Raw genomic sequence first — 144,179 nt, forward strand, 5'->3', positions numbered from 1 at the left:
TCAAAAGGACCAACCAGATTTTTTTCTCATCCTCATCTAGAAACCAGCAATTAAAGTGGACAGAAAACATTTGCATGTTTTGCAGTCTTCTTTTAGAAGACCAGCACTGGGTCATTTTAATATGCTTTTATTCATTATTGATTCCAAAATGTGTTTTTACCCAGTTAACACTTTATTTAACAATAACACAGCATACTGTATGTATATGAAAATCTATATATTTATATCTCTATTTCCCTCTTTTAAGAAGAACATCATCAATAGTCTGCTTGTTTTATTTGTATGCTTTTAGTCTTATTATAATCCTTTTATTTTATTTAAAGCAAAGGAGTATTAAAAAAAATATTATCTATAAATGAACTGATAATTACTAAGAGTATTCACTTTTGGTCAATATAACATTAGCAAGATACCAAGCAACGTGTATTAAGTTATTTTTATGATATAAAAAAGAAGTGTAAATTTCTGGGGTTAATGCCAAAATCTCCACTACATTCTTTTTCTTTTCAAAAAAGAAAAAAGGAACAAAGAAAAAGAAGAAACATCCCTAAAAATAAAATAGGTAAATATTTAATTTCTGACTTCCCCCTTCTTCATATTGCAACTGATCTTGTATCTGTTAGCATAATCTTTCAAAGCTATACTTCAAATGTTTTAAGTTTTGCAATATATAATATATAGGAAAACTATTCTTGCCTAAATTTAATTAAACTTCTGTATGGAACAGCAAGTATCTGTTAGTTTAGCCTGCTAAATATTCTCCAAATTGAACTTTCCAATATGATAAGAGCAGTACATCTTTTTTCCAATATTGTGCAATAGTGTTAAGACACATGCTACTCATAGCCCTTAGCATATGTCTTAACAAATTATGGTACTTTTTGTTTGTATGTGTCCTGGAATTATATTTAATTTCAAAATTTGTGGAGATGTGTGTGTGCATGTGTATGTGTTAGTTTGCTTATTTTTATTGCATCTTCATTATTTTTTATAAATAAAGTAGTTAACATACCTAATTCTCCTCCCTATTTTTCCCACAAAAACAATCCTGTGAGGTGGATTGGACTGAGAGCCAGTGGCTGACCTCAAATTACGCAGGCAGTTTCTAGACTGATGCTTTCATCACTAGACAAAACTGCTCTTTAATGCAATAAAAACAGATTTAAACTGTTTTAAGCTAAAGTTTATAGTGTCATGGTTCTGAATAATGGGCCCAATCAATTCAGGATTCTAAGGCTGTGGTTTTCCTCAAAGATCCTATTTATTGGGTACATCATATCAGCACATTCAAATGTGAAACCTACTCTGAATAATATCCGTGCTTTAGTACAATTAAAAAATAGATATTGTCCCCCCACCTCCATTTATGTGTCACAGGTCATGTTAACCAATCAAGCAGATGATGAATTTCTCATCACTCCCTCCTGCCATTGCTGCCAGGGCACGTTGAGCTGACCTTGGTTCTCATGAGCCTTATCGCTGTTATGTCTGGTACTGTGGACAAAAACATTCTACATTCTTCAAATCCCCCTCCCCTATGCATGCCAACTTAGAAACGAAGCAAAGTATAGCATGGCTTCAGTTAGAGTCATTTTGTGAGTTAACATATAGTTTACAGATTGAAAGATTGTGGGATGGACAAGGCCTGTTATTAGAAGAAGCAGAGGATGTGGGGAGTAACAAGTATATTGGTAATGACAATGGTTTAGACAGTAACATTTCCCCTGCTTCTCCTTCTGATCTTCATGCTCCCACTTTTCCTCCATTATCTTGTCCATCCAGAATTCTGTCCTTCTCCACCAATCATTGCTGCTGTTTTGTACTGATAAAAATTTTCCTAATATCTTTGAAACTGGATGAAGAACATCATCAAAAGGCTATCACAGAGCTACCCAGAAAGAATAGCCATCTGTAGGAAGCAATGGGAACTATCAGAAGTGTAGGAGAATATGAGCACCTTCTCATGATTTCAATGAGTGAGATTAAGAAAGCTGAGCATGCTTCTTTCACTGGAAAGAAAAAGTTCATCAAAATGAGAAAAAAGTGGTGCGAGTTTATAATTAAAGTCAATGATGAATTCGGAAAGTAGCAGGAAATTAGGCAGCATGGACTGAATACCAATTTGAAACAGAACACTTTCGCAGTGGTCTTGCAGCAACAAGAAGATTAGAGAATTGATTCCACAAAGACCGTAACCAGGCATTTAACTCTAAATATGTAAGTCTATCTCTATTTAGCAAAGCACTTAGCCATGTGTAATGGATATTTAGGGGTTTAATACTAATTGTGAGCTTAAATATGCTGCTAAAGAATGATCTGGGGAGCTAAGAACTTGCAGAATTGATCTCATTGCCCAGGTCTTAGGAAGACTTTGGACATTACGTATAAGAGATTTCTGTTAACTGTGCAGCAGTTTTCAAACAAATAAGCAAACAAAGAAACAAGCAAACAAACCAGGTCTCAGTTTTTACGAAGTCTGGAAGATTGGGCTGAGCAAACCCAGACAAACAAAAATGGAGCAGAATTAGATTCCAACAGAAGAAAAACCTGTAACTCAAAGTTGAATTGTAGAATCATTGGTGCTCTTGGAGCTTGGTAGTTTTTTTGCAGACATTTCATTACCAGACTAGGTAGCATCTTCAGTTCGGAGTCCTCCAAGGACTCAGCAGAGTTATATTCCTTTATGTATCTTTGCTGCCGTTTAGTGGTTGTCAAAATGTATACATCCAAAATATGGCAGCCCTAATTTTGGTGACATTTATGCATCTGAGAAAGACTTTTGATGATGAAATAAATGAAATGAAGTAATATAGCAAGGAAAAGAGGTCAGTAGGTAAAGTTGCATTTTCTTAGATTTTGCTATGGAAGAATTTGGATTGAATTATTTTGGGGGGGAGGGGGTGTTAAATTCTTTCCTACCATAATCCTATTACTCAGTGTTTTTACTTAATCTATTTATTTATTAAATGTAAGTGTTGCCCGTCTCACTATGAAGCAACTCTAGGCAGTTTACAAGGTAAAAACAATAACACAAAACATTAAAATATTAAAAATATATCAACATTAAAATTAACAAAGGTTAAATTTGAAGGAGGTAAAATAACAAACAATAGAAGGTAGAATCTTCTCAGTCCACTAACCACCTCCAGAAAGTTGTAATATCCATCCAGATCAGGATCATTGGAGAAAAGGTGTAAGATAAGATTTGGACATAATTTCGGCCAAAGGATTTTCCTCTGGAAACAACTGGTGGGAAGTGAGATTGCCTCTTCTATTCTGCCATTTTTCACTGAGGTTAATTTACATTTGTATTAATAACTCTTATTAAATAAAATCAGAAGTCACTTGTTTATATTTTTCCTTCTCTTTTTAGCCTGCACTTTTTCCTCTCCTTTTTTTCTTTTTCTTTTAAATATTACACCTTGTTAATCTCTTTTTGATTCTTTAAAGCATTAATGTTTTAAATACATTAATGTATTAAAGCATATTTTACTTTAAATAAATTAAATGTTTTAATTATTAAATTAAAAAGGCTAGGGGTATGTTGATGTCAATGCTAAGTATTTGTGTCTTTCAGAAATGGTAGGCAAGCCATCCTTACATCGGTGCAAGCAAGGTATGCAGGTAAATCTTGGGTTATCCTTTTTGTTTCTAGAAAATGCTGCTTTCATTTCACCTTGTGTTTTTCTAAAGGAACAATGTTTTTAATAACATCTCAATCATGCTTGATTAGTTTTCTATGGTTCTATGATTTACAGAACCAAATCCTTGTTTTCCAATGCAAAAATCCTTGGCACTCTTTCCTCAAATATGCCTTAATAGCACATATTTGCAAGCCTATTAAAATGTTTACGGACCTTAAGCATAAAAACAGTTTCTTACAGATTATCCAACTGAATAAAAATCAGCCATTATAAGAAGGTCTCGTTCCTGATTTCTATGCCATTCACATGCATTTATGTAATACTCTTTTTTTCTCTGAATTGATCAGACTGACTTATAGCCCTGACTCACATTGCTCCCTTTGGCACTTCACTCATATTCAGCCTTCCTCTTGATTAAAAAACTGAAATAGAACTGTATTCAGTCTATTTTCCTCATTAACTTTATTTCCTGACCTTCCAACTTAATAATGACTTATACACATGCTATCACCAGTATTGTGACTATAAAATCATTATTTCATTTTTCTCATGATATAAATCACAGATTCTTATTAAAATGTATTTTATTCTCAATAACAAAATGCTAGATACTTTTACCCCCAAATGTATAATCATAAACACTGTGGAATGGTTCCCTTATCTTTTAGACCACTGGGTGGTTGAATGGAACTTTGGTCCTTCATGGCTAGACTGACAAAAATATGCTGTAATTATAATTAAATTGGGACTTTAAGTTTATTTTTAAATATGCTACTTCCAACCAGAGAGTTCTATGCTTCTCTGCTTCTCTTCAGATTTGACAAAGAAATATTTATCTGAAATTAACTTAATTTGGAAAGTTCAAGAAGGATAAATATATCTGGCTTCTTGTGAGCAGTGAAGCTCATGTCCCACAGCATAGAAAGAAACAGAAAATGGTTTTGCAGAAATAGGACATACACATTATGAGTAAAACTATTCATAAAACTAATGCTTAATTTCAAGCATCTGGAGAGACAGATTTGTACCTTGAAACAACTTGAAGCCAACATTTAAACAATGTTAACAAATTTAGACTGAATACTACATTCTTTAACTTAGGAGATTCAATAACTCTGGAATGCAACTTGTGCGTTTTGGCTTTCCTTCTATTTGAACCTAAAGTAAGTATCAGAGGCTTTGCAGAAGGATAAGAGATGCTGGTTAATAGTGATATCCCTACCTAGAAGAAGAGATCATTTTTTCCTCTTTAGGCAGGCAATAGCTATAGCATTAGCTATAGTATTGTTTCAGTGCATTTTTAAGTGGTTTAGATGTGTTTAATTATTACCTCTCATTTACTTTTGTACATATTAGCGACTGGTTTGTAATATACGTAATGCCTGGAGGCTTTCTAAATGTAAGAGATTTCATATTATTGTTATTGGAGCTTGTAATCCATTGTGGGATATTCTGAGTTCTAAAATGCTTATAAAGTTATCCAGGGGTGGGATTCAAATTTCTTAACAATTGGTTCTGTGGGCGTGGTCCAATTTGTGGGTGTGGCTTCATGGTCATGTGACTGTGTGGACATGGCTTGCTGACTGGGCATAGCTTGGTGGTCACATGACTGGCTGGGCATGGCTTGCATTTTTTATTTTAAAAAACAACTTTTAACCAAAATCAGGCAAAGCAGGCAGGCAGATTAAGTTGCTCACAGAATCACTCACAGATCTATGTTTCTGCAATCTGCTGCCTGAGTCTGTCACATAAAATTTACTTGCAAGCAAACTCACAAAATTAACTCACAACACACCATGTATGTAAATATTGAATTTTTTTTTAATAAAAAACAGCAACTTTTACCCAAAATCAGGCAAAACAGGCAGGCAAATTGAGTTGCTTGCAGAATCAAAGAGTCCCTTACAGATCTACCTTTCTGCAGTCTGCTACCTGAGTCTGCACTGAAAAATAGAAGCTTCAGTCCTAAGAAAGTTTCAGCTCTGCTCTCAGACCACTTTTCCCTCTCAATCCCCTGAATACCACTCCTGACTGAGCCTCAGGGAAGCCTCCTGGGCAAAGTAGTACAACAGTGATTTAGATTAGCTAGAAAGCAAGAAATCTGCCATTTTCTCCTTTCTAGCTAATCAAAATCACGCAGTACAGCTGATAGTTGGAACAGCTGATCATCGGGGGGAAAGGAAAAATAGCAACTTACCCCAAATTAGGCAAAGGCACAATGCAGGCAAGTTGGATGGTGCCCATGAGAGATAAGGAGTGACTGGGCAGGGTAGGATGGGGCAGGGCCAGCCAGTTGCACGATTTGCTGGTTCTCCGAACTGCGCAGAATCTTAACAACCGGTTCTATAGAACCGGTCTGACTGGGTAGAATCCCACCCCTGAAGTTATCAAATATCTTCTTTGACATTACACATTTTGACAGTTTACTTTGCATTACAGTTATCAGAAGAGATGGGTGCATTTGCCAATTTCTTTTTTAAAAAAATAATCCTAATTTTCCTGTCTTGGTTTAGGATTTTATATTTTAATTGTTTTTAGTTGCTTTATTCTTTTTTTCTTTTGCATAATTTTACATTGTTCACTTACATTTCAAGCACATTTATTTTTTTCATATATTCTTGGCTTGGAACACATGATAAATATTCATTTGGTTTTGATTTGAAACTGTGCAGGAAAATAACTGTACAAATGTTCATGTGTGCATTCTTTTTCTAATGTATATTCTCGCAGTATGTATATTTTCACGGACCATTTCCAACTGGCAAATCCCCCAAATCCAAAATGTCCTGATTTTTCAGATCCTTCTATGTATTTAAGATCCAAGAGGTTATTTTGACAGAAAAAAAATTAACGCCAACCATATCTGCAGCATCAGAAGATGTAATGCAAGCTTCCAACTCTTGGAAATTTGTGATAGGACGGGCAACACTGTAACATCATAGAAAAGGTTTAGGGCTTACATGGCAATGCTCGTATGCTGCTTTTATCAGCCTGACACCCCTTTGTCCCCCATAGAAGCCACTGCCCCATAAGCCAATTCTTCATCCCTTCCTAACAATTACTTATACATTATGAAACATGCTTAGTTGGAGTCCATCAGACCTTTCAGCTAGCTACTTCATCAAATGAATATATAATTATTTCATGGTTTGGCATTTTGGAGGCAACCTGGCTATTAGCATGTTTCTTTCTAAACATATTCAGGTCTCAAGAAAAGGGCACATACCAAGACACATTTTCTGACTTCAGACATATCCATCTAATTTGTCAGTAACTTTTTAGCTCTGTGATTTAAGACTGCCTTTGACTTCTTTTCCTGGTTGTTGCTTGAATATTGATTTCACCTCTCTCTTTTATTTGTTCAGAGCAATAATTTGTACTCAGTACCTTGGACGGGGAAAGAAGCTATATTTGCCTCTGGAATCAACTGCCATCATTTTAGGACTTTTCTGATTTAATCACTTTATACTATAAACTCGGGAAGTGAGAGTTAATTTATCATCACCTGTTACTGTCAGCTAATAGTATACTTGGCCTTTCATCTTTTTTTCTGTGATGACATTTAAGCTCCTGCTTTAGGCTGCCTGCAAGAGTTCTGTTGCTGCCCTGTATAGATCTAGCACACATTTTAGATGTGCATATCCACTGCTTTAATTATCTACATTATGCAATCCCGCCTTGCACTTTCAGGAGATATGCTTAGAAGCTTCTTCCTTTTCCTTCTGATCTATACTGCAAGTTGTTCTAAATATATCCTAGGGTTATAAATTGCACAACAATTGAACTAAAAAGTATTCTAGTTCTGTTTTTTCTATACCATTTAAATTAAATATTTCCCCTGGTTTTCTTTTTTGGGGTGTGGGGTGTGTGTGTGTGCGGGGGGAAGAGTATTTCATCATGCCAGGAATTCTACCAAAATAAAATATTTTCAAATAATATCAATTATTGATTCTTTCCCTGACATACCTGTTTTCTTTGCAGAATAGCAAAGAAATTGCTATTTAAAAGTCCAGAAGGCCATTTCCTTTGATGATGTGATCTCCTTGTTTGCTAGATGCCAGAGTTAGGATATATATTAGATCCTTATAGTCAGAACAGTAATCCATGATTTACTTGTTTGTAATTTTTATTAGAATCTTTGAGAGGATTTAAATAATCCTTTGATCATTATTATTTGGTGATGAAAATGGCTTTATTGCAGAAACTGGTTATTTCGATAACAGCAAGGGATAGTGGATTCCAAATCTCTATCCAATTTTTAGTTTATTTCAGTACAGTTTTAACTTTATACTGCAAATTTAAGAAAACTAAAATTAATACAGTAGAAAGTAGTTACAAAGTTACTGGATTTTATTTCAGACTTTTTGCTGATACATTTTTTTATGAGGACTGTTGACTGGATCAATTAATCACAGAATGGTTTTTTTCATGTTTTGATTTCTTTTATAATATGAAACTATATTATAACAATATGGCCACTTTGCATTCTTCAAGCTGATAGGAAAAAATCTCAGAGCTTTATAGAAGTGAAATTCTAAAATAACATAAAGTAAAATGTAAAACTTTTAAAAAAATCTTCAATGAGGAACTGTCAATATTATTTTCCCTTCTATTGTCCCTAGACATTAATCACCACTTAAGTATTTGTATTCTGCTTGAAATAGTGGAGATAGATGTATTTATGTATAAAAGTTGAACTAAATAAAGAAGGAATGATGATTCATTTCATCTGATATTTATACATGAATCTCTTAACTTTTTTTTAAAAAAAGTTCTAAACCTGATTTTCCATGTAAGTGTGATCCTTGAAATTAATTAATTTTTATCATGAATACATCCAGTTTTGCTATCACTGTATTTTATAAATTGGGCCTCCCACTCTTGACTTTTTTTCCCCAGGGTTTCAATTTTCCAATGTTTTGCCAATGTTTCCTTTCACTGCCAGCATGTATCTTAGTAGACTGTAATACTTTTCATTAATGCTGATATTGATTGATGGTTTGACTGGCACACATAATTTCTCCAAGATGATTTGTGTCCAATTTTAGGTCTTCCAACACTAGTAAAAGTATACATGTTCCATCAAATTTAATTTTTAAAATTTCCTGAAATATTTTAATATATCTATATCCAATACTTTTTCCATAACCATTACATGTTCCTACATAACCACTACATGTTCCTTCTTGTTTCCTAACCATATCAGATCTCAGGATTGTTATCAATATTTACATGCTGCTTAGATTTTGCAATATTTAAAAAGGAGTATTATATCTAGAATAAAGTTATTCATTGCTGTCAGGCTAAATTAATGATTTAGACTCATACTTTAAATAACTTCATTGTCACTTTGAATGTACACTAATCAGAATACATTAAAATGAATTTTCATTGCATACAGCTCTCAAAGGCTTTCCGTCTCTAATATACACTACATAAACACGACAAGATAAATAAATAAATAAATAATACAAAATTATGCATGTACCCATATATATTATATGACATGGAAGAACAACAGTCTAATGACTTCCTTCTAAATAAATGAAGGCTCTAAATTCTGGAAGTTGTAGTTTTAATACATCTGGAAATACCAAGCAGAAGAAAGCTAAGAAAACTACTGAAGTTCAGGCTAAAATTTCCTTTCTTGGTAATCTCAGTTTTTAACAACTGAGGTGACTCTCATTGACATTGGCATGAGCTTACCTCATTTCCATCATTAAATGTTGCTTATACTCAGTGGATAAGAAGTATGTTTCCTTTTTTTTCAAATAATTTCATTAAGATTACAAATAAAAGATAAAAGCTACTACCAAAATACAAAAAAGAAAAATACAGAAAAAAAGAAGCATAGAAAAGAAAAAAGGGGAAAAGAAGTAATTTCCCCCTCATCCCAGCAAATGAAAACCATTTTAGTATCTTATCACTAATAATTTTCTAATATAACATAGTTCCCTTCACTCTGTTACTCATGTCTTAACTAAAAAACCAAAATCCCAAAGCCTTATCAGTCATTCTTTATCAGCAAAAGTCCAGTAAGGGAAGCAGATATGGCTACTTCTCTATTTTAACCCTGACCGGGATATGCAATCCTGTGTTCTTTCTCTGGAGTTTAAACCATCTTAATTTCTAACCCCTTCAATTATAGTCCCAGAGTTTGATTTCTGTTCATCTCTTTGTATGTCTCAAGAATATTTCAGAACTTTGACAGACTTCTAGACAAAACTCAGACTTCTTTTATATATCCAGTAAGAAAAAATGTCTTTTTAAAAAAATGACATCTCATAAAGTATTTTAAGACTTTCGCAAACCTCATTTGTACATCCAATCAGATAAGGCTAATCAAATCAGTTTATAGGTAATTGTACATTTTCTTTAAGCAAAGAAACATTTACCAGTTTCATTTATACATCCAACACAGCCTTCTCCATATTTTTCTCATTGCCTGACCCATTTAAATCCACATACACATTAATTTCAAACTTATGTGGTGTAGCTTGTTCTTTTTCTGTAACTTTATTAATACCAAATCTATCTATAATATCAAGTAATTTCAATGGCCAATATTCAAAAATACTTATCAAAGCTTTTTTCTCCAGTCTTTATTAATGAGACAAATTTATTATCCTCTAGGTCTCTCTCTCTCTCTCTCTCTCTCGTCAAACTCAAAGTCTCATTACTGTGTTTCCTCTTTAAAAAAAAAAGCTAAACAATTGTCATATCACAGGGGAAGAATTCTAATTAATTCAAATTTATAATTCCAAATCCACCTGGATCCTTAATCCATTGTTAATTTCTCAAAATCATTTCCTAAGCACCTTTTGTTGTTTAATCCAAAAAATAATATTTTCCCAAAACTTTTAAAATCATATTTAAAAAAAAAAACTTTCTCCAGGGAGAAGGCAATCTACCCAGTGAATACAATAAAAATTTGCTGATCCAAACACTGTTTCCTAAACAATGAAAAATAAAACAATACAATTACAAGCATTAAGAAATTAGGCTTAGTTAATGTTTTTGTCCTTAGGAAGCTTCATTATAAATATGACATCTTAGATGATATTCCTCGACTCCCAGCCACTCAACTCATATAACAATTCATGTGGTCGACTCAGGAGAAGTTGCTGTTTGGTGCACACATGGGTTATTTCAACTATCCTTTCTCCAGAGAGATTTTGTTGGACCACATCTAGCATCCAGTCTTGCTTTTTTTCTCATAAACACAGTCCTACTATCAGCAGAATGTCAGCTTACTAGAGCACTCAATGAAACTTCCAAAGACAGTATATTTCCTACATGTTTCTAGTGAAACAGGAACAGAAATATGTCCCTGGAGTTGATACTATGGGGTCATATAATTATGCTTCAATATAATTTTGCAGAGTAAAAATAATCTTAAGAATTATGTACAATACTGTACATTTAACATAGCAGCTAAGGTGTCAAAAATCTAGACCCTCAGTTGAATGTAATTTCCCACATATCCAATTTTAGAATGGGGTTAGATACACCAAATGTTTAGTTCTGAGGGGGAAAAATTGTAGTAATTTTTTTAAAGAAATGGGCTAACTCCAACCCATACTTTTAAAAAGATGCCCCAGAAGAGTTTCTTGATAAATACATCAGCCATGAATCAGCGCTAACTATTATAATAATCATAAAAGGAAAACAGGCTGCCAAAAAACACAGTGGTTAGATGCCATCATAGCTAACACCAGCCAGAATACAGAATAACTCAAAGAAATAGTGCAAGAACACCTGACCCTTGGAATCACCAAGAGTCAGACATGACTGAATGGATAACATCAATAACATCCTTATAAGGATCACCTTTATCTTTTCAATAAAACACTGAAGATAATACCAGCAACCTCTTGGCTAGGTACACAAGATGGACAAAGCTAGACAAGACAGTGCGTTTTCCGCAAAGTAGTTTCCAATGAAGCTCTTATACCAACAACTGCAGCTTATGGTTTGAAAAAGCAGTACCATTTAAATACAACTTAAATATAACTGGTAAATAGAAGTAACTTTAGTCCTATCAAATGATTCTATTGAACACAATTGTGGTTGAATCTGCCAGGGACTTATCTAAAGGCCTCTCTTCAGAATAAGTAAATTAAAGCAAGTGGCCTTTAGATAAGTCCCTGGCAGATTCAAACTTCATGCATCTACATCATATTCCACAATATAGGCATATGTCTACTATCTACCGCACAGAGATATATTAAGACCATCACTCCCAGGAATCTCAACTTAGGAACCTATTGCGATAGTAAGAGAAAGTATCAGATAATAGTCCTTTGCATTTATATGGTCCATTACTTCCATTCTTTGATTCTTATGTTGATCAAAAATTTCTGAAGGATACCTTATTTGAACTCTAGAACGTATAATACAGTTATCATTCAGAAAGAAGACATGTGGTTGACAGGTTGTCAGTTTGGTGGAGTGAGCTCCCATTACTTGTCCCAGCTTCTGCCAACTTAGCAGTTTGAAAGCATGTAAAAATGCAAGTAGAAAAATAGGGACCACTTTTGTGGGAAGATAACTGTGTTCCATGTGCCTTTGGCATTTAGTCATGCCAGTCACATGACCATGGAGATGTCTTTGGACAGCACTGGCTCTTCAGCTTTGTAGCGGAGATGAGCACTATTCCCTAAAGTCAGAAAGGACTAGCACGTATGTGCGAGGGGAAACTTTACCGTTTCCTTTAGACAAGTAGCTATGCACTTTGAGATGAACATCCTTTGAGTGGTGGGAGTATGAATGGATCTCCAGAAAAATTGCACATTACATAAACCATTTGCACTTCAGTTTGAAATGCAGCCAACACAGACTCATCATCAACAACCTGCACCTGTGTTCAACAGTGAAGGGACACAGGCAGAAACATACCACTGAAGGAATATAAATCCTTCCATTCCCCACTGTCCAGGCAGAGCGAAGAAGCTTCTTGAATAAGAAATGAAACATCTTCAAAGAAAAACAAGGAAGTCCAGTTTTCTCTTGAAAAATCACTTTTGGAACAACCATGATCTGGATGACTGAGAATCTCCATAGACATTGTATTGTTGTGTATTTCTTGGAGGAGATGCAGGCTATAGAAATATATAAATTTGAATAATATTTCAACTATCTGCCTTCTAAGACATCAAACAGGTACATTTTTTTCAGTCATCCTACCTTTGAATACTTTTACTTAGCAATACCTGGGATTGAGCTTTGAATTTCTGGCATTCAAAGCATGTACAATGACCTCTCAGATTAATGGTAGCTGTTACAGATGTTTGGAAAGGTTGAATGCTATGCCTGTCAGACAGCATAGATACTGGTGCTTTTCTTAGATTTAAATTCAGATGGGACAGCTAACTCATGGACCTGTGTTCACAATAAGATGCAAGAGTAGAATTACCCTTATCCACAATATTTATGGATCCACCTTGGCTTGGCTTAATTACCTGAATTATTCAACATCGTATAAATATCTTTCACCCACCAAGTAAGGTTGCACTGATTACCGTAGTAAACAATCTTATTCATCAGGTGAAAGAGGGGAAAAAAGGAAAAACACAAAGAACAACCTACCCACCAAGCCAGCAACAACTATATTTAGCACTGTATGGGCCAGACTGTCAAAACCTCTGACAAGCAACTTCTCTCTCTCTCTCTCTCTCTCTCTCTCTCTCTCTCTCTCTCTCTCTCTCTCTCTCTCTTTCTCTCTTTTTCAGCAGCTGAATACAATTATTTTGAAGGAGTTTTCTGGATCTGTAGGGCTCTGTGCAGTCTTAGCTTGTGTCACAGGAAATTAAAAAGTTAACAACATGTGCAGAATGTAAAATGAAAGCCCTTACACAATCTGAGCAACTGATATGAATCTTTCTGAGCAGGGCAAGGATTCATTTCTCCTTGCCCCTTCCCCTGCCCTGTATTGAGAGCTTATTCATTATGCATGAAGAATGATGAAGGTAGATAAAGACTGAACTTGACTGTTTGCCATAGCCATGTACCTTCAAGTACAAAAGAGCTGTGGTCATTAATATTGGGAAGGATTACCAGAGCAATTTAATTTCCTAGTCCTGGGAACTGATATCTTACTACCCAATATTTGGAATGGACAAAAGTAGGTTGTCTTTGGCCATTAGGATATTATTAGGTATGCTTTTAAATTGTTGAGGACAATCATATCTAGACTATAAAAATTCTTAGGTGGCAGCAGAATGTTCAATGTTTCTATATCTCTAGTACTGTCTAGTGGTCATCTGTATTTGCAGATCAAATATACTCTAACTGGGTGTCATACTCTCTATACTCTATACTGGGTGTATACTCTCTATACTATAACTATAACTGGGTGTCATCTGTATATCTTGACTTCACTCACATCAGATCCCAAATCCAATATTTCATTTTCAGAAACAAAACGAATTTCCATGGTTCCTTTTTTAACTTCTTCAACAAATATTTACATCACTGTGTTTATTCTATGTCGACTTAAAGCTATTCTCAAACTCTATGGGCCTTTGGCTGCTTTAGAATGAGTCACTAAGGATGTTGTAGTAAAAAAGAAATCAGCAGATTGAAATTAAATAAAATGTTTCCCTTTCTCCAGGAATATTCAGGTGTTGTTGCAAGCCCACAAAGTTAAAGATAATTTTGTAACAGGATAAGACTGCCTATTGCATTATCTTTTACAAGACTTCCACCTCTACTTTCTCCTTGTCTCATTAAAAATATCTAATTATATTTAAAAATGTAAAATTTGCTGTTGCGTGACATGTCATATTTGTAGTAAGTAGTTATCTTTTGCCTCCCAGCTCTTCATGAAGTAAGATGGAATTTAAAATGACTTTATATCTTGGTTAATGCAGCCATCTTTCTTTCTTTCCTTGTGACACCTGCATTTTATTTTCTCAAAATCTTCTTAAATTACCGTGACATGCTTTTAATGCCATGGAAACACAAATGTGTTATACTGTCAAGCCTCTAAACAAAAGCAAATGCCAAAAGTTTCCAAATCTTAAGCTTGTCAAATAATATTTATTTATAACTCCCCCTTCCCCCAGTCTCAGAATTTTGCTGATTGAAGTAAGTGGCCTTGAAGCAAATTTACTTTTGAAGCAAATGTACTTTTTCTGAGGCAGAAAGAAGTTCAGTTAGCAAGAGTACAGGTAGTCCTCGACTTACAACAGTTCATTTAGTGACCATTTAAAGTTACAATATACTGAAAGAAGTGACTTGTGAGCATTTTTCATACTTATGACCATTGCAGCATCCCCATTGTCATGTGATCAAAATTCAGTCATGGGCATCAAGATCAATTCACTAATAAATGTGGTATTTTATTGTCACTTCTGAGGTTCAGCAGAATTCATAAATAATCAGTTATCCAGAATTCCTAATAATTCTTCTTCTTCTTCTTCTTCTTCTTCTTCTTCTTCTTCTTCTTCTTCTTCTTCTTCTTCTTCTTCTTCTTCTTCTTCTTCTTCTTCTTCTTCTTCTTCTTCTTCTTCTTCTTCTTCTTCTTCTTCTTCTTCTTCTTCTTCATATTCTGTATCAATCAGGGCACTTTGCTCTCTATTGAGGCAACTGGGGGAAACTTGAGAGGAAGGGATGCTGCAGAAATGTTGACCAAAACCTGATTTCCCAACTTCCTGCTTCCAGAAATTTGGAGCTAATTTATTATCTGATACCTCATTTCCCTAGACTTTTATTTACAAAGCAAAATTCACAGGTAATCTTTGACTTATAACCATTTGGTTAGTGACCATTTGAAGTTACAGCAAAAAGAAAAAAAAGTGACTTATGACCATTTTTTCACATGACCACTGCAGCACCCCCATGATCACATGATCAAAATTTGGATGCTTGACTACTGGTCCATATTTATGATGATTGCAGAGTCTCAAGGTCATGTGATCACTTTTTGTGGCCTTCTAACAAGCAGAATCAATCGGGAGGCCAGATTCACTTAATAACTGTGTTACTAAACAACTGCAGTGATTCATTTAATAACTGTGGCAAGAAAACTCACTTAACAACTGTCTCGCTTAACAACAGAAATTTTGGGCACAATTGTGATTCTGAGTCAAAACTACCAGTAGCAAACTGGAAAAATCTGTTTTCATCAGTCATAATCATGCCTTTGGATTATATTCCTGTGAATGTTCTCTCTTTATTTTAGTAGATTGTACTGATCATTAAATGGTGATGTTTGGTAACAGTAATAACACAGTATTTATATTTAGCTAGAGTACCATTTTATTAAAGAAACGTGTTATTAAAACCCTTGATACAGAGATAATTTTACTTCTGAATTTCATTGAGACGTATTCTAAAGGAGGGAGGGAAAAGAACAGCAAAAGCATTTAATTCAAAGCCAAAAATCTTTTATTTATGTAACATATTTGATGTAACAAGTTATCTTTTTGTTCTGAACAAACAAGGCATAGACTGGAGAAACTGAAACATCATTATTACAGTTTCCTTTTATGTGGCCTCCATTTTTATTGCTCTAAAGATGCTTGAGTCATAACCTAATTAGAGCAGGGCTGTCCAACCTTGATAACTTTAAGACTTGTTGGCTTCAGTTTCCAGCATCGTTAGCTGAGGAATTCTGGGAATTGATTCCTCAAAGAACAATGTATTGGATACATCATATTGGCACAACTGGTAAAAACCAACTCTGAAAGTTCCCGTGGTTTTCACCTAATTAAAAAGTGAAAGTTCATCTTTTTCCCCTCTCCCAGTCATCAGTCACATTGTTGAATAGAGATGCTGGTCTGTTGCTTGGTTACTCTATTCCTCCTCTTCCCAGCCATCTGTTGAAGTCTCCTTAGTTCCCACAGGAAATTTTTCTGTTTTGACTACAAACCCCCAGCTAACTATTTTCCCTCCCTGGCTTATGACAACACTGAAGTCATAAAGATGTCCTCAGTCAGGTTCGCTTCAGGGTTGACAGGTGAAACAACTTTTCTACCAACTAACTTTTTCAATTTTTAAATATTAGGAAGAAAGAGAAAGAGGTAGCCAGAATTTCACTTGATGCAAAGCAATTGGATAATTCAAACTGTGATTAATTCAAGAGGATTAAATTCTTAGAAATATGAAGGATGACACCATCCTGTGTAGGTATTATGTTTTTGAAAAACTTCATAATTGCATCCATCTATTTTCATATTTCCCCGTATTCATTGCAGTATGAACAGGAACAGGGGAAAGAGGACAAGGGAGGAGAGGAGAGGAGTGGAGAGGAAAGAATAAGGAAAGAATAAGGAAAGGATTAGGAAAGGAAAGGAAAGGAAAGGAAAGGAAAGGAAAGGAAAGGAAAGGAAAGGAAAGGAAAGGAGCAGGAAATATTTCATTTTTCCATTTAGGAATTCTAATCATATGGATGAATGATGTATTTCAATGAACCAATTATCAGGTAAGCACAGTTCTCCCTTCTCATAATGGTCTGGTCACTAGAAGCTAGTTAACAATTGTAAGAGACTTCACAGAGGGGTATTTTGAAAATCACACTAATAAAGGTAATTCAACTTGAAAAGAACACACTGTGACCTTATAACCAAGAACTTGGTTCTGTTCTCATTACAAAAACAACCTTGGAACTAATCATGTCAAAGCTTGCAAAGGCTCCCTGCTATGGTAGGTTATTTACATAAAATAATAACAATGTTTAATATCAAACTACTATCCAGGTAAAATAATATGAAATTCTCATTTTCTATTTTTTGTTGTATAAATAGTTCCAGATAAAGGCCATTCACAAGATTCTCAATTCATTTTCTATTTCAGTGCAGTAATGATATCAGCAGTCTGTTGACATCAGCCGTGCCAGACAATTATTGGCTATTTATTTAATAGAGTTATATAACCTGGCCAAATACAATAAAACAACTATAATAGGAAACAATAAGAACAATTCCATGATAGCATCATGCAGACTCAGGAGCCCTGTGTAGTCCTGGCTCGTTTATAGGCTAAAATAAACCAATTAGGATTCAATATCTACTTGACAACTTATTTGTTGGGCCTGGTACATGTCCATTACAAGCGACCAAAGCAGAGGACCCCGATCCCTATCTTTTAAGTTACCAGCCTTATTGCTTGAACTGATAGAGATTCAGTGTTAATTCCATTCCTCTGGTGCTACATATGTGTAACCATGGCCATTCAAGTAATTAATTCCCCAGTTGTTAAAGGCTTTAACTGGACCCAGAAGAGTGCTAAGACTAAGTTAAGCTGGTCAGAAAAGGTTGTCAGATCAGTATTCCAGTGGGATTTTTGTACAACTTTTCAATGATGTGACCCACTGTCTAAGAGGTCTCCAAACCTGGCAAAGTTGGCTGAGGAATTCTTTCTTTCTTTATTCATTTATTTGATTTGTCAATCACTTACAAGATAATAAGTATAAGGATAAACATAGTTATGAATACATGAAATGAATACATGTAAGAAAAATAAAAGAAATAATAGGACAGGGACTGTAGGCACATTGGTGCGCTTATGCATGCCCCCTACAGAACTCTTAGGAAAGGGGTGAGATCTAAGGTTCTAGGAGTTGAAATCCACAAGTCTTAAAGTTTTTGGGGACCCCTGCACTATCCCATGAAGATGCTACGGACCTCAAAACATAGTGCAGATAGGCCTTGACTTTCAACCATTCATTTAGTGACCATTTGAAAAAAAAATGATTTACCTCAAGGGTTTTAATGATTTGCTATGTTAACAAAATTTATGAGCATTGACGCATTCTCATGCTCATGTGATCAGAATTTTGGCATTTGGCAACTGGCATGTCTTTATGATATTTGTTTAGTGACCACTCAAAGGTATGATGGCACTGAAAAATGGGACCTATGACCATTTTTCACCCTTATGACTGTTGCAGATCATCATGGTCACGTGATTAAAATTTGCATGCTTGTCAACTGGCTCATATTTATGATGGTTGCAGTGACTTGGGGTCATGCAATTACCTTTTGCAAACTTCTGATAAACAAACTCAATGAGGAAGCCAGATTCACTCAACAAACGTGTTTCTAACTTAGCAACTACATTTGATTCACTTAACAATTGTGGCAAGGAAGATCATAAAATGAGACAAAACTCATTTAGCAATGGTCTAACTTAGCAACAGAAATGTTGATTGTAAGTTGTGCACAATATGTGAACAGTCTACTTATGGTTCTTGTTTCAAGCACTGAATTCTTCTTGCAAAATTTCCCTTTTCATTTTATTGCTACCATAGTTGAGAAGCAATACATCTGCAGCTGTGAATGAGGAGAAAAGAGCACTTTCTATTACAAATCCTGAGTACAAGGCCCTTGTAATTTACCAGTTCTGAAAACATAGCAAAATATATTTATCATGAATACATTTTCTTTCCAGCAGTCTCTGCATTGAGATCAGTCTGTGTTCAGAAGTCATACTGAGAATTTGCAATCAGTTTTGAAAACATAATGAACAAAATGATACAATCTTCCTCTAAAGGCTATATCTGCTCATAACCTTCAATTCCAAACATCATAATTAATGGTCAGTGTTGATAGGAGCTGGAGTCCAACAATATTGCAGTACTACAAGGCTAAAGATGTACAGAAATTATGTCTCATATTTTTTTACTGTAAAATATCATGATATGCCAATGTGGACTCTATGGTTAAGAATTTTGGCAATGAAATGGATGCTTCTGCCTCATATTATTCACCTTAAAGAACATCTGCAGAAGCTTTTATTTCTTTTACAAGCTAAGTAAAAAGAAAAAAAAACATTATTTAGGCTACTTTGTATTTAAATGAAGAACATTTAAAAGCAATTGCAAAAGAAAGAAAACATGTTTGTCAGAATTATGTCAAGAATTATTAAAGGAAGTCGAGGAAATTTTTAAAGTTACTGTTTTTGAAACTACTGATGTTGAGAAACCTCACTTTCAAATTTCTGCAGATTTCAGTTCTAAAGACTGAGTATATTCAATCACAGAACTGAGTAGGATCATTGTGCAGTTCCTTATGGGGAGGCTGATTTTGATAACGATTAACACCATACCCTGGGTGTATCTAACTATGCATATAGGATACGAAACACCAATAAACCATTAATAATTATGATGCTGTCTCCATGTGCAGAAATCTTTGATCAAGGGGGAGCATATCCATGGAAGGAAAAGAATGGACATTCATTCACATTCTCCCTTTTTCAGTTCCTTCCTTCCCATTGAGGTCATTTTCCAAAAAATATAGAGGAGGATGAGGATGAGGATGAGGATGAGGAGGAGGAGGAGAAGGAGGAGGAGGAGGAGAAAGGAAGGAATCATTGAAGATAATTCTTCCTTTGTGTATGGAAAAAAATTGATTTGATTAAATAACATTGGGTGAAAGGAAGACTTCACCAAGGCCCAGTCAATGTTCCTGTGTGCTCCACGAAAGCATCTAATTTGATTTCACATTAAGTATGCATTTCTTGTGTACAGATTTCATTTAATGATGCAATTAGCCTCTATAACAGAATTGGAAGTGCAATCAGCCCAACAAGACCTTGTTCCTTGTCATCATAGGAAGACAGGAGATGAACCATCCCTAACCTCCCACTATCTGTTTGTTTTTAAGAATAGTAATAATAATTACTGCCATGAAGAGTGATAATGATTTGTTCTTCAACGTGAATTGGAAAAAAATTCATTTCAAGGCACTTCATCACAGCCTCACCAGACACAGTTTGATGATTAGCTTCCTTAGATATTGAATTATAACAGCTGTCCCATTGCAATTCTATGGCTGCATATTATCATGGTTTTATCTTAATTTAATATTTTATTTTGTGTGTGTGTGTGAGTGTGTGTGTATAGCATGTATGTGCATATGTTTCATTTAAATTATATTGTGTTTGTACATATAATGTGTTCTGTTAGTGTTGTATATTAGGGATTGCATGACTTCTGTAGATGCCATATGCTAAATAAATGGGGGGAAATGGATTCCATGCATATTATGCATTATTCCAGATGCCAGAGAAGGCACTTGAAAGCCTCTGCATATGTGAAACCTGCAGCCTTTTATATCTACAACCAGATATGGATCAAGTATTCTTGATATTTGGCGATCCCAAAATCACCAGGAAACTGTATGATGATTGCAGGGGTGGGATTCTACCGGTTCTGCCCAGAACTGGTAGCTCTGAAGAGCAGCAAACATAGAACCAGTTCTATGTCCACTGCTGTTTTGGCCCACCCGCCCACCTGTGCTCTTACCTGACCTTTATTTTCTGCTGTTTCAACCTCAGCTGCTTTGTACGGCACAGCTGAGGTGGAAAAGGCAGGAAAATAGTGCTTTTTTCAATCGCTGCATACCTGCACGCAGCGCTGCTCAGCTGTTTGGGCAGCATAGCTGATGATGTTCCACATGTGCACTCAGTGCACATCTAGCCCACATGCACAAAAAGCATGTATGTGCATGCAAATCACAAATCACAAAAACACTGAACCGGTAGTTACACCAGTCGGATCCCACTGGATGATTGGAATTTCTGCATATGTAGAATTTTCATGAATCTGGTTAATTGTCTGTGTAGTAAATTGTTGTTAGCCTAACTAATATTTCTAAACTGATGTAAATTATTCGTATTAATCACCACAAAAAAGCAAAGAAAACACTATAGAACATAGAAAAATGTAGATTACCAATCAGCAATAATGTAATCAAACTATCTATTTACTTGATGTGAGATGGGGTAACACAGGCAGGAAATATTGAGAGAGAGATTCTGAGTGTTGAAATCTCAACAGAACAGTACTAGAGCTGTGTTTGTGCAATACGTAAAACTGTAAAGTTGCCAAACATATTTCAGCTCAGCATGTTGCACAAAGCCAGCCTAGGTAGTTAGTTCACACTCAGTGTGTCATCATACTCAGAAAATTAGAGTAAATCGTGTTGCTGTTTATTTTATTTATTTACTGTTTATTACAAAACTACATTTATTTGTCCATGTGTTATTATGAGAACACAGTCAATAAGGAAATGATTTATTGATGCATCATTACATGCATACACCATATTTCCCCTTTTACAGTTTAAAAAGTATAAAAGCTGCAGAAGTTGGATAGTTCTGGATCTATTATAGGGTCAGATTGACAATTTGTAAGAACTCCTACTGAACCTAGAATGTGAGCCCATTTGGTCAAGTGGTTAGAAACTGGGAGACTGAAAGTTCAACTCCTGCCTTGGCCAGAAAAGCGACCTCTTTTTTTTGTAAATTTTATTTGAGTTTTCATAAAGAGAAAAAAAAATACAAATAAGACATCTTTTTTGAAAGTAGCGTAATCCCGGGTTACATTTCTTCGTACAGACAAAAATTCAGGTTCATGCTCATTTTTATATTCTATTCCATATCTTATTACTATTTTACATTTTTTACATAGCTTCTCCCCTCTTTTAATTTTCTCAATTTTATTTTAATTATCTCATCTCAATTCAAATCATTGTATTTATATTTTTTGTCTGTCCTGTTTCAATTATCTATTATCTTTTCTCATTAAACAAAATTTCTCCTGTAGTTACTGATTGGAGTATGACGTCTTTATATCTTTTCCCTAAAGTTGTAACATTCAATATAATACATAACTTCCATTTGGATTGTGCTTGGTACATTCTTAAAATACACACTGTATTCTTAAAAAAAGAAAAAAAAGTATAAATATATATAATTAAAACAACATTCCATTCCAATTGAATTCTATCATTAATATTAATATTCATTAAAGTCTTTAACATCTTTAACATTACTTTTCAATTAAATATCATACTTCTATGGGAACAATTATAAGCTTTCCATAGTTAATTCCACCCCCTCTTCACTTATATTTTATAAAACATTAACTAATTAAAATGTTCTGCCCTTATTCTTTTTCTCTCCCTTCCTGCTTATGAAAAAGAAAGTTTTTAATGTCCAGAAATCTTTATTATCCCATTGGCATTTTGTTTTATTTTCAGCTTAATTGCCTATTGAGGTCAAAGCGGATTTTTCTGATTTCTTATTTAAGTCTCTTAGTTGTCAGTATAGGGAAGGAGAGAGAAGAAAAAAAAAGCCAAACCTTTCCCTTTTAACTTTCCTTCACTGCTTCCGACTCTTCTTTGGGAGCGATGTTATTTTTTGTAAGTTTAAATTCCAGGGTACCTTGGTTGTTGCTTTTACAATTTAACCCGGTTAGCCAAAACTTTCAGTTATCTTCCTCCTGCACATTCTTTTCCAGTCGAGTTCTTCTTTGTGGTGGCCATTTCTGACCACCGCTACAACCGCCTTCGGGAAAGGGAGTAATGGTCAGCTGAGGAGGAGAGATGTGGCTCTCCTTGACCCTGCTGGCAGTCTCCCCCCTCTTCACCACCTCTATGGGGTGGCTTAGCCCCAAAACCAGCCAGCTCAGGGCACTCCAGCAGTGAGCCCAGACAGAAACCATGCACGATCGCAGATTTCTGTCTGTTGCCAAAGCTTTTTAAACCAGAAGTCTGCCAGAAAAGCGACCTTGAGCCAGTCATTCTCTCTCAGCCCAACTCATTTCACAGGGTTGTTGTTTTGGGGAGAATAGGAGGAAGAAGTTATGTTGGATACGTTCACTGCCTAGAATTGTTTGTAAAAATAATAAAGGTGGGATACCAGATAAATAGATAAATAAATGCATTTGTGATTCCAGATGAGACTTCTATTCACAGGTCAGGGACTAGCTTTTAGTTACCTATTCTTTTTTTTTTTTTTTTCAGGGTAGAAGGGACATATGCATATTTGTATAGGAAAAACATCCTTTTCCAGCTTCTGTTTAAGACTGTTCATCATTGCTTATTTGGATATGTACTGTCTATGTATATCTCTATTTGTGTGTGTGTGTGTGTGTGTGTGTGTGTGTGTGTGTGTGTGCGTGCGTGGTAGTCAGCAGGTTCTGACCAGTTCTGGAGAACCGGTAGTGGATTTTTTGAGTAGTTCGGAGAACTGGCAAATACCAACTCTGACTGGAGATTTTGCAGTATCCTTCCCCTGCCACATCCACCAAGCCATGCCCATAGAACCAGTAGTAAAAAAAAATATGACTCCTTCACTCACACACACACTTTTTACCTCCCTGTTATCCCTTAATTTATGTCTCACTGTGTGTAATATAAACACACACATATATTCTGTGTATACACACACAGACACACACACAAGTATGTTGAAGATAATCCCAACAAATAATAAAGAGCTTGGTAATGGTATGCCCTAATCCATGGAAGAGCTGTTCTAGTTCCACACTTTTATGCACTTTATTCTTGAAATAGCTGCTCACTGATTCACCTTTCCACAGACAAATCTGAAATTTCTTAAATAACTTCAAAGGCAGTTTGCTATAGCACAAGAGGGATGGATATTTCCTATCAACTGTATTCATTTGGCCTCAAGGAACTATTCTGATTTCCTGGATGTCAGGAGAAGATTTTAATACTGTGTTAATAGTCTTGTGATGTGCATAAACTTTTTTTCAGCATATAAACAGGTAGGGATTTTAAAATACTGACCCCCAGAAAACCTCTTTAATTGAATAGATTTAAAATAATTATTTTTGTAAAGGGAGTATCTATATTGCATTAGTAGTAATTACTATGAGTGCCAGCTATAGAATATAAGGAGATTTATAAAAACACAGCCCAGTTAAATGGATGTCGTTTGATTTTGTTGTGAAAATAGCACAGGGATTCTTCCTGTTTATTTCTTTTTAAGAGATAAATTATTTCCAGAATAATGTTTTTGCTTGTTGAAGTGTGGTACATTTAATATAATTAATTAATCATGGCAAACTTCATCTGGAGCTGGTTTATTCAGAAGGGAATCTTACATTTGGTGGGATTTATTTCCAAGGACATGGGATAGCAACTTAAACACAATTAAAACTATTTTGTATAGCAGTCTGCACAACAGGAACTCTGGGATTTTGTAATGGGGTGGGGGAAGTAGTGGGGATAACTATCTTGTGTGAGAATCCACCACAGAAGTGTTCTATTTTGAAATGATCACACAAAGTTATACTTTCATGTCAAGGGCATGAAACTAACCAGCTTATTGATGAGAGAGGTGGTGTATAAATTTAATAAATAAAATAAAACTCTAAGAGTGTGAAGTGTTTTCACATGGTCACAGTTTCTATAGCAATGAACAAAAGGAGTGTATCTCTATGTGTTTGTGTGTGTGTGTTTGTATGTGGATAAATAAATAAAATATCACAAGATACAATGAGAAAAAAAGAGGGGGTTCAAATTAAGGCCTCTGGAACTTTTCAAAAGCCCTGGAGTACATTTATGTAAATCTCCTTAATTTGATCATCTCATTTCTTTCTTGATCCTCAGAGGTATTTGATATCCATTTATCATTATTAATGCAGTATAACCAACAGTCAAATTAGACATGACTTTTTTTCCTTTCTAATAACTCCACCCATTAATATAATTTTCCAAATATGTTCAGTGTAATACTATCATGTATTTTAACTGCTACAGATTTCTCCAGATCTCTTACAATGTTAAATTGACTTGCTTAAAAATAAATGCCACTGCCAGAGCCAGAAAAGGCATCCCACCATCCAGAATTTGTTTTCTCTTACCCAGATCAAGACAGTTGTATTGCAGATTATTAGCTGAAAAGCTTCTCCTGCTGGTTCTACATAATTTCTCAAAAGCAAATTTGTGTTTTCAGTCATATACAAATGATGTGTTTCTCAAATCACCTCTTCTTATTAGGTGGGTTTGACAGGACACTGTTCACCTTTAATTCGCTGACTGTAAAATGAAACTCATAATTACTTTTCTAACTGGAGTTGTGAGAATGAATTAGATTTAAATTGCAAAGCACTTTATATGCAAATAGCTGCATGATAAGCCATCTTGTATCACTGCATAAGCACTTTGTATGGGATATAACAATTGTTATACCACTGGCCTTGTGCCAGTTATGAAGAGTTGACAACCAGTGTGGGATGAACCTGGGTCACAATTTTGTTAACTTTTTACATAAGGATCTGCAATTAGATGTTCTACCAACTTGGATATCAGTTGCAGCACAATCATCTCTTTGCCCAATTATACTGGAAAACCACTACTGTCCCAGGTGCAATTGTTGGATTTATTGTTCATCTATACTAAATTACACAAGGTTAGTAGTAGATACAAAAAGGGCTAATTATCATTAAAAGAGAATATTTGTAGTTCTGGGTTGAAATGAGGGGTCCTTCATATTCTCTGAACTTGGTTGTTTTTTTGCAGATATTTCATTACCCAAACTAGGTAACATCACTAACACTGATGATGTTACCTAGTTTGGGCAATGAAATGTCTGCAAGAAAAGAGTCAAGGTCAGAGAGTATCAAGGACCTTCAGGACTAATTATGAATAAATAATACTTTTATAACTGCATAAGAATGGTCTTTATAGCCCAGAATCTGAATCATTTCAGGTTTCCTCTTGACTACTCATTAGTTAAGTCACCTTTCCCCTCTGAAGCATGCAAAAATACTGAATTGCCCAAAATGGGCTCCACTACAGCAGAACCCATAAAACAATTCATGACAAATAAGCATTTAGAAATCATTTAATGGTGAAATTAGAACCAAGTGCAAATGTCTTGAGACCACTCTGGCTTTCCAAGATTTTCTTAAAATTATTGATATTCATATTGACCCTTTCATATACACTAAAATTTTATTTAAGTATGTCATATCTAAAATGATATGCTATCACCAGATCTGAAATACAGTACTTGATAAATGATGTGCAATTTCACTTAGCCCAGCCTATATAATCTGAGGAGTTCCAGATGGGGGCTTAGATAAATTCACTGAGCAAACTGATTCCCCTTACTCACTCCATCAGAGCCATTGGGGCTCTAATGGTTTTCTCCTGTAGCAATAATGGGAATTCGACAAATAGGAACCCACATTTGTAAGCAGCAATGGTCATGAAGAAACAGCTGGAGTTTGTTTTGAACCAACTCAGATATCTCTGCTTACCTTTTACTCAGAAAAGGGACCTGCGGTTGTCAGCACATTGCAGAGATGTCTTTTAGTATCTTCATACATAGTCACAACAGTCCATACCACCTCAGTTTCAAATATGAAATTAAAAGACCAGGATGATATAAAATCTCATTGAGATGCACTGAGTTCAGTGGTTTTCATTTCATACTACAGTATTTCTCGATTGGTATGGAATTTCATATTTTAATTCTCTAAAAAAAATCTTATTGAGGTAAAAATTCTGAATGTCCCTTTTTAAGACATCAAATTTAAATTTTAAATGACACCTTTCTAACTTTGAATTATGAAAGTAACAGTTTAAGAAGCCACCATTTGAACAGGGAGGATATTTAGTAATGCACCAAAGAAATATAAATACCTTGCCAAGTTATATTGCAAAAGAAAGTTTTGTTTTGAAGTTTATTCTATTCATTTTATTTGTTTGTCAAACATGTACAAGATAACAAGTATAGGTATGAACATAAACATGAACAAAGGAAGTAAATACAGAAATAGTTAGATTTTTAGTGTTACATTTCCTATTAAGACTTCTAGGAAAATCACATAAAGTGAACAGAGATCTACATCAACTTTGAAATGTTCTGTTCAATTAATTTGAATCTGGAATTTAATAAAAATGTTTGTTGTTTCCTCCTGATAATAAAACAGATCAATCTGCAATTCACTCACTAGGTGGTGCTATACCTTGCTACTGGAGTTTAGACTAAAACACTGGTTTTCTTGTTCAGTAATTGATGCCTTATTGGCATTCTTCTGTGGTCATATAGTTCAGACATAGCCCCCCCTCCCCCCCAGTATATACATAAAGGGAACATGGAGAAGGAAGGAATTATAAGGTCAAGTGTAGAATTATTTAGATGTGTTCCAGCCTGTATGAATTTCATGCATTATCTAAAGACAAACTTTTTTTCTCCCAATTTATCCTTCAGTCTGTTTTGAGATAATGATTACATAGGTTTTAAAACTGATATCTTTAAAAAAAAAAGAATTCTACCAAATACCTTAAACAACTAATGAAAAGTTAAGTGACAATTTTATGATATAGATTAACTAGGGATCATATTTATCTTCTTAGCTTTAGTCATTTATGCTACAGCTTGGACTTGAGCCATTAAAACAGCAGGAGAAAAATAATAGTCCTGCATCAAGAAAACATGGATTCCATACATGATATTTTGAAGGATGACAGAAATAATGAATATAATTAAAGCAGCATGAAGCCAAGAAATAGATAATTAATATATCATATAAAATGCTCTATAAAGACTTTGCCATAGCAAAACTTTTGCTTAAAAAGTTTAGTATACTCCGGGATAATTATTTTCATTTCCCATCAATGAAAACATAGCTTTAAGGGTACAATTTTCCAATAAAATCTAAACTTAAAGGACAAAATTAAAAGCTAGGAATATTTCTAAAAAATCTTTACTCCTGTTAGATAAGGGCAATGTGATTTCTTTGTATGGATGTTGGAATTTCAAAAGAATAAAGATTTTGTAAAAACAATTAGGAAGAGACTTCAGTTGTGATAAATTTGATCATCACCAGGTGCTATGATAGTGCAAAAATGGAAGTCTTTGTCCACAAATTGAAGTAGTACCTGTTTTTTTGCTTTAATTAATTTATCATGCTATTTAGTTGTTTTTCTTCTCATTCAATTTTCACAGTTTAAAACTCTGATTGCACTCCAAACAAGTATTTTTGTTCTATGGATACTTTTTATTATAAAGATTATTTATATTCAGGGTGCCTAGAAGCACTTGAAGTACAATTTAATTCCCATGAAATTCTAAATATAAAGTTCCACAGTGTCCATTATGAAAAATGTCTTCAACTTAATCCCCTTAAGTTAACTTGTGTTCTCTCTTTTAAAAACTTATTTAGTGTTAATGGATTTTGAAACTCAGTCAATTTGCAGCAGGTCTCCTTGCTAACTGAATATTTTCACCAAAGAATGGACACTAAGCTAGCTAAGCCAGTGCTCTAATCAATATATATTCATGTCTCTTTCCTGTAGATGTGTAGCTTTGATTGCTGTGAAAATAAACAATAGGACATTCCAAAGAAAGATTATTGTTTAAAGAAAAAAATTGCAGATTCTCCTTTTATGTAATAATTATGATTTCCTGAACATGTGCATCTAGTACAATAAAGACCATTTTAATTAGCTATTTGAAGTAATTTCAAATCCTCAAATTTAGTATTCTTGTTATTTGTAGTTAAGAAAAGTAAATCCCATTGTCTTTTAAAGTATTTTCTTTCTTTTACAATGAAGCAGAAAGCATTTTATAGCATGTTTTTTCAAATATTATTTAATATGCCCTCTTAAAATATTATTTAACATGTGAAACATTCCTGACACTGATCAATCAGCTTTAAATTGACCAAGTCTTATTGTTTTGTTAGAGAATCTATTGCCAATCTAATTAAAATTATTTATCTTATATCAAATTTATTTCAATATTGGAATCAACTTCCAGAAGTTATAGTTGCAGTGACAAATTGGAATAATTAAAGAAAGTGATTAGGAAAGTGAATTTTCAAATTCAGAAAATTTATCATACTCATTAACTTCATTGACATTTGCCCTTTTATAGCAACCTTTAAAATTAGCTATTGAAATACAGATCTGAAAGTTTGGTGGTATATTATTATTACAGATTCCCTTCCAGATAAAAGAACTGTGTAATGTTGCATACCTGATAGCTCTGTTTTATGGATTTCTCAACCACCTTTACAGTTCTCCAAAGGTAGTTTAGAGATATGATATGTCAATATTATGACTCAGATTTATATAATATAAATAATTTTTAACAGATATAAGATACTTATGGAAATAAACTAAATATAGAATTTGAAGAAAAGCTGTGATGTATGTAATGTATAGATTATAGGTATAGTTATTATAGAGAGAGAAACAGAAGTTTAAATAGATAAAGCATATATTAGATATAAGCAATTGAATAGCAAGGAAGAAAAGAGCAGTATGTTTTCAATAAGCATTATGTAAAAGAACACACTAATCTCTAAGATTCCTTTCAATTATCTTCAGGGCAGGCTGCCAGACAGCCAGACAGAAAATTAATCTTAGACCACACAATAAAATAAAATAAGATGAAATGAAATGAAATGTAAAATAAAATATCTATTCACCCCTTGCCTCTATTTTAATTTAGAATAGACTAGAATATAATTCTTTATTGGCCAAGTGTGATTGGACAAACAAGGAATTTGTCTTGGTGCAAATGCTCTCAGTGTACATAAAAGAAAAGATACATTTGTCAAGAGTCAAGAATCATCAGGTACAACACTCAATAATAGTCATAGCAATCAAATCATAAGCAATCAAATCATACTAGGAAACAATCAATATAAGGATATATAAGGATACAAGTGACAAATTTACAGTCATACAGTCACAAGTGGGAGGGAATGGGTGATAAGAAGTGATGAGAAGATTAAATGTAATAGTAGTGCAGACTTTGTAAATAGTTGGACAGTGTTGAGGGAATTATTTGTTTAGCAGAGTGATGGCATTTGAGAAAAAACTGTTCTTGTGTCTAGTTGTTCCAGTGTGCAGTGCTCTATAGCATTGTTTTGAGGGAAGGAGTTGAAACAGTTTATGTCCAGGATGTGAGGGGTCTGTAATTATTTTCACAGCCCTCTTTTTAACTCGTGCAGTATACAGGAAGGCAGGTTGGTTGCAATTGTTTTTTCTGAAGTCTAATTTTTATCTGCCCTGAAATGATATGAAGCAATGTGGAGTGCCTGACTGAAATAGTTTGCAAGTTTAATCAGCATATTTTGGCCTTGATGGTGGTTATCTTGTCAGCCTAACAATAGCTGACTGTTCCCCACACCTACAAAAAAACAAGAGAACAAAGGTTACACCTTCTGCATGCTATAATATTCTCAACAACAAAAGAAATAACATAAATGCCTTTAAGTTTGATTGCTACCTATCCATCCTTGAGGTGGCAGAAAACCACACCAGAAAAAAATTTAAAAATGCAGTCTCATAGCCAATCACGATCCTGCTTCTATTTCTGACTCACTGCTAAAAGATGCAGCCCTGCTTTTGAATGAATAGAACATAAGAGGTAGAACAACTGGCTGATCCTTTGGCTTTTCTGTCCTCCCTGGGAACATATCTGCCAATCACTGCAGTAAGAACAAGGTGTGGGTTGTCTGTCACAGATATATTTTCGTATTTTCCAGTGTTCATTACAGTCCCCCCCACCCCGAAAAACAATGTCATTTCTCTGTTTTGATATTTCAATTTAGCATTTAAAGTTTCCAATATGGGATATCTCACATATTCCAACAGAACAGGATGATTTAATGTGCCCACGTAGCCTCATTGTCATGAGAATGCCTGAAAGAACATGTGAAAATAGACTTTGTTATTTTATGAATAATGAATAATGTTAGTTCTGTTTATGACCTTATGTGCTTTGAATAACCCCCAAATAAACAAACTTTTTTTTTAAAAAAAGAAGGATGAGACCTATCAAAACTGGCCTATTTACAGTAGTGCAAATTGAACCTTGTAAATTGTGAAAGACATAAAGGAAAGGGGGGAAAGTATGGATTTAACTTGGCTGACCTGTGTTATCTGAGGTGAACAATAAAATAGATTGTTTCTTTATTTGTGAGCGAACATTGCCAAACAACATTCTGCTTTAAGATTCAAATCCATACTGCATAGCAGAAGATTTGTAATGAGCTTTAATAAGCCTTCTCCTTCTGAAGAAGAAAAAAATTATTACGCAAATTATCCAAAATAGCCAAAACAGTATTTTTCTTCCTTCTCAAAACTAATAATGTGGATACAAATGAATGTGTTTAAGTTTCATCTCCCTTTAATTGGAAATTTGGACACCACAAGCTCTATTTTTGTTGCAAATAAGAGGTTAAAATTCAGTGCTTTTATTTGAAGGAATTCAAAGAAGTTTACAGTCTATGCTGGGCAGGGAGCTCCTATTCAAATGGTTTAAGTGTCAGTTCAGAAGAGGAATTAGATCATGAAGCAGTTCTAACATGCCAGTCTTCTGTTTTACAACTTCCCTGGTCCAGCTTTTACATGAGAATTCAGTAAATATGTCTTGTGCCCTTTTCATTGTGACACCATCTGGCATAAGGCCAATGAACACACAAAATTTCAATAGGTAATCAAACCTTTTGGAAAACATCTAAAATATTTTCCATCTTCTGTTGTCTATTCTAAGTCTGGATGCTTTTGTGGATAAAGTTTTTTGGAGGATGACAAGGGGGCATGACAATGACACAATATTGAAATAGGTAACCCTAAAATATTCAGCACTGATCCTTGGGGATGGCATGAGAGGTAAAAATAGGAAGGACTACAAGAAAATACCAAAAACTGAAGATTGTAACACTTATTTTTGAAAACATAATCTTAAAAGCTCTGGAGAAGAAGAAAAGTAAGACAATGATCTGTTTTGCTCCTTTAAATATTGAAAATCTCTCTCTCTCTCTCTCTCTCTCTCTCTCTCTCTCTCTCCATGGCCAAGAACAATGGGAAGTAAAATTCAAAACAGATATATAACATACTGGGCTTGTTCTGATCTATGTGTAATTAATGTCATTCATGATAATGAAGATGGTCAGGGAAGATGATTTATTAATTATTTTTTTTAATGACGGCTCTTATTTTTCTTCCTTGTGTAACTAAGAAAATATACTAATAGGGAAAAAATGCCATCTTCCTCCTTTAGCAATCACAACTGGGAGCAGCAACTTGCTCACTAAGCAAAGCTATTGCTAACTGAAACCATTACTATGCTTACAATCTTATGTAAGTTTTCCTTTGCTTCATAGTCCTGCAAAGTTGTCAATGTGAGAATTGGTCTCAAGTCATTTTTTCATCACAGTCATAACAGTTGATAAATGAGGCTGTTACTAAGTGAGAACTACCAGTGTGTGGAGGGGTGGAGGCTGAAAGGATTACAAAGTATTTTATACCTCAGCATGCTTATTTCTTATATTTTGAAAAGGAAGAAAAGGACTACAATATGTTTAAGCTCTAAAGCTTATTGTCTTATATTTTGAATATCTGGGTAGAAGGAAAGAAAAATATGTTTCACTCCATGTTATCCAGTATTTGATTAATATCTCAGAGTTTACATAGGTGATAAATGAGGTGGAAAAGGAAGCCCACATAGTGTTCACCCAATGAGATAGAAACCTACTGAGAACAGCAAGAAAATTAATCAAACTTTTTTATCAAGCCACAAGAATGCAAAGTATTCAAAGAATGCACAACTAATGACAAACCACAAACCAACAAAGTAATTGCAGTAAAAAACCCAAGTGTTGGATGCTAATGCTGATAAGATGTGGAATGTAAGGCCATCATAGCACAATAATACAGCTTTTCATTTTTTTGCACAAATCTAATCCAGCAAGCTGGACTTAAAGTACTGTTACTGTTTTTAATTTTTAGCTTCATAAAAGGTTCCATTATTATTTGTATTGTAAAACTTTCAATTACTCTGAATAGGAAGCAATGTTGGGATGAGGGGTGCAGTGTTCTTAATTTAAAAATATGAAAATAATACATTCAACATTTTTTTAAAATAAACAACTTAGATTGCCTTCTTGTGTCATGTGAACAAACAGAAAAAAACAAAGCAAATTATTATCAGTAACCAAATACTTCATTACTCAGCTTTGATAAGTTTCACATGAACACCTTTCTGAGCTACTTTGCAGATGACTAAAACCTATGTCCTATGAGCATTTTCATCGTCTATGGCAAACAGTGCCATCTCAAATTTCTTGCTTTTGCTACAACCAACATTTTTGTTCCACCACACTTGTGATGCTATAAAAGTTATTCCTCTAGTTCTTCTGACTACATTTTGTGATATGTCTCATTAAACATGAGGTTCCATTTCTGCAACATCATAATCTGTTGCAAATGTGTGTGCACATGCATGCTTCCAATGGTGTAAATATAGACAGGGAACTGGAAGTATTTCAAGTTGTTGTAAAGGATGTCAGGAATGTGTGTTTTTTTTTAAAAAAAGCTATGTTGTAACTATACAGTGCATTCAGAAAGTATTCAGACCCCCTTCACTTTGTCAATTCTGTTATGTTTCAGTCTGATTCTATAGTTGTTGAAATTTATTTTTTTCTCATTCATCTACACTCAGTACCCCATAATGACAAAGTGAAAATAGAATTTTAGAAATGTCTGTAAATTTATGAAAAAGAAAAAAATCTGAAATATCACATTAGCATAAGTATTCAGACCCTTCACTCAAACTTTGTTGTCTTGGCTGTGTGCTTAGGATCACTGTCATGTTAGAAAATGACATTCACAAAGTTGACCCTAAGCCATTCCTGTATAACAATAATATATCACCAAACCACAGTGCTCAGGACCTCAGACTATGCCGAAGGTTCAATTTCTAACATGATAATTATCCTAAGCACACAGCAAAGACAACACAGGAGTGGCTTAGGGACAACTCTGTGAATGTCCTAGAGTGGCCCAGCAAGAGCCCTGACTTGAATCCTACTGAACATTTCTGGAGGGACCAGAAAATGGCTGTCTGCCAATGATCGCCATCCAACCTGACTGAACTTGAGAGGATTTGCAAGAAAGAATGGCAAAAAATCCCCAAATCCAATTGCACAAAGCTTGCTGCATCATACCCAAGAGACTGTAATTGCTGCCAAAGGTGCTTCAACCAAGTATTAAGTGAAGTTTTTTTTTCTTTTTAATAAATTTAATTTTTTAATAAATTTATATTTCTAAAATTCTGTTTTCGCTTTGTCATTATGGGGTACTGAATGTCGATAAATGAGAAAAAAATGAATGTCAACAACTGTAGAATCAGGCTGCAGCACAACAAAATTGACAAAAGTGAAGGGGGTCTGAATACTTTCTGAATGCACTGTAGAGGACTTTTAGCCTGCTTAACTAAAGGAAAGAGGTAGTACAATTGCTGACAGTGAAATAAGAAGATGCTGATAACTGGAACACTCTTAACAAGAAACAGACATTACGTTTTACATGGTCCGATTCTTTAGCTCTACAAGTCAAATGGACTCACTGACAGATCTCAGCTACCTATACTCTGCTCAGGGTTAGGAGAAATTCTGTAAGCTCTGATGTTAGGAAAGCAAGGAGCGTAGTCAATTCTGATTTCCCCTTAACAGTGTCCTAGTTTTAGTACCCATGTTTCATGTTGGAATGAAGGGCCCTCTAAGAGGCTTGTCTTAGGATCAGGGAAATCTGTTACCCACCCCTCTATGTTCCATACACTGGAGTGAGATGTAAACTCACTCAAAACTTTGGAGTGAGATTTAAATGAATAAAGCTGCTAAAGCTGCTTTAGTACATACCTAGTCAGGCATCATCTATTGGTCAAATTTACTTGGTACACAATTCCTTCAGATATTTCTATGCTGAAAATGCCTGAAGGTTATGTTTGATAGTGTGCTTTGATAGAATGACAATGTTGCAGGCCTCAAATTAATTGTTAAGTTAATGTTGCAAACATTGCGATAATCATTTGAAGATCACTTTAATGAAAAGTTAACTATTACTCATATTGGACCTATTTTGGGATCACTGTGTAAACATATCAAGGAATGAGAATTGAATTTGGCCAAGAACTAAACAGACTGCAAACTTATATAAAATCCTACTGTGAAAGCAAACCGATTTATTTCTGTCTGTGATATACTATAGTCTATAATCTTAACAATATGGCATAGCAACCAAAGATAAATGAGGTTCGGTGTAAGTTTGTCGTTATAATATCTCCAAGTAATAGGGATGGAGGTTGAGGAAACTCTGAGAAACTCTGGCATTAGAAAAGAAATGTGTATTACTTTCATAAATCATACGTGCCACAAAACAACTTCCATGGTAGTCTATTACCTCCTTATGGATTCTCTTCACCATACAATATTTGTGTGATTCAAGATCTGAAGAGGCAACTTTTATGCTTACCACAAAGAACACACCCTGTAGTCTCCTGCATACACACCCTCATTTTCAGTTGCTTTTTGCAAAGATTTTTATAGGTATCTCATCTGAATTCTCCAATTCAGTTATTTTGGATCCCACTGTGCAATGCTGTATGAATGGAGCTTTTTCAATAGTAGTTTCAAGCTAGGGAAATTTCATTACCCAAAGCTTTTAAAGTTACCCTTTCTCAAAACAGCCCTGAAAATGGCTTTTAAAATTTTATTTAAGAAATACCTGGATATCCTGCTCTTTCATTGCCACGGTTTTGGATTGTGACTCAATTGTAATATAATGATAACTAGAAGTAGAATATATATATATATATATATATATATATATATATATATATATATATATATATATATATATATATATATTCATATATATTCAATATATATATATTCATAGATTTTCATGGGTACAGGTATGCAGGTCTTGGGAAAAGACCCAAACACACCATATATATATACATATACATATACATATATGTATGTATGTATGTATGTATGTATATGTATATGTATATGTATATGTATATATATATCTTAAGTTTTCGCGGGTACTTACATGTATAGCATTCAGCTTTGTTCAGGTATTTTCCCATGTCATTGTAGTTGTGCTTTTAAAGTTGTAGCAACATTTCGGCAGAATCTCATCTGCCATCATCAGGCTTCTGTGTGTATGTATGTATGTATGTATGTATGTATGTGTGTGTGTGTGTGTGTGTGTGTGTATATATATATATATATATATATATTTGTTTTCTGAGGTTCTCGCGGGTATTTGTATGTGGATCTTTGGTTGTTCGGGTTTTCTCCCGCGTAAGATTCAAAGTATCTAGACAACGTTTCGATGAAGTCTCATTCATCATCATCAGGCCTCTGTCTTCGGCTCTTGCTTTTCAGAGTGATGTGAGATTGCAGCTGCTTCTTCCTTCCAACTGCCAGTGGGGGTGGGACTTGATTGGGTGGGGGCTTGGCTGTGTTCTGATTGGGTGGGGGTGTCTTCTCATTGGTAGGGGGCCTGGTTGTATTTTGATTGGTTGGGGGGTTGGCCGTGTTCTGATTGGCTGGATTTCCTGCTGCCCAGCTTCGAGTTCGTGGTTGCGCTGCATCTCCATAGTGGGTGTCGGCCTGCTTCATGTATGGCTCGGAGGGGTTTGAAGTGGGCAGTGATGCAGCTGCAGTGTAGCTTCTGGTCCATGGTCGTGTCTCATCTTCTGAGTGGGTGTGAGTCTGTTTTCTACATGGAAGTGTGGTGGTGGCATATTGTGTGGCTCTCATGGGTGTGGGTCTGGTGTCATTCTTTATGTTAGGTACTCGTCTGTTCATGAGGGCGGGTTTCCAAATGGCTGGAACACTTTGAAACACAAGCTCTAGAAAAATATGACCACAAACCCAAACTCTGGCTCAGATACGTAGATGACACCTTCATAATCTGGCCACACGGGAAAGAAAAACTGAACAACTTCCTCACACACCTCAACAGCCTACACCCCAAAATACAATTCACCATGGAAACAGAAGCCAACAATCAACTTCCCTTCCTAGATGTCTTGGTATACAAAAGATCCAATGGCTCCCTAGGACACACCATCTACCAGAAGAAAACACATCTAAACCACTATCTACATGCACTCTCACACCACCACCCAGCACAGATCAATTCCGTAGCCATGGACCAGAAGCTACACTGTATCTAGGCAACGTTTCGATGAAGTCTCATTCATCATCTTCAGGCTTCTGTCTCCGGCTCTGTGCTTCTCAGAGTGATGAGAATCACTCTGAGAGTGATGAGAATCACTCTGAGAAGCACAGAGCCGGAGACAGAAGCCTGAAGATGATGAATGAGACTTCATCAAACGTTGCCTAGATACTCAATCTTACGCGGAGAAAACCTGAACAACCAAAGATCCATATATATATATATATATATATATATATATATATATATATATATATATATATATATATATATATATATATATATATATATATATTAATATATTATCATTATATTATTTGGTAGTTTTATGCTTATATTGTGATTTCACACAGAAGGACTTCTTCCAGAAATATGAATACTTATATATGTGTATTTATGTTTTTTCCAAGGCTAAGCTCCCCACCTCCTAGAAGACAGCTTTCTGATTTAATAACTATCTTATGCATGCCTGTAATTATTTGATTGCTCTGTACTTGCTATATATATGTGAGAAATTTATGTTAGTAGAAGGCATTGCTTTGTGATAATGAGAACATGAAATTTCTGACAATAATGTGATCTTGATGGTGCCTATTGTAGCACTCTGCTGACCCAGCAGACATTGGCACCATTTGTCTTCGCTGTTTAATTTAGGAAGAGGGGATCAGAAAACAAACTAAAATGGAACCTGGTATAGCATTTTTCTTCTAGTTTATTTAATAAAGGAAGTCAGTGACAAGGCATCAGCATACAAGTGGTTTTCCAGTGTACAACCACAAAATGGCCCCAGTGGAAATGATTCTGAAACACAACACAACTTCTCCAGGAAACAGATGATGATGATGATGATGATGATGATGACGATCCCTCTTTTTATTGTTATTGAAGGAAATAAAATAATATGAAACACCTTCGATCATGGTGACAATTTTATAATCTAGAAATCTTTAACTTTTTCCCTCTAATCTTCCAGAGAGCATTCCAAATTTCTCCATAACTTTTCACCCCATCCATCACTTTCTAAGTTCTGAACACAGTATTTTGGTTTACCAGTAGTCCTTCCCCACATACAAATTAACATTATAGATGAATATGATAGAAGCATCTAAGGCAACTTTGTTATTTACAAGTAGAACAAACTATGTATGAAATATCCAGGTTCCAAAGAAAAGCTGTTGTGTTTAGAATAACAAAAATGGAAGCCCTCCTTTTTCTAGCCGCTTATTTGATATAATGTAGTTATTGACAGTTATTGGTATCAGGAAAATCAACATTTATTGGCATTCAAGAAAAAGTCAGGAGGAATCTTATAACTATTTTATAACTATTTTACAACTAACGTATTTTATTAAAAAGCAGAATCTTTTCTGATGCACTTGATGAAGTGAGCTGCAGCTCATGTCTTTTTATAAAATGTGTTAGTTGAAAATGTTGTTACTAGATTTTATGCTGCCATAAACAACCACAGCTCTTCTGTAATCTTCAAAAGAAAAATATAAGTTTTAAAGCTTTATGATTCCAGAATGATTAGTGGAAAAATAGTCTATTGATCTTGGTAGTTTGTGCTGTGATTTAATTGCATACATACACACATACATGCACACACACACCATGAAGAACTGACTCCAGCAGGGTAAGAATATGCAAAAGATGAGAGGTAAGGCTCTTCATTTTTCCATTGTGGATGCCTCTGCTATTTTTTCTATATTTTTGCTTCTGCTTTGTTTGTTTGGGGTTTTTTTTTGAGGGGGGGCATTCAGTTTACTTTTTCTAATTCAATTATTGAAATTATGTTTGCACTCATTGACTAATTTACAGATTTGGTTTGAATAAAAAGTGAAATGCAAATGGCTTGAACAAACAAAACCTGATTGATTATTATCAAAGTTCCCTCGATTAGAGCCTCTTGTCTCCCAATTTGCATTGAGTGCTGGCACACATATACTTTGCTATCATTTTTAATAGCTATTTATAGGTGCATCCTCCACAAATTTAACTAATCCTTCTTGGGCTGAACAAGCCAACATTATAGTCTTCCAATAAGCTCTGTAGTCTCCCTTTATATCTTCTATCAGTTCCCCCCCCCCTTTTTTCTCTCTCTACTTTTGGATTTGGTATCAAAAAAGCCATATATTTCTTTTGTTCTACTTCCTTACTCTTGGTTAATCCTTGCTACTCTTTCTTCTTCTTCTTCTCCCTGCTCCTCATTGTGCTTTCCTACCCAATCTAAGTTGCTTTGGCTTTCTTATTTCTCAGTTTCTCCCATCCTGGAGGGCATTAATTATTTCTTTAACATCTGCATTACAATCAGTAGGGAGATTTAAGTTGAGTTTTGGGTCAATTTTTGGCTCACATTACCCAGAAGGTGGCCCTGTCATGGTTGATACCAAGGCTTAGCTGCACTACATGGATAATTCTTGGACTGACTAACACAGATACGCAAATCTGGAGGTTCCCATCTGGTCCAAATTTCTAAGTTATTTGTTATTGAGTGATATGAATTCAGAGGTCTACCGAAACATACACACTTGGGTTAAGTATGGTGGCAACTTGTGATGTGAATTTTGGGTGAGTTCAACCATGACTGACCAGGAAGAAAAAGATACAGCAACCAAAGCTAAAAGGAGGAAAGTGAGGTTCAAAGAAGCAGATGAGAAAAAAAAATGGAGCTAAACAAAACCCAGTTCCTTCTCATTCTTACTGCAGAAAGCCATGGGGTCTTCCCCCTTGCTCTGACTGATAGCTAAACAAGTTAGTTTCCTCTCTGTGTTGAACTTTTGATTGCTTCTTGTGCATTCCTATAAAAGTTTGGAAGGATGAAGCAAAATTCAATTGCATTTATCTTATCAGATCCTGTTTGGTAGAAATGTCCTTTAATATGTCTGTCCTCCTGTGGCAGTCAGGGAGATGCACAGAACAAACCACTTACATTTGCAATTCTGTATTCACTACTTTAAAAGCAAATCTGGCAATTTTTTCTCTCTGATAGAATTTATCTGTGGGGTGTGAAAAGTGCACAGTTATTCATTACATTTTCTTTCCTTTTTGTCCATATTAATGATCGCACATACCCTCCAGCTTGATTGCATCCTATTCCTGTCAACGGAAACGTGGGAATAATGTGCCTCCCGCACTGAACCTCTTGAAGGAAATATATTTGCAAGCATGCAAACATTTTTTTTTCTTTTGTACAATGGAATGTATTTTATAACAATGAAGAACTATTCATTGCTTTTTACCGGAATTCAGTACCAGTATATTTTATCAAAGTGTAGCATCTGCCTTGCAATGAAGCGTGTTCTGTTTTGGTGACAAAATGGCAATGCACCAGTGACACCAAATGGAATGACAGATGGATTGATAAAAATATTGCCTTTAGGGAAGCAAGAATCTCTCTCTCACCTTTTGCCTGCTGCCAGGATTAATGTATTATAGTAATTACATTTCCAAATTTTCATAGGTCTGAACCTTCTCAGGTAGCTCCTACAGCCTGCTGCTGAAATATAGAACATGGTTTTTTTTAAGTATGTCTAGCAGTTTCTTTGTACTTTGTTTAGGTAATCTGACTAATTCTGCCTCTCTTTCAGGTTGGCGATTTCCTGTAATTTTTGTTTTAATATTTTAATTTTTTTATTATTTGTATTCCACCTTAATTTTGCTGACTAGGGCTGACTAGTCTGGATCCCTTCTTTTCTCTCCTTTTTATATCCCCAAACTTCACCATGGAGGGCCAGTCACCCAGATTTAATTTAATTTAATTATTTATTTATTTTAAGTTTATCTTCTGCAATCTTTCTCATTTTAATGCACTGACAATATACATGCACTCATCATGTGCACTAGGAAAGGAAGAGAAAGGACTTATGTGTGTGGAAAAAGTCTATATAAAGTAGCCAATATTGTGTACATGTGCAAAAAAAAAAGTAACATCCATGAGGTAAAGAATGGTATTTACCCGATATATCTTTCAGCCTACTACCTAGGAGGAGACACAGGGACCGAGGCTCAGAAACAGGCCAAGGAGCAGCCTCTTTGTTCCTTAGCCAGGCTGGGTAAGAAGTGGCAAAATGGTGGCCTTTCAAGGATTCTATTACTTCTTGTGCTTTATGGAGAAGCTGAGGTAAAATAAGAGAGGGAAGATACATCTAGAGCATCACTGGAACTTAACAAAGGATGATTTCAGCCAAACACAGGTTAGTGTCACTGTTAAGCTCTACCTTGTGATGATAAGGGTGGTGAAGCAGGAACATTTCTCTCTTCAGATGGCCATCCCCAGCCTCATTTTGGGTAACACTCAATAGAATAGAGAGGACCTAAAGAACCTCTTGCAGGTATATTCAGAGTCTTCTCAATAGTTGAATGCCAGCCTTGTTCCAGGTTCAGAGGAGATTTCTGGAAACACCTTGAACCTTTTGAACATGAAAAAGATTTTCTTTGAATCTGAGAAATATTTTTTTCTCCATTTTTCTTTGAGTGAGAGAGTTGTTCCTCTACCTCTTAAGGAGACTTTGATTCACCCTACCTCAAGAAGCCATTGCTAAATAACTCTAATGGACAATTTTAATCCAATATCTAACTTCCCCTTTTGGGGGAATGTGATAATGTAACAAGTTCAAAAGACCTTGGAAGAAGTGGATTATCTGGATTCCTTTCAGTAGGGATTCAGGTGCAGGTACAAGATGGAAACAGCATTGGAAATGCTTTTGGATGACCTCTGGAAAAAGTGTTTCAGTTAAACCTTTATTATGTCATAGTCCAGCATAATTAAGGTGGGATACAAACAATTAATAATAAATAAATAAATATATTAAAACAAAAATTACACAAAATTTTAAAAGTTACATGTCTTCACTCAAGGAACACATACTCTGGAATATTACCAACCCCTACTAAGAAAAAATTAACTGCTGAGTCAAGTGAACCCCACCACCAAATCAGAAGATGACTGAGCTACTGGTCTCAGATTGCCTACACTTTTCCTTGGTATCAGACATGTCTCCTGATGCACTCTGGGAGAACTATAACAACTTTATCTAAGAGCTCAATTAGCAACTAAGTCATAATAATACTGTATCCACAAAACAACAGCAGCACCACTCCAAATAATGATTTTGACAAGGATAATGCCAAAAAAGCTCTCACTACTACTTACTAGATCTACATATACAACACAACAAAAGTTGTACAGAACATTCTTCAACAGAAGAGATACTACAAGGTATCACACAGAAAAAAAAAATGAAGCCATGAAAAACAACTGAATAAACTCAATCAGGCAGTCAGATATAAGGACTCAATCCTATAATTGCATATCATATCAAGCTTTTAAAGCAATGGTCCATGATGGACTGCCATATCCCCCAGCAATCCAGGAGGCATACATGGCAAACTCTGTGGGAAAGTAGATGCCCTAACCAAACTATAGAAAAGCTACTAATGTGGGCACCAATGAAAGTGAAAGAGATCAAAATATTGTTGTTCAACTAAGACTAGGAAAGAGCCCAAAGAGAAGAACTGATCCCTCCAGAGATCATTAAAAATAACTTATGGGGCCCCACTTTGGCCCCACTCTTCACCTGCATAGACCCACCCAGAACTTAGCCCTCAAAGAATGAAATTTGCAATCATTTCCCCCATATACAGTATATGTAAAGGATGATCTTGCCAGTTATACACCTATCAGCCTCTTTCACACAATTAACAACTTTATGCAAAACAGGGGTAGATAGTGGTTGTGCATCCATTTTTCCTCTATTTGACATATCTGTGGCTTTCAATACCATCAACCATGATAATCTTTGAGATTGGCTTGGAGGATTGGGGATGGTCAATATAGGTACTGTAGTGGTGCACCTCTTTTCCCCAGAGTTAATTCTACTTGGTGGTGATTGGGGAGGGGTGGTCTTGTCCTTGGTCTCTTCTGTGTGGTGTGCCACATGGTTTATTTCTCTTCCCTCTTCTATTTGACATCTATACAATGAGTTCATCCATCACTATGGGATGAGGTATAATCAGTATGGTACCTAGCTATATATCTCTGCACCTAGCAAATTAAGCAATGCCATGAATGTCTTATTGTGTTGCCTGGAGACTATGAGGGTCTGCATGAGGAGCAACAGGCTTTAACTGAACTCTGTCAAGATTCAGTGGCTTTGAGTTCTGAAGCTTACCCGTTTTAGGCTATGCTATATGGGTACTGAATGTCTGCCCAGACACATCCAGTGTGCAATTTGAGAGTCTTCCTGGATTCATAATTCCTGTTTAAAGAGAAAATGGTAGAAGTGGCTAGGAAGATCTTTACATTCTTTGTCTTGTATGCCAGTTGTGCCTATTCCTAGATCATGGAGTTCTGCCAATGGTCATTTATGCCCTAGTCACCTCTAGATTGGACTACTGTAATGGGCTCTACATGGGACTGCCCTTGAAGAATATCTGGATGCTTCAAATGGTACAGAATGCAGTGGCACAGAATATTACATGACCTTTGAGAACAGCAGATGTTACAGCTCTACACTACAAGCTACATTAGCTGCCAGTTTGTTTCTGGGTCCAATTCATGGGTGCTGTTTTTAACTTTTAAAAATCCATCATGGCATAGGGTTCGTTCATCTGAGGGACTGTTTCTACCCAATTACATCTGCCTTTTCCATTAGAGCTGGCAAAGGGATCATGCTGCAAGTCCCATCTGTTAGGATTTTACACTTGATGTGTCCCAAGGGGTAAGCCTTCTCTGCCATGGTGCCTGCTTTCTGAACCATTAACAGGGATGAAAATAACTCCATTCCTGTTAATATTTCAAACATCCCCAAAGATTTGACAATGTCATGAGGCCCTGGGAGCCCTAGTGATCTTTTCAGATCCCTCTATCATTGCATTTAATACTAACTCTCTCCTGTGTCTTTGGATTTATGTACATATTAATAATGATTGATTTATGTTTTAATAATGACTGTTTTAAAAAATATATTTATTGTTTTATTTAACGATTGCACACCATCCAGAGTAACTTTTTGTGAGATGGGTGACCGTATAACTTGACAACTAAATGAATGTGACAATGGCTGGAGCTTAGCCACCATTCCAGAGTGTATAATGAGCTAGATGTATTTGGACCTTACTGGGATGTTCATGTGATTGTAGTATTGAATCTCATGGGTTTATGGTAAAATTCCATTTTAAAAATAAATTGTAAGACATTATTATGGAAAGTATGGGCAGAGTCCGGAACAGTTTCTTCAAATCAATTACTTTCTAATGAAATTTCAAAAAGTGCAGATCAAATAGTGTAATTTGACCATTTTTGAGAAGCATGAGTTACATTGGACATGGGGAATAGTAACAGAATTATATAGAGAGAGTAGAAAATTAATTCTACTCCAACATCAAGGACTGAATTTAAGAAATGTATATCTTATCAATATTTGACAAAATCATTTCTTCTATTAATCAAAAAGTCATGTAATGTTTCCTTTTGGCATAGATTTTGAAATATTGCAAAAGAACAGACAAATCTATATTGGAGTTTGATAATGTGATGGAGTCTGGAGTTGAGGTGAGGAGTGGAGTAAAAAGACTGGCTAGACTGAGTGGGAGGAAAAAGTGGAAAGCAGATGCTCTTGCATTACTTATCTAATAGAATAGAGTAACAGAGTTGGAAGGGACTTTGGAGGTCTTCTATCCAACCTTCTGCTCAAGTAGGAGACCCTATATCATTTCAGACAAACGGCTGTCCAATTTCTTCTTAAAAACCTCCAGTGATGGAGCACCCACAACTTCTTAAAGCAAGCCATTCCACTGATCAATTGTTTTCACTATCAGGAAATTTCTCTAGGTAGTTGCTGCACTGAATGCATTGGTCTGATGAGTTTCCTGTAAATAGGCAAGTTGTAATAAACATACCACCTTGATCAACTCCCAGTGTGGTTCTGGTTTCTTGTCCCTAACAGATATATTGTTATTAAATATATATATGATATATTAATTTATATCAATTCAACATGTTAATTCCTATGGGATTGTTATGATTATATTGCTTATAATATAACTTAAAATTAACTAGCTTATCCATTGCATATGTTTATATTGCCATTTTAAAATGTCTTTTTATTCCTTATTTTCTGCTTGCTGTTATTATTATTACAGTTAAACAAATTCTGCAGCATAGGGCTGTTCTGAGCCTCTGTGTATATTCTTTGGACATGCTCCTTTAGTCTACAGGATTGCCCATTCTGCAAGATAATTTACAAAGTGTATTGAAATTCTAAAATTATGAATATTATTTATTTAATAACATTAAATCATTTGGGGAATCTTAGTTTTGTTCAGTGGCATTTTTTATGCTGCTTTCTATTGAAAGGATGATAAAAGTGAAGAGACAACAAAATAATTTCTTTTACTAGTTGAATGATGGCGAATTGGACACAAATAAATAAAAGGGCTGCAGAATAAGATGACTGATAGAAATTAAAAATATGAAAAACTACTGGGCCACTGAGATCCTCATGTGAATTTATAATCCCTTAGCTTCAAGGCAATATATTCATAGTTCTGGACCAAAAACATAATTATTATTTACTGCTTTCCTTAGCACCTGCCTGCTATGAATGGTTTGTGAATAATCTGCACTAATAGTCCAAAACTAGAAATGATATTCAGTTGTCAACAGTTATGCAATCTTCTCATTCTCATTAATAGGAATAGGTGCAAAGAATAGATCTTTCATACGTCAAAGTGGTTTCACATGAAGAATGAGCCTCAATGGAAAGCTCAACCAATCCATGCCTCTGAATGAGTTCCATCATGGCTACTTAAAATATAGTTAATACCTGAACTTAAAATAATCAGTACAACAGCAAGAGTTGAACTAGTTCCATGCATGCATTTGCAAATGTTGGCATAGTCTTCGAGTTTTTAGCTGAAGAGTTTAGATTGCCAAATGTTCCTAATTAATTTGATGCTCTCATGTGCTTATGAAGTTACAGCAATCAAAATGCTAAAGAAATATAAATACCATTTCAATAATTCTACCCAGGTAGGAGTTGCTTAGGTCAGGTAAGGAACATCTTAGCCAGCAGGTGGAGTATCATTAAAGGGATGCAGTATGTTATTTACAGGGAAGTCCTATTGATTACTCTATCCCAAGCAACCAATAGCTTCAGAATTATCCTGAGAAAATTACTATAGAAATCTTTCTGTAATTATGGCTCCAAACCAAACTGTTACCTTAAAGTTAGGAGAAGAAGAAAGGTAATAATGAAATGGTTAAAATGAAATGACAAGAAAAACTGTTTGCTCCCCATTCCGCTTTTCTGTGAATCTGAATTTCTATGCCCTGCTCCTGTAAACTAAGCCTAATCATACTGCTTCATTTACTATGCTAAAGCCTTTGATTGTGTGGATCACAACAAATTGGGGCAAGGTCTTTAAGAGATGAGAGTACAGACCATCTTATTTGCCTCTTGAGAAACCTAAATGAGGGTCAAGAAGCAACAGTGAGAACCGGACCACTGATTGGTTCAAAATTGGGAAAGGAATCTGGCAAGGCTGTATACGGTCACCTTGCCTACTTAACTTATATGCATAGCACATCATGAAGAAGCAGGGCTTGATGAATCAAAAGTGGAAATTAAGATCACCAGGAGAAATATCAACAACCTCAGATATGCCAATGATATGACTCTAATGGTAGAAAGTGAAGAGGAACTCAAGAGCCTCTTGATGCTGGTGAAGAAGGAGAGTGCAAAAGTTGGCTCAAAACTCAACATTAAGAAAACTAAGATCATGGTATCCTGCCCTCTCAATTCCTGGCAAATAGATGGGAAAGAAATGGCGGTAGTGACAGATTTTATTTCCCAGGGCTCCAAGATCACCGGAGATGGGAACTGCAGCCAAAAAATTAAAAGATACTTGCTCCTGGAGAGGAAAGCTATGGCAAATCTACACAGCATACTAAAAAGCAGACATATCAGCTTGCCAACAAAAGTATGTATAGTCAAGGCTATGGTTTTCCCAGTGGGCAATGTATGGCTGTAAAAGTTGGACCATAAGAAAGGCTGAGTGCCGAGTCTCAAGTGAGAGGACAGGAGATCGGAGGTGAAGAAGTCTGGTGCAGGCTTCGAACACCTTTTCTGGCGTCAGGAGCGATCCCCCAGGGATACACGAACCCCGGAGAGGTTCGTGTCAACGTGAGATCCTCGAGCTGCAGAGGGGGGAAGGCAACTCCCCAACAGCGAAGAGGGAAGCTCCCGAGCTCGGCGCTAAAGAGTAAGCTGTCATTTTATGGCGGCTTCCAATCCGGTCTGCCACTTGAGTGAATAAGCAAAGCAGTGACAGCCTGCGAGATCCAGTAACAGAACAGAGAAACGGTTTATATCTTGGATTCTTTGAAGTCTGAAGGGAGTAGAATGACAGAAGAATGATAGCATAAATTCTTCTCTCCTGGTTGTGATAAGCACCTCTTGGAAGTCGGGCGGAGAGCGGCCAGAAAAGCAATTGGGGAAGCTTTGGGAAAGAGAGAGATTGCTAAAACCTGGAGATTGGAGATCCGGAACTGGTCTGAGCACAACATGACTATTACATCTACTTAATATTGGGGAGAAGATAAATTGAGCATTATATTGGACTTTGGAAGATTTGTATGTGGATTTAAAAGTTGGAAAGCAAAGAAAGAAGCAGCAGCAAGAGGAAGAAGCCAGAGGCGAACAGAACGCTGGGAAAGACGGTTTTGGGACTGCAGATTAGTCAGCACTTTTCACCATTTGCTGATTGGAAGGCTGAAAAGAAACCTCTAGCTGGAAGATGGAACATTAGCTCACCCAATTTGCTCTCTTTATTACGTGGTACTACTTAAGTTTACTAAGTTGGCACTATTTTCTCTTTAAGATGACTTCCTTGTGGTTGTTTGTTTGTTGATTTTCTGAAGCTGTGGTAATCTCTCTTCTACCCCTTCTCTTATTATCTTGCCCTTGCCTCCCTATTGTATCTCCTAAACACTTTACATAATTATACTTACTGGGGGAGCGGGGGGAGGATACACTATTATCAAAGAGTTAAGAGTTTACTGTTGTAAGTATTAATAGTAAAAAGGGATAAACTTTGTTGATATAATCTATTTATAAATTATTTAGACTACTTACGACATTTAAGATTAATTCCTTAAAGAGTTAATTGATGTACTATTGTTGACCAATTTTCTTATTACATTGACTAGAATATTGTTGCAGATCTCTATTTATGATATAGGGAAAAGACTGTGGAGTGAGATATAAAATTGAAATACGTGAATAGTCTTTCAAGTACAGAACCCAAATACTGAATGGTGATTTGGGATAATATATTTAATATTGTGCATCAACAAAAACAAATACTTAGAGAGATGACATCCACAACAACTATGGCCTTAAAACAGGAAAGAAGGCTATCCCGACCCTATCGACTACGTTGACAGCCACCCCACCAACATCTCAAAAACTATCGAGGAGTCTTTAATAGGGGAAAAGCAGCCCAATGTCCCCAATATTAATATACAAACTTCCATATTAGCCTTGCAGGAAGCTATATCTAAAATGCAAGAAATGATGATTAATAATCACAAGGAAACTAGAGCAGATATAAGCGAATTGAAAGATGAGATGGGAAAATGAAGGCTGAAATGAAAGCGGATATAGCGAAGGTGGAGGGTAAGATAGGGTCTTTACAGCAGGCCATGGAGAGAAACGAAGTGAAAATAAAAGATATAGAGAGTAGAACAACACGCATGGAGTCTAACTTTGAAAGGATGGATGAGGAATTTAAAAATGTACTTAGAGAACGGAAGACTCTCTGATCCACCTCGAGATGGACAAAGCAATGGCGTATTTAAGATTCCAGAATGTGGCGGAAGCCAAAAATGAAGAATTGGAACATTTGATGGCAGAAATATTGGCTGAATGGCTAGGAAAGGAAAAAGATGATCTAATTAAAGAGTTTGATGAGGTATATAGGGTTAGCACAAGCTACGCCAGGCGAACAACTGTCCAAGAGAAATTCATATCCGCTTCTCTAGGAGATGTCTGAGGGATTTAATTTTGAAAATGTCTAGGGAGGAAACAATATCATATAAGGGCAGAGAAATTAGGATTTTAAAACAAATTCCAAAGAGAGTGAGGATGATAAGACAAGATTATAAATTTTTAGCTAATGATTTAAATAAAGAAGGAATCCATTTTAAATGGTTAATCCCGGAAGGGATGTTAATTACATGGAAAGAGAGGAAAATCAAAATAGAATCGATAGAACAGGCCCAAGTTTTTCATCAACAGCTCACAGATAAGAATAGTCAACCCACCAAAGAAGAACCTAAAACAAGACCACAGGAGGTCCGATATTATCACAGAACCCAAAAGGAACGACTTTCTCCAATTTCAAGAAGTGATAATCCACAACATGGGAGAGAAGAGCAAATCCCACAACAACAACAACAAGAGAACCGAATCATTACTAGGCAAAAATCTAAGCAGAAGTAGATAAATGGTGGAGGGGAAGAAGTTGCTCTCCATCAATATAAACGGATTAAATTCATTATTAAAAAGAAAAAGGATATTCTCAAAACTTATTCAACATAACGCAGATATAATATGTCTTCAAGAGACACATATTTCGAAGAATGACGAAAGACATCTAATTTGTCCAAAATTAGGTAAACTTTTTACAGCACCGGCCGACCAACACAAGAAAAAAGGAATTGCAATTTATGTAAAACAAGATGTAAAGGCAGAACTAATCTGGTCGGATCCCGAAGGAAGAACTCTGGTTATACAAGTTTGGATAAACCACATCACATTTTTACTTGTAGCAATCTATGCCCCAAATGATGACCAGGGAAATTTTTAAACACCTTCACCAAAAAATAGTAGGCTTTGAAAAAGAAACATTTGCTTGATTGGCGATTTTAACTCCATTGCAGACTACCAGAAAGACCATAGTAATATGGGGAAAACAAGAAGGGAAAAGGAACTCTCTGCAGCATGTAAGGAAATGTTGAGAGAGTTAAATTTAAAAGATCTATGGAGGAACGGAATCTTGAAGGAAAACAATTTACATATTATTCTAACCCACATAAGACTTGGACCAGAATAGATATGGCTTGGATGGATTTGGACTTGGCTAATGAAATAAAAGAAATCAAAATTCTACCGAATGAATGGGCTGATCATAACCCAATACAGCTAATTTGGAGGGATAGGAGACTAATAAAAAAAAAGATGGACACTAAATAACCAAATTGTAAACGAAGAAGAGTATATTAATAAACTGAAAGAGGAGCTAAATTATTTTCTAAAAGATAATAATAATGAAACAACTTCAAAACAGAACATTTGGGATACTATGAAAGCAATTATAAGAGGCACAACAATTTCCTATAATGCTATGAGAAACAAGAGAATTTATGCCCAACAAAACGCTGCTTACAACAACAAATCCAAGACTTAGAAACACAATTACAAAAACCCCTAAGACCCAAGGACTACAAAATCAGTTAATACTAGCCAAACATAAGCTGAATTTAATTGAACAAGATAAAATAGAAGTTAGCTTGAGAAGGTCCAAACAAAATTATTTTGAACACGCCAATAAACCAGGAAGATGGCTATCTTATAAACTTAAAAAGAAAAAGAAAAGAGATTGATACACCAATTAATAGATGAGAAAGGCATCCCACAACATGAGATTGAGAAGAAAAAGGATATTATATTAAACTATTTCCAAAGATTATATAAAAAAGAAGAAATCAATGAGGATAAAATAAGAACTTATCTGGAGAATACGAATGATAAAACAATAGGGGAAGGAGACAAAGAATTACTAAATAAGGATATTACATGGTCTGAGTTAAAATCTGCAATGGAAAATCAATGTAATAATAAATCCCTGGTCCAGATGGGATTCCAGTAGAATTATATAAAGCCACATTAGATTTAGTAGGGCCTCTGATGCTGGAAGTGTTTAACGAAGTACTTTCGGCTGCCAAAATGCCAGACTCATGGAGGGAGGCGTTGATTGCGTTAATTCGAAGGAGGATGTGGATGCCAGATATATCAACAATTATAGACCAATCTCACTTTTAAATGCCGATTATAAATTATTTACCTCAATTATTGCGAATAGAGTAAAACAAGTTTTAAATTTATACATTCATGAAGACCAAAATGGTTTCCTTCCATTCCGCCAAATTAAAAACAATTTAAGAACCGTTATTGACGTCTTAGAATATTATGAAGCTCATCCAGAGAAACAATTTACACTCTTGTTTCTAGATGCGGAGAAAGCATTCGATAACCTACATTGGCACTTCTTAATACAAAAATCTATAACATGAATCTGGGCACTAAATTCGAGAATATTATCACAACAATTTACAATACCCAACAAGCCAATATACTAATTAATGGTGAACAAACAGGCCCACTAAGCATTGAAAAGGGCGTTAGACAGGGTTGCCCTCTCTCACCCCTCTTATTTATATTTGCTTTAGAATCATTGTTAACGCGGATAAGACAAAATCCTGAAATTCAAGGGGTTAGGGTCAAGGCAGAGGAATATAAATTACAGGCGTTTGCAGACGATATGGTTTTCTTCCTAGAGGATCCCATGGAGAAAGGACATAATCTAATAAAAGAACTAGAACAATATGGTTCAGTAGCAGGACTAAAGATCAACAGAAATAAGATGAAATTACTGACTAAAAATCTAACAGAGAACCAGAGGAAAGAATTAGAAAAACCATGGGGATACAGGCAACAAAAAGGTCAAATATTTAGGCATATGGTTAACACCACATAGTAAATCACTCAAAGAGAATAATTATGATAAACTGTTACAGCAAATTAAGAAAGATCTAGAATCCTGGAATAAGTTGCAGCTTTCTTTACTGGGCAGGATTGCCACAATCAAAATGAACATTTTACCAAAACTCCTTTACTTATTCCAGACAATCCCAATAAAATTACCAAAAATTTTTTTGATGATATAAATAAGGTAACTCTTAAATTTATTTGGCAAGGGAAAAAAGCTAGAATCAGTATTAAGGCCTTACAAGATGCAAAAAGTAGAGGTGGGCTAGCGCTTCCAAACTGGGAATTATATTATTGGGCAGCCAACTTACTATGGTTAAAAGACTGGGTCAATTTACGGAATAAAAGAACTCTAGCCTTGGAAGGGCACGACCTTCAGAGAGGATGGCACGCATTTCTATGGGATGTGGGGAAAACTAAACAGGCGTACTTTCATAGACATCTTATTAGAGATTCACTATTAACTAATTGGAAAAAATATGTAAAAACATTATTTAAAAATTCGATTTGGCTTTCAACAATGGAGGCAATGGTTCATCCCAACAATTTGGATATAACAAAAATGACTAAATATAAAGATTTATTAGATCCTTTAGGAAACTAAGAACTCGACAGGACTTACAGGAACAGGGATTTAAAATTGATCAGTGGTTATATATACAAATCCATAGTAGATACAAACAAGATATCAAAGAGTTTGGAATTTATAGCAAATTACAACACTTAGATAAAATCTTATTAGGATCAAATAAAAAGAATATTTCTAAATTTTATAAATATTTATTGGAGGTAGAATTAGAGCAAGAGATAGTGAAAGGAACATGATAATGTGGAGTAGGAATATTGGAAGAAGCATTACATTAACAGAATGGGAAAAGATCTGGAATAGAATCATTAAGATTACGAAATCTGCGGCGTACAAAGAAAATATGTATAAAATGTTATATAGATGGCACTTACCCCCTTCGAGGTTAGCGAAAATGAACCCAAACTCTAGTCCAAAATGTTGGAAATGTAAAAACATAGAGGGAACCTACTTTCATATGTGGTGGACCTGTAAAGAAGCCCAGAAATACTGGCAAAAATTAGAAAATGGCTGGAGGAGATAACCAAAGATCAAATTGAATACAAACCAGAGTTCTTCCTACTAGGGATCTCTGATAAACATTTTCCTAAAAAGACGAAATACATAATAATTCATATTCTAACTGCGGCCAGATTAGCATTTGCCCAGTGCTGGAAATCATCCCGTTTACCTACAGATCAATTGGTCATTCAGAAAATATGTGACTGCGCAGAAATGGACAATTTAACCATAGTTCTTAAAAATAAAGAGTCTTCAGCATTTGATAATAATTGGAATGCATGGTATAATTGGTTATATCAGAGATAAACTGTTCAATGAGCATAAATAAGCATAAATATCCATAAATAGCGATAAGATGTGTATATTTAAAGTAAGGTAGGAGAATTGGATCTTGTAGACTGTCAAAAAGAATATTTGTCTGGTTTTAACGTATTTTCTTTTTCTTCCGTCTCTTTGTTTTTTTTTTTTGTTTTTTTTCTCTTTTATACTTCTTCTTCTCCTTTTTTCGGTCGCAAGACCGAGCGTTTCTTTTTCCTCTCTCTTTCTCTTCTTTCTTTCTTCTTTTTCTCTCTCTGTTTCTTATGTAATGTTGTTATGTTATTTTTTTAATTGTAAATTCAATAAAATTTATATGAAAAAAAAAAAAAAAGAAAGGCTGAGTGCCAAAGAATTAAGGCCTTGGAACTATGGTCTGGAAAAGACTCCTGCAAGTCCCTTGGACTGCAAGGCAATCAAACCAGTCACTCCTAGAGATCAACCCTGACTGATCTTTAGAAGGCCAGATCCTTAAGATGAAACTCAAATACTTTGGCCACCTAATAAGAAGGAAGGACTCAATGGAGAAGAGCCTAATGCTGGGAAAGATTGAGGGCAATAGAAGAAGGGGATGACAGAGAATGAGGTCGCTGGATGGACTAACTGAAACAGTAGACATGAGCTTATATGGACTCCAGAAGATGGTAGAAGACAGGAAAGCCTGGAGGAACATTGTCCAAACAACAACAACAGCAAGGCCTGGAGGAATGACTTCACAGCTAACAACAACAACCCTTGTTCTAGAGGAGAACAATATTTCATTCACTCCACCTTTTTATTCTTGTTTCCACATCTCTTCCATTCCTCTGAAATTTTCTCTGGGTCAGATTTCAGATTATATACCATCATACACATTGACTGAAGGAATTATGCCATGGATCCTAGTTAAAGCAAGGATCTTGCAGAATAAATACTAGTGGGTAGGATTTGTTTTTCCTCCAAAAGAACTCACTGAAGAAAAAGATGCAAGTTGCATCTACGTAATTTTCAAACTTTCTAGGTTGGCCAGAAAGTAGAATTATTTTTTTTAAAGATATCTAGTTATCAGATCCAAGTAGTATGGGACCTTTTAAAAAGTGCTCATATAAGTACATCAGCCACTGTGATGAAATGCAATGAGGAGGTGGATACCCAGAAGGGAGGGGATACAGTCCAGAGAGGTAAGAGGCAAGTCAGCTCAGAAATTTTGTGTGAGAGAAAAAGGGTGAAGACAGCTCCTCCTTAACAAGTCACATAATATATTGTGAAGATATTTGTCTCCCACTCAGAGAGTTCAATCCTAAGCAGTGACATGTTTCTCTATCAGAGCACAAAGAGAAAATGTCTATGTCAACTCTCAAGTGAACCTGGATAAAGCCATCTTGTGCTGCCTCATAGTTGCTGCAAAGCCTGAAAGGGGGAAGGGAGGAGGGAAGTAGATAGCCTGGCTACAGTCAAAACAAAAAGTTTTCCTGTGGGAACCAAGGTCATTGAAACAGGTGGCTGTTAAAAGAGGAGAGAAGCCTGCCTTCCATCTTCATTGGACAATGTGACTGGTGACACCTGGGGGGAGGGGGGGGGGGCTTTTACTCTTTTAATTTAATTAAGTGAAAATCGTAGGGACTATTATAGCTGTGCTGATATGATGTATCCAATAAACATGTCCTTTGAGGAATCTACCTGCCTTGGAGTTCTGCTTTCAATGGGTTCATTACTCGGAATGCTGATAGGCTTCTGCAAATTCCACATAGGCATCGGGAATGGTATCCAGCCAGTAAATACTTTGCTTCAATCAGTCACCCCAACTCCATCCCAATAACAAGGGATTATGTTAAAAAAAAAAGAAAAGAAAAAAACCTAGCTATCAGGTCCAAACCAAGAGTGACACATGGTAATTTTTCTAGATGGACCTCTTTATTGTTTCACATATAAAGACAAAATCTAGCCAGAATGAGCACTCTACATTCTGAACCCATAAATATATTCTGTGAATTGTTAGGGAGAAGCTGTCTTCACTCTTTTTCTCTCACACATAACATTCTGGGCTGAATTGCCTCTTACCTCTGTGGACTGTAACCGCTATTGTAACCACTACTCCTGCCTGGAGATCCACCATAGTAGCTGATGTAGTTATATGAACTTTTTTTTAAAAGGACAGATTTTCTAGGATTGGCCATAGGAATATTTAATGTGAAATGGTCATGGGTTCATTTTAAGAAGTATCTGAAACTAATTATTTCCTCTACATCATGGATTTCAAACTGGCAGCCCATGGGCTGGATGCATCACATACAGGTCATGCTCACCCCAGTTCTGCAAAGGCAAAAAAGTCATGATATGCAATCGAGTTTGTGCTCTGTATAAGTGTTTTCCACGTTTTAATGGCTAAAACCTAGAAACATAGAAAACTGACAGCAGAAAATGACCCAGTGATCCATCAAGTGTGCTCTTTTGAGTTTTTGTTTCTTTTTGTTTTCTTTTTATTTATTTATTTTATTTTTTGTCAAATGATAGATATATGTTTATCCCAAGCCTGTTTAAACTCGGTTGCTGATGATTGACCACTAGTTCAGCTGTAAGTTTATTCCAACTTCTACTACTCTTTCTGTGAAGTAATATTTTCTAACCTTACTTTCGAACTTCTCTCCTGTCAGTTTTAGGTTATGCCCTCAAAATACTCCCTTGTAGAACTTTATTCACACCGTAAAGGTTTCAATCATGTTTACCTTCTGTCCTCCAACCAGGACATATTCAATTTCCCATATTTCTCCTGCTATGTCTTATCTCTTGCACCATTTTTGTTGTTTATCTATGGACTTGTTCAATTACATCAATATTTTTAAGTAAGGTCTCAGAACTGGATACAATATTCTAAATAGGGCCTGATTAAAGCCCTGTATGGCAGGATTAGGTCCTTCTTTTTGCTGTTGCTGGTCCTTCTAGTAGTGCATCCCAGAATTTTGTTTGGTTAAATAAAAAGGTAAAAGAAGCTGGCAGCCATCTCATAGAGTTTTAAAAAAAATACTCTCATTCTGACCTTTGGATTTTCCTTCTAGATTTAATATACAATTGGAATGAAAAATATATATATTTGAATTTTGTCTGAAAAGCAAATAAATGGAATGAATCTTCTTTCATCTGCTAATCTCTAAAATTGACTGTGCTACATAAATATTTATAGTAGTAGTGGTAGCAATAACAACTAAAACAATTTGTTTCCTCTTACAAAAGCGATTTATGGAGCAATAAATCATTTATCAGATGACCATAATGGTAAAAGAAAGGTTATCTTTTTAGAAGTGGATATAGAAATGTGGTTTGGGTTTTTTTTTTGTTTTTTTTTTCTTTTCTACAGCCTCTCCCATTTTCCATAAATTTCAGAAGATAGGGAGATATTAGAGGCTGCATGGAGTATCTGGGAAAGTTACTTTCTGTTCATTACAATGTCAGATAGATTCAAGGAAAACTTATATAGCCTCTTGTTCATTTGATAACCCAACAATTATATTTATGTTTTTCTTAATAAATTTTATTTTGCTACATAGAAATTTCACCCAATTTTCAGAACTGTGTTTTAAAATGAATCATGGAATACATGAATTAAACAGAGCTTCATAACTCATCTAGTCCAATCCATTCTTTGTGTAGGAATCTATAAAATCAACCCCAAAAGTGGCCATCAAGTCCCACTTAAAAACATGCAGCAGGAGACAACTTATCATTATTATAGACAAACTATTTTATTACGTAATATCTCTTTTAATCAAGAAATTCTTCCCAATATCTAGTCCAAATCTGTGTTCTTTTTATTTCAACCCTTTGATCTTTGCCCTACTTCTTAGCTTCAAGGGATAATGGGACTACCACCTGTGATGGCCTTTCTAGCTGCCAACCCCATAAAATTACTCTGAAGATGATTCATGATCTTCACTCTCACTAATCTAAAACGATTAAGAGTTAAGGAGTAAGAATCACTGCTTCACTCAGACCTGCTGTTGTAAAACTCCGTCACTCTTCTTTCAAGTGAAATAAAGTAAAATAGATTTCTTTCTTCAACCATGCCTTACTTCAGGTTATGTTCATTTTTTGTCATCCTTTCAAGGTAAACCAGGTCAAGAAATAAGAATGGCAGAGACTTCAAGATTGTTCTTTATTATGGTAAGGTAGAATCTTGAAAGCCTATCCAGGTTTCTCTATATCCCATAGAATATTTTAGAAATCAAGCCAGGATTATTTCTCTCTCATGCCTCTTTCTATCACAGGCCTGGGCAATCTCTCTCCAAGTCTCTCTCATACTCTTCCCAAAGCTACCTTTAAATTCCTTTACGCCTGTCTAGCTTTCTGCAAAAAGACTAACCAACCCTACAGCACTTTCTAGGAGAAAGAAGCTTAAAAGCTATCAGACCAATATCTCACCATTCCTCTTGAAAGACCTGGAACACAGTTATAGCCCTGGAGTCTGGAAAGAAAAGGCTTTCCTGAGATGGAGAAATAAGTTACCCATAAGGGTCACAGAATTGCAAGAAATTAATTTTGTGTGGTTTCACATGGTAGCAGAACCAGAAATATATTAGTTAAGAGGCTGAACAGGGCTGAAGTCATAACATCACAGAAGTGAAAAACCAATCCTGGAGCAATGCAAATAAAGCACAGGGGATGTCATGCGAAAGAGTAAACCTGCCATCTGGAGAGGGTTGGTACTTTTGCTTCCTGAGATCCAGAGTTTTGGTGCTACAAGGAAAGGTTAAAATAGCCCCACCTTCCCCTTAATTGGAAAGTTTTATAAAAAGGGAATTGGAAACAAGCATGGATGTGCCAAGAAAAGAGTTAAGCCAGGAAGACAACAGAGAGTCAGGAAAGAGAAACCTCCAACCAAAAGATAAGCAAAAAGTCTGTAGAGATTCTCAGTCATCCAGGTCATGGTTGTCTCAAAGATACTTGTTTCAGGAGGCAACTGCACTTTCTTGTTTTTTCTTTGAAGATGTTTCGGTTCTTATCCAAGAAGCTTCAGAAAAAAATATCATCCTCCTCCACTTCCACCTCCACTCTTTTTTTTTTTTTTTTGCAATGGATTTCTGCAATGGATTGCAGAGAAAAAAATTGCAGACTACAGGAACCAGGAGCACTATTCAGGTGATCATGAGAACACAGATAAACCTCCAAGTGCTTCAATGACCCTCTAAAAGGATGCAAATGACCAGCCCTCTGCAAGGAGTATAAATCCCTCCATTCCCCACTATCCTATCAGAACTGAAGAAGCTTCTTGGATGAGAAGCAAAACATCTTCAAAGAAAAAAAAAAAGAGCAACCCAAACCAAGCCCAGGTGCAAGGCTCTACAAGCCATCTCCAGAAACAGAGGGCTGTGAATACTGACGGGAATGAGAAAAGACCATTTGCAAGTCTATGAAGAAGGAGTGAAAAGGGTTTTCACATGCAAATGGCCTGAGACTGTCTACAAGAGTTGAAGGCTTGGAAGAAAAGAAAAGATTTTAAAAAGAAATAGTTAAGACAGGAAAACATAATGCTAACATAGGAATAGGACCATGGAAATAGAAATGTATAGGTTAGATAAGAACAGACATTAAATAATTGCAAAGTTATAGCGTTAGGAAGAAAGTTTAAGATAGTTGAATAAGCTTGGAATTAATTTTGTACAATAAAACAATTTTGCGTGGGGAAAGATCAATGTAGTCTAGGTTTCTAAGTTCTGTATCACATTTTTTTAAAAAAAGCTTTGTTCACTCTTTTAAAAAAGCAGAATTACTGGAGATCTTAATTAGAAACATACAAATTATTGGTCATAACTTGAGGACGGAACGGAATAGAGAACCCTGTCTTATACTAAGCTAAACTGTCCATCAACATTCTGATAGTTTATTCCAAGAGAGAAAGGTTCTGAGATCTCAGACAGATATAGTATATACTCTGACATGAAGCACAATCCCAGACTCTCCTGCTCCTTTCATGTAAATTGACACCTTTTATTTTATTTTTTTGAAAAAGAGAGTCTCTAAATCATGTTTCTTGGAAACACAGTGCAGAATAAATGAATGCCAATGAGAACTCAAACATCTTTATTAATGCCATACCAAAATCTGTTCTGCAATGTCCTAAATGTTTTATTTCTAGCAAAAGACCTGTTTTTCTAACCCAATTTCAGGGTATTTTTTTAAAAAAAATACTGGTATTTTTGGAGCTTACCTCACGGCTGTATCTACATTTTATCTCCATTATTCTGTAGATTTAATGGTTGCCGAAGTTTTCCTTATTTAAAAGACCCTTCAGAGGGAGGCTTTATAGTCTCTTTCCTTGAGTTTTAATAGAAAAGTGGGAAGACAAGGAGGTTGCAAACTCTCGAAAGGCCATTATAGAATGAAAAAAACAAAAAAGACTTTTTAGCCCCTCCCTCCTGTACTCTATAATTAACATAAGTGGAAGAATACTTGCTCCACCCATGAGAATTTCAGTACACTCTTTGAGGGGAAAAAGAAATCAAAAGCAATCTTATTTTTCTATAAAAATAAAAAAGGCTGAAAAATGCAAATGTATAAAACAGCAGTGTTTTTTAAAGAATAGATATAAAGGATATTGCATGCAAATATATTTTTTTCAGTGGTTACTTCTACTGCCACAACTATTCTCTTGCCTGTTTTTCTACTACAGGCATTTCCTAATTGGTTTATTTACCATTTCTTTCTATTAGCAACCAGTTCACTGATTTACCTTGCATTAATGAAAGAAGTGATACAGACATATTCTGGCACACACTGCTTCTTATCAGCGAAACAGGGGATGCAAGGAAAAATCGTCCAGGTATTTTAGTTGATATTCCCATCTTACCCATGTTAATCAAAAAAATAAAAAAAAAGTTTCAGAATAAAAACAGCAGCAGATCTATCTCCCTCTCTCCCAAATAATCCATGTCAGTGTATTTTGAATCCTTGCACAGATTTTCAATAAAATCTAACTGCACAGTGAGTAGGGGATATAAATTAATGTAGAGTACACAAATAACCTTATAAAAAATTAGACTATTTCAGTGTTTATTTTAAAAGACACCTTGGTTTTTCCTCGAATTATGGAGAAAATTCCTATCTGTCATGTCAAATATTGGAGAATAGAAATCTAGTACTTTGATATAACTGATATCATTACAGGGAGCCCTCAACCAGGATTGTAACTCATGATGATCATAAGTTGAGGCACTTATGAGACTGGATCTGATTTTACAGCTGTTTTTATGATGATAGTGAATCATACAGTCCTAAGTTCAGATCAAACAGTCTCTCAGCAAATCACACAGTTGTAAGTCTGCATCCATTCTCCCAAATGGTTATATTTTTTTCTTGTCAACTAGCAAAACATTCCAGAAACCAGCAAAAAAGTCACAAATTTGTGGTTATGTAAATGTGAGCCATTTTCTAAGTGCCTAGAATATGGTTATGTGACCATGGGGAGAGAGGGAGGGGGTGGAACAATATTTTACATCATGGCAGGAAGTACTTTATGGGGTGAAAGACATTTGTTGCAAGGCCATTATAACTAGTCATTAAACAACCAGTCAAGGACTATGTGTAACACTATCATTGCCATTACTGTTACCTAGACACCGTCTACTTGATAGTTCTAACTGAGTTTGGTACTTTTGACTATCAAATCTTTTCAAAGGATCTAAGATATCATGTTTTGTTCCAAGTGATGCAACCTCTGTAATTAATAAACTTTTTTTTCATTTCTCTTCTTTTCCAGTTCTTTTGGTATGGCACCAAGTCTATGTATGGCACTATTAGAGCTACTAAGGGTTACTTTTACTGTATTTGCTCAATTTATATTTGAAGGTGGTGACAACACACAAAGAATTTGTCCCCGGTGCCAAAACTGTCAGTGTACATGCAAAGCAACAGAATAATCATAATACCAATCGGGGGAGGGGGGAGTTACAGATGATAATAAGTAATATAAATAATACTACATGAGTAAATGCACATAGACATTAGACAGCACTGTGAGAATTAGGTGTTCAGCAGATTAATGGCATAAGGTAAAAAAAAACCTGTCCCCATATCTAGATATCCTCCCAAGGTAAAAAGGTGAAAAGTTGAAAAAGTTTATGTCTCAGATGAGAGGTGTCTATAGATACTTTTTTTAACCCTCCTTCTGACTTGCCAAACATACAGGTCTTCTAAGAAAGGCAGGCTGGTTGCAATTATTCTAACTATCATTTGAAGTCTGTACCTGTCCCGTTTGGTTGCTAGAGCAAACCAAACAGTTATAGAGGTGTAAATGATAGACTCAATAATTCCTCTGTAAAATTGTGTCAACAGCTTCTGGGGCAATCTGAACTTCCTGAGCTGATGCAGGAAAAACATTTTTTGTTGTGCCTTTTTAGTGATGGTTTTAATATTAAGCATCAAATTTCAAGTCCTGGGAGATTATAAAACCCAAAAACTTGAAGGACTCTACTGCTGATACTGTGTTTTCGAATGTAATAAGAGGTGGTAGAATAGTCTCCACTCTCTTTCTGTACATGTGAGCGTAATCTAAAATGGGCAAGAACTATTGAGAAGCTCAATTTGCTTTTCAAGCTAGCTAATTTTGTATTCCCAAATAAATTTGGCAATAGAAATGTTCCTGATATGAGGATGACTATGAAGTGATATGATTGCTTCTGAAATATGATGTTCACCTTTCTACAGTATTTTCATATAAGCAGTTGATGCTGAAAGACGTAAAAGCTTTTGCTAGCGTTTGCAGTAGGAAAGTGCCAAATTTTCCTATTAGGAATCCAATGGGTACAAAATTTCTATTAATTAAGTAGATATTGATATTGGCAATTATATATGCATTTTTATATATGAGCATGTTTATATATGTCTATGTGCACATATATTTTTCACTCCTGGAAATGGCATGATCTTTCTATTTTTCTTCCTATCTTTCTATCTTTCTTCCTCTAGAAAAGTTATCACTGCTCAAATTGGTTTTCTTTATAGAGTTTTGGCTTCTCTGTGTATGTCAGACGCCCATTCAAAGGCGAGGGAGTATTGTCCTAAGGGTGAATTCCAACATATGATCCAATTTGTGTACAATAGAAATAAACCACCAACTTTCCACCATCTAGGCCTCAGCTTTATAAAGATGCCATAGAAACCTCTATGAATTATGTGAAAAAAAATATTTTAAGATAGGCTTGTAGCTAAACAGAGCTGTTACAAAGTACTATGTGAAAAGAAGAATTCACTCCTTCCAATATAAGAAACAATGCACTGAGCAAAAGGAAGACCCTTAGCTTAAAAACATGCATGCACAGAACAGTCACAAACACTGCTCTAAAGGGTGTATCTAGTCTAATGGTCACAATCTGAGAGCAGAGAGAAAGAGGTTGTAGTTGGAAGCATCCCCTAATTATTTTTCTAACAGGAAATATTTCTCTGTTGGAAAGCGGAAATTGGATTTCTCCTTTTGATTCCTCTGATAAAGATGATTCTGATCAAACCATATACATTTAGCAGCATTAGCAGGGAAGAGGATCAATATTGCCAAAAGTTAAACACAGGCTGTCCAACTCATACAATATTTCCAGGGAAGAACAATACAAATATAAATAATTATATACTTAATTAGTTGTTCTTGGAAAGGTTTGCACAAATACAACTCAATGTTAGGGAACAGATTGTTTTTTTTTTTTTAAGTAAGAATTCTTAAAGTAAGAATAAAAGTAGAAAGAGGATAGGTACTGGAATTGGGCAAAGACTAAACAAAAATAGAGTAATTCAGAGAGATTTGGGAAATATTTAAACTGAAGCAATTTGTTTGTGTGTTTTGTTTGAAGCAGCTGAAATTCAAATCTAGTTAAAACTAAGTCATCACAGAGGTTAAATTATATTTCAGTTCTTTCCCAGAGACAGGAAATATTTTAAAAATCAGTAAGAATTAGAAGGATGTTACCCTTTTAATGCTTACATGGTGATTACCATTTTCAAATTTTAAATTTTATTCCCTTTGCCACATCTATATATTATTTTTTATTACCCATGCTGCTAATTGAGCATGCTAGATTTTTTAATGTATGAATTATTATGTACTCTTGTCTTCTAGTACATGGAATTTTAATATAATTGCCAAAATCAAACAAAAGGCAACTAACAAGTAAAATAAGGCAGAAGGGTACTGTCAAATAAATCAATTACCCGTGGGGAAAAATATATAATCAGAAAAGCTAAGTTAGACTGAAAATTGTATCTAATACTTCCCATTTTTTGAAATTATGGATATGTAATACAGTTGGAAAGAAATTTGCTTATTTTATCCTACTCTGAAACTAATATTTAAATAACTGATGTAAATGTGTGGGTGCCTTGAGTCCCCTTTATGTAGAATAAACTCATAATTTTAGCTTTAATTAAATGTAGAATATTTGCCCAGTGTTTTCACATGAAACATTAATGACAAGTGTGTGACATAGCAGCATGCATATTTATTTTTAATAAATGTAATCCACAGATTTGGAGCTTGTGTTGACATCACATTTCTCTCTCCTGCTGCCTCCCCCTTCACAGTTTTTTTTTTAAAAAACTGTTTCTTATTTCACTATTTCTTCTCATTTTCCCCAAGAAAGCTTACAGGTCAGGATAAAAATTAAATGAACAATTGGCCTAAGATAGAATGCCAAATAAGAAGATGGCGGACAAGGTATCAGATACAAAACCAGCATTGCTGCAGTTTTTAAGAATGACACAGGGAAGACATATTTTTATTTTTGTACTTTTAGAACATATTAATCATCATTGTGATCTTTGGAAATGTAGAAGATAAATTTGACCCCTAAATATAATGGATATGATACACATGCATCCCTACTGCATGTGTATCAATTACTGATTTCATTTTAATGACATATCAGCACAGAGGCAATATTTCTGTTTTATTATTTCAGAATTACAGGCATAGAAAAAATAGGCAGTAACTTGTGCCCTTTATGTGCCTTTATTTTTTTATTTGAGTGATATTAGCATTTTATTTTAGCCCATTAGATTATTTGTACAAATACAGTTTAGGAACTATGTTCACACATACACTAAGCTATGTTTTGCTGTAAAGCTCATGTTTTATTAAATAAATAAAATAAATATTAATAATGCTACTTTTATTACAAAAATAAAATCTTATTTTTTGATAGGAAAAAAATCCACCTCTCACATAAGCAAACTGGCTACCTGCCTACCTATGTGCATTTTTAAACACAAAATGGTAAATTATTAGCTGAGTGAATACAAGTGCTGTACCAAATGACTTTTTAAAGTATTTTGATAGCATTTCCTTTTTTCCTTCCTTTTTTCTAGTTACTGATTAAATGAAATTCCAGCTGCCTCTGTGCAATATTTTGTACTTGTTTGTAACAGAAACAGGGAAATATGTTTTGAAGAATTTCACTATCTGTTTATGATAATGAGAAGAAGCTTTCTAATAGGTCATAATTTCACACAAAACCCCAAACAATGCATGAAATAAGAAAACTAACATGAACAACTTTCCCCAAAACAGCAAAACAGATTTTGGTCATGTTTATTAGCCCTTATTCAAATCCAAATTGAATAAAAGTCAGTTGTGCACATATCTTAATGTTGTATCTTCCTCTTTTTAAAAACATTCTATTGTCAATTTCCGCAAGAAAATGGTGTTTGCAAAGCCTTTCTTTAAAAAAAAACACATAACGCTTATTGTATTCTCACATAATCAAATGGCTCTCTGAATAATCTAACACAGAGAAATTACTTGCCTGTACAACTTCACAACAACTGCTTGTTCATTTTCCTCTAATTTAAAGGTTTGCTATAAAACTTGGTAATAAAAATGGATTGTTAAACTCTTTAAAAAAAACAAATGAGAAGGTCAGCACAATTCCAAACGAAATATCCTTTTTTTAAAATGTAGTCTTTAGGTCTGTTCTCAGATCTACCAGATAAATTCTGCATTTTTTTAAAAAAGTGTTCACAGAATTTATAAAGACAGAGCTGAACTTAATGATTGAGAAGGAGCGATGGCTGAAGCAGAATGAGACAGCACAAATCCTTCCCAGTTCTTCAATAATGTTCTATGTATTTCATTTCTTTTTACGATCGCATAACATAACCACATCATTTTTTTTTCACACTAATGTGTGGAGAACTTACGAGCGGAAATAATGAATATCTCAGCATGGAAATAGTCTGCCTAAATATTGGGAGAGAAGGGGTGGCAGGGGGTCTAATGACAACAAACCTTAGGACTGATGTTCCCAGCGTAATCCTCTAATTTTCAGGGATCTCCCTTTTCCTTCATCGGTCCCCTAAGGCCATACTTCATATTCTTGTACTGTATAACAGTCATAGGCTCCAGAGGACTGCCCATTGCAGGAGGAAGTATCAGTTAAGCAGATATTTTCAACTTGCCCCTTCACAAAGTCATGGGCAAGCAGATGGGAAGGAAAATCTGAGAATTAGAGGTGGGAATTACAGGCGCTAAGACTCCATATATTTTTCCAGGCAGTAGCACCTACTTTACATTTTCAACAAAAGATTCACTGACCACTAGTCACAAAGATTGAATCTCTCTATTAGAGCCTCCTGGGGTTTCTTATACTCTTGTAAAGAAGCATCCATCCCTTATCCAAAAACTGGCTTGGTATTCTAAGTCAATCAAGCTTAAGTATTGGACAAGGCTCAAAATGGGAGAATATCAATTCATTTCTCATAGACCAATGAGCCACCACGGGCTTTCAAGAGCCCTTGCAATTGATTTATTCAGTGGCAATATTTTATACTGGGAATAAATATGGTGTTTAGTTATAGACACTTAAATTCAGACTTAGAAGTAATGTCCCCAATGAAAGAAAGGGAATTATATTTCTAATGCCTCTAATATTTTGTTCTTACAATGCTAATCCATGCTCCTTAAAAATGAAAGCTTTCTCTTCCTTCGTTTTTTGAATGCTATCTGGCAATGTCACTTCCCTTAGATTTTTGTTTCTACATAAGTAGTCTCATCCAGTTTGGGAGACTTTCACTCTTCATTAATCTGATGCATGAAATAAATGATGCCCTTAGAAATAATAAATCATTTTTACCTTTGTATGACTTTCAGAATGTACATATTGCATGAAGCTCACCACTTCTTGGTTGCTAGATATTTATTAGCAAACAAAACAGTGAAAATGATTTTGTGTGTGAGTGTGTATGCATGCATGTGCGTGTGTTCAACATGACACCAGAGATGGAATCCTTTACTGAATTCATGGCTAAAGTGAATCAAGATTTTTGTTTTCACTATATCACTTTAAAGCTTAATATCCTGCCATTCCTTATAAATTCATTATTTTCAGCATATTTTCCTCTCCACAAATGTTTCATTTTAATGAGGCTGAAAATGATTTAGTTATGCTGTAGCCCCAACAAGCTGAGAGAATGCATACAAATGGGCTGTGGTCTTTTTTTTTTTTTTAAGATTTCCAATGTCGATGTCAGCTCATATTCTTAGTCGCTGACAGGCATTCAGCAAAATGCTGCTAGACAGACACCCTTTCAGGTACCACTCAGCCTATTTCATTAAGCAGTCTTCAAAAGAAACCCTACAAAAAAAGGAAACTAATAAAAATGTACAATATTTATATTTCATGTATTACCTAGGTTTTGGTTTCTTTGACATCTTAATAGTATTTGCAACTCCAAATAGAAATCATTTTTGACAGTCTTCAGCTAAATGGGAGATAGGTTAATTATTCATATCCTTTTTTATTGTTTTGCAGATTTTATGAGCAAAACTATGCCATGCAATACATGCAGGAGGAGAGATGGAAATAGGCAGGATCATTTAAAATCTGACCAGGATCTTCTTTCTTCCAATTAATGAACATTACTATAAAAACAGTGGAGAACTGTGGTACTGCAAAGCCTTATTGTTGTTTGCCTGTTTCAAGCAGACGCCCCTTTGAAAAGCTGAAAAGACATGTTCATGTCTTGAAGTACGAAGCATTTGGACCAATTTCCATAAATCACAGAGACATAGAATAGCGCCTTATCAGGAATTGTTCCATTTCAAACACAGGTGATGGGATTATATGTAAAATATTTTGAAACCTTTTCCACTAAAAAGAAACCCAACAGAGACAGATGGCAAGTCCAGAAAAAGCATCAATCTAGAGATATTTTATTTTTCCTGGGGTTACTTCAATCCTCCCTCCCCTTGCAGGCTGAATCACACAAATGAGGCAAATGTAACTGTGATTAGAGACTTTCTGAGATGAAATTTGTTCCCCAGTTTTGAGGTTGCCAAATTCTTTATCGCAGGACCAATGGAATGTTAGAATTTTGTTGGTCAAACGTTCATCCCTTCAGAAATTTGTCTCAAATATATAAAAATAAAAAGTATTTTCATTTTTAAAAAATCTGTTCAGTGCATTAGTCTTTTTATCGATGATAGTCACAATTCCTAGTCAAACAGACAATAGTTTAATTATGAATGATGGAAACATATGTAGACATGATTTTGATTCTTACTGTAAAAAAAATATAAATAGAGGTTATGTTTAATCATATATTTATTTATCATTCAATTGAATATGATTTATGTTCCAAGAAAGTGAAGGCTTTTCTTCCTTGATGGCACAAAATTATCATTTCAAAATAAATCCTTGTTTTTGATAAAGTGAACACAGAACATGGCCCAATTAGGTAATAGAATAGAAATTGAGAAATCTGGTATCCTTATGGGAGAGTCAACACTATTTGTTTTCCCCTTCTGAATCATCAAACATTGTATGCCATTTTCAGTCCTATCTCACTGGATTTTTTTTCCACACAAACTTGCCTTGTAAGGAAGATTTGATTAGTACTCACATACCTTTCTTTATAAACATAAAAACCCTGATTTTTATAGCAGTTATCACCCCAGAACATACTCTCCAATTTACCATGATATTAAGGTGAAATTTAAAACAATATATAATGAGTTGCAACTTTCTGACACTGATTATGAAACCCTTGTTACATTGTGGCCCTGGACATATTTAATAAAAACGTAAAACAAAGGATGGTAATGTAAATAGAGCTGAGGGGATCATTTTGGTGAATCCTTCCAGTATGTGACTGGAAATGCAAAGCTGTAGGTACCAGTGCAGACAGCATTGTGAATTAGATAGAAATACTTATTATTATTTTTTAAAATTGACAATGTAAATTTAGTTTGTTGGGTCCAAATCCATTAACTTAAGAGTTTCATAAAACAGAAAGAAACATTTTCTGTGTTTTACTTTGCATTTAAGGGCAAATGACAATGCCATCTCCATTTCTCATTTTGCATCACTTTGGCATTTGTTATCCATAAAGACTACATTATAAAATTGAATGCTTTTTTCTCTTTGCCTTCGGTTAACATTAAATAAAGTTTCATAGAATCTATTGAATACATTTGGATGACATAAAGCTTAAGGAAATTAATCTATAGTGAAGACATCAAACTTAAGGAAATTAAAAAGCTTCCTTTGTAATAGTACTATGTTTATATATATTTTCCCTGCCCCCACCTCCCTTCCTCATGCGAGCCATATTTTATTAGGAACAGTAGTTGAAATCTGATTTATTGAAATTATATTATTTTTCATTTATGTCAAACATGTGGGGAGACCTTCTTTGCATTTGAGAAATATATTTATATAGTTATTTAAAGCAAATCCTAAAAGGATCATGGAAAAAGGATATCAAAAAGGCAAGTGTACCTCACCTTACAGGGAATTTTCCAACATTGCTATGCTCTATAGATGTGGAGGCAGCAAATTACACCACTCAGGTTTTTGAAGTGTTTGCAGATAATCAAAAGTTATCAGCCTCCTGCATGTTGGCACAAAGTTACAGTTGGATAGCAGTTTTTCTAATGGTTTCAAAACTGCATGGGGGAGGGAAAGATAAAATATTCTTTCTGATGCAGAAAATGTGTTGGAAATCCGGAGTGAAGACTGGCGACGCTGTTCATCTAGCATGCTTGCCTCTAAATATATATAGCGTTTTCAGCCTGATTTTCATTTGCTGGCCTTTCATCTGTATTTTCTCCCATCTTTTCCTTGCCTTAATATCCTTCCTTTCAGGTCTGGGATACTTCCCTCCCCCAATCCCCCATCCTCAACATTTGAGCTAATAAGATTTGGCATTATATAGAAAGATAAATCTAACATCAAAATTCTTGCTCCAGGAAAAAAAAGTAGCAAAAAAAATTCAGATCTTCTGTTACACCCATATATAGTATTAGTATGCAGTTCTGACAGCAATGTCCACAACAACACTGGAAATAAGTGGTCTGCAGACTGTATTTTCAGAATTTTTTTTTTCAATGAATTTAAGAAATTTCCTAATCATTGCTTTTTCACTAATTGTCCACCTGCTAACATGCTGTAAAATAGAATTTGCAGCATGAACCACAGAATTCAGGTGCTGAGCTTCTCTGTGCATAGTTCATATTGATGATAGGAACCATCTGGAATGGGGAAATTATTGAGGGATATCCTGAAAATTGGCTCTCCTTCGATGTGCACTTAGTGGCAAGAACTGTGGAGGATGAAGTCAAATGTTCAATCAAGCAACCAAACAATGTTGTCAAATACAGTAAAAAATAATGGAACATAAAGACTTGTTCCATTTTAGGCTTGGCTATATTTAATCATAGGAATCAATTAAACAAGGGGATAAGCATTTGATCATCATGAGAGAAGATCTTATTGCACCTGTGAAAAAAGTTGCCACACAAAGGCCAAATGTGTGCTACTTGCAAACATTATTCCTCTTTTGTGGTATATTTCCAGTTATGGCCAGGTTGACAATGAATGTTGAGAATTGATTCAGGAAATGATTAACAGAGGCATAATTGTGATAGGGTTGTAAAAGAACAAGATATTGATACAGTATAGTCACTAAGTCCCAAAGTGCTTTTCCAAAAGGCAACTGAACTTTCTTGGTTTTATTTTTCTTTGAAAATGTTTCACTTGTCATCCAAGGAATGGATTTAAAGGAAAAAAAACCCCAAAAGGTCCACTTGTCTTTTAGAAAAGCACCTTTGGGACAATCATGACATGGATGATTGAAAATCTTCATAGACACTTGAATTAAAGGTTTAATATATTTGGGGGTATTTCTACTGAAAATGTTTTCAACATTGGCAAGCCTTTAGAAAAATGAAGTGGAAAAGAACTTAAAAAAGGAAGAAGAGCTGATATTGATAGCAAGGCATTATAGTTAAGGGTAATTTATATTTAAGAAGCTGGAAAAGAAGTAGGTTGTAAGCAGGAACAGCTCAGTATGTATATTCCTTCTCTCCAATCTCTGATATGTAAGTGATTTATGAATGTGCTTAATTCCCATTTAGGAAGTCAACTAAACTGTGATACATGAGGTTAGCCTCCGTTGGAACTTGTAGAAACTTCAACAATAAACTACTTTACTCAAAGTTTTTTTTTAATTTTATTGGTTTTTAAAAACAAACATAAACAAACAAAACATAAAAACATCAAGCTATCTTCCATAGGTGTACATACAGTGTGCCGGTTGGTTTACAAATTGTTTTGTGCTTCCATTTCATAGTCTTCAATTACAATTACATTACATATAATCCCATATTGTCAATCAAAAATTAAATACCTTAGTATCATTATTAATCAATCATTTGACTATACTTTTATTCATTCATGTTTTACACGATAGCCATAATTTACTTAGTTTGTTTTATAAAAGTTCATATTATCATCCCAAATCTATCCTAAAATCATTTTGTAGATATAATAAGAAAGAAGTACATCTTTATATATTTATTATTTTTAAAAGTCTACATATTTCATTACTGTATTGTCTAACCATTGATAGAAAAGATCCCAAATTTTATAAAATTGTTTATCCTCTTGTTCTCTAATTTCAAATATTAATCTACTCATTTCAGCACATTCCAATATTTTCTTAATGATTTCCTCCTGTGATAGTGTTTTCTCATTTTTCCAGTTTTTAGCAAACACAATCCTAGCCGCTGTTAACACATTTACAATCAGGTATTTCAAGTCTTTACTATGTATTTCAGGTAAAATTCCCAATAAAAATATCTCTGGTTTCAAGTCTATATGTTTTTTTGTCATTTTTTCCAACCACATGTGGATTTTAGTCCAGTATTTTTTAGCATCTGCGCAAGTCCACCACATATGGTAATATGAGCCAGGTGTCTGATGATATTTCCAACATTTTTCGGATTTATTCTTGAACATTCTTGCTATTCTTGTCAGGGGAAAATGCCACCTGTAAAACATCTTATACAAATTTTCTTTATATGCTGTTGACATTGTCATTTTATAATTTTGAGACCACAATTTTTTCCATTTCTCTAAATCAATCCCATATCCAAAATTCTTCCCCCAAGCAATCATAATTTCTTTAACTTGTTCTTCTTCTAGTTTAATTTCTAATAAATATCCATACAATTTTTTAATCACCTTTTCATCAGTACCTGTCAAAATCTTATCTAAGTCAGTCAGTTTATCATAGAAACCTTCTGTTTTAGAATCTTTATCATACCTTGAATGTATTTGCGCATATGAAAACCAATTCATCTTTATACCTTGTTCCTCTAGTTTGTGCATAGATTTAAGTTCACCCTTTTCATTCAATATTTCACCATATCTAACTGTTTGTTCCTTTTTGTATGTTATAGGATACAAAAATGCTTCAATAGTCAATAACCAGACTGGAATTTTCAAATAACATTGTCTTTTAATCTTCTCGCAGTTTAACCACAGAGACTCCCGTATATAATGTCTTATAAAATACCCCTGTGTTTTAGTTCCTTTGTACCATAAAAAAGCATGCCACCCCAACAACAGGTCATGTCCTTCTAATGCCAACAATCTAGTATTTCTTAATGTTATCCATTCCTTAACTCACATCAGTTTTGTAGCTTGGTAGTACAACTCCCAATTAGGCAAACCAAATCCTCCTCTAATTCTAGCATTTTGCAAAATTTTTAACTTTATTCTCGCTTTCTTACCTTGCCATATATATTTCAACACAAATTTATTTAAATTTTCAAAGTAGTCTTTTCCAAGCCTAATTAGAATTGTTTGAAAAAAATTCTGGGTAATATATTCATCTTGATTGTTGAAATTCTCCCTATTAGTGACAGTTGTAACTTTTCCCATTTCGCCAAATCTAGTGCTATCTGCTGTTTAAGTTTAATATAATTATTCTCTTTTAATGTACTACATCTTGCTGTCAAATATTTCCCCAAGTACTTGATCTTATTCATGACCTGAATTTTCAATAGATCTGCCAGTTCTTCCTTTTGTCTTAATAGCATATTCTTTGTCAAAATCTTTGTCTTATCTTTATTTATTTTCAAACCAGCCACCTTTCCATATGTCTCTATCTTTCCTATCAATTTTGATGCTGTTTCTAAAGGGTCTTCTAAGATGAAAACCGGATCATCTGCAAATGCTTGCAGCTTAAATTCTTCCTTTTTGATTTTCATTCCTTTTATATTTTTTCATGTCTAGTATTTCTGTTTAACACTTCCAAAGTTAACACAAACAACAGAGGTGATAGTGGGCACCTTTGTCTTGTTCCTTTTCTTATATTAATAGAGTCTGTCAGTTCTCCCTCTATCATTACCTTTGCCATTTGCTTATAATATATAGCTTCTATTGCTTGAATAAATTTTCTAGCAAAACCCATCTGTTTCAACAGTAATAACATGAATCGCCAATTCACAATATCAAATGCCTTCTGTGCATCTAGAAATATCAGAGCCATTTGTTTTTCAGGATGTGCCTCATAGTATTCCAAAGTATCCAAGATTACTCTCATATTGTCTTTAATTTGTCTCTTTGGCAGAAATCCATTTTGATCAGGATGGATAAAATTATTTAAATATTTTTTAAGTCTTTCTGCCAATATTGAAGCAAAGATTTTATAATCTGCATTTAGTAGAGAAATGGGTCTATAGTTCTTAATTTGTAATGGATCGGCCTCCTCTTTTGGAATAAGTGTAATGTAGGCTTCTGACCATGATTTAGGTATCTTCTTCTTTAACATAACTTCATTCATAACTTCTAGCAATGGAAGATTCAACGATTCTTGTAATGTTTTATAAAATTCTGCCGGAAGTCCATCTGTGCCTGGTGCCTTTCCATTATTTTGCTTCTTGAGTGGTTCAGTTAACTCCATCATTATATTGCTTTCTAACATTTTTTCAGTCTCTTTAGGTATCTGAGGTAAATTAGCATTCTGTAAGTACTGCTTAACCCTTTCCTCATCAATATTCTCTTGCATATATAATTTTCCATAGAAGTCTCAAATGATTTCCTTCTTCTCTTTGCTACCATGGCAAACTTGGCCTTGGTTATCTATTAATTGCAATATTTTCCTTGATTCTTTCTCCTTTCTTAGTTTGTATGCTAACCATCTACCTGGTTTGTTTACATCTTCAAAGTAGTTCTGTTTAGCACCTCTAATTTTCTGTGCTAATTCTTCTTTTTCTATTTGACCCATTTTGTGTTTAATTATATCCATTTTTAGCTTGATGTCCTTTTTCTGTGGCATTTTCTGTAGCTCTTTTTCAAGTCTTTTATGCTCATCCTCTAGGGCCTTAGAAGCTAGGCTTTTCATAGTATTCCTTTTCCTTGTATAGTCTATTATCAAGCCTCTAACATATGCCTTCATTGTATCCCATACATTCTGAATTGATGTGTCTTCTTTTTTGTTTTCTCTAAAGAAAAATGCCAATTCTTTCTCCATCCACTGTGTGAAGTCTTTTTCCTTTAAAATAGTATTATTTAACATCCATCTAGATCTTCTTTTTTGTCCTTTCCATTTAATTGTCATTGGATTGTGATCTGCCCAAGTACTTGTTTCAATATTTATTTCTTGAATGTTAGATATTAATTCTGCTGACATCCATATCATATCTATTCTGGACCATGATAAGTGTCTATTTGAATAGAAGGTGTATTGTTTAGTTTTAGCATTTCTTTCTCTCCATGTATCTTTTAAGTTTATTTCATCTACCATTTTAAAAAAAAGATTTAGGGAGAGTCTTTCTGTTTTGCTTTATTGTTTTCTGTGCTGTATAGTCCAATTTATTGTCTGCAATTCCATTAAAATATCCCATCATAACTATATTAGCATAGTCCAGTTCAATTATTTTCATATGTAATTTTTTGTAGAATTCTTCTTGTTTGTCATTCAGAGCATAAATTGCAATCAGGAGTGTTTTCATATTATTGTCCATTATTTCCACCATTAGTATTCTTCCATCATCATCGGTATAGATCAATTTTGCTGGGGTGGTCTCTTTAATATATAAAACCACTCCTCTTTTCTTACATTGGGTCAAGGAAGTAAATATTTTCCCTAATTTTGGCTGTACCAACAATTGTTCATATTGTTTTTTTATATGTACTTCTTATAGACAAATTATATCAAATTTTAATTTCTCTAATTTATGAAAGGTTTTCCTTCTTTTAATGGCTGAGTTATGTCCATTTATATTAATTGTAATCAATTTTTTCTCTTCCATGGTTATATTTTATAGTTAGGTTTAGCTAACTAGATCTTAGTTCACATTGTTCTTTGGCTTCCACCTTTCCATCTACTGCGCCTTCTTCTTTTTCAGTCGCCATGTGGCAGTTCTCTTGGAATTCAATTAGTGAGATCTCTTTTTCTGCCTCTTCCTCTTTCCTTCCAAAAAATTCTGTATAAAATAATTCCGCTTTCTCAATTGAGTCAATTCTATGTCTCTGTTCTTGCCATGTGAACATTAAACCTTCTGGAATCAGCCATCTATAATTCACCTCTTTTTTAAGTAGCATTTTAGTCAAGAATCGGTATTCTCTTCTCATCTCTCTCACTCTTCTGGGTATTTGTTTCAAGACCACAATCTCCTTGTCTTTGTATTTAAGTGTTTTCTCTTTTGCCACTTGCAATATTTGTGTTTTAATGGCTTTCTTTGTAAATCTAATGTGAACTTCTCTTGGTAAGCTATTTCTCATCACATATCTTGTGAAAACTCGATAAACCTCATCTATTCCATCCATCATCTTCTCTTGAGTTATTTCAAAAGCTTCAGCCAGTATTTCTATCATTATCTCAGCTAAGTTTTGTCCTTTTTCTTCCTCTATGTTTTGGAATCTAAGATAGAATTCTGATCTATCCATCTCCCATCTCAACATACCACTTTTATCTTGTTCAACCACCATTAATCTATTATCAATATCTCCAATACTTTACTCAAAGTTTGTTGAGAAAGAATGTATTTATTATAATCAGTTTCTTCCAACCCAGCAACAATCAGTGAACCCGAATTAAGCCAGCACTGAGAGCATCTGCCTCTCAGTGCTTTTTATTACCCAGTCCCACACCATTCTACTAACATCCACCCTCCCCGTTAATCCCACTCACCTCCACCCCACAATGCTAAACGCAGCTAACCTTCTGATGCTAATCACGCCCACCACATTCCATCCCATATATTCAATTACTCCCCCCCTCAGTCCGTTCCATATACTTCTATTGCGCAAACACACAGCAAAACTAAGACAAAGCTCTGATCAACTTAAGCCATCTTTCATCAGCTGTTCTGTTCCATTGAGCTACTGTGCCTAGCCGCACTGGAGAGGAGTGGCAACCCCTCCCCCACCAGTTCCTGTCAGGTGGTTGTGCCCATAATGAGATGTCAGTTCCATGGACATCTAGCAGGTTTGGCAACAACAGGAGTGGTGGACCCCATCTTTTCCAGGTTACCATGTCAGGCTTTCCATCATAGAACTGGTCGGCGGGACCTTTGAAGCCCGATACATGATTGCTAGTATCTCAAAAGATCCATGTGCTCCAAAATGTAGTCCTTAAAGTAGTATTTTCATTTATGTATTCCTCCCAAACTATAATGGCAGTATTGTCATTAGTATTAGCAACAGCCATCTCTTATCCTGAATCTTTGGCCACATTTGATTGGATCATTCACCACATTTCAAAATGAGTATTCTTGAAGACACTAATCGAACAGAGAAATATTGTGTACCACAATCAATTTGGAAGGATGTCCTTCAAATCAGAAAACATAATATGCTGCATTTTTTTGTTTCTGAAAAAAACAACTAGAAGTATGTCACCTTACATTGCGTGTTTTAAAAGTATTTGAAATATTTGAAACAATAGTATACTTCCAGAAATGTTTTTAATGCATAAGCATTTTTGCCTGTAAAAATATATGATTGTATTGCCACTTTAAAAAATATTCTCTAGCTGCATAGTGGAAAGATTAATTCCTTGTACCATATTTTTGGACATGCTACAAAAATCTCCCTTCCCTGTTACAGAACTATTTTTGAAACTAACTTAAAAAAAAAAAAAATCAAGGCTTCGGATAGCAGCTCTGCTGCTACATCACCAACTGAAAAAAAAGAAAAGAAAAAAAAAGTCCAATTTACTTTCCCTTTCAGATCAGCCTGGAGAATGAGCCTACATCAAATTGGTACGATCAAGGAAGATATTGCTTGCAGCATACTCTCACAACTTTCAAAATGACTCACAAGGGTTGAAAAGCTGTATGTGCATTGGTAATGAAGAAGAAAACAGCAGGGATAGTAGAGATCAGCAATCCCAGCTTTCCCTTATAACTCATAATATTAAATTTCCAAACAAAAAGAGGTAAGCAGTAAAACGTGAACCACAATAGATCGTTCAAGCATAATGGCAAATATAGTTTGAAAATATAACCATCACTTATAGAAATGCATCTTGAATTTATGGGATAATCAAGATTTTTTGCTTAAAGCTCAAGTTGGCTAGCTATAATGTAACAGTGTTTATGTATTTCTGCAATATCCTACATGAGTCTCGCTGCTATGAAATCTCAGAAAAAATCAGTAGGCTGTTTTGGAATGAACAAAAGCTATCAGATTTAATATATATTTTAATAGATGACTGTATGTTAAGCAGAAAATGTTTATTTGGTTTGGAAAAGCATGCAATATAGCAAAAGAAGCTGTTCAAATATATTTGCTTATCAAATATTTTGTACAATATATCTTTGCAGTAAAAATTCTGGACTCCATATTATTAAAATGAATCTTTAGCGTTAGAGGTTTTGGAACTTAATAAGAGGACTCCAAAGAACAGGGCTGCAAATCCATGATGCAAAAAATTCAGACTACAATTAAAAGATAACCAAGAGTTATCTGTTTGCTGCCATCTAATGGCTTTTTGGAATTCTGCAGCCAGCTGTAGTATTCTAAAAGGAGAAACACTCCTAATCTGGATTATTTATGGTTTGCCCCAGAGTTTAATTACTTTATAATTATTTGGCTTTAAAATCTACTCCACTGGTGTTATTTCATCCTTGTATTTCTAGTGATTCAATCACAAAGAAGCCCCAGTGATGTTTTCTAATGGAGATAAAACATTTACATGTGATTGATTAAATGGGGTCCGAATTTTAGGCCTCACTGTCTGGATGTATTTTAATTGGCAATACTGAAAAAATCTGGAATAACCAGTTTCAAAACTGATGCAGCAGATGATTGAAGAAATCTCTGCATTGACATAAATTATACTGAATCAAAATAAGTATTACTGAGCTAAAATGTACAAATAGCATCACCTGATAGAGCAGTGGTCAGGGAACAGGGGTAAATTACCCCAAATGGGGTAAAAGTGAAAATCTGGGGGTAATGAGGAGGTTGCGCTGGCCAATGGCGGAACTATCGGCATAGCAGCAGTTATTAAAACACCCTTGAGGCAAATTTATCCCCTCCACCCCACCCTTGTTTCCTGGGTCAGAAATGACTCCAGGCTAGATTCTGCAAGAGCCGCGCCGCCCGTTTTTTAGGGAAGGCGAGCTTCTGGCATAGGGCAGAGCATTTTGGGAAAAGGGACGCTTTCCCCGCTGCGATGACCGCACGCTTCGCGCAGTTTGTGTCACCGTGGCTCCCAAATATCATCCTCCCTTCCCGCTTCCTCGCCCCCAGGCCCTGCCTGCCTGCCAACTAGCCAGCCAGCCCGGTTCCCTCCCCGAAGCCTCTCATCACTGCCAGGCACACAGGAAGCGAAGAGGCACCTGCAACTGCCGCCTTGGCCCCGAGAAAATTCCCAGAAGCCCTCGGGAAGCCTGGTGACATTTCATTCCCTGGAGCGAGCTATCCCGCCTTCTTCCCAGCCGCGGGGGGAGGGCACCTCCTCCCGCCTCGACCTCCAAATTATGTGTCAGCAGCCTGAGGTGGCCGGGAGGGGGAGAGGCCGGGAGGGGTAACGTCTGCGTTTATAAATTTTTTGGGGGGTAAGAGGTAAAAAAGTTCCCTGACCCCTGTGATAGAGGGTGGGTGTGCTTGGGGTTTTTTGTCCACATATTGCTTGTAAAAAGCCATTTCCCATTTGGAACAGTAGAAGGAAACACATAGAGCTCTTCTGTATTTTGTTCTCTCTTTTCTAGGAGAGAGAGAACAGGGAAATTTTAAGGGTTTTTGGATTTTCAGTTCTTTCACTGTTTGACTAATCCCTGGCTATTTTTAAGGATTTTCCAAACTGGAAAAAAGCAAAGTCCAGAGGTTGGTAGAAAGGTGACAGTAGAGAGGATAGAAATCTGCAGCTGAATATCCATCTTTTGAGAACAGAAATTACTTGATGAACTCATAAGAAAACATCTAACAATTCAATGGCTTCCAAGATTACAGCCTCTGTCAATCTACCCGCTGATTGTTCACAGCACTGCTTTGGCTCTCTCCACTACAGCTGTTAAACCGGCAACTTGCTTTTAACTTTAGAATATATATGATTTAAAATGAATTCAAATAGATGAAAAACAATTATTAACATTCATGAGTGGGAGCCTTTAACTATCTGAAAATAGTTAGTGTGTTTTTGTAATGGTTTGCTTTGCCTTTCTTTGAGCTTATTAAGTTCAGTGAATTATCCATCTCTTCCGTGAGCTGTTTACAGCTATTTGTTCCCAACATTAAATTAAATGTAAGTTGTTCCTCTTTGGTGCTGCAATTTTCTCTGTCATTCTCTATTTCTCCAATCACCCTTCTACATTGCTCAGTTTCTACCTAAGAAGTCTGTTGCTACCTTTATTACCTTTGAAAGGAGGCTGTGTATTAAAGATGTGTTCTATTAACTAAGAAGATATTCTGTTACTCTTCTAAATAAAAATGAATTAAGTTGAAGAGTTTTATTAATTCCAAATGCCTTCAAATATGCATTAGCACAAGAACAAAATATTCTTTGTTTTTATTTTTAGATTGCTCACAAATCGCCTCTCTACTCTCTTGATTTTGGTAAGCAAGCTTAGGCTTTATTTGAATTTTTTAACAGGAAATCAGTGTAGTACATAAATAAATAATTCACCAGAATTTATTAGCAGACTTGAAACAAAAATGTAAAAAACCTATCATGGCCAAAAATATTTTCTAATAAATGCAACACATGAAATTTTGATGGTAAGCATATTTCCTATTTTATCATTAAAACAATCCACGTTTGTCATTAAAATATCAATATTAAAGTCTGTTTCCCTTGAAGTGCAACCTATTTCCGTGCATCGCTAAAAAGGCTGCTGGTCTCACTGGAATCAGTGAAATTTTCTTGTAAATCAACCAAGACAGGATTAGACTGAATGGCTCCTACAGCTATTAGTTATCAGTTGGGGGAAATGCACAAACTGCTTTCCTTTCCATCAGTAGCTGCAGATTGAAACTAAAGGAGAAAATCGTTTAGAAGGACTCCCTTCACATCCCTCACTCTCAGCAATGTTTGATGCTTGAAAGTGATATAAAGCAAAAAAAAAAAAAAAGCTAGCTGTCAGCTATTATCACCAAAGAAAGCTAAAATCCCCCCACATCAGTTCATGGAAAAGTTCAAAAACAATATATTGAGTGAGCTATAGAGGTATTAACTCTTTAGTAATTCTGAAGACTGATTGCAAAAATAAAAGGCAGCATCTCCCCCTTCCCCCCACCCCCGCCTCTTAGTCAGAACATTTAAGGTAGAAGGATAGAGATCTCAGGAGAACATTTGCTATTCTTAATTGTGCTGAAGTCCAGACTGCACATCGTTTGCTAATCCTGCATGAATGAATTGATAGTGAAATAAAATCAAAAGCTCATGAAATTGCACAGGCTTTTGGAAGAGATGATGGCTTAAGAAAAGAAAGAAAAAGGAACCTTTGTGCATTTTTTGCATTGATTACTCTTTTCTTAACAGTATTGCTGAAAGATAAAAACACAACAAAATCGGTACCGTAAATGTTTTACTAAAGCTCTTTAATTTTCACTTTGAGTCTTCATTTACTGTTAAGTCATGGTGGGCAGTGTTTTAAGGGTCAGCAAAATTTCCTGGCTTTCCAAGGCATTATAGATCACCTGGTGACATAATATTACTGGGGGGTGGGGGGGCGGGGGGGGCGGAAAGAGCATCATTATTGAGCTCCTTTTTTTCATGGGGTGGGAGGAGAGGCTTGAAGATGACAATGAGAGCAGTTTGCTTTATAAAGCCATCACGTTCCCATTGCCATCCTTAAGGTCGTCCTCCCAAGAAACCAATGGAAAAAAATGGTTCAAATTCTTAAAACCTCAGCTCTTACATTTTAAAGAAAACAAAATTTACCCACACATAGTTCACTGAAATCCAGGCATTTTGTTACCAAATGTCGGCACTGCAAATTCAGGCTAACAGAGTGTTCCAGATGGGGTTCTCTATTATGTAACTTTAAAAAAGGTTCATTGTTAAACATTCTAGGTCATCGCAATCCATTGAGTACCACTAACTAGTTTAAACTAAAGTAATTGATGTTTCTCTCTCTTTTCAGCACTTGTTTCTTTTTTAATATGGAAGTTGACAAGAAACTAAAAGAAGTATCTCCAGATATACTAGGACTACAGTTCCTAGAATTCCCAACTTATAAATTTGAAAGGTATCTAAAATTAATGAAAATATTTTAGTTACAGATTATCCCAGAATACTTATATTTAAGAAATTTTTAAAATCTTAAATTTAAGAGTATTTAAGAACCCCAAGATTATTTTTCAAACACATTTTTATGTTCTTATCTATTTCTTTATTAGAAATTAGCATAGCACTCAGCACACTATTTCATTCTACCATTTCTATGTTTTTACCACCTCCCAAAAAATAAAATAAAAAATAAAAAATAGACAAATACTACACAAACACATTCACATGTGCCAAATTGAGACAAATGGCAGAAACATTGGCCGATGAGAGAAAACGTCTAAGATTCACAATCAGACAAAAAGTATGTAGCATATTTAGGATGCCATTGGTTTAATCAGTGTTCATTTTAACCTATTTCTAACATTTATATGCATGCTTTTTTTTTCTTCCAAAGGAAATGAGAGTGGCATAAAATAAGGCAAAAATGTATTTTGTAATAACAATTCTCTCTGTGGCCAAAATAGCTGGGAGGACGGCAAAGCCATAGTAAATCGTTTTGTCTTCCAGAATGGAAAAAGTGAAAGTGAATCTCAGGGATGCAGCCTGTCACAAGAGCAGCATTTATGCACACTGACAGTTAGTGAATACCTGGAGCGCCGGACAGCAAAAAGGCCCCTGTGAAAGATCTCCTTTCTCAGGCAAAATTATACTGAAAAATGCAGCTATTCAGGTGACCCGATCTCAAGCTGTTTAGGGTTGGTAAAAGCCCACATTTTAAACCGTTCCTGGAAATGAATAGGCAGTCACTTTGTACAAAGGGGCAGGGAAGAGCCATATAGGTCATGCCTGTAAAGATCCCACTGTTGATGAATTATCCAAATTATTTTTTATGAGATAGGTTTTAGAATTAAAGGCGTATAGCTTTATTATTTGAGATTACTCAGTTCAGCTTGGCTAGTGTATTAGAGAAAGAAAGACAAAAACTGCATAAAAATAAAACTGCCATTTTCCATTTGAAAAGACTGGCATCTTTGACTGCATACCTAAAATTATAACATTTCCTCACAGTGACTGAAAGGAACAAGCACCGAGTTTGCTTGTTCATTTTGTTTATTTGCTTAATTATGTCACACATTTATTTGAACAGAAGGGATTAAAAAAATAAAAGTAAAAAAAAAAGATTGCTGACTTTTGCCACTTAGGTACAAGAACAAACATTTCTTCCAGAAATATTACTTAGTGACTACTTATATTTCTCAAGTTCAGGAAATTCGCCTCACAAATAGAATTGAACATTTAGCACCACTCCACACAGATACAACCAGTGGTGGGATTCATCCAGTTCACACCACTTCAGGAGAACCGGTTGTTAACTTTCTGAGCAGTTTGGTGAACTGGTTGTTGGAAGAAATCATTAGGGCAGAGAACCAGTTGTTAAATTATTTGAATCCCACCACTGGATACAACGTTGGCTATTTTGAAATACAGGAATCATAAATCAAGCATGGGTTATATGACTAGGAGACAGCGTCTTCTTTTTTTTAAGGGAGTGGGTGGATTTGATATGAAATTACGAAAATAAACATATATTCTAGTACTGTCATACGTACACTCACTCTCTCTCTCTCTCTCACACACACACAGCATGCACAGTTGTACCTAGTTTAATTGAAGGAATTTGACTTAATTTTCTATCTTTACATCAGTTTTTTTTTTCTTTCAAAAAAGGAATTAGGTATCCTACAATACACAATAAAATTTTGTCTTTTTTCCTTTTTAAATTTTAATTTGTTTATTTTTCAAATCTTCCTCTTTTTCTTTTTTCCTCCCTACCATTTGTTTTTCCTCCCTGCCATACATTTGTTCATTAATTGATATAATCTGAATTAGGCAGATTGGCACACTATCTTTGAAAGCCTCCCCCACAATTGAAAATTATTGAAGTGAGGCTGTGGTCAAAAAGAGGCTTTTCCAAACTAGGCCCTCCAGCTACATTGCGCTATACATTCTGTCATCCCCTGGATGCCAAATTGCTAAGCAGGGGGAGACTGAGCTAGCATAGCATATTAATATATATCCTTTGATGTGCCTTGAGGTTCAGATAGCTTCTAAACTGTTCAGTGAAGTCTTTGGTTATTCCGTTTATCAAACATGCTGGAAAATGTAATAATCTCCATTGATATTAAGGAAGGAACTGAAAATGAATGCCAGCTACTGATTAGAATTTTTGGCCTATACACTATTGTTATGCCTGTAATGCTTTAACTAACGTTTAAACTGCACCTTTCTTCTCTCTTACTAAAGCTGGATGTGGGAGGCATTACCTTAATGAAAAAAGGCAAATGGAAACAAGCTGCATATTCTTTTCCTTATATAAGTTGCTTGTTCATTTCTATTTCTATTTATTATTCATCAAAGTGCTTAGATACTTAAAGCTGATTACAGAAGATGTAGCTAATGGTAAATGCATCAAGATTGGGAATTGGCTCCTATTTGTCTCAGGAGAACAGCTTTATCTTTCTCTCTGCCTGTATTCTCTTTGGAAATATTATTCTACCTTGCTTCTGTTATGCAAAAATCTTACCATTTTGCCTCTTCACTTTTATCACTCAAAGCAAGACATAGTTTGTGTATGAAAGATCCCCTAATAAAGTGCATTACACATTTTAGCTTGTCTTTTTAAAACCCCTCCCTTTTCAAATCTTAATTTTACAAATATCTAATTTTTCATCAGTCAGATTTTTGCTAAACTCTCCTTCCTTAATAGCTTCTCATAACCTATTGTTAACCTAGAATTGTTAATCAAGAATATCTATAGCTGTAAACAGTGCAGATAAATCCATCAGCCATCAGTTTTAATGGATAAAAACAGGAATTAAAGAAGAAAGACCAAACATGATCATGACAAGCATGGAAAAACACAGTAAAACAGAAAAATAACAGAAAGGGAAGAGAAGGAAAAAGTGAATATAAGCAGTTCTACAATGTGTACCATGACAGGAAATACCTCTGTCTTCAATCTTCTAAATAAAGCAATCTCAGTTAGTAGGCAGAATCTGACAAAACCAGACAGGAGTTCAAACTGATCCAAGAAACTAGAACATATGGCAGATTTCTATAAATGATTCCAGTTCAGTAAAGCTATAATTTCAACTGCAATTTTGTAGACTAAACAATCTATCTCATTAAAAAGGAAAAGGAAAACAACAAAAACATCCTTTGAGGACACAGGATGAAATTATTAATATAATATCAAAAACACAAATTTACAAAAATAAATAGTACAAATTTATTTCTCCAACTGACTCTTGTTAATCTATTTTAAAACTGCTTTACTTAGCCCATGATTTAGCAAATTTTATTCCCCTCCCCCAAATATATTAGAAATCCCTTGACTCACTTTACCATTAAAAAATTTACACAAAGGCAAATATTACAGTGGTTTTAGGATATGGCAGAATTAGTTATGTTCCTTTCTACCCATCACCTCACTAAAAATGGAGTACTCCAGTAGTAATTTTCTCATTCTTTGCTTGCCTTCAGCTTAGTCATAGACCATCATTATAATCAGAATATCAATGAATAACATTACAATTCTTCTAAAAATACAAGGAAATATCATAATAAAATAAAACTGAAGATTACTAGTGTGGAATTATAAAATAAAACACCAAATAAAATTGCAATTTATAGTCTAAGTTAAAAGTTAAGCTAGGTATCTACTGCATAAGAAATAAGAGGACCTATATAAAAAAATTAAAGCTATCCTAAATTGTAATGAGCCTAATATTTGCTTAGACCTTCTGGAAGTTGATTTGGATAAATCAAATAAAGAAATAAGGTAATTGCCAAAAATCATTGTGGCTATCAAAGCTGACACTAGTCAGGGCATAAAATAACCAAAGGAAGCTGTACAAGACCAGAAAATGTGGACACAGCTAGTCCATAGAATTGCCAAGAATCAGACACAATTGAATGGATAACATCATCATCATTGCAAGAATAATCCAAACAACTAGAAGTGAGATGTTAACAAGTTCAAACACAGTGAAAGGAGGGGGGAAGGAACAGGAAGGGAGGGAGGGAGGAAGGAAGGAAGGAAGGAAGGAAGGAAGGAAGGAAAGTTATGGATATAGTAAATCATGCTCACTTAAGATACTGCCCACCAATCATTTGCGTTAGCTCAAACACAGAATTGGGCTATACTGTTTGAAATCCCTATTTCCTAGTCAGCTAGCAAGAGGCTAAGCTATATCAGCCTCTGTTCTGCCTGGCTATTCTGTTATGAATGGAAAAGTATCCATCTTTTGAGTTTTCTGGAAAAGAGCGGTGCACAGTACCCAAAGTTTAAATTTCCCCCTCCTACAAGGGGAGAATTGCTGCTCTTTAATTATGCTATAAAATCTTTTCTCCAAAAGGGTGAAAGGAAGGCATTACAGGGGGTTAAGTGTAAAAATCTTCCAGTGTTTTTAGGGGCAATATTCTGCAGCTAATGAACAGGTAGACATTTCTGAGTTCACTTAATATAAGGTGGCCCCTGGCTGAGATCCTTTTGCTGGGCAGTATCTCTGCCCATTAGCTCATTTTCCCATTATAGTAAAATGCATGTCTTCATCACATTTGGAAATAGTATGTGAAGAGCTAATGTAGTGCATATAGTGTATATCCATACTAAGTAGCTCAGAAAACCTGCTGGCATTCCTAACAATGCTGGGCTAAATTAATGAATAATCTCAACTACATATCTTTTGGTTCAGTGTATGCTATACTGACTGTGCAAAATGCAGTTTAATTACATTTCTCATAGCTTTGTCTATGTGTAGGCTTATTTTCTGTTTATACTATAATGTATTATCTAAGCTTTTCATACTCCAAATGAAGCCAACAAAAGCCACCCCTGCTGCAATGAGATATTTATCCACTGTATTATAGAAATGTACATTTAGGGCTTTTTCGTTTGTTAAATATGTGAGTATACAGGACTATATGTAATACAAAGACTGACATTTTCAGACCAAATCACATACTTAGAAAAGGATATATGGTGGGTTGAGTTTTGTGTTTTTAGAGTTAGGGAACAATTTCTTTTCTCACTACACTTGAGTGTTTACCTAATACCAATAGCAGCTATTTTACATTTACTTAGTCCATCCTGAGAATAATTTGAAATTACAAACTTCATGGTTTTTAAATGCCAAGACCATTTATTTTCCTTTAGATATTTTTCCTTTCACTTTATTTCCCTATTTTTATAGCATGGTCTACAATGAAGAAATTTGGAAAACGGAAACTCTACATATGCTTTTGTGTTAATTTAATTGATCTTAGTATATATATATATATATAAGATCTTAGTATGTGTGTGTGTGTATATATATATATATATGTGTGTGTGTGTGTGTGTGTGTGTGTGTGTATCTATCTATCTATCTATCTATCTATCTATCTATCTATCTATCTATCTATCTATCTATCTTAAAGTTTTCTCCATCTGAAGATACTGATTTATTTTTCTTCTTTCCTTCATCCCACGCTGTGCTCAAAATTAGGGATCTGGCTATCAAATAATTTTCTCATAATATCATTTCATAACATAAACATGTTAAATTTAAGGACTTCTTTTCTTTCTCACTGAAAGAACATTTATGAATGTTATAATTCTTTCTACCAAATACTGAGGCCTACTGTAACCTGAACTAATCTTTTAAGTGTAATAGACTTAAAAATATATTGCTTTCTTGTGATGTTGCAGTGATTGGTGGATCTCAGCAAAAAACAAAACAAAACAGCAAATCTTGCAAAGATTGCTGAAAAAAACCAGGACTAGAAATAGGTGTCAAAATAAATAACTTTTAGCAGTCCTTATTTACACTGGAAATGTTGGCAATTCACTTACTAACAAACCACCTCCCAATTAGTTCATGTTAAGGGCTCTTACTCTCCACCTCTGACTTCAGTTCATTGGTCATTCATTAAAAAAATGCAGGGGCCTATAATCACTTACTTTCTTTTGGTTCTACTGTTTTCGATGACATAAATCTCTTTACAGTGGAACATTACATGCGTGACAGTAGTGTCAATTGTGAATTCCCCCTTTCTCATTTTCTCTTTTCAGTTGAAAGCATGGGATTTTCATGCAAATGCTGGAGCTCCCCAATCCCATCCCTTTCCTGAAGGCAACAGAATGACATCTCTATATCTGAGAATGAAATGCAACTCCACAGAAAGCAGTGAAAAATTCTCCCCACGTACATGAAAGGCCTCCACGTATTGTAAGTTTCAACTGTTTTCCTTCAGTTTTTGTTTCATTTATGTGTCCCCGTATGTTCCCCTACTCGAGTGATTTGCCATTTGATTCAGCCGGGTTAATCTTTATGGGTCTAATCAGTGTCCTTTTGCATGGAAACATGATCTGTGCCTTTCTGAGCATTTGTATGGCAGGCAGCTACACAGCGGCACCAATCATAATCCCTTCTCCCACAGTTAGAGCTACTAGAAAGGCTTAATCATATCCCAGAGGCAAAGATGAAACCGTATCTGCACAGCTACTGTTTGCTGTAGAGAGCTTTTGAAGTTACGCTTAAGATGTCTTTATTTCCCCCCCAGAAAGATCCTTCTCTCTTTCTTGAGATTCTTCATTCCGCTGTTGTTATGATGGTGGTTTCTCTCTCTTTTCTCTCTCTCTCCCCTCCCTCTCCCTCCCTCCCTCCCTCTCTCTATTTCATTCCAACTCTCTTCCATAAAGAATCAGGGAATGAGGAAGGGTTTCATTCTTCAAACTTTAGATCTTGGTAAGTGCATATTGTCACTGCTGTGATTGCTTGCATGTTTTCTTTTTTTCTTTTTCTTTCTATTTAGCTCCTTCTGGACAAAAGATATTTCTTCCTATGCTGATGTTGGAAACAACGTCGCAATTCATCTCCCCAGTTGTCCCCAGGGTAGGAATTAGTACATATTATATTTTGTTTCTTCAGCTAATCCTGTTTCTCTATCACAGTGATTTTTCTTCAATACCTGCTACTGGCTGCCAACACTTTCAATAATATAAAGTTAAATTCTCATTGACCCCATTTTTATATAATTTTATATAATTTTGAACTGTCGGACACAAAATGCAGGTTATTTCCATAACATCACTAGTATCATTCACAAAATGATCTAAGCCTGACATTTTACATTCAGGTCCTTCTCTGCTGAAAAGACTTGTCATTTTTTTTGTTCCTGTAATAGCAGGTGGAAGTGACCTTCAGACGCAGGAAGAAAAAGCCAGGCTAGACAACTGTTACATAAAAGACAGTCTCAGTCCAGAGAAGGAGGAAGGAGGATGGGAAACATTTCAGAAGAGACATCCTCTTTAGTTTTCCAGAGAGAAAAAAGAAAGAAGAAGATTCTGTTAGCGTTTATCTTACAATAAAAATAGTGTTAGTATTTATTATGCTTCTTGTCTGCACTACCTTGAAGTGCTAACTGCTCATGTTGCCAGAGTTTATTTTATTTTTTATCTGAAAGCTGCTCATATTGTAACCTTATCCCTGAACAATGCACAAGATGATAAAAACATAAAAATAAATAAATCAAATTACTGAAGGAGGAGTTTCAAAGCCTCCAGGCTAGTATTCCTCTTATAGGACCTGAAGCTGAAAACCAGGGAAGGATGAAAGCAAGAATTCCCTCCAATGGAAAATGGAGCCACAGTTGAACAGAACAAGCAAATGGAAACCTAGCTTGATAGTGACTTCAGCTGCTCAACAGCTGATACAGAAATTAATCAGCTCAGTTTTCTAGTCCTGCAAGTACTACGCAATGGAGGCAGTGGTGGGATTCAATTTTTTTTTTTTTTTTTACTATGGGAATGGCTTGATGGGTGTGGCAGGGGAAGGATACTGTAAAATCTCCAGTCAGAGGTGGTATTTGCCAGTTCTCTGAACTACTCAAAATTTCTGCTACCGGTTCTCCAGAACTGGTCAAAACCTACTGAATACCACCTCTGAATGGAGGGCTAGAACTATCTTCAAACTGGCATAGAATCCCTATATAGAAGAATCCTTAATTATTCTTTCATCTTAACACCAGCTGCATCCCAATTGCAATCTAAATATAAATGGAAAGAACATTTCTCTATTAATAATACAACATATATAACAAGCATTATTTGTAACAAACTTAAAAGCCCCTTTTCAACAACCCCAAAGATTCTGCCTTCCCTCTAATCAGTTGGAGATCCTCCATCCTGGGCCATCAACTTTCCACCTTTACCTACTTTTACTATCCTTAGCGTTTCCATCTTGACACCTCCCATTCTTCCTTAGTTGAATGGAAGGGCACAGTAATAATGATGAAGCAGAAAAGTCATATTTTCTTCCATCTAATTCTGCTTTTATTTCTTCTGTTATCCGCAATTAACCCACAATATTATAGAAGAGAGAAAGAGTTCTTGAAAGAAATGTACTTCCCATAATTCATTAAGATGGATCATGATGTCATTCAAGTCATAATGACAAAGAAAGGGAAAGAAAAGGGAGAAATGTTTTATATTTTCCCATTAGCAGTTTTTTCAGCTGTCCACTAAAGAGGGAAGAATATAGAGATAGGGAGTGGAGTTAAGGCCTCTCCAGGCCTCATAAGACCTATACTGTGTTGCCATGTGGTTTTTTAATTGTAATATAATCATGGATGAATAGACAGAGGATGCTGATGTATTTCAGATTTCCAATCCAAATCTCCATTTGCTCATAATTAATATTCTTTCCTCTGTAGTACCCATTCTATGGTATGTGTATTTTTGTTCTTGCTCTCTCAAAGAAATGAAAGCTTCCAATGTCAAGAATAATTACACAAGCTGAATCAGGAGAACTCCATGGGGCCTACTCGGATTCTGTATGGATTCCCAAAGGCTGAATGGAAGGTCTTCGAAGGAAAAACACAACGGGAACGTTATCCATCTGTTTTAAGGGTCTGGCAAATAGAGTGCTTAATGTCACTCTCCAAAATTGCGTTATCTGTCATGACCAGCTGGATACTGCAAATGATGCAAGTACAAAATAGCACTGCAATGGCTTTGCCCTGCTGCTGCTACTATCAATTTCAGCTTGTAGGCCCTGGCAGCAAAGCAAGCTGCATGGCTTCAGGTTTTAGAATGACCTGACAAGTTTTGTGGTGCATAGTGTATATGAATTATAGCTACCCAAAATCCACACACACACACACATGCACACACACCAGATGGATGAGAGCCATTGAAACTCGTTAAGAATCATTTCAACAAAAAGTTTGGGTTGTTCTTCCCTGCCAAAGGAAAATGTCAAATTTCTTCAAGGGAGATACAGAAAACTGCAGTTGGGAACTAAGGAAAATTGTGCTTACCGTATTTACTGGACTATAGAGCACATCGGAATATACGCCGCACCCACTAAATTTTAAAAGAAAAAAATATTTTTACATATATTAGCTGCACCAGACTATAAGCCACAGATATATACGTTGTGAAATGAGATATTTACACAGAAAGAGAAGAATGCTCTTCGCATGCGGCCAGTTTTTGTGAATGATTTCTCACCGCTGGTCATCCAAGCCTCCCACTCACCTCAGAGTGCTGCTTTTTTCTTAACGCTGCCATCTCCAACGTCTCACCATTGATTCATTAACGCCGAGCTTACATGCAGCAGGTCTATTTCCTTCCTGGATAGACAGGTCGATTGTTTTCAACTTAAAAGCTGCATCATATGCTTTTCTTCATGTACTTTCCATAATAAGGGTATGAAAAATATTTTGTGTTTGTGTGTGTCGTGCTGCTTGTGTTGAGTTCACCAAAAACTACCGGTAGTGACTTCTTCTTTGCATTGACCTCTTGTGTCTGTCACATTTTTGCACCCCCTGATGGCAGTTGGCAAAGAAAAATCTATAGATAAGCTGCATTGTTGTACAAGCCGCAGGGTTCAAAGTGTGGGAAAAAAGTAGCAGCTTATAGTCTGATAAATATGGTCTTACACAGAGTTTAACTAGGAATTAAACTTCTGACATCTACATCTCTTACCACCAAATTACCTCCATATCCCATACACTTCAGGGGGATTCTGTTAGAACTCTGTGGCTGATTTAACACTTTGATTCAACATTCAAGTTCACTTTCCAAATCTTTTTAAAAATGCCAAACTGTATTGCATGCCTCTGAATGAATTAGCAAACAGATAGAACTAAAAATTAGTTTATATATAAAAGTCAGTTTTCTAAATCAGTTTAAGAATCTGAAATGGTTTGATTCAGTTTCTAAGTCAGTCTGAAGATCAAACTGGATCTAATCAGTCTCCCACTGTAAACTGGAAACTTGAGTCAAAGCAAGCTAGACTTTCAAATTGATTCCCAAATTCAGTTCTGATTTTGAGCAATTTTTCACACCTCTAGTCTATTCCATTTCATAGTTCAGTTGTAAAGGTTTTTTTTTTCATGAAAGCCCCTTGCAGATGACAATAATTTTTTAAAACAAGTTCTAACATTAAGAAATAATTAGAAAATATGAAAAAGGAAATGCACACATATAAAAATAGAGATTTTACAATTGGAGGGGATGTATTTTTCATCAGTTGCTTGTCAATCAGATTGGCCTAATACAATTTTGAAATATGACATAACAATAATATTCTAATAATGGTATGCTTTTTAAGCAAATATTCACTTCTAAAATAAAATTGTCACCTTGGGATAGCCCATTTCACAGGCTATAAAAGAAGCATGTTCCCTTCTCCATCCTGCCCAGCTTTTGTTTATTTGTGCTTAAGTCAGTGTTAACTCCTGGCAACTCTCTGCAGTTTTCTTGACAAGTTCTTAAGAAGTAGTTTTTATTTTTCTGTAAGCAACATGGCAAACTGACCCTTGTTGGTTTTTATGCAACTTCTCATGCATCTTTTGTAAGAGGAATCATCACTGGATGCTGGATCTGAATCATCATAATCTTTCAGGAACAAAGAAAGGATTGTTAAGATCATCTGCTCAACTCTGGACAGTGAGTAGACTGCAGAAACTGCTGTTTGTATGAACAGTTTATGAGTGGAGGAATTGAGAATCAAGATTACATCCATGCTCATAAAGAATTTTATAGACATTAAACCTGACTGGGGTTATCTTAATCATTTTTTTTTTTTGGTATATTGAACATTCATGAGGTGAGTTTCTGCCTTCTTAAAACACAATGATATAAATTTGAGAAGTTCAAAATATATGCTTTTTTTTTTTTGAAAATTTTATTTGGGTTTTCACAAAAACAAAATACAAATAAAACATATTTTTTGAAAATAGCATGGTCCCAGGTTATCACTTCTTCATGCAGACACAAAATTCAATTTCATGCTCATTTTTATATTCTATTCCACATCTTATTACCGTTTTATATTTTCTACATAGTTTTCCCCTCTTCTAATTTTCTCAACTTTGTTTTGATTATCTCAGTTCAAATCATTATATTTATACTTTTGTCTGTCCTGTTACAATTTCACATTATCTTTTCTTATTAAAAGAAAATTTCCCTGTAGTTACCAATTAGAGTATGACACCTTTATATCCTTTAATTTTATCCATTCAAGCTCTTATTTAAGCTTCAATGTATAGCTTTAAGATTATAGCATTCAATATAATACATAACTTCCAATCGAATTCTGCTTGGTACATTCTTAAAATAGACACTATATTCTTAAAAAGAAAAAATTATATATATGTGTAAATAAAACACATTCCATTCCAATTCAATTCTATCATTAATATGCATTAAAATCTTAACATCTTTAACATTTCTTTTCAACTGAATATCATACTTCCTTGGGAACACTTATAAACTTTCCATAGTTAATTCTTTTTTTTCCATATTTCTCACTTTTATTTTTATAAATCATTACTAATAATTAAAAATGTTCCCATTTAATTTTCTCAATCATTTTAATTCATTTATTTATTACCAAACATTCAACTACATTACAGTAAATATTTTATCCATCATTTTAATCATATTTTCTAAAATTATTTCTGTTTATAATATAACAATGCTATCTTATGTACCTTTGCAGAATCCCTTTTGCAATTAAATTTTCACCCATTATCTCTAAACAAGCTTATGGTTACAATCCTTATATCTTTTCCTGTTTCTCCATTTCTTGTTTCTATCTTTTGCAACTTCTTTTCCTTGCCTTCTTCCCCCTCTTCTTCTCCCTCCCCTTTTTACCCCCTCGTCTCTCTACTTCTAACTCTCTCATCTGTAATCCCCTCTTCTGTTGCTTTCTAATATTATACTTATCTTTCAAATTGTTCTTCTTCTTTTTGGTTGTTTTTTCTAATCTTATACCTTTCACTCTCTTTCCCCCCTTTTCTTTCCCCCCCCCACTTAAAATTATTTTATCATTAAAGATGGCTTCTTCTTTGTCCCAATCTTCTTGTTCTGCAAGCGTTTCTTGTTGCTTCTCATAGTTCCAGATCTCCATTTCTAAGAATTGAAACACGAAGCCAAAAGAACTTCTCCCTTCTTGTGCATCTTCTTTCCATTTTTTAAGTTCCATTTTCAGTTCTTCTAAGAGTGATACCATTTTAAAAACTTTTAAACAACCACCCAGTTAATTTTAGTCATCTAGATGCAAAAACCAAAAATCACCAAGTAATCCAAATAATCCAAGGCTGTTTCTACTTGCTTCTTTTTTTCCACTTTCTCTTCCTGGGGTTCTATTATTTTGTTACCAGGTTTATATATAAATTTAAATATATGCTTTTTTGTTTATGCAACAAAAGGATGCTTAAAATTTTAGAAAGTTAATAAAAGATTAAGGAGCTAGAGAGATTTGGAATTATTGTTTTAAATTATCAAAAATATTTGTTCTCATGGGAAAATGAAAATTGCTTTCATTTTGTTTTAATAAGAAGGCCTTGAAGCCTGGACACTAAAGCCAAAGGATAAAGAAAATGGAAAAGAAATCTTTGGTGAAAACTTCTGAATACCTTTCAGCCAAGTGTTTGGATAGAATGGATCAAATGCTCGATAAAACTGACAGAGCACGTTCTAATGAAGTTGTAAAGTAAGAAAGAGCTGCAACAGATGCCTATGAAATTAATTTGAAGGGGGATTTAAATGTAATACAAATGGAGCAGGTGGATGACTCATTCCATAAAGGAGATGAACATATATTAAACCAAGAAAGTAATTTGATTATTTTTTTTCCTTTGGATATACAAAATAATTCTACTAAAATAATTCTACTGGAAAGACTGTTTTTAGAAGTGACAAATAAAAAGATAAATATTACTTATTAAAAAAAGAGAAATCTGTTAAAGTTCTGAAGGATTCTTCTTTGAAACATAGACGAGTAACAAAATACCTCTTTGTCTTTTTCTTTCCTTTTTTTGAAGGAGTTAAATAATAATTTTAAAAAAATCAGGGAAGATTTATAACAGCTTGTTTGACTAAGGTTAAAAAAAGAAAATAGTTATATCTGTTGCCCTTACTGGACTTTTGCTGACAAAAACTGATTGACATTTGGACTTTGTTTTCCTTATCTAAAAGATGAGCTGGAGAGATTATGTTTAATTTAGAGATGGTGGATCACCTATTAAAATGTTTTTACCTGCTGGAATAAAAGGGGAAGTTTGGGGGGGGGGGATTCCTTCCCTTTTTTCTTTTTTCCTTTTTTCCTTATTTCACATCCCTTTTTAAATTTTTCTTCATTTGTTTGTTTCTTATATTTTTTGTAATTTCTATTCACTTTTATTCTATTTATCAATCTTAATAAAAATCTTTTAAATAAAATTGTTTGCCATTGCTTTTAAGACTGATAACTGAGTTGGCTTTGTGCCTAGGTTCTATTTCTAGTCTGATGTCTTAACCACAGTGGTGGTATGCTACTGGTTTGGACTGGTCTGCAGAACCACTAGTAAAAAAAGCTGACATCAGCTGAGAGGAGGGGGAAAAAGTCCTCTGACAATCAGCTGAGAGGAAAAAAGAAATAAAAGCGCAGGATCAGCCCTCCCACCCACCCCTGCACTTTTTTCTTCTTTATCCTCTCAGCTGATTGGCACTGCAGGTATCAGCTTGTGTGGGAAAAGCTGCGTGCCAATGTTAGGCAAAGCATGCCCACCAAGCCACGCCCACCAAACCAGTGGTGAAACAATTTGAATCCCACCACTGCTTAACCACTACACCAAACTAGTTCTCTTTTTATTTAGTTGCATACGTTTCCTTAGGCCATTTTGATTGAATTTCAAAGCTGCTTATTTTAAGAATTGTATCATTAAGACTGATAACTGAGTTTGCTTCTTTGCTTCAACCTTCCCCAACCACTGTGTTGTATTTTTACTTTATAAGATCATTGTTTTTACCCTTGGTAAGTCAATCATGAGCTCTTTTGTCTCAAAGGTAGACAAAAAATATTTTGAACAAGCAAATGGCAGTAATCTTGCTGACAAAATATGCTTGTGTTTGGTTAGAAAAGAATTTTACAAAAAAAGCATATTGCTAGGAATGGATAAATTATTTCATTTCTTTCTACATTTTCCCAACTTTTTCAGTAGCATTTAAGAATTGGTTTGTAAATATTAATAACTTCTAATTGAAAAAACAAACAAACATAAATCCCAACCAAATTCAATAATTATAGCTGTTTCCAATGGAGATTCAATTGTATTGCATATCTTTACCATGCTGAACAGGAATAATCCCTCAACAAAAAGAAATAGCTAACTTCATTCACTATTGATAGAGCCATGGTGGCACAGTGCAGGATGACTCTGCCTACTGCCAGGAATTCAATCCTGACAGGGTTCAAGGTTGACTCAGTCTTCTATCCTTCTGAGGTCAGTAAAATGAGGACCCAGGTTGTTGAGGGAAATATGTTGACCCTGTAAATTGCTCAGAGGGGGCTTTAAAGCACTGTGAAGTGTTTATATAAGTGCTATTACTATTGTGAATGTGACTGAAAATACAGGCTTTTTAAAATCATACTGTAAGTTTTCTTTTCTCATATAGTTGGCAATGATAATCACACATTCCTTCTACTTTCTATAGAAAGGGGTGAGTTTGCCAAGTCCCTGCCATCAAAATTCTTGTTTATATTTCTAAATTACAATTCAGTTCTTAATAAGCTCAGTGTTTGGAGCAGCATTCTGCCTATGAGTTTCTTATCCCAAAATTTAATTGCTAATTCTTTCTAAATTCTTGCTAAAAGTAAATAAATCAGAACCAACTCTACTTATCTTTGAAGATCAGCCAACATCACCTAATTGATGTTGCCTTCTAAGGCTTCTTTCTTTACATTGGCAGATAAATCTAGATCCATATCTACTTTGGAACATATATATTCATCTTCTTTCATCATTTGTTTATTTGTCTTAGAACTAGAACTGAAATCAATATAATTTCCTTAATAAAATGGCAAGTTGAAGCAAAAAGGTATAAAATAACTCACCATGCTGCCAACTTCAGCCCTTATTTTAACAACAGTTGCAGAAGGATGACTCCAACATATAACATGTGAATCAGTTAGGTGAACCAGGGTTTCAGTTTATACTTTGAAAGATACTACAGGGCTGTTTCCAATCATCTAATTCTCTTGGTCTTGCTTAAAAATTCTCACTGATTGAGTTGTTACATACCAGTGCTATTAATTATATCTTATCTGTAAAGGATTTAAACATGCCAGTCTGCTGACATCAATTATTAAATAAAAGAAGAAAATGATATGTTTATTGGGAGATACTCAATTTTGACATTGTTTTTTTTCTTTTAAGTTCATTCCTTATTTTAGACATACCCATTTTTCAGAGATTAAAAAGAAGAAATTATTTACTGCATCTCTCTTCTCTACATAAACATAATATACTCTCTATATTTTCATTCATGAAGACCATGAGCATGATTAACTGAAGTCTTGACAGCAGTTGACATTCCTCTCTGACCAAATATCCAAGATAGAAATGTTAAACAAATGGGGGCCTTGTAACAAAATATTTAGTAGTTTAGTAGTAGTAAACAGGAAAGTTTAAACATAGGTTCAGATTCTCCTTTCCCCTAAAATCTAAAGTTCAGATGCAGTGGCAAGAGAAAGAAAAAGCAGATTCATTATTCCAACCATTTGTAAAATACTCTTTTTTTTCTGAGAAAGTAAGGACATTCTAAAAGACAATTTGAGACCAGGTGTTGAAGCCATTCGATAGGAACAGAAGGTATTTTCTTGGGATTATGGATTTCCTCATTTTCAGTCCCAAATTCCCTAGTCTGTGCTATAGAACTTGTTGCTGGCTATTTATGCTGTGTGTCATGCCATTAAACCTCTGAGCAGATGTTCAGTTGCCCAGGCATAGTGACCACAAGGGAAGAATGATGACTAGCTATATCTATAAGTAGATAATAGAGTCTTACAAGAGGAGAACAACTGATCATTCTATGTAGCCATCAATGATATAATGAAATGTCAGTAGTTGAAGTTTCATCATAGGTTTCAAGGAAAGGAAAAGAAAACCTTTCAGTCCTTGAAATGAAATGTATGAAATGAAATTTCCAGAGTTGCCTTCAATAGTATCTCGTAGCAAATAAAAAATAAACACTTCAAACAACAATGTATGGATGAAAAAAAACAACTGATGCTCTTTTTATAAGTATCTCTGGCCATCCTACAACTTCCACTAACATGTCTCCATTAGTTCTACCTGCTTTAATGAAAATGGAATTCATAAGAAGATAAAAATAAAAGTCTTGATTCCAGGTAATTTCATGGACATGTTCATGGAGCTTTCTCAGCAATAATATGGAAGTGATTTTCTTTCACATAGAGGGTTTTTTTTCCCGACCACTATACCTTCCATTCAACTTTATTTAGCTTGAAAGGCCAGGCCAGGCATGTACAAACCCCTGTTGAGTCAATTCAGCCGAATCCACACAGATTTATGAGAAAAGCTGCTCTTAAGAGATTTATATTTTACATAATTTATACCCAAACATAAGTCAAATAATTTTGGATACCTCACAAAATCATAATAGCTTAAGAGCAATATATTTAAAAAAGCAATTAAACCACCAGTTACCTCACCCCTACGCAGGCCTGATTCCTCAAACAATTGATGAAAAAAGCACAATCTTTACCACCTTATGGGCTGTAAAAAGTGTGGGAGCCATCTAGACCATGGGGAAGAACTGTTTCAAAGAGTGAGGGCTACCATATAAAAAACTTTCTTCTTCACTTCTGCCTGCCTAATACCCTGAGGAAAGAACATCTACAAAATCCCCTCTAGGCTTGATTTTACAAAATGGACAGACTATAGTTGAAGAAAACATCTCAGTAAGTATGGACCAGCTACCATGCATTATCTTTCAAAACCAGCATTTTGAATGATATGTGGAGACATATTAGCACTATTTCAATGCTTTCAATATAGGTATAATATTCTAGTAAGCAGGCTGCTGCATATGCCACTCAGGTAAATTCCAAATAATCTTCAAGGGCACTCCAAAATTGAATGCATTCTGATAATTCAATATTGTGATAATAAATGCATAAGGCCTCTCCCATTGTCAATACCATTTGCAGTTGCCAAGATCTGCAACTGGGCCACCAATTGAAATTGGAAGACAGTAATGGCCATGGACGCCATCTACTGATCATACAAAAGTTGTATATCCAAGAGAATGCTACAGTTCCAGGCCTGGTCCTTAAGGTGACTACAACTTTACTCTAAAACAACTTAGCAGTTATCAAAGACACAGATCATTTCTGAAGAAATTGTAACTCTGTCATACCAGGATTCAAGTGCATCCTTTTAATTCCTATCCAATTCTTTACAAGCTCTAGAAACCAAGTGAACTAATCCATTGCATCTTCTGATGAATCTCATAGCAAATCAACAACCCATGCTACTGAGAAGTTTCTTCCTGCAGTAGTTTCACACAGATCTTAAACAGCAAGGGGGAATAGAACTAAGTCCTATAATACTCCATACAGCAGGGCTGTCAAGCTCCCATGGGCTGGATGCATCATGTGCTAGCCACGCCCATGCCCAGTTTAGCAAAGGGGAAAAAAGTTCCAATATGCCATGTGATGCCAGCGTGACAACATGAGTTTGACACCCCTGCCATACAGGGTTGACTAAAATCTTAATTGCACATTCTCCATCACTGCTAAATGAGATCACCAGCTCTCAAACTCCAGCTTTCATAGGCATTTCAGAAGGATTGGTGCACTTCTCCACTTCTTTTTCCTGGTTTTATGAAGTTATAATTTTATGGCTTTAATCCACATTGGATGTATTTTTTATTTGGGTTTATAATAATACTAGACATAAAATAAGGGCTGGTAGTTACTAGTGGTTAGCATTCTTAATATAATTACTACTCCAAAAATTCCTTTACTGAACTGATGTTCTTCATCCACTGTATATAGAAATAAAACTTTCCAGAACATCTAGCTGGCTAAGAATCCTGGAACTCAAGAATTCCAACACTGGGAGAGAGTCAGATTGGGTTAGGGTTAGTCCCTTCTAAATTAACCATACACTTGGTTTAATGCCATTCCATCTCCCTTCCCCACAAAATGTGGTACTTCCTTTGAATCCAACTTATTTCTTAAGCAGTACTTTCTTACAGAGATGGTCTCCATTTAAGAGTAGCAGAAAGCAAACTAGAGACTTGCTGAGATTTTTAAAGATTTTTTTTTAGTTTATTTTGAAATAATTTTTCCAACTAGAACTCAATATATTCAATATTTATTTAGTATTATTTCCTTATAGTAGTGCTTTTTTTTTTGGTAAAGGTAGATAACTGTAACATTTAATTCAAATTCCAAGAAGCAGTCTTCATTTTGATGTTATAGAGAATCAATATGAAAAGAAGTGGAAGAAAAAGGAAATATGATTTAGACATCTGCTACTTAAATCCTTTAGTAAACTGCCAAACAGAATGCTTCAAGTTGTTTTTAGCAATAAGGAAACTGCACAGTAAGTTTGATAATACATTGATAATATTTAAATGAAACAGCTCTTCAGCAATTTTATGAGATGAGTTACTGTACAGATGGTTTCTATCACACAAGACTTTTCTTTTATAGTGCTACAGGTGGTAGGATAAAAAGGGAACAGTGTATGTGAAAGAAAGGTTAAGACTAGGAAATTATCATAAAGCTTAACAGAGCAAAATCTGTCTCCATGAAATAACTTATTAATTTTAGATAATTCTTGAAGGCAGTTATAAAAGTTATAAATTACAAAAAAATCTGTGCTTGCATGAATCATAATTGTTTTTCCAATCAAAAAAGCTGTGTAGACATGCACACAAAAGAACAATTTTGTGGTTATTTAATATTCTGCAGTAATAAATGTATTTTCTTTACTTAGATCTAGGTTCTTGGGGGGAAAGGAAGGCAAATGTCAATAGTAAACTACAGTTCTTGAAATTATGCTTTTCCAAATTTAAATCCTACTATGGTATCTCTTGGTTACAAGTATCCATGATACAATAAGTTTGAATTCTATGCATGCTTATGTTAGAAAATAGAAAGCAATTATAACAGTTAATAGAATTGAGATTTCTGTTATTTGCTGAGTCTTTTATCTCCTTCAAGAGTTGCTTTTTCTCTTTACAACTTCTTCTTGCAATGGAATTTTCTCATTTTTCCAATTTTTTGCAAATACAATCCTAGCAGCAGTCAATACATTTACAATCAAATATTTCAACTCTTTACTATAAGTATCTGGTAGTATTCCCAATAGAAAAACTCCGGTTTCAAGTCTATATGCTTCTTTGTCATTTTTCCAGCCACATGTGGATTTTAGTCCAATATTTTCTAGCATCCTCACAAGTCCACCACATGTGATAGTATGAACCAGGTTTCTGATGACATTTCCAGCATTTTTCGGATTTGTTCTTAAACATTCTTGCTATCCTTGTCGGGGAAATGCCACCTGTAAAACATCTTATACAAGTTTTCTTTATAGGCTGTAGACATTGTCATTTTATAATTTTAGACCATAATTTCTGCCATTTCTCTAAATCAATCCCATATCCAAAATTCCTCCCCCACGCAATCATAGTTTCTTTAACTTGTTCTTCCTCAAGCTTAATTTGCAATAAATAACCATACAATTTTTAATCACCTTTTCATCAGTACCCATCAAAATCTTATCCAAGTCAGTTTGCTTATCATAAAATCCCTCTGCTTTGGAATCCTCATAGTACTTTGAATATATTTGCAAATATGAAAACCAATTCATCCGTATACCTTGTTCTTCCAATTTTTGCATCGATTTAAGTTCACCCTTTTCATCTAATAATTCCCCATAGTTAACTGTTTGTTCCTTTTTATAGATTATAGGATAAGAAAACGCTTCTATCGTCGATAACCAAACTGGAATTTTCAAATAACACTGTTTTTTTATCTTCTCCCAATTCAACCACAGAGACTCCCGTATATAATGCCTTCTAAAATACCCCTGTGTTTTAGTTCCCTTGTACCATAAAAAAAGCATGCCAGCCCAACAACAAATCATGACCTTCTAATGTCAACAATCTGGTTTTCCTTAATGTTATCCATTCTTTAACCCACGTCAAGTTTGCAGCTTGGTAGTACAACTCCCAATTAGGCAGTCCAAACCCTCCTCTAAATCTAGCATCCTGTAAAAGCTTTAACTTTATTCTTGCTTTCTTACCTTGCCATATATACTTCAAAACAATTTTATTTAAATCCTCAAAATATTCTTTTCCAAGCCTAATTGGTATTGTTTGAAACAAAAATAAGACTCTGGGTAAAATGTTCATCTTAATTGTTGAAATCCTTCCTATTAATGACAATTGTAAGTTCTCCCATTTTTCAAGTCTTGAGCTATCTGTTGTTTAAGTTTAATATAATTATTCTCCTTCAATGTACTACATCTTGATGTCAAATATATCCCCAGATACTTAACCTTGTTTGTAACTTGAATTTTTAACAGTTCTGCCAACTCTTCCCTTTGTTTCAGCAACATATTCTTTGACAAAATCTTTGTTTTATCTCTATTTATTTTCAAACCAGCCACCTCCCCATAGACCTCTATCTTTTCCAACAGTTTCGAGGCTGTTTCTATAGGGTCTTCCAAGATAAAGACTAGGTCATCTGCAAAGGCTTGTAGTTTAAATTCTTCCTTTTTAATTTTCATTCCTTTTATAGTTTTATCTTCTCTGATATTTCTATTCAACACTTCCAAAGTCAATACAAATATCAAGGGAGAAAGAGGACAACCTTGTCTTGTGCCTTTTCTTATATTAATAGGATCTGTAAATTCTCCCTCCATCATTACCTTAGCTGTTTGTTCATTATAAATTGCTTCTATTGCCTGAATAAATCTTCTAGCAAAGCCCATCTGTTCCATTAAAAGTAACATAAATCTCCAATTCACGTTATCAAATGCCTTTTGAGCATCTAAAAATATCAAAGCCATTTGCTTTTCAGGATGTGCCTCATAGTATTCCAGGGTGTCCAGAATTACTCTCATATTGTCTCTGATTTGTCGCTTTGGCAAAAACCCATTTTGGTCTGGGTGGATAAAGTTATTCAAGTACTTTTTAAGTCTTTCTGCTAATATTGAAGCAAAAATTTTATAATCTGCATTTAGTAAAGAAATCGGTCTATAATTCTTGATTTGCAGTAGGTCCGCCTCCTCTTTTGGAATAAGTGTAATGTAAGCCTCTGACCATGTTTTAGGTATCATCTTTTTTAACATAACTTCATTCATAACTTCTAACAGTGGAATACACAGTGATTCTTGAAAGATTTTATAAAATTCTACAGGAAACCCGTCTGGACCTGGTGCCTTTCCATTATTTTGTTTCTTAAGTGCTTGACTTAACTCCATCATTGTTATATTACTTTCTAGCATTTCTTCAATCTCTTTAGGTATCTTAGGTAGATTTGCATTCTGTAGGTATTGTTTAACTTTCTCCTCATCAATGTCTTCTTTCTTATACAAATGCTTATAAAAATCATAAATAATCTCTTTTTTTTCTTTGCTGCCATAACAAATTTTACCTTGGTCGTCTATTAACTGCGGTATTTTCCTCGACTCTTTCTCCTTTCTCAATTTGTATGCTAGCCATCTACCTGGCTTATTTGCATCCTCAAAATAATTCTGTTTAGCATTCCTAATTTTCTGTGCCAGTTCTTCTTTCTCTATTAAATCCATTTTATGTTTAGTTATATCCAGTTTCATTTTAACATCTTTTCTGTGTGGCATTTTCTGTAATTCTTTTCAAGTCCCTTATATTCATCATCCAAGGCTTTAAGAGTTCGCCTTTTCCTGTTGTTCTTTTTCTTGTATAGTCTATTATCAAGCCTCTAACATAGGCCTTCATTGTGTCCCAAACATTCTGTATTGAGGTGTCTTCTTTTCTGTTCTCTTTAAAGAAGAAGGCCAATTCTTTCTCCATCCATTGTATAAATTCCTTATCCTTTAAAATAGAATTATTTAATGTCCATCTCGATCTTTTCCTTTGTCCCTTCCATTCAATTGTCAATGGGTTATGGTCAGCCCAAGTACTTGTTTCAATATTTACTTCTTGAATACTAGACATTAAATCTGTTGAGATCCAAATCATATCCAGTCTGGACCATGATAGATGCCTATTTGAATAGAACGTAAATTGCTTAGATTTATCATTTCTTTCTCTCCATATGTCTTTTAAAGTTAATTCATCTATCATTTTAAAAAAGGATTTAGGAAGAATTTTCCTGTTATGCTTTACTGTTGTTGCAATATAGTCAAGTCTATTATCCACAATTCCATTAAAGTCTCCCATCATAATTACATTAGCATAGTCAAGTTCGGCAGTCTTAGTATGTAATTTTCTATAGAATTCTTGGAATGTGCTGAGATGAGTAGATTGACTTTTGAAATTAGAGAGCAAGAAGATAAACAATTTTATTTAGTTTGGGATCTTTTCTATCAATGGTTGAATGATGAAATATTAAAATATAAAAGTTAGATAATAAGGAATAATAATGACTTTATTTTCCCTTTCCTTTTATTGGTTTTTGATACTATATTTATATAATAGTTTTCTTTGTTTCTTTCTTTTTCATATTTGGGATAGAATTGGTATGATTATAAGATTTGTTTTAGAATAAAATATTTAAAATATAGTTATCTCATAAAGGCATGACCGAATAAAAGTTTAGTCAATTTTTTTTTTTTTTTCTTTAATAGAGATACTAGGATTTATAAATTTGTATTGATAAGAGTATTATATAAAGTAACTGTAATTGTGACTATGAGGTGAATGCACAAAACTGATGGACCAACCGACTTACGGTGTGTACAAAAATATGGGGAGCTGATACTTTTATGTTTTGTTGTTGTGTTTTTTATGTTAAAAAAATAATAAAAATTTATATATATAAAAAAAAAAGAGTTGCTTTTTCTCAATCATATAGAACAGGGGTGTCAGACTCATGTCATCATGTCAACATCACATGATGTATCAGGACTTCTTTCCCCCTTCATTAAACCAGGCGTGGGCATAGCCAGTGTGTGACACATCCAGACTGCTGGCTGGAGTTTGACAGCCCTGGTCTAGAAGGAAGCTTAAATTGTTTCTCCATAAATCATACATATATAGCTTTAGGTTAGCAGTGACTATTATTTTGATCAAAATATTCCAGAAAGTTTTGTTCACAGCTCTTCCTTTTTAAATATTCTATCTTTATTGTTGTCTCCAGTTCAAAAGTTTAGTTTAGTTTACTTTATTGTCATCGCACATCATACAACGAAAATAAATACCATCTTCAGTGTACTATACAGAAGAATTCAATAGAGTTACTGCCCTGGGATAGAAGCTGTTTTTCAGCCTATTTGTCCTTGTTTTTATTATCCTGTATTGTCTGACAGATGGTAATAGTTCAAAAAAATGGTGCCCAGGATGGATGGATCTTTGAGAATATTTTGAACTTTCTTAAGGCAGTGGGAAATATAAACTCTTCCAAAGAGGGGAGCGGGCAACCAATGATCTTCTGCAATGATGTAAACTCTCTGAAGTGCTTTCCTATCTGCCACTGTGCAATTGGCAAATCATACAGGAGTGCAATAAGTTAAAATACTCTCTATGGTGCAGCAGTAGAAGGTCACCAGCAGTTTTTCATTCAGTTGTTGTTTTCTGAGAAGTCTTTGGTAGCATAATCTCTGCTGGGCCCTTTTGACCAGTGCTACAATGTGAGCACCCCAGGTCAGGTCCTCTTTTATGGTAACACCCAGAAACTTAAAACTGGCCACTTGCTTTATTCAGTCTCCAGTGATAAGCAAGGGATGGATGTCTGATCTGTTCCTTCTATAGTCCACTATAAGCTCCTTGGTCTTATTGTTGTTGAGGACCAAGTTATTGTCTCCACACCACAAAAGCTACCGGTCCACCTCATTTCAATAGGCAGACTCATCCTCCCTGGAGATGAGTCCCACCACTGTTGTATCATCTGCAAATTTAGTAATAGCATTACAAGTGTGAGTGGGAATGCAGTCGTGCATGTGAAGAGTATAGAGTAAGGGACTCAACACGCAACCCTGTGGTGTATTAGTGTTAAGAATAAGGGCTGAAGAGATATGATGACCTAATCTGACCCTCCATGAGTGGCCAGACAGGAAATCCATAATCCAAAGGCAGATTGAATAAGAAAGACCAAAGTCCAGAAGTTTAGACACTAGTCTACATGGAAGAATTGTGTTAAATGCAGAACTAAAATATACAAAAAGCATCCTCACATAGCACCCCCTTCCCGCTGTTCTAGATGAGTCAGAGCAGTGTGAAGAGTGATGGCTATAGCATCCTCTGTAAATCTATTTTTTTTTTCTGTATGCAAACTGGTGTTTATCAAATGTATGCAGAAGACCAGAAATGATGTGCTGGCAGACCAATTTCTCAAAGCACTTCATGATGATAGGAGTGAGTGCCACTGGTCTGTAATCATTGAGGTTATTGATAAGGAACTTCTTTGGCAGCGGAACAATGGTGGTTGCCTTCAAACAAGATGGAATTGTGGACTGGGATAAAGACCGATTGAAGATCTTGACAAAGACTAAAAAGGAAATGGGATCTTAATGTTTTTCCCTCGGTTAGTTGTGATTCAGCATGCTTCTGAGAAAAGACTTAAACTAGCTATTGTGATTTTTAATATACCTTTAATGTACCATGATCCTTAAGCCACTTAAGATTTTAAAGATCAGACCCAATGCTCTAAATTGTATTCTCAAATGGATTCTAATGCAGCTAACAAAATATAAATGTAATATGGTCAGATAGTCTGGCGTTATTCCGATCTGATTCAGAGTAATGCATTATCTTCTTTCTAATTGTAAGCTGTTTTTCTTTATAAAATGAGCTAAATATGTGACCATGTGAAACAGTAATTGATTAATTAGAGAACAGCTAGTTTTGCTTGCTGCAGCAAAGTTCACAGAACAGAAGGAATGCCTCAGAAGACAGCAGTGTGGAGGGTTCTCAAACCTGGAGTTAGTTTTGAAAAGCAGAAGGTTTCTGTTTAAAGCTTGAAGGAACTTCAAAAACTTTCTGTAAAAATCTCTTAATCAGTGGATTGTCCCAAATCTGACTTTTGAAGTTAATGGAAGTAAAATCATTCTTTTAAGATTCAACAATATAGTTTGCTTTATGAAAATAGATGCTGAATAGATGCTCAACATTTATTTAATGTTGCTGTGTAGTTCTCATACTGTCAGAGAAAAACCAGCTGATATCAGATCTGCCCATGACCCAAGAAAAATACAGCTGGTTTCCTGCTCCAAATAGAAAGTTGTACATTCCTTGTCTAGTTGTGTGGGAGAAAGAATATATGTGTATAACTTTCTATAATAAAACTACATATCAAAAATTCCTAGATTCCTCTATATTTTTTTAGTTGGTTTTAGTCCAGTTTGTCCTAAGAAACCTGCCAAGTGCAATTAATTGTGTAATTTAGTTATCCAGATGTGTGGTCTTTAACTCATAGGATAGTCATTAATGCAGTGGTGGCATTCAAAAACTTTTACTACCAGTTCTGTGGCGTGGCTTATTTTGTTGGTGTGGCTTGGTGGTCATGTGACTGTGTGGGTGTGCTTGGTGGTCATGTGACGGGGTGGGCATGCTTGGTGGTCATGTGACTGGGTAAGCATGGCCAACTCAACATCACTCATGTCAAGGGGCATTTCACCCAGTCCCTCCCCTCCCAGCCACTCCTTGTTAGCCCCAGCCTCAATGTATCTATAGTTCTGTAAAAAAAAAAAATCACCTTTTTAAAACTTTATTATCTGCATCCACATACTATAGATGTACTTTTATGGACAACTGAAAGTAGGAAACGGCTCACATGCTTTACCCAAGAGTGTGATAGGCAGGTCACAAAACAGGGTTTTGAGGAATTGCCACAAAGAAGGGTGGCAATGTATTTTCCAAAGCAGCAGAAGGCAAAACAAGAAGCAATGGATCAAAACTGTACAAAGAAGAAGCAACCTAAAACTAAGGAGAAATTTCCTGACCGTGAGAACAATTAATCAGTGGAACTGCTTGTCTCCAGAAGTTCTGGATGCTCCAACACTGAAGGTTTTCAAGAAGAGACTGGACAGCCATTTCTCTGAAATGGTATAGGGCAAGGGTCTCCAACCTTGGCAACTTTAAGACTTGTGGACTTCAACTCTCAAAATTCTGGGAGGAATTCTAGGAGTTGAAGTCCAGAAGTCTTCAAGTTGCTAAGGTTGGAGACACCTGGTATTGGGTCCCCTCCAAGGATTGTTCTGACACCTTTGCTTGGCACTCCACTCAGACTTGGCATCCTCAGTTTTCCTGCCTGAGCAGAGGGTTGGACTAGAAGACCTCCAAAGTCCCTTTCAACTCTGTTATTCTGTTGTTCCTAAGTTAAATAGCTAAGACCCTCATTGTGACCCTATGTCTTTTGCTCCCTCTAGTCTAATGGGCTAATAAGATTTTTAGAAACCTACAGTTGAAAGTTCCTTATGTCTCCTTACCATGAAGACCCAATTTCGTTTGCAATTTAATACCAAGCTGATTGCCCTTTTAGCATTTCTCTTGACACTTCTTCAAAATGCACCCCCAAGAAGCCACACCTCTTCCCCCCCCACACACACATACCAGAGGTTGGATTGGATATCTCTCTCCTCCCTCTCTGCTTTAGCCTTAAAAAGTCTGCCAGTGCTGCTCCTCATTTAGCAATGCTTAAGGAGAATTAGGGGCTAGAGACAGTTAACATTCTCATCTCTGCTACAGGTGAGACTGTCAGAAAAACTTTTTGGCAGGCACGCAATGCCTTCTCCTCAGGCTCTCAGCACTAATGAGAGATGCAGCTCTACTGGCCAGGGTAGGCAAAGCCTTTCATTTTGTACAAACCATCTGCTCCCGGCAGATACACACTTATGGGTGGCATGGGTGGGTCCATTCAGTGCACGGAAGTTCAACTGCTAGCCCAGCCGTCTGGTTCGAGCCACGGGGTTTTTTTAAAAAAAATATTTTCTGTTGAGGTAATTCCGTTAGGAGCACATACAGGGAGAGAAGTGTTTGAGAGAAGTGTTTGAATAATACACACACAGCACACAGATACACTGTACAGTAAATGTAGGTTTTTATTTCCAGAAAGGTTTAAGCAAAGTTCAAAACAAGCAGTCCAAAATCATTCACAGGTAAGATCAGTCAGTTTTCAGTCCAGGGATAATCCAGTAACAAAGTCCAGTGTCAAAAACAGTTCAGTATTAGACTTACATCAAATCAAAGAATATCAGTCAATTAGAAGAACAGCAAAACTCTCCAACAGAAGGAAACAGAGACTCACTAAGACACACTCTCTTCTGAGACTCAGACTAAAACTAAAACAACCCAGGTTTCTGGCTCCATCTTATGGCCACTTGAGAAACCACACCCAATTACAGATTTAGTATTCTCTTAAAGATACAATATTAAAATGTCTATCCTGGTTTATATATTTCCAACCCAAATACCTGTTAGGTGACTTATATTCATAACATTCTCCCTTTTTGGGTAGGACAATATATACAACCTTACATTCTAAGTCCATAATCCTCACAGCAAGCCTTATGCTTTATAGATCCTTGGGCCTTTGTAAAATGATCTGCTATATTGTTTTCTAACATACAGTATTCCATCTTAATCATTTTACATTGCACACATTGTCTCACATTTAAATATCTTAAATCTGTGTGTTTCGTTCTTGTTTTAACAGCAATATTTGAAGCCATCTGTATTGCTGATTGATTATCTTCATAAATAACAATAGAATCTGTTACATCAATTCCCATGACAATTAGTAGTTGTTTATACAAAACTAAATCTGTACATAGTAAAGATAAACATTAGAATTCAGCCTCCATTCTTGACAAACTTAGATGTTTCTGTCTAATAGATCTCCATCCAATCAATGTTTTTCCCAATAATACTACAGTATCCAATGTAGATTTTCATGTATTCATGTCTGTAGCAAAACTTGCATCAGCATATGCAGTTAAACTCAGTTCATCTTTAGGTTCCAAATACAATGCATAATGCATTGTTTGTTTCAGATATCTTAACACACATTTAGCAGCTTGCCAGTGCCTTTCAGTTGGCTAGGCTTTAAATCTAGCTAATTGATTAACACTGTATATGATATCTGGCCTTGATCAATTACTGAGATAAGATAAACTACCAATCAAGGACTGATAAATGTTCTTATCAAAAAGAGGACTTTGTACACCACTATGGCTAAACTCCTGGCTCATTGGTGTTTTAGCTGGCTTACAAAGTTCCATTTTAAATTTTCTTAGTAATTGGTTAATTTTATCTGCCTGTGAGATTTTGTATCCTCCCCTAGTTCTATCTATCTTTAAACCAAGATATTGTTTGATTTCTCCTAACTGTTTTATCTTAAATTTCTTTTCCAATAGTGAAATTATCTCAGTAGCTTCTTGTTCAGTTTTGGTGATTAATGCTATGTCATCAGTAAATAATAGCAACAATGAAATTATACCATTACTTTCTCTTTTAAACAAACATGGATCAGCCATGCCAGCTACAAAGCCTCTCTTAGTTAATTCTTTAACTATACATTGCTTCCACTCATATCCTGATTGCTTCAAACCATAAAGACTCTTTTTCAATCTCTAGCAATCATTATTATCAGTATTATCATTTTTGAGACCTAAAGGTTTCTTTAAATATATAGTGTGTTGCAATGATGCATGAAGATATGCCGTCTCTACATCCAAATGATTTATAACGTATTCCTCCTTAGCTGCCCACTAAAGCTGCCCTTAATGTAGTAGCCTCCAGACTAGATGCAAACACCGCATCATAGTCATTTGCTGTCTGATTAAACCCTTGTGCTTGTAACCTAGCTTTATGGGTAACAGTTCCATCTACACCTGTCTTAAGTTTATGTGTCCATTTACATCCTATGGCATGTTTACCTGGTGGCAACCTAACATTTTCATATACCTCAAGTCTTTTTTAATGATTCTAGTTCCTTATCCATTGCTTTCTGCCAAGCAGCCTGATCCTTAGCAGGATACAGTTTTAGTTCACTATAATTACTTGGAACTGTATTCACTTGGCATACAACATTAGCCTGATATCTATCAGGTGGTTGTGTTACACGGGTTGAACGTCTTGGTAATACAGGGCTTACTGATGGACTTTCCTGTGCCACCTGCTCCTGTTCCTGTGCCTGTTCTCCTACTTCCTCCTGTTCTTCCTCTTTAATGGCTATTTGTTGTTTACTGATATCATCTTCAGGGACTATTTGGGTGTCAATAATAGTATCATTGCTGGATTCCTGTTCCAGCTTATCCCATCCAACGTGCTCAAGAAATTTTGCACTAGCACTACAGTAAACATGAGCTATGCCTTCATCCCAGAATCTAAATGATCTATGGTTGGCCTCATAACCCACAAAAAATAACTTCTTAGCTCTATGTTGCCCTTTCAGTCTTACTTGAGAGGAAATATGCACCCATGCTGGAGCTCCAAATGTGTGTAGGTAACTTAAATTTGGTTTTCTGCCATTGCAATGAATGAATGGCAATTCTCCAGTTGTTGTATTCACTACATTGTTTAAAACATGGTTACTACACATTACGGCTTCACCCCACAGTGTTTCAGGCAAACCTGAATCAGATAACATAGTGCGAGCCATGGCTTGTAATGTTTGCCCTCTTCGTTGTACAAATGAGTTATGTTGTGGTCTGTAAGGTGCAGAACGTTTATGCTCAACACTAGCCAATTTCAACATAGTTTGGAATCTTTTGTTAACAAACTCAGTCCCATTATCAGTAACTAAAATAATTACTTTACTTTTCATTTTTCTCTCAGCAAACCTTAGCCAGTTAAGGAAATGTTGGAATGTTTCTGTTTTGTTTTTCAGAAGATAGCAGAAACCGTATCATGAGTAATGGTCCATAATACTCAAAATATAACAGGCACCTCCTAAACTTGGTTTCTTAGGACCAATTATGTCAGCAAAAACAACTTCTAAAGGTTCTTTGGTCTTAAACCCATTAAGTCTGTTTGCAGGAGTAACCTTACTTTTCTCCTGGCTACAAGCATTACAGTTTAAATACTTGCTACAGGGTTTTAATTTTACTCCCTCTGACAATTCAACAGTTTGTTTGAGTATTTTGAAATTAATGTGCCCCAGACATCTATGCAGTAAATGTATACATTCATCATGTGGCTTAACATTGTTATAAACTGTGTTAGCCATCTTCAATTGGTCATCATGTATTATATTTAATCATTCTCTAAATTAGCAGTAACACTTTTACCCTCTTCCTCTATTGTACAGTTATCTCCTCTAAAGGTTACTACATAACCAATATTAACTAAAGCCCTTACTGTTAATAAATTAAATTTCAGTTTAGGTACATATAACATAGTTAAATGTTCATTTATACAAGAACAATATGCAGTACCTTCATCTGAAGCTTTGATCTTCCATCCATTTGCCAATGATATATGTTGTTTACTTGTAGACATCTTTACAAACCTTTTTCTATCTTTAGTAATGCACTGTGATGTTCCACTATCAACAACCCACAAATCATGGTTTACAGTTGAATTGCTAGACATAGCAAAACTAACATTCTTCTTGACCTTCTGGTGATTACCAGTATTCTGTTGTTTTCCCTTCTTACAGAATCTAACTGTATCTCCTCTAGCCCCACAAGAAAAATATTTCCTAACAGTTTAGGCAGTTGAAGACAAATCCTCTTCTTGTGGTTGTTCCTTCCTCAGTTGGTCCCTATCCAGCCATCTTCTTGCCTCTTCTAACAATCTTCCAGTTATGTCAGTCAATGTCAGTTTATCTCTGGGCAGGACTTCTAGTGAAGATACATAATCATCATAATTTTCATCCAATGAGGAAAGAATGATGTAAACTTGATGCAGCTCTGAAAATATCAGTTCTTTTTCATGTAGCTCTTGAAAAGTTCTTTTCATGAAGTTTAAATTAGCTAACATATCTCCACCTTTCAGAAGACATGCTCTAAACAGTTTACGTGTAAGATGTATGTGTGCACCTACACTGTCACGAACATAAATCTTCTTCAAATTCTCCCAACACTTAGCAGACTCTTAGACTCTTCTCCACGAATATGGACTAGCTGCTGGTCACTCAGTGTTAGTCCAATTATACAAAGAGCTCATTCGTTGTTCTGTTTAAAGTCAGCAAGCTTCTTGGCATCTTACTCATTATTTGGATCCCAAGCATTTACATCTGGTGGGTCTTGTACTACATTCCATAAACCTTCTCTACGCAGAAGTAGACTGCACTACATAGACCAGGAAACATAGTTTGTTCCATCCAACTGGGTTATCAGTGATAGACTTTTTGAAGTGATTTGTGCCATCTTTATCAGGATAGTAACCCACAATTAAACAGTAAACAGCTGCCTGTATACAGTACTGTGTATTCACACCAACTCTCAGTTATCTGAGCCTGGTATGGTCTGGGCCCATAACCAGTGTTGAGGTAATTCCCCGTTAGGAGAATGAGCACGTGCAGGGAGACGTATTTGAGAGAAGTATTTGAATAATACACACACAGCACACAGATACACTGTACAGTAAATGTAGGTTTTTATTTCCAGAAAGGTTTAAGCAAAGTTCAAAACAAGCAGTCCAAAATCATTCACAGGTAAGATCAGTCAGTTTTCAATCCAGGGATAATCCAATAACAAAGTCCAGTGTCAAAAACAGTTCAGTATTAGACTTACATCAAATCAAAGAATATCAGTCAATTAGAAGAACAGCAAAACTCTCCAACAGAAGGAAACAGAGACTCACTGAGACACACTCTCTTCTGAGACTCAGACTAAAACTAAAACAACCCAGGTTTCTGGCTCCATCTTATGGCCATTTGAGAAACCACGCCCAATTACAGATTTAGTATTCCCTTAAAGATGCAGTATTAAAAAGTCTATCCTGTTTTATATATTTCCAACCCAAATACCTGTTAGGTGACTTATATTCGTAACATTCTCCCTACAGGAAGCTACAGAAATGGGAAGCATACCTCTGCCTGCATAACTAGAGGGAGACTCTCCACCCCACAAAAGCCAATGGCTTGAAAGCAGCTCCTGTGCTACCCCCACCCAATTCCCCTGCTGCCTTCCCCATGGGGAGAAATTGCAAATGTGGCATGCCATTCAGGTGGGAAATGCCTGGAATGCAATAAAAGCCCACCCACTCACCTCCTGATGGCAAGCTGGCTAATGGGGTGAGAGGAGAGGCGGAGAAGGGGAGCTGATTGGAGCATTCCAAAAGAAGTGGGTGAAGGAAAGTACATGTGCTACAGCATGCTGTGATGCCCTCACTCACCCCTTTGCCTGGCTTCCCTCCTCCCGCGGTCTCCTCAGTGCTCACTCATGCTCTCCCTCCCCAGTCTATTTTGATTGCAGGCAGAGCCACATTGCCTTTTGCAAGCCTACTGTTGGTGAAGCTGGGTGCTGGTGAGGGCTTCTTTTGCATAGGTTTGTCTCGCTGTTGGGGGGAAGAATGGGTTCCTCCCCAGGCCCCCATCCATTTTCCCCCCAACCAGGACAAGTAAGCAACTGGGCAACTGGGTCAGGGGCATGGTCAGCCAGAGGCCACCACCGGTTCAGTGACCCACACCAAATCACCGCTACCGGTTCACTTGAACTGGTGTGAACTGGTTGAATACCACCTCTGCATTAGTGCCAATGTTGACTGGAAATTTGAGGGATTGAAATCTACATTTCTGAAGAGTATTCAGATTACAGAAACTTTGGTAGAAGTGCCTGTATTAATTTTTATAACCCTGATTCAAAAAAAGTAAGAGAAAGTGAAGAGATTTAGTTTGGTTTAAAGAATGGCTACCTTTTCTGGAACATTGAAAAGTAATTCAGTGAAAATGGAATAGAAAGCTTCCTTTTTATAACAAGACAGTTTGCTAATTATTTCTAGTCTAGGAGCATCTCCATAAAATCTGAAATATGTTTTAATAAGATGTCCCAATCATAATGTGTTTTTAAATAATACACTCCTAAACTAACAACTACAATCTATTCCATTGTCTCTGTCATTAAGCAAAATGGTTGCTAAGTGAACAGGTGACAGAGAGAGGAGAGCCAGAGAGATGCTGCAAAGAGCATTGATTGTTGCCATCTCATTCAGACAATGTTCTTTAGTAGAGTTTCATATGTCGGGCCTGGTTTTTCCCTTTATCTTTCCCCTCACAGAAGGATGGTTTAAACAAGCTATCTTTTCCTGAGCTGCTTTCTTCCACAGTGCAGCGATTCCATAAAACAGGTGTCTTCAAACTTGACAGCTTTAAGACTTATGGACTTCAACTCCCAGAATTCCTCCTCCAGTCACTGTGACTTTAATTAGTTAAGAAGAATCTTCAGCTGGCTGGTATTGCTGACTGAAACTGACCAAATCTTAGTCAATTTCACACTGAAAACTCACAAAATTTGGTTGTAAATGCACATATGATTTTTGTATTACTGTTTATTAGCATTATGTTTGAAAATAGCCATTATTGAGTAGTCACTAAATGAGGAGTGGCTGTAAATTGACTTTCCATATATAAATCATGTTATACCTATGACTCAAAAATCTTTTCTGTCCTTTATGAAAATATTACAGGAAGCTTTTCCCACCTTAATCATATTCACATTGGAGGCACTGGCTCTGGAGTGTTACTACAGTCAGTGGGTGAACCTGCAGGGCCGGCACCTCGAACGCCTCCCTGCCCCCTCTTAGCACCCTCAAGGGGGCCAGCAGAGGGGCACTAAGAGGCAGCAGGGGGGCAACATATTGAATGCGGCCGCGGCGGCATGTAAAGTGCCACCGCTTCCACATTGGAGGCACCAGCTCCAGAGCGGTGCTAGTCAATGTGTGAACCTGCAGGGCTGGTGCTCGAATGTCCCCCTGCCACCTCTTAGATCCCCCCTGCTGGCCCCCTTGCCTCTTAGTGCCCCCCTAAGGCATCCCACCCCCCCTCAAGGGGTGGTACCGCCCACTTTGGGAAGATCAACCAAATCTGGGTTGCAAACCCAGATCAACCAAATCTAGATCAACCAAATCTGGGTTGCAAAAAAACTGGATAACCACTAGATGGCAGGAAACAAATATGTCAAACATTAATGCTTTGCTGCCTCTAGTGATGGGCTAGATTTTGCCAGTTTAATATGGTAACCCAACCAATCTCAAGCAGCCTAGTAATAAAGTAAAATAAACTCAGGTTTAAACTGTAAAAATCTTTCCTTTCTTAAATAGATGGAACAATGGCCTGTGTTATGCAAACATCTAAAGCTTTGGAGGGATTGAACCTTAAAAGGGTATTATTCATTACACTTCTCTTTTGCCCAACCTAGCATTTAATACTTACTTTTTAAAGTTGCCACTAGTAATCCACCTGTTTTTTGCACCTGCATGTGAGCCTTCTTAAAAAGCCAGGATTGGTGAAATCAAAAGACCCAAGGCCAAATTAACTTCTTTGATCTGAATGGCAGATGTCATCTCCAGTGTTTTCTTCTTTGTATGCTGAACTTTCATTGATGTCAAGAACCGAGATGAATTGATAAGGTGAAAGGAATATTAAGTCATTCTGTCCGGGCTTAGCAGCCTATCATGCAAAGCTGCTGAGAGCTCATGTTGTTTTGTTGTGTTTAGTTTTGAGACTTAGAGGAAATTGGATTTTTTTAAAAAAGAAAAAATAAAGTCATATTTCACGGTAGCCCTTTTAATACTCTTTTTCACTTGCTACAATCTGGCATTACAACATATTGTCAAAGTATATAGAAAATTATTGCCCTGACAACTGATATTCAAAAACAAAGCACAATGTAAACTCCAGTAATTGTTACTCTATTGACTTCTGTCAGGTTTGGATTGTAGGTGATTCCTCAGCACCAGAAGAAAAAGAAGGAAAAAGATACCAAGAAAATAAATAAGGGCACTTTACTTATACAATAACTTTGGACACATTTAAGAAGAAACAAATAAATATTTACAGTTTACAGAGACGACAAGGCTATAGCTTAAATCTATCACAAGATCTAATCTGGTTCAGCATTGGGATCAGAGGTTTACCTTTCCGAGCTTTGGACTCGTACTAGAGACCATCTTCAGAGAACTTCTCTCTACTGGAATATGTGCTTTGGTCTATTCTACGAGTCTATTCTATTTATGTGGTACCTTCCTATTGGTTGATTGGTGGGTTGATGGCTGGGCTATTGTCTGTTGTTTCTTGTGCTGCCAAGTCCCCAGCTCCTAAGCACCTGATAAGCTGGTGGTAAATCAACACTCCTGTTAACTGACAAGCGGGGCCTGTTTCCCAGGTTTCAATCATTTCCCTGACTATCTTTGTACTTGCACTACTAACAATCTCAGTAGCAGCAAAAATTGAATGCATGTCCTTTTTCACTGTAACATGAGGCTACCAATGAGTTCACGTTTGACCAGTCTGAGTGACCGACCCAATTGGATCTTGCAACATTACCCTGGGATACATATATTTGTCTTCATTTGTGTAAAATATTATTGTATTAAACATAACATTTCCATATTTGGTAATATAGTAGATCTGTACAAAGTGATTCCAATTGTTTTGATGAAGAAAATTTTAAAAATAAATTGCTGGCCAAAATTCACCATAGGTGCACAAAACTTTATTCAGATGGGAATTCTGATGCAGGAACAGCTCATATGTGACATCCATTTGTAAATATTCTCACTTGCCCTGGAAAGATGGGATCTGTGTGCAGAGGCTGATATTATCCATTTTGATTTCGCTTCCATGTATGGAGATGAAGAAGAAAACAATTCCTAGTTTCTGCTGACTGTCACTGACTAATAAAAGGCAAAGAAAAGTTCATTATGATTGAACATATGAACCTTTGTGTGCTTTGGGACAGAGGGTTCTACAAAAAGTTAATGGATTACTTTATCAAATTAAAAAAATACAAAGAAAAAAGAGGGAAGGGAATCAAAAAGGGAAAAAGTCAAAAGAAAAAAGGTACGGAGAGATAAAGAAATTTAGGAAGAGTTGTGATTTTTTTCAGTGAAGATACAAGTATATAATTAGGTTATCTCTTAGATTATCTAAGGTTACCTATCACAACTAATATCTAACTCTAAGTTTATCAACATATACAAGATTTCTACAATCTTAAATCTAATTTCTCACCATCACTATTTTTATGCCATCTTTTTTATATGTAACTCAAGGCAATGAATGTACCCCATCCTCCTATTTTCCCCACAGCAACTTTGTGAGGTGAATTGGACCAAGAGAGAGTGACTGGCCTAAAATCACCTGGCTGGCTTTCATGTTTAAAGTGAGATAGAACTACAATCTGCTGGGTGCTAGGCCAGCACCTTAAGCACTCCAAACTGGCTCTGATTTGCATTAAATCTTAAATTCTATATTTGCATTAAATCCTAAATTTAAGGACCCAAAGCATGTGGATCTTCATTAGCTGTTCTAGATAGTATAAAAACATAACAATCACAAGAATTATGAACAAATTATTTGGCTTTTTCATTGTACTATGAAATGAATGCATCTCATTCTGTTGTGTCACTATTGGCTAGCAATAGTATTTTTAAGCATTATATCAAGCTAATGTACTTAAAAACAAACTATATTTCTACTTACAGGAAAAAAAAGTCTAGAACACAGGACACAGGTCACCAGTAAAGCACTTAACTCCCAATCTTAATGTCTAGCCTTTTCATTGAAAGAGACATTTTCCATTTTTATTTAGTACCAGAATCCTCATATCAATTCTTATACTCAATTTAGGCAATCTCGTCTGATACAGAATTGATCATGAACATGAACCTGCATGGTATCCTGGAGTCACTGAAAACAGTTATGAAGCTATACTACTTAAATCCACTTATTTAAGAATTAGCTTTATTGCATCTTGCCTTTGAATTCACATGCATGAGGTTGGACTACCCTGCTGTTAATATAATGATTTCTAAATAGGAAAGATCCAGCTACCACAGATGGACAACATCTTTATTACATTTCATGGCCATGAGAGTAATGTGGGGCAAAGGCATTAAAGAAACAGTTCATCTTTTCTACTGTTTTTACAACTCACCTAACAAAATAATTGTGATAAAGTGCTAAAAGATCTGTAGCTGGGATGGGAACTAACAATAGCTGGAATTCAAAGCTACATGAGTGCCTTTCTCTGAGTATACTGTATGCAGGTCTATATCTGATTTAAATTCAGAACACAGGATCTCGGAAATCTTACAAGGTTTGCAAAAACCACTGTCCCACCAAATTATTGTCATGTTCTGGTCCTGTGCTTTATTGAAAATTGTGTGTATGTATTCGCGGATGTTCCTTTAAAACTTTCAGTAAAATATGGAAGAAAAAAGATGTACAGAGAAGATTATTTGAAGAATAAATGGACAAAGAAAAAGTTGAAGGGTGTTTGTTTGTTCCTTTGAGAAGTTCTAAATAAAAGGAAGGTAAATAATTATAAAATTGCTAAATCCAAATATTTTAAAACTATGGTCAAGATAAATTATTTTTACCTATTGTTTTAGGCTAATATCAAAATATAGAAAATGGAAACTAGGGTTACTTTAAAGAAAGCACTTCAGGTATTTCTTTTACATCAAAATACAATAGTCGAAGGGAAATTCAGTGGAATATTATCCATGCATGGAAGTGAAATTGCAACACCTGAGAAATGGGAGAAAAGCCATTAAATGAAGAGCTTCAAAAGCTTCCAATCATTTGGTTAAATTCACAGCTTTCAAGTCAGACAGTCCAATGATGTGTAAAACTGCCTCAATGGGATAGTTCAACCAGGCGTGGGCTTCAAAAATGTTAGTAAAGGGTTAGCTGCCTGGTTGCTGGGTGGGTGTGGCCATTGTGGGCATGGCCTAGTCGGCCTCCTGGACCATGGCTGTGGGAGATGTTTTTGCCCTCCCTGGTCTCCAGAGGCTTTCCTCAAGCCTCCAGGAGGGCGAAAATGGCCTCCCCAAGCTCTGGAGGCTCTCTGGAAGCCAGAAACAGGCCCATTTCTGACCTTCCCAAACTTCTAGGAGACCCATTTTTCATCTTCCTCAAACCTCCATGCACACCGTGCACTTAGCTGCATCCAAAACGGGTCATGTGGGGACTCCTGGGAAGGGTGGGGGGAGAGGGGTGGGACCAGCCAGAAGTGGGATTTGGGGGTTCTCCAAACTGCACAGAATCTTAGCTAGGGGCTTTCCCAAATCCTTCCAAACCCCCAGCAGCCCAGCCCTGAGTTCAACCACAGTTTTTTTAAATCAAAGCACATTTTCAAAACTTTGCATCATTCGGAAGCATCTCCGTTAGTCCTTCCTCCTGGTTGGGAAAAAGATGGTGTCATCTAAGTTTAATTAACAAGGGGAGAGAGGAGAGAGAGAGAGAGAGAGAGAGAGAGAGAGAGAGAGAGAGAGAGAGAATAACATGTTGGGCTAGACATATGTGATAGTGACTCAGCAAAGACATGGCAGTAGACATTTTTGAATATACAGTTCTATGTAGCTATATGACTATATAAAGAATAATTTCATATTGTATTGCAGTTGGCTGAACTATTCAGAAGGGACATTCTACCAGAATAGCAATGAAAATATTTTAAAAAGTTAAGATAGTATGGAAATGTTATTGTCAGGTTAAATATTATGTTTTCAGAGCCATTTAGAGAGCACAAATATCACTTTCATTTTCAGTCCTTCTACTGGGTTTATTCTTCAGCCCTGAACTTTTTGGGGTGGGAGGTGGGGGGATTATACATTTCCTTGGTTATATCCCTGAATGAAATTAATCACCATTTCCTTAGGAGAGAAGAGATTTTCTCCATGTCTTACTATAAAATCTGAACATGAATAAGTTAACAAAGAAGTAGTTTATTCCTGGATGTAAGTGATAGAGAACTCCAGTTGCTTGGAAGTAATGTGATTACTGTATACCCAACTATATCATAGCAAAAGCAACCATAACTATCTAGCTCTTGGAAACTGTCAAATAGGACAGTTCAAATTTTAAGAAATTGGGGAAAATTGTAAGCTTAGAAGCCATTGCTTTCATCCCTGCTCCCATTATTATCAAGGAGAAATGTGCTACTTTTAGAGAAGTCAAAATTATTTGAAGTTTCCATACTATCAGCTCTGTTATCACAAATATACCTGGTCCATCTATGCAATGAAAAAGAAGTTTGTATCAATGGAATACATTGATTAGGTTTAAAGGAGTTGGACTTTCACTAGTTTCTGTTTGGGAGTATCAGGTATTATTCAAGTTGTGGGCAGTATATAAAAAGTATTTTGGATTTCAGTGCATGGTTGATTAGATAGATAGATAGATAGATAGATAGATAGATAGATAGATAGATAGATAGATAGATAGATAGAAAAATAAAGATGTGACAATTTATTTAATAACAAAAGGAAGCATATTTCTAAGAAATATATTTCCCTACTTCCCTTACTTGGAAATGCTACTAGAAAGTTATGCTTTTGGCCCCAATCAGCTCGATGTACAAAAACATAGAGCCAAAACTTCAGTGATTATCATTAAAGCATGGAAAAATATGATCCCACCTTGGACACTTTGGGGCTCCATAAGTCATCTTCAAGAATTTAAATTGTACCCAGAACTAAATTGGAAGACATGGTGACATATATTAGCTTTATGCACTGTGGAGCAGTGCCAAGATCCTCATCTTGGCTGGTTTAAAAAAGAAACCTTTTCTGATGAAACAATATATCACTACTTTTCTAGTAGAAATTGAAGTTGGCATGTTCATAAGAGGTCTACAGAAGCCAACTGAGCAACTTCATGGAACTCTTATCGAGAATAGCATCCTGATTTCACAAGAGAAATATAAAAGCACTCAGTTGCAATTTCATTTCTAGTTTCAAAAGCATTTTCTTTATCATAATATCTTGTTTCCATTAAAATTATATATAATGAAACAGCCAATTTATCCAGATCTGGTCAACTACTATGTTCAAAGAGCAGTTCACAACCCCCTGACTTGTAATATGAGACAAAAGGAAATTACTAAAACATGCAAGGATTGGTTATTTTAAATATGCTGAATCAATTCATAACAAATAACCAAATAAAATATATTTTTGGTCCAAGACCTACCCAGTTATTTGACCTAGGCTTGCTCCAGAGTTATCAAACTCCTCACCTAGACTGAATAAAGTCTCATATCCCTGATCTACACAACTAGATTAAAAAAAGCGTCAGGGTTGAATATCTTCCAAATATTAATAACATCCAAGTAGAAATCCATGTGGAACCTCCAGAGGTTTTATGATATCTGTTAAATAGTAGAGAAGATAAGGAAGGAGAACTCTTAGAATCAATAAAACAGAATTTCAAAGCCCCATCCTATTGTGACAATCCAGAGAGACACTGAGAATAATGCCATAAATTCTAGCATGAAATTCAAAAGAACCCACAGCCAATGGTATGCCTGAAAATTTAAATGTGGCTAGTTAAATACTAGCTATTTGGTTAGCTGTTGACTCATCATGTCTTGTTTCATAACTTCAGTTATTTATGTTATATAAACCTTTGATGACAGAATCAGAAATGAGACATTTTTTTAACCAAGCCATCTGTTTAGGCAGATAGAGAAGCAAAACAAAAGGCAGACAAAGATGTTGCTTTTATAGTCAGAGTCATTGCCTGAACTTTTTAATGAAAATGCTCTTTCAGAAAGTGCTGCTAGTTCGACCTTGCTATGATTAGCTAAATGCTTCAGAATAGCATGACACAAAATAAAATAAATAAATGGCAGTAATCTTTGTTTAAATTAAAAGAGGCTCCTGTGACTGCTGCACAGAATGACAAAGAGCTGGGTGTTTTATGAGCAGCTATTAGTTATAATTTATAATTTCAATACAAGCACTTTGTCATCAGAGTTTCTATTCCTAAGTAGAAAAAAGTGTTATTTCTGAGCAAACTGGCCCACTAGCCATGCTTTGTATTTTATTAACTGCTTAATAATAACATTTTTCCAGTCCTGAGTGGACAACAAAATTTAGAAGGTTCCTGCATCTTTTGTGAAGACTTTAAAGCTGCCAAAACTGTGCAAGCTTGTATTAACTTATTCCCACCATAGTTTATGGAAGGAGGGTTGCATAGGAAAATGCCGTTTTCCAACAACTTTCTCATTCTACATCACGGGTGTCAAACTCATGGCCCCACAGTGCCATCACATGATGTTTTGTGACATTTTTCCTATTGCAGAGTTGGGTGGGTGTGGCCTATGTGTGGTGCATCAGGCTTGTGGGCTTCCAGTTTGACACCCCTGTTCTACATGGTCAAGAAAAGTATATGAGAAATTAATCAGTATATTACAGAAATACTTAATTCTGTTCAATTAATGCAGATGGAAAAGTTAAAGGCAGATGGAGGGAGCAAAGGAAGGAAGGAAAGAAGGGTTGGTGGATGCTGGAAAACACTCCTTTAAAGGAACGTCAAAAACAATTGTAGAAAAAAAACATGTTTCCTTTAGTAAACTTGGAAAAGAAAAAAAAATGTTCACCAGGCTCTCAACAAGCAAAGTTAAGAGTCCCACAGATCTTATAAACTTAGGTTTTACCATGTATATGATATTCTGTTGGCATCATTTGTTTCTAGTCATCTAGATAAAATAGTAAATAATGTCATCTTGAAAGCAGTAACTTATCTGAGGAAAAGAGATCCTAACACAGAGACGTTAACTTATCAAAGACACAGATGCCCTGTAAATTATCCCTTCATGATATTGTCTATCCATAGGAAAGCCTGAATTGCTTTATTGAATTTATCTTTGATGAAATCAAACATATAGAGCACAACTGACATACATTTCAAAGCTTCTTTGGATGCATGGAAAATGTTTCATAGTACAATACTGTCAGAAAGTTTGCTGTTTTTAGAATGATCATTGCAAAGCTAGTGCTTCTATAGAGATTTGCCAATTCGACACAGTTAACAAAGCTTCTGGAGCAGAGGAAGGAAGGAAGGAAGGAAGGAAGGAAGGAAGGAAGGAAGGAAGGGAGGGAGGGAGGGAGGGAGGGAGGGAGGGAGGGAGGGAGGGAGGGAAGGATCTCTCATATAATACTACTTTTTTTACTCCCCATTTTCCTATAACAATGTGCCCAGCACAGCTAACAGTTAATGTGAAATACTAATCATTTTCCTCCTCCTCCCCCGCTTTATTTTATATTACTTAAGATGATAATACTAAGTGGTATAACATAAATGCTCTCCTTCCTGTTTTGCCTACAAAAACAACTCTATGCCAGTGGACAAAAATTCATTGAGATGAAGCTGCATAAAAATGTCTAAAGATCTGATCTAAATTCCCTGAGAAGAGTTTAAAAGAAAGAATGTGCTTTTATTAAGGGGAAAATATGTGCTTTATAAGGCTGCACACCTTTCATATGTGATGTGGAAAATGGATTGCCTCTTTTGTGAATGTGAGCAGACCACCTCTATGCTATCCATTAAAGCAGCCTGATTCCCACGTGAGGTGGAAAAAAAAATGGTGCAGCTGTTCCAGGAGTCAGTTCAGTTTAAAGCCACCATCAGAGAAACTATTTCTTTCCTGGAGGTTCACACAACAGCCTGAGAAAAGAGAAGCTGCTTTAGTGAATAGCAAAGTATCCACAGTTCCAAGGTTTGGCAGAATGATTCTTCAACCTTTAGCTACACAGGAGGACCCCATTAATGTGTATTCAGAAGAGTGTCAGGGACAAATTCCTCTGCTGTAGAGTCAACTGTATATCTATTCTGCACTGGAATTATTCTTGAGTGCAAAGGTTGCAGCTGAGCTTGCCAAGATTGAGCAAAAGTTCCACTTGCTTTCCTAAATGTACCATTCTGAAAGATGTAAAGCAAACATGTTATAATATAGACACACTTTTGGGTACGTATGTGCCACTTGGCTCAGGAGCAATGGAAATTTTTCTGCACTCCACACCAATCTCTGAGAGCAGAATAAAAAGGTGAAAAGGCTTTCTTTAGTTCTCTTCTTTCAGTCAGTAAATGTGTCACTGTCATGATCCTGCCTTCCATTTATATAGGAACAATTACACTGCTAATATTTTCTCCTCCCTCCTCTTCTTCTTCTCCTCCTCCTCCATAGAGAAATATGTTGATAAATAATCTCCCATTAGTATCATGGTATTGTCTGTGGATTTTTTTGTTGTTTTGGCAATATATAGTACAAGATACTAAGAACAATGCTCTAAACCACAAGGTATTCTGACACTGACAGGGATGAACACAATGCTTGTTTTTAGAATCAAAATAAAGTTTTGCATTGTCTGGTCCCCTAGTCACCTTTTTTATGAATGCATTTGCATCTGTACACTACCTTACAGATTCTTACAAAAATGCAAGAGTCAAAATGTAATATGACTTTTTAAAGTGTTCACTTTACATTTAACGTCTAACTTTCATTTTCACATGTAAAATCTAACTTTCTCTTGAATCAGTGTGTAAATGTTTAATATTTCAGTAACCTGTGATCCTTTGTTACCAAAGAATTAACTAGTATTCTTTAATTGTTGAACTCTACCCAAACTTCATTTTGAAACTAATTTGCCTTTTGAGAAAGTAACATTTTCTGGGGGAGCAAGCAATATTACAGAAAAGCAGTGGAAGAAAAACCTGATGGTGACATTTGCTGAGGGAAAAGCAATATTTACAATGGGAAAGCAACATGATAAAAAGCTGGGGGATGCTCTTTTCTAGGAGAAAGCAGCAGCTGGCACAGTAGTAGTAAAAACCTTTGAGAAGTCTCTGTTTGCATTATATGGGAAGTTTCCCACACATAGAGATTGTGTATTTGATCACCTCCTACAGGTGAAGCAGATAGGGGATCTTTGTCATTTTATATAGTCCATGGGTGTCAAACTCATGGTGTCACGTTGCTGTCATGTGATGTTTTGTGACGTTTTCTCCCTTCACAGAGCTGAGGTGGATGTGATCTACACATAACAGATAACAGATAATCAGAGTTGGAAGGGAGGTCATCTAATCCAACCCCCCGCCCAAGTGGGAGACCCTACATCATTTCTGACAGATGGCAGTCCAGTCTCTTCTTGAAAGTCTCAAGTGATAGAGCTCCCACAACTTCTGAGGGCAAGGTGTTCCATATACATGCTGCATCCAGCCCATGGGCTGCCAATTTGACACCCCTGAATTATAGCTCTTTTGGAGTGGAACTGAAAGATCCTCTCACGTTCCACTGAACATGTATTCACAATAAAATAATGCTTAATGTAGCCAAATAAGGAAAAGTAATCAAGTAATAAACAGCAATGTTGCCTTATTTATTCTGCCTGTGATAAAATTTGGACTCTCACCCTGAAATATCCACACATTGTAAAATATTCAGTATTTTCCCCAGGAAAACAATATGTTCTGTTTTAATTTAATTAAAATGTTATTTATTTTTGCTTTGTGCTATGATAAATGACATAGGGCCTAGTAGTTACTTGAGTATCCACCTGTCTCTGATAATATCTTCCCAACCCATTCAAATCTGCAGGGTTAGTGCACTCTGGTTTCCTTTTATTAAACACTGCCATCTCTCAGGATCCTGGAAGAACACCAGATGATAGCCTAGATTTAGCATTTTTAAAGAATCTACCAAGCCCTTCCCAAGGATCTGGGATACGCAGGTGTTGTTTGCCATTATTAAAGGTATCCTTACAGGATGTAAATTGTTTCAAATAAACCTGTCTTTTGCAATTGAGAGATGATGATGAATATTACCAGATATCAAGGAAGTTGTTTACGTATCACCCCCAAGAGCTGCAATCACATTTTGTATAACAACAGAATTATTATTACCTGTTAGTTTCCCCCATTAGACATCCATATATATGGTAGCCTATATTCGACTCATATTCTAACGTGTACTATAAGGGAGTCTTTTGTCTAGGGCAAAGATACATTCAGGCTGATTTACATAGCAAATGATACATACAACAACTTTTTTTAAAAGTGGGTAAATATATTCCAAACTCATCGAGATAGGAAGTATATGCAATTTCTGGTGAATCCAATTCAAAGAGATGCTTTCATTCCAAAAAGGATGCTTGGTCTTCTTTGGTGCTTCAAATCAAAGCACTGCAGCGGGCAATTCGCTTTGATTGGCTCCACTGAGTCAGAGAAAAGGTTTCTTTGCGCATGTGTGCACATGCACAAAAGACCCTTTTATTATCCGGGATGAAGCAATGTGGCTTCTCTAATCTGATACTTTAATCCAAGGTGTTGCTTTAATTTTGTGCTTTTGCTCCAGGGGCAGCTTTGATTGACCTTCATCAAACTGAATTTTCTCTCTGTAGATATATACAGCCGCTTATAGCAAATACTTTCAGAGAACCCAAGCAGCAAGGCTATAAATATTATAAAGTTATACTGTTTAACGTAACAGAATTGTTTTTTATTATTTTCAAAAATTAAAAACTATTGTACAGATTGTTAGTCAAATAACTGAATGAATTACTTTATATGACTGGAAGCTTCATGTTGGCTTCATATGAATTGAAAAATTGGAAAGTTGGACTGGAGATGAAATTAAGTTTGTGTGGAGAGTGATTTGGGCTAAATATGGACAGGTTTTAATGCAAATGAACTTAGTCTCTGTATACCTACACATCACATTATTCTCTTTCAGAATAAACAACCATATGTAGAGCACACAAGGAATAAGAAATGCTAGGCCAAAACAATTAAAAGCATTTGATAAGAAAATAAGATACAGCTAAAATTTGTTTTATACCAACAAAATTCATTCTCCTTCTCCATACCTTTCCACCTTTGCAACTATTCTGGGTTTCAACACTTCTGTATATTGATTAAAATATTTCCTGTTGTTTTTTGTTAAAAACTTTCACTTGACTTTTTTTTGAGGAAAAGTTACCAAGTCCTCACAGCCATGACTTTCTTCAGTCTTTCCCTTCTCTTCAGACCAGATAACACTTTTTATATAAAAAATTTCCACTACTTGACATGTATATGCATGTCTAAAATATTATTCCCAGCATCCCAACAATTTACCTTCACCCTATTATTTTTCATTCCATTTGCTTTATAGAAGGCTTCTTCTTTAGCCCTCTGCATTTCTTTCCAAATCTTCCAATCTTTACTTCCATCAAAATTATGTTGCATTTTCTCTATCCATTGTATTACTATGTATTAAATAGACAATTGAATACATCTTAATTAGTTTAGCTATCATTAGATAAGTATTCGTTTGTTATGCATTTTAGTTATATGAAATACCTAAATAAAAATTCTTCACTGTGTCATTCTCTCTTTGACTACATTATTTGCAATCATTTTTCCCCTCAATATGTACATTTGAAAAAAACTGTCACCTTCATTTTTTGCAACAATTGTTCTCTTAAGTGCATTTTTCTCAACCACAACCTCTTTACTATCTCCATTCCACCAGGCATCCTTTTTAATACTTCTCATTAGCATAACTCCGCACACCTCAGTGGTGCTCTATAATATAATTCTTTTTACTCTGTTTCAATCAGCTTTTATATCCTCTTTCCTTAAGTCCATTTCCCATTAATTCTGTTTGGAAATAAATCCATCTTCTAATACATATACATATACATACACACACACTATATATATGTGTGTGTGTGTGTGTGTGTGTGTGTGTGTGTGTGTGTGTTTGTGTGTGTATGTATATGTATATGTAGGTCTAGGTGTGTTCGGGTCTTTTCCCATGTAAGATTCAGAGTATCTTGGCAACGTTTCGGCGAGGTCCCACTCACCATCCTCAGGCTGGTGCTTTCTGCTTCATTCCAGTGCAAGCAGTGTGTGATCGGAGCTGCCATCTGTCTATAAATACTGGTGCGGGGGGCTGGTGTGCTGGGCTGGTTGGTTGCGCTGATGCCTCTTGATTGGTTGATGGAGTTGATGTTGGTATAATGGGCTGTGTGATGGCCTTGTGAGTTTTGTTGTGGAGATATCCTGGATCTTGTGCTGTAATCTCCTGGGTCGTTTGTGTTTTGATCTCTTTTCCATTAGTCTCCTGTGTTGTAACAGCTTGGGTAGTGGGTTGTGTGATGACTTTGTGAGATTTATTGCTGTGGTATCCTTGGTCTTGTGCTGTGATATCCTGGGTCATTTGCTGTGTTGCAACTTCTTGAGTTCTTGTGGTATAATTTCCTGAGTTTTTTTATGTGATATCCTGAGTGGGTTGCTGTGATGTAGCATTCTGGGTCTGTGTTCTTGGCGTGTGTCAGCTTGTTTGACTTAATCAATGTCTATCTCTGTATCCTTTTGTTCTTGTTTTCACCCATCGGTTTGTGCCACCTTGCATAATATTTCTTCCCTGTCTGGAGCAATTCCATTCAGAATGTTGCATATTTTTCCTTCAAAGTTTTTATCACCATTGACAGAAACATTATATACAAGTATTGTTAATCTATGGGTTCTACTAATCTACAACAATCTAGGTGACAATTTGTACTTTCTGTCATCCATTTTAGCTCTTTTGTTCCTAATTAGACTGAAACCTTCACTTCTCTCGATAGTTTCATCAAATCCATTCTACAAGTTTAGACTATCTTCTCTCATAGCTATTATATATTTCTCTTTTGTCTTTGTTTCCCAAATCACAGCATACCTATTTTTTCTTATGCTTGTTAATTGTTTCTCTTTACCATTTACTCCTCTAGATTTACTAGTCTTAGTCATACCCTTACCACATGTGACTTTCTCTGCTCTCCTTGGGTAATAGGATAGCAGAGAAAGTGAGTTTTAGCACATTTCAACCAATATTTCTCCAGTGCAACCAAACCAGTTTTTCTCCAAGCATGCTCATGCTATTTTATGCAAGCCAGGCTTTCTAATTTAAAAACTACTGTTATCCGTATGTCAACTGCTAGAAGATAAATGCAGGATTTTAATGCACTGCCAGGGTACAGATTTAGAATATTATTTAGATCAATACAGATGCTATTAACTGGAAATTTATAGCAAAGTACAGAAGTGAATCTTTAATCTTTCCAAAGGTTTTTCTTTTGTTTTTAATGAAACCCCTGAAAATAACAATAAAACTCATATCTTATGGTAAATATGTTTGGATATTATTTAAAAGAATCACATACATCATATATTTTTTCTGGGAATCACATGCTTTGCACACATAATTCTGTCTTCAGTGGAAGCAAATCCCAATGACATAAGACATTCTGCTCGATCACTAAAGGGCATCAAAGCTAAAGCTGAATCCAGAAATAATAAAAACATGAGATTGATTGAAATAAGGAAATCTGTATATATAAATAAGTTGTTAGTGTTGTATGCTAAGTATATAGCGAACTGTGTCCTTAAATGCCTCCACAAACCAATACACACACATCCATTGGTTTGATTTCTCTATCTTATCAGATGAGAAAAAGACTTCCCACTTTTCTGAAGCCAGAATTTGTGTTAGTCTGAAGACCTGTAGAACAGAAATGCCAATAACAGCTTGCTTTGTAATCTGTGATGCATGTACAAATGGCTTTCACGCCTTTTGGTCAACATCTATTTAAGAAACAGAAGTCTCTAGCACACAATGGAATAGCAGTAGAATTCTCTCCCCCTCTCTCTCTCTCTCTCTTTCTCTGAAAAGAAAGGAGCACACATTTTTGCTTTTTTAACACTATTCTATTGTGTTCAAGCTTGCCTGGCAAGAGTATTTGTGCCCAGAAAAAGCAAAGATTATATGATGCTAATAAAGTTCTTGTAAACATATCTCTGTTCAAGATCTAAACCTAGGCTAGGCTTCCTTTGCCTAGTTGTTAATGCACACATAGTTTAGTAAAAAGTTATCAAAACAATGCTCAAGTTGTTAATGTTAAACAAGGGATAGTGCTCGCTATGTCATTGTTTAGATTGCATCAGCATTTTTGATATCGTATTTTAATTACCAAGAATAAGATTCTCTTGGGATGGAAAGTTAAAACATAAAATCTTGCTTTTACCAATTTGACTACACACATACACACACACACACACACAGAGAGAGAGAGAGAGAGAGAGAGAGTCAAACAGAACAAATAGAAATTAAAATTCAATTAAAAATTAAATATGCAGAAATTTTGTTATTTTTCATTTTATTAATGCAATCTGAACTTCATGTTAAAATGTACAGAAAGCTTGCTATTACTTTGTGAGTAGTGCCACCACTCATCCATTTTTTTCTGTCAGTTCTAAATCAAGACATTTGCTTTTCACATTGAATTCAAAAGAGAAATTCTCATGCTGGGTTGTGGCATTCTTGAAATGATTTAGATAAAGGTCATTGGACTTTTGTTAATGTCCTGTCTGCTATTGTTAAATTATCTGTCCAGTAGCCTGTAGCCTGTTTGATTTCCTAGGCTTCAATTAAATCTCACAGGAAGGTTTTGTGATGGGATCTTCCTTTGGATCTTCTCAGATCAAGAAGACAGCAAAAAGTCTTCAGAATGATGGCAAGAAGTATAAAAAAACAACCATACTACAGCATCTATTCCATTCCACCAAGAGAAATTCAGAATGAATTCTCAAGCACCTGAGATTAAAATAGCAAAGCAGAAATTCCTTTCCAAGAGGCGATTTTTTTTTTTTAGTAACTCTGTGGTAAATTTCAGTGTAATATTCTTTCTCAGTTTCAAGAGAACAGTAGTTTCACAACTAGTGAACATGGCATGACAATTTAATGGTATTGGAGCTCAGTAAGGTTTGAATATTTATGCAGTAGCAATACCTGGCCAGAGAATTGCTGATTTCTCTCTCACCTTCCTTAATCTTTCACATGGCAGGTATCTTTGCCTATAAAATTCCTGACAGTTTCATAGATTGTTATGGTCACAGTAATGGTTATTCATCTATCTTTCTTGCACATGGATTCATTTATAAATTTCTGTTGTCTTATTCCTATGTTAATCTCAGTATTTTAAAGACAAAATCTTCATAAAGCTTTGCATTTGAATGCATATTTAAATGTTTTTTTAAATGGTTTTTCTCTCAGGATGTGTTTTTCTAAATGCTGCCTTACACTCTTTTATAGTCGAGAACTATATTACAGGTTTGAGGAAAAACAGGTGGATTCGTAGCTATATTTCACCAGGCATATTCATCTGGAAATGTAGGTCAGTTTATACTGGTATATACCAAGACTCTCAACAAACTATAGTTGTTCCAATAATCCATGTATTATTAAACAACTATTGTTACATCTGAACTGAGCCATCTCCTTTTTCATTTTGAAGAGTTTGTACATTGCAAACCTAATACATGCAGAATCCTAGCTGATACGAATAATGTTTGAAAAAGCAATTTCTACTGAGCAAACATGAATGTTGAATACAAAGAAATCAAATCAGATCATTGACACTAGTTTTATAGATCTAAGGAACAATGATATCTAAGGTAGTTATATTTGAATCAATTACTCCTGTAATAAACCATTAGTTACCATTCATGTAAAGATGAACAATAAACAGACTATATTAAATAATGATTAGCCTTTCCATCCATTATGTGCTCCTGGGATTCAGAACAATATTTCAGAAACAATGCAATATTTATTGGAAAGCAAGCAAGGTATGATGTCCAGCATATCAAATTTACAGTAGCTCCAGTTTTCGACAGATGCCATCTGAAAGCGATCAATAGCGAAGTGCATAGTTTCATATATAAAGATTTCCAAAAATTGTCCATGTTGACAGGTATCCGAATGAAGAACATGGTTTCATATTCAGGTTATTGACTGATGTCCTCAAAAGAGAAAAATGTAGCTCTGAAAATTTAAAAGCAATATAACTGCAAATATAACTTTTGATAAACAGCCATATACAGAAAGAAGAATGTTGGAAGCTACATGTGAGAAACACAAAGTTACCAAAGTGTATTGTGAAAAATATCCAAATCTGGCAGGACAAAATATTATAACTTTTGTGCAAATATGGATAAAGTACTGAAATTAGTGGGGTTTTGCCAGTCATAACTAAGCAATTGATTGTGTTGAAATAGCAATAAAATACGATGAAATATAGATCCAATTTTATGTTCCATGTCAAAGAGGAGGAAATCTTCAGAGTGATTTGTTGTTTGCTATCAATCTTGTCTAGACATGCAACTATACCCAGCTAATAGAGTATTTATTGGCATACTATGTCTCCAATTTAGTGGATACACATTTCAGTAACACTATACTACTTTCAATTTTTGTTGTTGCTGTAAATAGTTTCAGATAACTGATCTGAACTGAGTTACAAAATTCGGCTAATGCAATGCACATTGTAGGTTATAAGCACATATATCTGACTTATAAACTCAAAATATTAGAGAAACTAGTTTTAGAGATGAACTTATTTTATATATTTTTCATACACACAACACTCCTGCTTAGCTTTTTCACACAACAATTCTATTGAATTAGTTTCCATAATCCTAAATGTAGTGACCTTTAATTATTCCAATTCTAGTCCTTTTATGTACATAAAAGCTACTGAATAGAAATGGGAAAGTAGGGCATCAGGTGATCCCTCCCACATTCTGCAGCATGAAAGAAATCTTTTAGTGGAAAGGGGTGATGTATCCAACATAATTTAGCTTGGAATGAACACAAAAATTCTATCTGACATGATTGATTTGAGGCCATTCAAAAAAGTGAATTTCCGTCAGCTACAGAAGGAAGTAGACACTTGGAAAAGCATATGGATTGGGCTTTTGAACATACTCGATTTTATGAAGTTTTGTTAATCTCTTATAGCTTGACATACACATTTTGAGGACTGTGAATTTGTTTATGTAAATACTACCTAGTGTTGTATATTATCAAAATAAAAATGATTCTTTTCGCTAGGAGCTTCTTATTCCACAAACAAGTTTTAAGAGAATCAACTGCTTTCTCAACACAATTTTAACAACTTTGAAGGAAAAGTCTAAAAATATTTTCTGTAACCAATACTTCATATTTTATGTCCTAATTAATCTATGTCATGGTTTTCCAAGTGGGCATCTTCTCTTGATCAATGTATTGATAAACATGCTATAGAGAAAGAACCCCAAAAGCTCTGTGAAATATATTAATATTATTTTGGAGTCTTTCGTTCACTTGATAGCACAAATACTAGAATGTCAGTAATCCCAGATGGGGAAACATTAAACCACCATTGATTTTACATACAGTGCAACCTTTTGTAACAGTACCCAAAAGAACAGCTAAAACCACTTTTTCTGTAAAATATATCTTTAACTAAATGCTGAACAGGCTGTAATGCATTGGGTGGCAATCTCGGTTTATATTTCCTTGTACAGCGTTTTTATTTTACATTCTGCTGTTACAAAAGCAAAGGGAATACTGTTTCAGGCTCAGTACCCAAATAAGCAAACTGATAGATCAGATTAATCTATTTTTTCCATGAAATAGCCCCAAATTAGGCACTCTGGATCATAACCCTTCAATTACTAGGTCCTAAGGCTAAAAAATCCATATGAATTTTCAAAGCAAGGTGAGAAAAGCAAAATAATAATTAATTTCCTTAAAATAGATAAAGTTCCACTTGTGTTAACAGATGAGTCAGTAGTTTTGACATGAATAATTAACTGTGTCCTCCAAAGACACCCTCCAATTTCCTGCCAATTGGATGGAATTAAAAGAAAAATGAAAAATCACCTTTTTCTATATGAGCGGGGTACGTCAAAAGAAGAGCTATGTAAATGAATTGGAGGCCACTGCCAGCATCAGAGCAAATGGCAAATAATTAATTGGCCAAAAAATAAAAAGAAAGTGGCATCTTGCATTTGTTTCAGCTGAGTGAACATCTTGATAGAATGCAGAGTGACTCTCTTCTTATAATAGAAAGTGAGGATTCTGAGTGAAGGGCACTTTGAAGGCACAGCCCCATCTCCTTGTCTGTCAGGAGCAGCAATGCTCAATAGTCCAGAATTACACGCACACATGCATACATAACAGATAGAACAACAGAGATGGAGAAGGAGCGAACAAATTCTGATGCCAAAGGCAACCTGTACGGTTGATGTGAGCAGCATCAAACAAGATTTCTGGCTGTGTTTCCTCCTTGCAAGTTATTTGCTTTGTTTTGTGTATGCGTGAAGGTAGGACAGGTCACTTAAATCTTGCAGCAGTTAATGCAAACTAAATGGAGACTGTGCTGCGACTGCTCAAAATGATCAATCATCATTAAAATTGACCTGGCTGTTTTGAAAACAGCCCTGATTTGAGCAGCCTATGATAGATTTCTGATATACTGAGAGAAATTAGTATTTGTCAGTATATGATTGCATGCTCTCTAACCTCTTAGTCTGCATATAAATCCCTACTTTTTTTTGTTGTTGTTCGTCTGGCAGCAATGATATATTTTTTTGCCATTTTTTTCCAAGTTGTGCTTTCCTTCTACTTTTTTGAATATGTGTATTTAAAACTATACATTGGGTTACTCTGAATATTCTGAAGTACATTTTTAATTTTTCAAAAGTATATACATTTTTTAAAATAACCTAATTACTATATATTGGTTTAACCAGAATGGTAAATAACAGATCTTGTTTTGTAGAAGTTCTGCATTGGGTTTTAAAATACTAAAGCATTCTCATGTCTTCCAGGGTCTTTGTTGAAAAGATTGTTCTAAACAGCTTTCACAAACCCAAAGCTCGGTTAGAGCCATATAATGTGGCAAGGATCTTGTTAAGTGGGGATGGACAAACAAGGCTTTCCCTACATTTTTTACCTTCTCTCAGACCCATCTAGCAGATATTGTCAAATATCAGGCTGTTTTTCTTCAATTTTGAGGTAGGATATATATATATATAAAACCAATAGTATAAAGCCTACAAAAGTTCACTACCCACCCCAAAAAATATGAAGAAAACCTCTAGTGTATTGGTTTTGTGCGTGTGTGAGAGACACAACCACTGCCCTCTCAAAGCTACCTTTATTGTGGTTTTAAAGCAGCCCAAGAAAACTATTCTCTTGTGATACCATCCTGCCTATTGTGGATCTTCCCTTTTCCCACCCCACCCACAATATTAAGTGCTATCCTTGCCAACAAAGTTGTCCACTCTGTTGTCCAGACAGGGAGGGAGCCTTTCATATAATGCTGAGTTTGAGATCAATAATCTTTCTCTTGCTTGTGTCAAGTCAGTGTCCACAAATTAGTACATTCAATAAAGGAACCACATGGAATTTCCCAAATACCCCTTTTTCTCAATGATATGGCTGAGAACATTGGGTGCTAATTAGAAGTATTTACTACAAAACCATATACTCAGATTTTTTTTAGAGAAAAAAAACCACTAAGGATTTTAAAGATAAAAATGGTACCTTAGGTTGCCTTGAAGGGAAAGAATTATCTGAGACAAAAAAACCCAGGTTCTGAATAGGAAGAATAGTTTTTAAGCATACACTCAACCCTCCGTGTATTATCCACCTAAAGGTCAACCGTTCATGTATAAAGATAATAAAAAGTCTCTGAAATATAAAGAATATACACATGCATATACACAGAGACAGAATTTAATGATCCAAGAAATGGTATAATACAATCCACTGGTCTGGTTTTCAAAGAGCACAAGGATCATTAAGGTTGCTTATACCAAGAGCAGAACAAGCTATTTTAGAGCAGATTTCCAATTCACTCATGGAGGATATTGTCACACTAAAAGGTGAGTAGGAGGTTCGTAGGTTTGAAAGCAATAAACACAAGTAAAGTAAAAGCTGAAAGGGTTTATCAAGAAAACCTAGCAGAAGAATAACTTCAAATGCAGAGCATAAAATAGATAGGAAATATCCATAAACAAAACAGTTGTGATAAGACAACAATGATGTGGCAGTTTTTCAGGAACAAAGAGACATATTCCAAGGAGGGAAGTGGGACAAGTCCAGAGTTGGATATAGAAGAGGTACAGATGTAGGATAGCTACTCTCTAGAATCTCTCAAGTCATATGTATTATAGCAAGATTCTGTCTGATTGATGTGAGCAAATAAAGAACTTTGGCTGGATTATCCTATGTCCTTCTTGAGAAGTTCTAATATCAATGTATACTGAGAGCATTTGCACCAAGACAAATTCCTTGTGCGTCCAATCATACTTGGCCAATAAATGAAATTATTCTATTCTATTCTATTCTATTCTATTCTATTCTATTCTATTCTATTCTATTCCTATTCTATTCCCAGACTTCTATTCCCGAGAAGAGGGAGGAAAATTCAAACATGGTCAAAGATCCATAAGAAATACTGATAACTCTACAGCATCTAGCAGCAGCCTTCTTAATGCATCACTAGCAGCAAGTGGATGCATAGGTCAATAATTTACAACATGCAATGATACAGTTGTTGTAGCAGGTGAGGCAAAATGCCCATCACCTGCAATAGCAATGGCAGCAGCGTTCACATAGCAGTTTACTGGAGACGCATAGAGGGAACTTGGAACAATTAAGAATTTTCCTTATTCCATGCAAGATGTTTGTGTACAGCAGACTCAGAGAGTTCTCAACTAACTGCACCAGGGTGACTTTTTTTTTATTAAGGTTATTGAAAGGATCAGCCACAAAATGGACAATGCTATTGATAGAAGGTGATAACTATCAGAACTTCTTCAGGAGACTTGTAGGTGATTTCAGGAATCCCATTCAGAAAGTAACAGTCAGTTGGGAGATTTATAAACCCCAATATGGCAACAGAAGAATGGGGTTCTTCATCACATATTTTAAGTTGTTAAATAGTCAATGGAAAATGATATTTAAATCTTCTTCTTCTTCTTCCTCATCCTCCCCCCCTCCTCCTTTTTCTCCACCTCCTCCTCTCTTTCCTTCCTCCCTTCCTCCCATCAGAAAGACTTAAGGTTAGTCTTTTTAAATACCCCAAATCAGAGTTTTTCAACCTTGGCAATTTGGAGATTAGTGGGCAACTCCCATTTATCTTAAACTTGCTAAGGTCAAAGATACGCTACAGCTATTTTAGAGTTGTAAAACATTCTGGCTTCATTTCTTCATGCTTCTACTGATGCTGTCATTGAAGTGAATGCAAACTAGACCTACTTGAGGCTTGGATTTGACTCCCTGAAGAACTTTCCATTGCAAAAGTGCTACAGTTCTCTTCACTGAAGGGAAGACATAGCATGATTTCCTCAGCAAGCAGAAAGAGCAAAGGATGGTTTAAAATGCAAATGCAGAGGTTGTATTCAGCAGGTTCTGACCTGTTCTGAAGAACAGGTAACAGAAATTTTGAGTAGTTCGGAGAACTGGCAAATACCACCTGTGGCTGGAGATTGTACAGTATCTTTCCCCTGCTATGCCCACCAAGCCACACCTACAGAACTGATAGTAGAAAATTTTGAATCCCACCACTGAGCAAATGGGTTGTATTGGAAGTGTTTCTTCACCCCCTGGATATATGGTCAGTTCATGTTTTAACATCTAAATCTCCTTAAAAAGAAACCCAAAGGATTTTCAATTTCACTTTATAATCTCCCATCACTACCTCCTCCAAGAAGTGGTCAACAGAACTCCATCAGTCTAGAAGCTTTGTTAAAGCCACTGATACAGTTTACTAAGAAATACTCACTTAACGGCTTAATTTGTTGAATTTATTGAGCTAAGGTCAGGAGAATTTACATGAACTCAGTTATAGCTTCCCAAATTAAAGATGCTCAATAGAAGCCTCAAGAGTGCTTTTCTTGTTCCCAATTTTACAGAGAACTTTTGATGTCAATTGCTGATATACTTCAGGTAAGTGGACAAACTGAACCCTTTTGGTTGTCACAGTTCCAATCTTTTAGAATTTTCCATTCAAACATGACCATTGTCAAAGAGACATTTGAGAACATAACAAGTTTTATTTTTAACTATTATAGGTGTTTGGAAAGATCCCATTGGGACCGCAGGAGACAAATGCTATTTTTCTTTCTACATGTTAATCAAATGCTTTTTACCATATGGCAGCACAGCAAGGAGCCTTGGGAAGAAAATGTTCTCATTGCTGTCAGTGATAGCTCTTTTTCTAGTTTATTAGCTGAAGAGAAGATTTTTGTTCCAATTAATCTGGGGGAAGGAAAACATAAACCTTCCCTCCTATGTGCTAAATTTCTGGTGTAACGGAATGTGTGGATGAGTTTGTGGGACTAAGGAAAGGGATGCTGCCTACAGAATGATCTGCTAGGAGATGGGGGAGTTTCCAATGACAGGGAAAGTGAAAGAAACTTAGGAACAATCTCCCATCCCTTGGTCAGATAGTTAAAAGTAGCAGCAAGAAGTTTGTGCCTTTAGATTTGCAAGATTCTTGCAAATGTAACTTTACTAATGTAACCTTACATTTAGCTCATCTAATTGTATTTCCTCTCTTGTTTATCCAGGAGGGATGACATCTAGTCAGAATCACAAATAGACATGAACATCTATGAGCTGGAAAACAGTTATTATACCTATATAAAACTGAAAATAAAAACATAGATGTAGGACATGGTGCACATTCAATTTCTCTTCTTGAGTGCCAAGATGGTATAGCCAATCAAGTAAGACACCTCACAATCTTACAGGATCATATCATCAGCCCTCTCGTACTCTTAGATGCCTATAGATCATGTGGGTGGTTAGGATTATGACTTAATTTAAAGGAACCGTCAATTCAGAATATACCTTCTTTTGTGTGTTGTTTTTGCTTTCCTAAGGATCTTAAAAAAAGCTCTTTGAGGTTAGTAACTCAAAGTGCACATCAGAACTCAGAGCTGAGTAGAATTGTAAAGCAACTCTATATGTAAAGCAACTCTATAGCAAAGGACCTTGGACAATTCTGATTTCTGTGTTAAATATGAATACTAAATAAATAAATACTAAAACTTTGGCAAAAGAGGCTCCAGGGCTATACTATTTTTCATATTTCTGCAAAATCAACTTTTATAAGAGGGAAACAAATATCAGATATTAAATTATTAATGGATATTATTACACACAAATCAACCCCGATTTGTTGTTGGCTGATTTGTTGCTCGCACAGAAAGCTTTGACATGGTTCAGATCAAATTTTAGAACATGTTCTGCTTAAATCTGCATTGTTCTAAATATATATTAAAATATTTTTGGAGGAGTTATATTTGTTTGTTTGTTTATCTCACCATTATTATCTGTACCTCCCCTTATGCTGAGTTATATTGTCTGGCATTATTTTACTTACTGACCTAGATCAGATGCTGACAAGAATCTAAATTGAGCTAGGTTTGATTGATAAATAGTTGTTTTGACCCACAGTCATTTATACAAACTAAGGAAAGTAAACCATTTTAAACAACACAAATTAAAAGTGTAAATGAGGGAATCAAAAGTGTAGCAGTTGTTTTTGTGCCTAAAGTGAGACTAGCAGTTATGAAATAATCTCTCTCTCTCTCTCTCTCTCTCTCTCTCTTCATTTTTTTTCAAGGGGAAAAGGGTGTCTTCATATCAATCTATGACTCTCAATGGTTGTCTCGACTAGTCCCTGCAGTTGTCTTTCCAAGAAAAGATGTTTATTTGGAAGCTGCCTTCTCCCTAGGGCTGACAGGCACCGGTTAACTCAAGATCACCCAGCTTGTTTCGTACCAAAAGTGAAACTAGAATACATCACTTCCTATTTGTAGCCCAGTGCCTTAACCTCTGTACCAAACTGGTTCCCATATTGAGAATATAGATAGTAAATACATGGAAGAATAGCAAGAATATCTCTAAAGAATCCCAGCCCAAATTCAACAAATCCTAAAAGGTAAAACAAAAGAGGAACATATGAATGGAATCATTCAAATGAAAACTATTGATAACACAGGCAGGAGTAAAATCGAAAACAAACCAAAAAAATCCTTGGAACCAGCTGGCTTGACAGTAGATTGCTATAAATCTATATAAATGTATTTAGTGTCTGTCTGAGATGCATGATATTCTTTGGGGGTTTTTTTGTTCTTCTATCTCTGAATATCTTTTTTTCCTTCTGAGATAAGTGAACAAGATTTATAGGCAAAATAATTCATCTGTCACGAAAAAAAGAAATTATTTTAATGCTTAAATACGCAAGGCCAAGTATGTTCAAAAACCTGCTTCTTTTCTTTAAGTGTGCTTTATGGTAATAAATAATAATTACTACTCCTCAATGGTGGTGCATGTGAATTAAGCCTTATGGCTTGCACTTATAAGATTGTGCTCTTTTTCAGAACTTTCTTTTCCTTCAAAACCCTGAGAAATATGCAGATTTCCTTTCAGGTAAGATTAAAGGACTAAATCAACTTTCATTTTTAATTGGACAAATTTCCTGAAGATGTAAGCAGTAGGGAGTACAAAGGTGACTTTGAAATAAAAGGAAACAATGACTATTAAAGTTACCAGCAAATAGAATGTTTGAAAAATATTACCAACTCATCTCTTTAGGAGCAAATATAGTTTTGATATATTGGGGGTCCTTCTAGACTCATAGTTCCTGTTTGAGTAGCAGGTGGAGGTCGTGGTTGCAGGGAGTCAGACAGCATATAAATTTAAATTTGTACTAGGTATGTAGTTCAAATATCCTCTAAATATTTTAGCTTTCGATGCACAATCATATTTGTATGATCCACTTCTTTCTCTCAAATCTTTGTGAATATAGATCATTGTAGAAGCACATTTTAAGGAAGCATTATCCTTACTACATCTCCAACAAAATGCTGTTTTTGACAGTTCTGTTCTGTACAAACATAATTAAAAAACAATTAATTGTTTTTTGTTGTGTAAATTATAATTTGAGATCCATTGACATTCTTGTTTTGGAAATTAAGGCATTCTCCCATTATCTAGACACTAGCACATCTTATATATTATTTTCCACCTTCTTTTTGTTAATGTATCACTATCATTATGCTTTTGTTATTAATTTAAAAAACAATAAAAATAAAAAGGTGGGAAGATGGAGGGAAAAGGGATTTTATCTGAATGCAGATAAAGTGTTATCCTATTTGAGTTATTTATTCTTTTAATATCTCCTTCAATGACTCAGAGTGTATGAGACATCCAACCAAATAAATTTACTATAGGTAGAAGACTAGTGATAATTCAGGAGAACCTTTGTTTTTCTCTGATTTTGGAGTTGAGTCATCCTCTTCTCAGACAGCCTAGATCATCTGCCAGCAAAGCACTTTCAACAAATAAGTCTGAAACATCAGCCAAAGAATGGTTGGAGTCAGCCAATATAATGCTTTATTCCCTTATAAATTGAAACGGATGGCCAGTGAATGTGCTCAGTTTTAAGTGATTCATTCTTATGTACTAATTCCATATTCTCAGCAAGACAAAAGTTGCTATTTACTCTTAGGGCATAGATGTTCTCTCATTAATATTATCAGAGTTGTCATTGAATATGAAGTTGCTCTCTTATTCAGCACTGACCTGTAGTTAAAGTTTGTCAGAGAAGTGTGGATGAGATTTATGAAGCCATAAAACAATGTCTAGTCACGGTTTCCTTTTGTCTACTCCTAAAAGAGCTAAACTCAACATTACTTTTAATATCAGTTTATAAAACCATACACAGAGCAATGCTCTTATAAAAAGAATCTCAAATAAGGATTTAATGTTAATTTTTAGAATTATTAACAAGTAATGACAATTTGTTGTTGAATGTTATGGTGGTTTGCTCCCTCCACAAAACATTTGGAGCCCTACATTTTGGGATAACTTCCACCCAGTCTTCAACTTTCCAGCTGTGGCTTGCAGCTACAGAGGACCATGGTTAACCAGATTGTCTGGACACTTTTCAAACAGGATATACATCAGATTATAGTACCTAGGTAGCATGGGCTGTACTTGTGGATGATGTTTGGAGATTTTGGGATGGGGATGATGTCTTTATATTGGCTCTTCTGGATCTCTCAGCAGCTTTTTATAGCATCAACCATGGTTTCTTGCTGGAACCTTTCTGGAATTGGAAGTAGTAGGTACAGTTTACAATAGTCTGTTTCTTTCCTCAAGATGTTCGATAGGTAGGGGAAATAGTAAAGAAGGCTAGACAAAAAGTATTCTGCATGGTGCTAGAACCACCACCCCCCACCCACCCCCGGCAAGGATGAATTAACCATTACCATGACTCAAATACATGTCATCTCCTAGGCAGACTTGACAGTCAGGAGGGACATAGATCTAATTCAAATGTTGTTGTATTATAGTCCCAAGGACATTGTCCAATGTCCTTATTGGGTCCAACATGATCAGACTATGACCAAATAACCAGATATGTCCACTCCTAAGGCATATCCAAAGGACTTCCAAAGACCTCCAACTGGGAATGGATTCAAGTGATTTTATCTGTCAAATGATCAGAAAATTCACTGGGGGAGTTCAAAAGATGAACCTCCAGCCCCCACTTACCCAGGAGGGTCCAAGTAATCTTCAACATGGATGACATTTTGCAAATATAATAATAACAGAGAAACATTGATGGTTTAGTGTTCTTAACATCATGAGACAAATCTAAATAGTGGCTCCAGCTCACACTTAGTCAGATTCATCCCTTGCTTTCTTGCAGCTGTGCTCTAGATGCCTCTTGATCATTTTCAACAACCCTATGAATCAGGTGTGTCAAACTCGATTTCATTGAGGGATGCATCAGGGTTGTGTTTGATCTTGAGGGGCCTGGGCGGGCATGGCCAGCTCAACGTCATTCATGTCAGGGTTGCCTGTAGTGGCTTGAATGCTCTGCCAGCCAAAACAGGCTCCTGAGCTCCTGCAACTCTGTGCCAGTGAAAACAGAGCTCAGGAGGGCTCCCTGCTGTCCTCATGAACTCCATTTTTGCTGGCACAGGAATCAAAGGTCGATCCTTCACTGCTTCCAGGAAAGCTCCATGCTCCAGATCTAAGCATGTCACAGCCAGATCTGGCCCTTGAGTTTGACACCCCTGCTATAAATCATGAGGAATACCAGGAAGAATGAGCCAAGAGATGGACATGGACATGGGCAGGCACCATCCTATTCAAGGCCTTAGTTGCCTTCCTATTCTGGACAATGGCCAGGACAGGGAGAGCCCCTGGAAACCTGTCAGTTACTGTGAATAGGTCAATCTAATAGGTCCAGTATCTTTGGAGAGGGGCAGCACAAAGCAATGTCAAAGTC

At 35.5% G+C, this 144,179-nt stretch overlaps 2 long non-coding RNA genes across 3 annotated transcripts; one reads left to right on the top strand and one right to left on the bottom strand.

The window, feature by feature from the left end:
- Positions 1-30,005: 30,005 nt before the first annotated feature.
- Positions 30,006-117,191, bottom strand: LOC148127751 (uncharacterized). Its single transcript, XR_015741084.1, has 4 exons — positions 117,138-117,191; positions 90,923-90,968; positions 31,010-31,069; positions 30,006-30,554 (listed from the first exon to the last, which is right to left on the bottom strand). It is a non-coding gene; the product is annotated as an uncharacterized LOC148127751 (long non-coding RNA).
- LOC148127752 (uncharacterized) lies at positions 81,543-88,991 on the top strand. 2 transcript variants are annotated; one of them, XR_015741083.1, is made up of 4 exons: positions 81,543-81,578; positions 87,675-87,831; positions 88,418-88,497; positions 88,790-88,991. It is a non-coding gene; the product is annotated as an uncharacterized LOC148127752 (long non-coding RNA). The 2 variants fall into 2 exon arrangements; XR_015741082.1 differs by lacking the exon at positions 81,543-81,578 and having other exon boundaries at positions 87,598-87,831.
- Positions 117,192-144,179: the final 26,988 nt, after the last annotated feature.

This window comes from Pseudonaja textilis, chromosome 1 (assembly GCF_049901715.1).
Source record: "Pseudonaja textilis isolate UNSWEBS1 chromosome 1, rPseTex1.2, whole genome shotgun sequence".
Classification (NCBI taxonomy): domain Eukaryota; kingdom Metazoa; phylum Chordata; class Lepidosauria; order Squamata; family Elapidae; genus Pseudonaja; species Pseudonaja textilis.